The sequence below is a fragment of the Nyctereutes procyonoides genome, unplaced genomic scaffold (assembly GCF_905146905.1).
Source record: "Nyctereutes procyonoides isolate TBG_1078 unplaced genomic scaffold, NYPRO_anot_genome, whole genome shotgun sequence".
In the NCBI taxonomy this organism is placed as follows: domain Eukaryota; kingdom Metazoa; phylum Chordata; class Mammalia; order Carnivora; family Canidae; genus Nyctereutes; species Nyctereutes procyonoides.
This window is the reverse complement of record NW_026575119.1, coordinates 5,151,172-5,295,350: the sequence shown is the minus strand read 5'-3', so window position 1 is coordinate 5,295,350 and position 144,179 is coordinate 5,151,172. Positions and strand designations below refer to the sequence as shown.

The window sequence follows — 144,179 nt, the reverse complement described above, 5'->3', positions numbered from 1 at the left end:
AGGATCATCCCTGGGCCCAACGCAGGTGCTCAAATGCTGAGCCACCCGTGTGTCCCGCCCTTTGTTATTATATCATTGGCTATGTTAGGTCTGATCAACTCTGTGATATTCAAAGAATAAAATGATTATAGCAGTTCTTTTAAGGAGACTGACCTGGAGCAGTATGTCTGGAAGACTGAAGTATGATAATAACTTACATAATTTTTATACCTCTTTTATGTGAATAACAGGAATGCTGACTACATGATGTCTACAGGACCTTCAGTTGACTGTGAGCTCCTGGAGTATAGCAATTGCATCATCTTGGTTTCTGTGCCTAACATAGTTCTGATACATAATTGATATTTAATAAATGTTTCAAATGAATAAATGACTAAAGGCTGGAAGGAGGGATGAGTAGCTATTTAATGATAGTGATTGCTATTCACTAATGTAGATCAGCCACTCAATTAATATTTATTGAGCAAATATTATGTGCCAGTTTGCGCTAGGAACTAGATTCCAAGAAATTGTGGTAGAAAAAATTGGATTGGTGAATCAGGTGGACTTTCCATCTAGTATAAATGTGAAGATTTGGGACCCTTTGAAGCCTTTTTTAAAAGATGTGTTTGGATCATCCACCTAGTGCTAACTAAAAACTACACAGTCCCAGGGCTATTGATCTGGATTAAGCATGGTCAGGCAGACCAGAGCCTGGTTACCGATTAGTGGGGTAGTTTGCCAGAATCAAGAGGTCACAGAGAGGATAAGCATGTGGTGTCAAAGGTTAATGCTGACAGCTCATCTGCAGCCCAATCAGTGTAGCAACCACCTGGGATCAGTTCTGTCTGAAGCTTCTGCTGCCTTTCAATCTGGCAATTTAGGCAAAAATTGCCCTTTCCCATCTCTCCATTTCCTCTGGACTTAATACAGTCGCCTGGATCTCCCTAATTGGTCCCCAATGATCATTAGTTCCCAAAAGGAGTCCTTTTTATAGGATAGGCTGGGTATCTGATTGCCCTGTGGTGACTGGGCTCTCTCAAAGCTGATGTTATCCTCCAGGGATAGGCAATGGCCTTAGTCACAAGGATTCATCTCATTCTTTTTTTTTTTTTTTTAAGATTTTATTTATTAATGAGAGACACACACAGAGAGAGAGGCAGAGACACAGGCAGAGGGAGAAGCAGACTCCATCCCAGGACTCTAGGATCACGCCCTGAGCCAAAGTCAGACATTTAACCGCTGAGCCAACCAGGCATCCCAATTCATCTCATTCTTGATTGCCAGGATAAATGGTTCCCACCACTCAAACCGTTATGAACTGACTTGTCTGAGGATGTCATTCTTACATATGGGCCACTTTATGTGGCTATTATGCCTTGAATACTGCTTCAACGCCAATTATGGTTGGATCCCAAGACCTGGAATCCTAAGTGGCATCCTGTCTTGTCTTTAATTTGCAGCAACTGTCATAACAAATGCAGCAAGAAGTGTATATTTAAGAAGCTAGATATGGTATCTGTGGTCTTGAAAGCATGCAAAAAAACTGGAAATAAATAATCCTGTTAAAAAATTTATTTGATCAGGAGCTTAAAGTTAGCTAAATAATAGCATCAGTCACTCTTTTAAAGAATATCTGGGAATTCATGATTCCATCTTCTGTCTTTTATTAATGCATGTTTCACTAACAGCCTACAACCTAAATAGTAAATCCAACAACTGTTGGCTCTCAAAGTTATATATTTCATCCCTACTATTGCTGTAGTGTGTGTGTATGTATGTGTGTGTTCTCAATCTGTATTGTACTTAGAATCCTTTTCCTCCTTTGCATTTTATTTGGCTTTAGAACCTTGAACTACGCCATCTTAACATTTCGTTTATTTTACTTAACACTCTATAGTTCTGGTAGCCCATATCTAAATTCTCATTCTTTAGATTTCCAGAGCCACATCCATGTACCTTCTTTTACACATATTTACAGTCAAAAATGTATACCTTAAAATATATTATAATTATTTGAGGGAAAATCAAAGGTACTGTCAATCGCCAATCAGTTCTGTTTTATATCCAGAGTATTTTTCCATAGAAGTCCACCATTACTAACACCAACAAAAACATCTATTTATTTATTTTTAATTTTATTTATTTATTCATGAGAGACACACAGAGAGAGAAGCAGAGACATAGGCAGAGGGAGAAGCAGGCTCCCTGCGGGGAGCCTGATGCAGGACTCGATCCCAGGACCCTGGTATCATGCCTTGAGCTGAAGGCAGGTGCTCAACCACTGAGCTCCCCAGGCATCCCAAAAACATCTATTTTAAAGTCTGTTGGTGATAATTATATTATCCCCAACTTGGCAAAAAAAAAAAAAAGAAAGAAAGAAAGAAAAGAAAAAGAATTCAAATAAATATAATTTTCTTCCCTAGCAAGCTCAGCAATCTTATACAAATGTATGGACATATTGTAGCTTAATTTGGGGAAATTGCTTTGTCTCACTAATACACTTTTATTTTAAAAAATGAAATAAGAGGCAGATCACTGTAGAAGCAGCAGGCTTGACCAATGGAAACTTGAGTAAGGCAAAAGGGCCCACAGTGGCCACCGAGCTGGATGCAAATAGGCTCATTAAGTGACCATTTGGAAATAGCCATAGGCTCTAACTAACCAATGGGCTACTTACATCCAGGCACAGTTCCTAAAATTACCCAAAAAAGGGAAAAAAAGTCCATAGGTTCCAATACTTCCTCACTCCACTCTATAACTATAGCCTCTCACCACCACCTCATGGCAGTCTCTCCTTGGCTGTCCTGCCCAGTGTTCCCTTGTGGTATATCCAAAAACTTTTATCTCTTTTGTTATGTCTTGGGTGAATTCTTTCACCACCCATGCTCCCTGGCTCCCGTTCAATTGGAATGCGCCACAAGCTCTCCAAATTGGTAGGCGGCAGGTTTCTTTTTTCTTTTTCTTTTTTTTTAAGATTTTATTTATTTATTCATGAGAGACACAGAGAGAGAGAGAGAGAGAGAGAGAGAGAGAGAGAGTCATAGACATAGGCAGAGGGAGAAGCAGACTCCCTGCAGGGAGCCCAATGTGGGACTCGATTCCAGGACCCTGGGATCACCACCTGAGTCCAAGGCATATGTTCAACCACTGAGCCACCCAGGTGCCCCAGTGGGGCAGGTTTAGTAATCAAGGAAACTTACACATGAGGCTTGGCTTGGGTGACTGCAAGACAAGTAGATCCCTACAACTGCCTGCCAGAATCTTGAAGTTTATACAGAAAACTTAAATGGGCTTAATCACGTGTATATCAATATGGTCTCAACTCCACATCACTATCTTAAGGCTATGTCCTTGTTGCAGCTTCTAGTGTGGGAAAGTAAGCATAATGCACATGCCAGGAACAGAGGAGGAACGAGGAGCCTCTGACTGCCCACGTCCAGCTCAAAAATACAGAGTTTACATCCTTTCAATGACATCCTCCAACACTCTAGGAGATAAGAAAGTAAGTTATTTTCTCTAAAGCAGTGACAAGGAAATCTGCCAACCAGTTTAAAGAAAGCAGCTGAAAATAATTAATTATTGCATCTCCTCATTTCCTCTTTTACTAACCATTTGGAAAACAAGGGACCTAAAGCACTGTCTATCCTCTTGATTAAGGCCATGTTCATAGAGTACAGCCAAAAAACATATCCTTTAGATATTAATTTTCTATGTTTTTTCAAATAGGATTTTAAAATGCAAGTGCTTCTCTGAACTATAGACCTTATTCAGTGCAATTACATAGCTCTGTAAATCCAACTAATTGCTGGGGAGACAATATTACACAGTGCTGACAGTATTCTGGACTGCCAAACTATTTGAGTTTGAATGTCACCTCCCATGCTTGCTGTGTGATGCTGAACAACCTATTTGACTCCTCTGAGTCTTAGCTGCCTTATCAGTAAAATGGGGATAAAAATAATACTTTCCCCAAGGATTGGTAGAAAGATTAAATGAGTCAATATGTATAAAGCATAAAGAATAGTAGCATTGCATGGCAAATACTATATTATTATATAAAATACTGATATGCTAAGTTCTAGCATAAGTCTAGCATAAGTCAAAAATTGCTACATCTGTGCCTATATAGATAAAACAACGATAAATGAAAACATTTATCATAATTGCTTTGTTTCAAGATGGTGGACACTGATACTCTGAAAAAGTACACCAAATTTGGTAAAACCTATCTGTTCCATAACATTATTGTGGAATAAATATGCAAACTGAATGAAAGACATTAAACATCAAATGTGGAATTAAAATAGAAATTTCATTTACATTCTATCAAACAAAAATGGTCACAAAATTATCTGAACTATTATTCATAGCAAAGTTTTAATTGTGAACTTGAAAGTATGCATAGTAAATGGAATTGTATGGGTTTCAGTTGCAAATCTGGTACAAATTCACTAAAAATAGCAATAATAAACCCTCCAGTTAACAGAGCATATTGAAAATATCCACTTTCCTCCTCTTTTTATGAAGCCTCATTAAAACAAAATCAGAGGAAGTTAAAAGAGAGAGAGAAAGAGTAGGGAACATAGATCCATAAGAGAACTGGAAAGAAGACAACAGATAAATGCCCATAGAAATTTAGAAACTGACTGACATGTGTTAAGTTGTGTTCTCCCAAAATGTACATGAAGGTGACCTTATTTAGAAATAGGGTCTGTGCAGATATGATCAAGATTAAATGAGGTCATAATGGATCAGAGTGGACCCTAATGTAATAACAGGTGTCCTAATAAAAAGAAGGAAATCGGGACACAGTGAGAACACCATGTGGCACAGACTGGAATTATGCATGTACAAGCCAAGGAATGCCAAAGTACTGCCAGCAACCACTAGAAGCTAAGAGAGAGCCATGTAGCCCTCTGAGCCCCCAGAAGGAACCAACCTTCTGATACCTTGATTTCAGATTTCTAGCATCCAAAACTGTGACAAAATACATTTCCATTGTTTTAAGCCACCCAGTTTGAGGTAATTTATTATGACAGCCCTAGGAAATTAATACAATGCTAAACAGATGGACTGGTGAAGACTCACACACCCCAGAGGAAACTGAAACCCAAGTGTTTTCAGAGGCAAGGCCTGGAAGCAACCTAATTGACATTGCAAAACCTCACAAAGCCTCAGGAATTGAAAGCACTAAATATCCCAGATGGTGTGAGCTGAAAAGAGAAGGTTAAAAGTCCTGGAGGCAGTTAAATACCTAGATTCCCCACCGCTCCAGACAAGGTCAGGGGAACATTCTTTAATAGCTCATTCTCAACCTGGAACCTGCAGGATCACTTCTTTTTTGGAGATATCAAACCTGAAGGACTATGAATTTAGTGATACCAGCCACAGCTGAAGGCAAAGATACCATAATGGAATAGTGGTTTGGTGAAGGTGTATATACTGAAATTATTAAGATTTCTAGCTTCCTCATGGAGCTCCAAGAAAACTGGGAGATTCCCAAAGCAAGTAATTAAAAGGTTACTTCCTGGAAGAAAACAAATAGCTGGGCCCTAGCTCCATCATCTTAAAATTTGCTCAACAGTTGATAAGCCCTGATCATGTCCTGAAAGCACCTTTTTAGAGAATGGCTTTTACACATGAACTGATAGCAAGGATTGCCATACAGTGGTGGAACACCACTAGTATAAAGGACAGAGGCCAAATCTAAACAAATAACAAAAAAAGACTGAAAAGAATCAACATCAATGCAAAGGTATATAGAAAACATTTTTAAAACCTTATAATTTATGTCTTCAGACATTAGAGACACTAAATCCATTAAAAAAAAAGAACATGATGCTATAAAAAGAACAGAAAATAACAAGAACACTTAGAACTTAAAATACAAGGAGACCTCATTTTATTGCCCTTTATTTTATTGCACTTTGCAGATATTGCAGAGTTTTTGTGGTTTTTTTTTTTTTAACAAATTGAAAGTCTGTGGCAACCTTGCATCAAGCAAGTCCATCAGTGCCATTTTCCAACAGCATTCGCCCACTCCATGTCTCTGTGTCACATTTTGGTGATTCTCACAACAGTTCAAATATTGTCATTATATTTGTTATGGTGATCCGTGATGTTACTACTATAATTGTTTTGAGGTGCCACAAACCAAACCCATATAAGATAGGAAACTTAATCAATAAATGTTGTGTGTGTTGTGATTGTCCCACTGACCAGTTGTTCCTCATCTCTCCCCCTGTCCTCAAGCCTATTTCTTGAGACACAATATTGAAGTTAAGCCAATTAATAACCCTACAATGGCCTCTAAATGTTCAAGTAAAAGGAGTAGTGTATCTGTTAAAGTAGGCAGTCAGTTAGGCTTTACTAGGATGCCTGGATGCCAGTGAAGGGGAAGTAAAGGCCCATTAACAGAAAAGTTAGCAACCTGTCCTGGCAGCATTCCACAAAGCCACAGGAGCCAGATCAAACCAGACAGGAAAGAAAGAAGGCCAGGGACTCTCACCAAGAAAGAGAGAAAAGAGAAAATACCCTGTTCTTCAAAAAGTCCCCTCCCCAAATAATAAATATTCTACCCCTTAGTTAACAACTACCAATGAAGGATAGAGACCAAACTGGGGGAGAGGGAGGGACAGCTCTCCCTTGAGTTTGCCTACTCTCTTGATAGTGTACTCTATTTTATAAGCTCTTCACACACACCACACAACCAGTGTGTCTGGTTCATCCTTGAAGTCTTTTTTTGCAATGAGACTGAGATCCTTCTGCAATGTCTGAGGGACAGGCTAGGTGGAAGCCTCAGGGCCCAGAGGTCTCCTCAGTTCACCCAGCAACACCTTTTTGGTGACCATGAAAGGACAAGGTAACACTATGTTGAACAACACTCTTTATCAGTGAGTTTGCAACTCTTACTTCCCTTGTGCTGGAAAGTTGCTTAAGAACCATACCTCCTAAAAAATAAATACATAAATAAAGTTCCAAAGAAGAAAGGAACACTTGTTCTTTCCTATAGAAGTGTTCTTAGATGACTAAATTCCTAGAGAAAGTGTCTGAGGTCATTCCTTGGGATGTGTAGCAGTCTTATAGGAAGTCCCTCTCACTAAAATTAATTTCTGGCTCACGTGGGGATGCACACATAACAACTGATCATCCAGTGCTCCGAGCCTCCATGGCAGTTTTAGATTGCTGCTGGAAGAAACCAAAATACGTAAAATAATCATCCATGGCCGCATGCTCACAAACAGTACACCAAGATCCGTTACATCAGTCCTAGGTGACTGATATTCCCAAGCTGTGTCTATCTCTGCAAAATCTATTTCTTAGGCACAGGACACTGACATGATGTCCTCCCCCACACCAGCCCCAGCCTAGCTTCAGCCACTTCCTCTCATTCCCATTTCAGGCACTCTGCTTTGTTGGGGATGGGGCACTAGGACCTGTGAGATGTCTTGCTGTCTATTGCAAAGGTCCTGCAAGATTGCCAACTCAGACTATTGTATGTGTGCAGGATACCATAAAACAGACTATAACCTTTTTACTCCCTGGGAAAGGATACCAGCTATTGAGATTTTTCCCTGTGGGTCTGCCTTATTCACCACTTAATTAAATACGACTGAACACAAACAATTCAAGGATACAAAGAAAATTGGAAAAAAGAGGTTAGTTTCACCAGAACTGACAGCAAATGGGAGAGATCAACAGATACCTATGGGTCAGACAAGAAATATTTAAACAATCAAAGAGGCCTCTGGCCCTGGTGGCCTTGGCTTGTCACCAACTGTTGAGAGACCTATCAGAACAAAGACAATGGGATATTCAGAGATCTTGGAGTCACAACTATCGATGCCCATTCCTGAGGGATCTATGCCAGGGCATCAGAGCTAATTATCAGGCATCATCTATAATTGAGGTCTTCATGAAGGCTTCCACTTTTAAGACTGTAGACACCAGGATGAAGTATGGTGCTCTAGGACACCAGGGGCTAGCAGGGTCATCATACGCTGGCCATGCATGACAGGGTGACAAATGGACAGCAAGTTGGGGATGCCCAAGGTCCACTCACCATCAGAACTCTACAGGAGAACTCCCACCTGAGATTCTATCAGGTTCCCTAGAAGGAGAGAGCTAACTCTCTGCAGGAAAATAGGACTCCAGATTTCTAATAATGGAAACCCTTATTTGGTTGCTCCTTTTTTCAGTACAGACGTCAACTCTCTCCTTCAAGACAATAAGTTCTACCTCCATATCCCCAAAGACTCCCTTATGGGATGCATTTTGAGATACTGGGATCAAATCTCATTAAAAAGTTTAAAAAGGAAAAGGTTTACCTTCTTTTATAGCATTGTTTGGCCTCAATAGAAGCTAGAGAATGGGCAAGTCAGGCCAGAAAATAGTAGTCTTAACTTTCACTAGAAAAATGGGCAGAGATCCTTTACATTCAGGCCTTTACAGCCCTTAGAGATAACCCTAACAAATATAAAACATGCACAGTGGAGAAGGGCCATTTAGACTTTGGTCCTTCAGGGAACAACCCAAGACCAAGAGCAACACCCTAAAGCTGTGGGCTGGCTCCAGCCAAAGGAACTCTTTCCCCCTACCCCACCCCAGCCAATCCAGCATCCTTTACCAGAGTCAGACCAAGAGAAAGAGCTCCTCTGCCCCCTACAGGAAGTGGAGGATTGCCTCAGGGGACCACAAGAATACCCATCTCCTTTTCAATGTCATCTCAGGTAGTACCATGAGCACTTAGGCAGTTTTCTGAGGATCCCAGCAAATTTACTGAGGACTTCAGGAGCCTGACTCAGTCTTTTGATCTAATCTGGAAAGACCTTATGGTCCATCTCTTGTTGCTGCAACAAGGAGCTGAAGGAGAGATTCTGCATCTGGGCGGAAATGCAAACCCATGCAGAAGCCCTTGGTTGCTGCCCAGCCTAAAAGTTACCTAGTAGGAATGACAGCACCACCTCGGATAGACCCTAGATGGGATTATGAGCATGGGTAGCAGGGACTAGCCCTAGGACCACATGGTACTATGCCTTTTGGAGAGCATGAAGAGATCTATCATCAAGCCAGTGAATTGTGACAATATTAGGGAAATCACCTAAGAGCTAGGTGAAAATCCTTCTCTTTTCCAGTCTTACTTGGTGGAGGGGCTGTGAAAATTCACTAATGTAGACCCAGACACTCCAGAAGGGCAGTTAATCCTGGGGACCCACTTCGTAAGCCAATCAGCCTCAGGTATCCACAGAAACCTCCAAAAGATGACTTTAGGGCCCCAAACCTCCTTTAACCAGCTTACAGATACGGCCTTCTCTGTCTTCAACAAATGAGATCAGGCCGAGAAGGAAAGGAAGAAACAACAGGACAAAGGCAGGCGGGCTTTTAGCTGCTGCCATTAAGGCACCTGATCCACCTCAGGTATACCCAAACAAAACCCCCAAAAGACCACAAGATAAATAAACTTGGTTCTGCTGTGGAAGCCTGGACCAGTAGAAACAAGAATGCTCCCAAAATTATCCACCATGGAAGGCGCTCTGCTCCCTATGTGGGTACAAAGGGCACTAAAAGAGGCACTGCCCTTGGGTCCGCAGGGAGCTGAGATCTGATCCCTCACCAGTTATGGCCCTGAGTAACTAATGGGGCCCAAAGTTCCTAGAGGCCCCCACAAAGACCATCAACATTTTGGAGGGGAACCATGGTGACTCCTCCTGTGACAGGTAAGCCTGTCAGATTTCTGATGGACTTGGGAGGTACATATTCAGTCCTTACTTCCTATTTCAAAGCATGCACTAGTGTTGAAGTAGAGGGAAAACCAAAATCAAAATATTTCACCGAACCCCTATCTTGCTTATGGGGAAATTATCTCATAATTCATAAATTCCTGGTCATGCCAGAATGCCCAAGCCTTCTATCGGGAAGGAATTTTTCTTTTTTTTATTTAAATTCTAGCTAATTAACATACAGCAGAATATCAGTTTCAGGTGTAGAATTGAGCGATTTAATACTTCAACACCCAGTGCTCATCACGTTTGCCCTCCTTAATCCCCATCACCTATTCAATCCACCGCCCCCCCCCCCCCCGCTCCACCCCCATCCTCACACCTATCTACCCTCTGGTAACCATCAGTTTGTTTTCTATGTTAAGAGTCTATCTCTTGGTTTGCCTCTTTTCTTCCCCCTACCCCATCCATTTGTTTTGTTTCTTAAATTCCACATGAGTGAAACCTTATGATATTTGTCTTTCTCTGACTTATTTCACTTAGCATAATACACTCTAGCTCTATTCACATCATTGCAAATGGCAAGATCTCTTTCCTTTTTATAATATTCCATTGTATATAAATACCACCTCTTCTTTATCCATTCATCACCAGTCAATGGACATTTGGGCTCTTTCCATAATTTGGTTACTGTTTTGTTGATAATGCTGCTATAAACATTGGGGTGCATTTATCCAGGAAGGGATTTCATATCTACCTTCGAGCTACTCTCAACTTCCCAGAAACAAGGGGCCTCTTCCATGCTAACTTGCACCCTCCCTTGCCCCGACTCAAGGAAGACCCTCCTGATATTTCCCCACAAATCTGGGACCAAGTTAATCCTAAAGTGTGGGACAAAGGAATGCCAAGACAACAATATTTATATATTTATAATACAGTACAAAGAAGTTATACCGCATGTAGGCCCACAGAAACAAAAAAGCAGCTTAGAATGTTTCTAGGATTGTCAGGCTTTTGCCAAATCTGGATTCCAGGGTTTGGACTGATAGCTAAGCCCCTATAGGAGGTTTTAAAGGGGCCAGACACTGACCTACTTAAAAGAACAAAAAAACACAAGAGGCTTTTCAAAAAATAAGAGCCTGGGGGTGGGTGGGGGCAGGGGAAGGAGAATCCAGGGAGCCTTTTTACAACAGCCCCAATGCTGAGAATTCCTAACCTTAAAAAGCCCTTCCTATTGTTTGTGGCTGAAAGGCAAGGGGTGACCCTGGGGGTACTTCCTCAAAATTTAGAACCAGCCCCACAGCCAGTGGCCTATTTTTCTAAACAACTGGACACAGTGGTAGCCAGATGGCTAGAAAGCCTGAGGGCAGTTGCTGCCACTGCACTTCTGGTGAAAGAAGCCACTAAGTTAGCCCTAGGTCGTCCCTGGAAGAACAAACTCCACACCAGGTACAGGGAGTCCTAGAGATAAAAGTGATGAGGAAACAGAGGGCTAGCTGAGGACAAAGCACAAGTCCAGGGCAGCACACTAACAAGTCCTTGAAACAGACGGAGGGACATTCCTCTATGGACTCAACTGCCTACATGTTAATATTTTGCTAAGGGTAAAAGCCCAACCCCCAGGAATCTGTAAGTCTACCCCAACATATTAAAAACTCCTTTAGAAATTTCCTTTATCTTTAAACCCCCAACATACATGTTGGTAATCATCCCCCAAGTACATGGCCCACCCATATACATCTGAAGGGTCTCATGACTAAGGTTTTATTAGACGGTAATAAGTGACCTTTTCCCAACAATAGCTAGCCCCCTCAAGGTCCTGGAAACCTTGCTTCCAAAATTCCTTAGAGAGTACGCTATCCCTAAACCCCCCCAACTCCCAGGTATATAATCAGCCACATGTTCCAGGCCTGGGGCAGCAGCACTGCCCGCCCAAGGGCCCCATCCCGTGCTTTAATAAAACCACCATTTCGCACCAAAGACGTCTCAAGAATTCTTTCTTGGCCATTGGCTCTGGACCTCACTTATATTCCAAAATTTCATCAAAACGACACGTTGGCTAACAGGAGGGCCCCTTACTAAATATCAGGCTCTTCTCCAGAGGTGATCCTTGAAATATGTCAAATTCTTAACCTGGCTACTCTGCCATCTGAAGGAGATGAAAACCTTCTCACTCCTGTGTGAAAACCACAGAACAGGTCTATTTCAGTAAGCCAGATTTAAAAGACCAACCTTTGAATAACCCAAACAATATATGGTTTACCAATGGCACCAGTTTTATAAAAGGAAGGATTAAAGGGGCCAGACATGCCATGGTAGACCTTCACCAGGTCATAGAAGAAGGAGGTCTGTTCCTAATACAATGGCACAAAAGGCTGAGCTTACTGCCTTGACAAGAGCCTTAAAACTAGGAAAGGACAAAAGAGCTAACATCTACATTGACTCTAAGTATACCTTTTTGTTCTCCATGCTCATACTACCATTTGTAAAGAAAAGGGGCTTTTAACTGCCAAATAGTTCCCCATACAACATCACCACGAGATACTTGATCTCTTACAAGCAGTACAGGAGCCTACAGAAGTGGCTGCCATAATCCAATGCAAAGGCCATCAAAAGGGAAAGACTGATATTATTGCAGGAAACAATTGAGCAGACAATGTGGTTAAAAATGCAGCCCTGGAAGCTCTCCCAATACAGGCAGCCCTATGCCCTCATGGGCCAATCTTCCAACAACAGCCCCAATATACAGAAAGAAAAATAAACTGGGCTCAGCAGAAAGGCTACCAACTAGATTCTGAGGGATGGTGGACACAAGACCAAAAGGTGACACTTCCCCAAGCATCCCAGTGGAAAATAATCAAGCGAATACACAACTCCTCTCATTTTAGAAGGGACATATTAACCTCCTTAGCTCTTAGAGTCTTTTTCAGGAATTGGCCTGTTACGGGTTATAAAGGAAGTCACCAAGGCCTGTGATCTATGTTACAAAAACACCTCTGAGGGAAGGCTTAAACTATCTCCACTCCTCCAGCCCATCCCAAGGTGAGGCACACACCCTGTAGAGGACTGACAGACTTCACACAAATGCCTCCTGTTCTCTGTGGACCCTTCACTGGATAGAGGCTTATCCTGCTAGAACAGGAAAAAGCCCAAGAGGTAGTAAAAGCCCTACTAAAGGAAATTATCGTGAGATTTGGGCTTCCAAAGCTGAGTAATAATGGTTCATCCTTTATTGTCAAGCTTACTCAACATCTGTTTTCTGCCTTGAGAATTCATTACCACTCCACAGCTGCCTGGAGACTCCAATCCTCAGGAAAGGTTGGGCTAATCAAAACACTTAAAAAAAGTCTTGGCCAAACTTTGCCAGGAAATCTCAGAATCCTGTACAAAACTCATACCTGCAGCCCTCTTGAGAATGAGAATGGCCCCAAAAAGAGATGTCCACCTCAGCCCTTTTGAAATGCTATATGGGAGAGCTTTCTTAATAGTGGATCTGCTGTTTGATTAAAAAACCTGTGCACTTACAAAACATTTAATCTAGGACAGGTACAGCAAGCTCTCATAGACTACGGCAACAAAATTTTGCCTCTGCCTAAGAAAGAGCATGTGCCTGCCCAGATTAGGCCAGGGGACATAGTTTTATTAAAAACCTGGAAGGAGGGCTCACTTTCAAATCAATTAGAACCAAATGAAAGGGACTCTATCAGGTTCTTCTAGCACCCCAATAGCAGTTAAGCTCCAAGGCAAAACTAGCTGGGTTAATTTGTCTAGAATAAAACCAGTGGGTCCAGACATACCACAACCAAAGACTAAAGATATTTCATCTTATTCCTGTAAACCTGTGGATGATCTATGTTATATCTTCAAAAAGATAAGTAGTTGACACCTTACTATGAATATTTGTTTTGTATTGTTAGCTATTGTTTGGATCTTTCTTATACTATTTCTCTCCTTGCAAACCTTTGCCTACTTGGGTCTTTAGATTGATTTTCTTGGGGATCCCTGGGTGGCTCAGCGGTTTAGCTCCTGCCTTTGGCCCAGGGCGTGATCCTGGAGTCCCGGGATCGAGTCCCACATCGGGCTCCCGGCATGGAGCCTGCTTCTCCCTCCTCCTGTGTCTCTGCCTCTCTCTCTCTCTCTCTCTCTCTCTCTCTGTCTATCATAAATAAATAAATAAATCTTAAAAAAATAGATTGATTTTCTTGTTAATTCTCAGACATGGTCCTAAAAATCAAATTTTAACTTGTTCTTCATCACTGCTTTAACTTGTGCAGGTCCAAGGGGGTAGAATGAAAACTATCTCATAAATCTTAACAATGTAAGCAGCCCGGGTGGCTCAGCGGTTTAGCGCCGCCTTTAACCCAGGGTGTGATCCTGGAGACCCGGGATGGAGCCCACATCGGGCTCCCTTCATGGAGCCTGCTCCCCCCCTCTGCCTCTTTCTCTCTGTGTGTCTCTCATGAATAAATAAATAAAATTTTAAATAAATAAATAAATCTTTCCAATGTAATCTCCCAGGGGAATAACCTATCCAGCTGTTGGATCTGTCATTTACATCCTCAAAAAGACTCTTCTTACCCTGTGATTTATTCCACTCATTCACTCAATATAACTCTCCTCCAAAAAAACTATTCTAGACTTAATTCCCCTCCCCTAGATGCTTGGTGGCCCAAATTAGACATGTGTGGACTTGTCTACTCCCATCACCTGAGACATCTCAGAAATTAGTCCCTAATTTTACTTAAGTTCTGAGTCCATGTTGCCAAGTAATACCAAAAACAAACCCAAAAGATGGGTCAGCTGCCAAATAATGGCACCTCCATACAGTGTAACTCAAAATTCTTGGACCATCAAACAATTTTCCAATGTCTCAGTTCCATGCATTAAGTACAAAATGTGGTATGCTTGCCTAGAAAATAAAAATCATGCAGATTGTGATGTGACCCATTGGGCTTCTGCCAGACCCAACTATCCACAAAACCCCCCAATATTATACCTATACTTTGGATCATGGCCCAGGTGGATACCACTCCACATCAATGATCACTCTAATTTTACCCTCCTCAACTATGTTCATAAGTTCTTCAGAATAAAAGGAGCACCTCTATACCCCAATTGCACACACAATAACTCCCTCCAGGTGGGCCCAGCAACTCCAGAAACTGGAAACAGTGAGTAATCCCATAAACTTTATGTGCCTTTCCCAATTATCTCCTCATAACCTACAGGAACCAATCTTTTTTTTATCTTTTTTTAATATTTTATTTTTTTATTTGAGAGACAAAGAGAACATGAGTGCAGGGAGAGACAAAGAGAGAGAAACAGGCTCCGCACCAAGTGTGGAGCCTGACTCCAGGACCCCGAGATCATAACAGAGCCAAAGTCACATGCTTAACCTACTGAGCCACCAAGTGCCCCCTATAGGAATTAACCTTTACCTAACCCATATTGGCTCCAGGATTTCTTTGCATTGATAACCTCTAACATTAGCACAGTTGTACCCTGGTATGTGGTTCCCCTGGGAGTCTGCATATATAATTCTACCCAACCCCACACTAGAGGCTGAAAAGGGCAATAGTCCTTGTATTCAATGCTGGAATAGTAGGTACCCTTAGTGCTAGCCCCTTGGGGGAGATTTGCACATCATGAAACCCCATGAAATCGGACACCAGTGTTAGATAAGCTAGCTTTTACCACCACATCCACTTTCTCAGATCTCTCCAAGCCACACCAACCTTTGGTCAATGTGGTTAGGGACAACACACTGGCTTTGGATTATTTATTAGCTGAACAAGGTAGAGTATGTGCTGTCATTAAGAGAACATGTGGCACTTACATCAACATCCCTGGACAGTAGAAGAAAACATCCAAAAATTATCTGATCAAGCCAAATGGCTCCATCAAATGACCAAAGGGGCTGATACCACTAATGATATTTGGAATGCTGCACATGACATGGTGCTTCCATCTGTAACCTGGTTCTTGACCCTTTTATGTCAACTAGTGGCTATATTGTTACTTATACTTTTTGGACCTTGTTTGTTTAACTTTCTTGTCATATTTGTCTTTTCCAGGCTCCAACAACTTCATTTCCAGACAACAATGTGCCAGGGATTCCAAACCTATCTCCCATGAAGATGAAACCCACCAATATTTCCTGGAACAACAATCTACAGCTTCCTTCTACTCCCACCTGTCCATTCTGGTTTTCTAAAACTTAGATAGCAAGGACTTCTGGAGCCCTAAGGCAGGGTCAATGTCCCACACCAGCATGAAGTAGTTACAGAAGGACTGTCATCCATTTTCCCTTAAAAGATTTTAAGGGTGAAAAAAAAAAAAAAAAAGATTTTAAGGGCCCAGAGTTCTTGAGAAGGGAATGTTAGAGTAGGCAGTCAGTTAGGCTTTACCAGGATGCCTGGATGCCAGAGAAGGGGAAGTCAAGGTCCATTAACAGAAAAGTTAGCAACCTGTCCTGGCAACATTCCACAAAGCCACAGGAGCCAGATCAAACCAGACAGGCCTAAGTTAAGAAAGCCAGAGACCCTGACCAAGGAAGGGAGAAAAGATATGAAACTCTGCTCCCCTCAAAAATCCCCTCCCCAAATAATAAATATTCCACTCCTTAATTAACAACTATCAATGAAGGATAGGCACCAAACCCCAGGGGTGGGGGGAGCAGACTTGAGCTTGCCTGACCTCACATCTTGGAAGTGTACTCTTTCTTTTTTATAAGCTCACTCAACCAGTGTGCCTGGTCTAACCTTGAATTCTTTTCTTACAATGGGACCAGGAGCCTCCAGCAATATCCTGGGTATGGGCTGGGCAGAGGCTTCAGGGCCAAGAGGTCTCCTCAGTTCACCTAGCAGCACACTGATGTGGCAAACTTCATTGCTGTCTTATTTTAAGAAATTGCTACAGCCACCCCAACCTTCAGTAACCACCACCCTGATCAGTCAGCAGCCATCAACATCAAGGCAAGACCCTCTACCAGCAAAAAGATTCCACTCAAAGTTCAGATGATAATTAGCATTTTTTAGTAATAAAGTATCTTTACATTAAGGGATGCACATTTTTTGACATAATATTATTGCATATTTAATAAACTACAATATAGTATAAACATAACCTTATATGTATCGGAAAATCGAAAAACTCATTTGACCGACTTTTTTGTGATACTTGCTTTATTGCCACGGTCTGGAACCAAACCCAAAGTATCTTCGAAGCATGCCTATATAATAAAAAATAATAATAATTGGATATAATATTTGTTTAATTAAATTGAGAAAATCATCCAGAAAAGCAGAACAAGAAGACAAAAGAGATAGAAAATAGAACAGACAAGTAAGATGAAATATCATTCAAGATCAGATATCTGAATAACAAATTTCTAAAAAAGAAGAGATACAGTGAGGGAGGGAAAAGATAGAGAAAATTAGCAACTAAATAATACCAGAAAAAACTCCAGAACTGAAAAACATAAAATGGAAGAAAATTATTAAATAATTCCAGAAAAATTTCCAGAACTGAGAGACATGTATTTCAAGGTCAAAAACAGCTAACCAAATACAACCAGCTCAATAAAGATGAGAAAAGACCTGTAACCAAGATACATGATTGTGCCTGAGAACACCGGGAACAAAGAAAAACCTAAAACTTTTTGAGGGGCGCCTGGGTGGCTCTGTCTGTGGTTGAGAGTCGGCCTCAGGGGTGATGCCCTGGCATCAAGCCCCACACCCGGCTCTCTGGCCGGGAGCCTGCTCCTCCCTCTGCCTGTGCCTCTGGCTCTCTCTGTGTCTCTCATGAATAAATAAAATATTTTTAAAAATAAAATAAAATAAAACTTCTTGAGACAAAACAGAACAGAAACAGGTAACACATAAATTAGTTACCAGAGAATGAGGTAGGTAAATGTCTCCCTACTCCTTGACATTAGCCCGATGGGACTGATTCCACACTGACCTCCAGAATCGTAAGGTGATATATCTGTATGGTTTAAAAAACAAAAGGAAGGGAGGGAGGAAAGGAGGAAGGAAGGAAAGAAGTCACCAGTGAAGAGCAGGAATTATGCAGTAAAATTTCTCAGTGGCAATCCAGGAAGCGAAGACTTAGAGAGGCAAGCCCTCCAATACTCTGACTAAATATTATTTTCAACGGAGAATTCTGTACTTAGAGAGAGTTACAGACATGAAAGGTCTAATGAAGAAGGGAAAAAAATAAAGGCACCTGCCTGCAACATTCCTCAAGAAACTCTTGGAGGAGGGTATGTCCCACAAAAATGATGGTCAAGAAAAGGGGGACACCTGCGTGGCTCCGCGGTTGAGCATCTGCCTTCTGCTGGGGTGGCGACGTCGGGGTCTCCGAACTAGTTCCCTCCCGGGCTCCCCTCAGGGAACCAGCTTCTCCCTCTGCCTGTGGCTCTGCCTCTCTCTGTCTCTCATGAATAAATAAATAAAACCTATTTTTAAAAATCAAGGAAAGGGAAGAAGATACAGATCCAGGAAACAGAGGATTTTGCGAGGGGTGACCCCGAGCATCTTCCAGAGGGGTCAGGAGGGGGCCGACCTTCGACCTCCGACCCCGGACCTCCGGGACCGCGCGGTGCCGCTGCTGGAACCCTGCTGGGCGTAGGCATCCAGGGGGGTCCCGCCAAGATGCGGGTTCCGCTTCTGTGAGCCCGCGGGGGGCCTGAGGTTCCGAATATCTAACACTCTCCCCGGAATGCTGACGGTGATGGTTCTGCGACTACACTTTGCATATGGCACGGGCTAGTAAGCACGATCCAGACTGTAACACGGTTGACAGAGAAACCGTGAGGGAAACCGATTTGCTTCCGAGAGGTAATTAACGACGAATTCGCGTTAGGTAATAACAGTATCGTGGAGGAGGGACAGATGAAGAGAGGAAGACAGCGATTTAATCTCTTAAATAAATAAAAATGAAGGTAGAACGACGGTTTGGGTGTCCCGCGGGGCGGGACATCCGGCCCAGACGCTGGTCAGCACCTGAGGAGGAAGGCAGGGCCACCTTCGCGGACCGGACGTCGGGCCTCGGGTCTCCGGGGCGTCCCTGGCGGGAGCGGGGAGGGGCCTGCGCGGGGAGGAGCCTGCGCGGAGAAGCGCCCGCAGCTGCAGCGCCCTCCGACCGCGCTCGGGTGGGCGGAGCCTCGGCCGCCTCCTCGGGCCTTGTGGGGCGGGGCTTAGGCGGAGCCTTTCCCTTTCATTGGTGCGGCTCCGGCGGTGCGAGGATCCGGATTGGTGTCTCTTGACCCGGCAGTAGTCGGCGGCGCCCGGAAGCAGTCGGCGGGACGCGGGATTCCGCGGGCGCCGCAGCTGCAGAATGGCTGGCGGCGGCGGGAAACGCAAGCCTGGCGGGGAGGGGCAGCAGGTACTGCCATGGAGGGTGTGTGGGATCCGCAGGGCGCTTTGGGTGAGAGGGCACCAAGGGGCAGCACCTTGCATTTATCCGGCAATCGCTGAGCGGCAGCTGTATTCCCGGGAACGGCGGTCTGCTCCGCGGCCGCGCTTTCCCGCTCTGCTGGGGTTTGGAGCAGGGAGCGCCCTTGCATTTTCCGCCCTCCTCCCGGTGCGGTTCCCTGGGAAGCTGATTAAGACAACCAGTGGTTCATTCGTTCAACCAGCAGCAGAGTGACTGGAAACCGATGATACGCCGGCACTGCCGGGCGCCGCGGTGTCCAGAGGCGTCGTGCAGTCACGGCCGCGGCGGCCCACCTGCGGAAGCTGCGCACCGCGAATCTCTGCCTTACTGTGAATACTTTGTTGGCATCGTAATGCTGTTGTGTCAGGTGCTGCGGAAACCCTGAAGGAGGGTCTGAGGCCCAGGGGGTGGCTCAGGAAACCTTTTAGGGCAGTTCAACGTGGACGCTGCTCTTGGAGGCAGAAAAGTGAAACAGGGGATGAAAAATAAGTGTAGAGGATGTTTGGGTCCCGCGGAGCTCGGCCTGGCTGGACTCGGAGATGGGAAATGGGACGTGCTCATAAAGGCGCCAGCGAGGGGCTGCGCATCGAGTATTTGCGTGTTCTCAGACTTTTGCACCGTTTCAGAAGTTCTGTAGCAGTTAGGCGAGTCAGGCAGGAAAGAAGTATCGCTGTGATAAGGACAGTTTTCAGAAAAATCACTTCATCTGTATTATAAGCGGGATAGAGCAGGGCAGCGTTAGGTTAACTGTTGGGAGGGCCCTGTTCTGGGCATCACTTATATTGGCTCATGCTTTCTAGGTGAAGAGTCAAGGATGAGTGTAGCCTATGAAGGGGACAGCTGCCCTAAATTCTAGTTTTTGGGGATTTGAGGATGCTGGAATAATGTGTGAGGTAAGACAAAGCTAAAAAAAAAAATATTTCTTTCCTGTAGAAGGTGCTATAAACCGCTTTGAGTGATAGAAATAAAATATCAAAAGGAGTCTGTGGAGACCGCAGCTAACAGTAAGAGCTGGCATTTATATTATTATGTGGTACGACTCTTCAGTGTATTTTTAGAAACAGTTTACTTCTAACAACCCTGTGATACACCTATCATATGCCCTATTTGTAGAGAGAAAATAAGGCACAGGTTAAGGAACTTCCCCAAGGTGACAGCTGGAAAGCAGAAGCACCGAGAGTCAACCCAGGCAACCTAACCATTAGGCAAAACTGCCTTTCGGCAAAGTAGATTAAGGTTTTACTTTCTAACATTTAAGTTTGAACCAGTCTTTGAAAGTCTAACCAAAGACGATTATAAAAACAAAAGGGAGGATAGGTCAGCACTTGATATGTTCCCACTGTTCTGCATGTAAATGGAGAAGCAGCATAATGTGGATGAATCTGTGCTCTGGAGCCAGCCCACCTGGGTATAACTGTGCCTCCACTTTCTAATTAAGGACCCAAGGGAAGTTAACTTCAGTTTTCTCATCTGTAAAACGTGAAGAATAGTATCTAGCTTGGAAGGTAGTTGTGAGAATCGAATGAGTTAATTCATAGAAAGTGCTTAGAACAGTGATCTGGCACATGGTAAGTGCATAATAAGTATTTAATATTTATGTATTGTTTTTACTATTAGTATCCATTTTTGGGTCCATATTTCAACAGCCTTTTTGTTCAATTATTTTTTATGATCTCAGACACATTATAATCCTTGGTATAATAAACTGTTATTGGTCAATGCATGGTCCTCTTTTACCTTATTTAATAGTATAAAAAACACCTGTTATCCATTGCCCTACCAAAGAACTGAAACACTTAACGATAGCTCTGCGTGTATTCATTCCTCGCCTATCTTTTCAGCCTTTCTGACACTCCATTTATGTAGCAACTATCCTCAATTTTGTTTTCTCCTTCCACCTTTTTATAACTTTATCACGAACAATATTTATTTGTTCGTTTTTATTTTTTTTAAAGATTTTATTTATTTATTCATGAGAGACACATAGAGGCAGAGACACAGGCAGAGGGAGAAGCAGGATCCATGCAGGGAGCCTGACGTGGGACTCGATCCCGGGTCTCCAGGATCACACCCTGGGCTGAAGGCGGCGCTAAACCGCCGAGCCAACCTGGCTGCCCTATTTGTTGTTTTTAAACCTAAGGCTGTAGTGCTGCATGTAAACTTTGAGGACTTTTTTTTCCTTCATTCAACATTTTATTAAGATTGGTCTATATTGTTGTGTGTGGCTATATTTTCCTTTTCCCTGGGCAGAATATTCCATTGTTTGAAATCCTGTAATTTTGTATCCTCTTACCAGTAGGCCTTTTCATTTGTTCTGTTTTCTGTTCTTAGAAACAGCTATCAACATTCTTAAATATAATCTAATTCATAAATACATTTTGTATACCTTAAAAGTAGTATCAAACCTGAGCCTGCTGGGAAAATGGAAGAATATGACTATGAGAAACATCTGGGTTTCTCAACCTCACACTAAGGACATTTTGTATCTGATAAGTGTTCTAAGGGAGCTATCCCTGTGCATTGTATAGTGCTTAGCATCCCTGGCATCTCCTCCACAAAATGTCAGCATCCTCTTCTAAATTTATGACAGCTAAAAAGTTCTGACATTATTAAGTGTGTCCCCTGGGAGGCAAAATCACTTCTGGTTGAGAAGCACTAATACAGGTGGAGAGGAAAATAAAAAGGAAGGAACTTAATCTAAAAAGAAAGGAGTTAGGCTCCTAGAACGAGAAAAACTGATTGCTACTTACAAAAGATACCTAACCTCCAACTGAGCATTTTCTTTATAGAAATTTATCAAATACACATAAAACCTAGCACACTTATACAATGAACATACTGCAGAGATATTAGAGACTGAGTTTTAAGCCTAATGCTGGCATTAAAATGCCTTTTCTGAAACAACTGTTTTAACTGACAAATCCCCTTTTATCTAGTTATTTCTGACAATTGGTTTCTGGTGTGATCACTGAGTCTAAACAAAAGGCATGATGACCTGTTTACTCAAAGCAAAACCTGCCTATTGCTTGTTCTTCCTGATCTTTACCTTTTCTACTTGTTTTTTTATTTTGTTTCCATAATCTTAGAGAAATATATTTAAGGACTTGCTGTGTGCATCCCTCTTGTATGCAGTGTATTATATACACTGTTTTCCTTTTCTCTTTGCCCAAAAGAATCCCTGGATTTTATTCAGAAATACCATTTGTAGTTTTAAAGAAAACATGTATCAGATCTGAGTGAACAAAAATGAGCAATATTGTTACTTTTGGGGAAACAAAGTTTTGTATGTTGATTTTCAGTGTGAAAAAACAGTTGATGTGAAGAAGAGTAAACCCTGTGAAGCTGATGTCTCCAGTGACCTTCGAAAAGAAGTAGAAAATCATTATAAGCTTTCTCTGCCTGAAGATTTCTATCACTTCTGGAAGTTCTGTGAAGAGCTTGATCCTGAAAAGCCAGCTGGTGAGTTGCTCCAGAATCATTCTCCTGCTTCTACCAGTGGAAAAGACAGTAGGAAACCGGACCGAGGATCTAAGCAGTTCACAGAAAAGGAACTTTTTCAAAGATGTTTCTAAGAGAAATATAAAATAATGCTATAATAATATGTGACTATCACCTGTTATACTTGCAAAGGTAAATAATTTCGCAACATGCTTTGATGAGGGTTTGAGAGAAAACAAGTACTTTGATAGGTTGCAGGAGTTTTAGTATAAATGAGCAGTTCTAGGAACTCAGGGATTAGGTAAACCAAAAATTATGTTCAGTGATATTTATTGAAACAAAAATAGGAGATGGCTTAAAGCCCATCAGTAACACATCTATCAATGGATACTCATGGTTTTAAAAGAACAAGGTAGATTTTAGATAATATTTCAAGTGAAAAATGTGTATAGAGTATGCTACCATTTGTAGTTTTGAAAAAAGTCAAGGACACGCATATTCCTCTATCCTTTCTGTGTGTTTGTACTATCTCTGGAAGGATGCACAAAGAACTGGTAATAGTTGTGACAGAGTTGCTTTTCACATGTTTTCACAAGTGGGAGAGAAATACTCCCATACACTATTGATGGACATGTGGATTAGTAGATAAGTGAATTTTGGCGTATAGCAAAACACTTAAACTATGCAGCAATTTGTCTAAAAATATTTATGACTGCACAAACATATTAGCAAAGGGGCCCCTGGGTGTCTCAGTTGGTTAAGCATCCAACTCTTGATTTTAGTTAAGGTCTTGATCTCAGGGTTGTGAACTCAAGCTCCACATTGGCCCCCCACACTGGGTGTGGAGACTACTTAAAAACAAACAGAAAAACCATGTATTAGTAAAGACATTCACTGAAGCATTGTTTAGAAGAGTAAAAGAATTAAAGCAATAAATGTCTATCAATAGAATATCATATCATACAGCTATTAAAAATTATGAAAAAATACTTAATAGCATGGAAAAATACTCAGTAAATTTGAAGACAGAACGGAAAACAAACAAAAAAAAATTAACAGCATGATTTCCTTTAAAATATCATAGACGGGAAGAAAACATTGTTATTGTGTACCAGACTATTAACCTTGGTATCTCTGGCTAATGAGATGGGTGACTCTAGTTTTTTTGGTTGCTTTAAAAATTAGTGTATGCTATCCTAAGCACTTACCCCTTCTAAATAAACGGTTTCTAGGCCTTTATTCATGTTGTTACCTCTTGGAAGAATTTTCTTCCTCTCTCCATTCCCACCTTCATACATATCCAGGTCCCGCCTGGAGTGCTTATTCTCTCTTAAAAGAAGCAACAAGAACCCATCTTATGTTATAAAAGCGTATTTTGAACACGTACGTTTGAAGTTTACATTCCATGACTGGTTTTATTTAACCAATCTCCCTTTGTGATCTGTGGAAGGAGAAAGAAGATGGAATCATCTAGGATTAGGGTTGTCCAGAGGCAAGGGGATTGAGAGTGATAGTTAGCTGAGGTAGGGGGAGGGGAAAAGAAATGTTTTCTTTAGGCACAGTTTTTATTAAGTAAACTGTTTACCCTCCTTAATATTCACTTACTGTCTTGTCTCTCCCTTAATATGGGTGTGCTACAAATACTTGAAACTAACAACAACATAGTAATGAGACAAGGTAAGTGTTCAAAGCTCTAATACTGCCCATGAGAATACAAAATAAGAAACAGCAGTATGTTTGAAATGTAATCAGTGGTAAATTTAGGAGAAAATCTTAAATATAAGTGCCACATTTTCATTGCTCTGATTTTTCATTGAGTATGACTGATGTCTTCAAATATAACTGAAGCTCTTTTACTTTGGAAGCTCTCTCTCTTTTTTTTTTTTTTAGGAAAGTTGCTTAGAAATAGTTTACAAATAAAAGACCTTATTTCCTATCCGCCTTCAGAAAGTTATTGTCTAAATAAACTTACTTAACTTATAGATTCACTTTCCACAAGCCTTGGACTTCAGTTAGTGGGTCCTTATGATATCCTTGCCGGAAAACATAAAATGAAAAAATCAGCAAGCCTGAATTTTAACCTTCACTGGAGATTTTACTATGATCCTCCGGAGTTCCAGACCATTATTATTGGAGATAATAAAACTCAATTCCACATGGGATATTTCAGGTAAAGGATCTTTTCTTCTCTAAAATGCAGCTACCAAGCCTTCTAATAAGTATAAATAGGCATTAACTGGACTCACCCAAGATGAAGGACATACTTTCCTTTGATTGATGGATACATAGTATCTGATGTTCTTGATATTGCCATTCTGACCTACCCTAAAATGAGTGGATTATTTAGGTTGAACCTCACTGGTTTTTTTTCCTTTCCTTTTAAGTTATGCTTTTTCCCTTTAAATTAAGCTAAATTTTTAATATCTTTTGCTTCAACAGGGATTCTCCTGATGAACTTCCTGTATATGTTGGTACAAATGAAGCAAAGAAAAACTGCATAATTGTTCAAAATGGAGATAATGTGTTTGCTGCAATCAAGTAAGAAAATATTTTAATCTCTCATCTATAATATTTGGTTACAATTTTTGTACTATTATATCAGTCCACCTTTGAGGTAACTCCAAAACTTTAGATTTCTAAAAATCATTTCCAGGACTTTTGCAGATACTCTTATCCACATTACTGTTCTACTTTTTACCAAAACAAAAACAAAAACAAAAACAACAAAAAAAATACTCTTATGTAACTAATTACTTTAAGGAAAATATTAATCTTGACTTGATTTCATTAGTCCCATAGCAAAATCAAAAGATTTTTTTATACATTTTAAAAACCATCATTAAGAGTTTATTATAAGAACCCATTGGGTACAGTTCTAACAAAGATTTAACGCGGTAAAAGCAGGTGCTCATAAATTGTTAAATCACTATATTGCACATCTGAAACTAATATAACACTATAAGTTAATTATACTAGAATTAAAAAAAAAAAAAGTCAGGTGCTCATAAAATTCTTGGAAGGGCCAATGGAGCAGACCAAGCCTCCAGGAATGCCAGTTGTGTGGCAGAACTGGCTCACTCAGCCACTATGGGGAATCAAGATCTTCTGACATGAGTGGCTTTGGGATCTCATTGTCTTTGATTTAACCTGTGGTAGTAAAAGGGATGCCCTGCCTCTGCCTCCACTGTGATGGAATTTAAGGACCAGGCACTGAAATCTGCGCTGCAGTGCTGTAGAACCATCAGGTGCCCCAACTGTACTCACTAGTAGAAACAGATACACAGTGTCCACCTAGTATCTCTTCTGCCTTTTGGTTTTCAAGGGATTGTATCTGAAGCTAGGCCCCACATAGAGCCTGAGCTGAGGAGTAGTGTGGGAAATGTAGCAAGCTCTTATGTAAAAGGTGCTTGGAATGGAGTTGAGTGAGCCCGTCCACACTATACCAGCCACAGACTGTGACCTGAAGCCATCTGGCAGCAGCTATGCAGTTCACATTCTAATAAAATGAAGAAAGCACTCTTTGTCACCTTATATATAAGTAGATCATGTTTTCTGTGACCTCTTTTAATAACCTTATTTTTTAAAGATGTATTTTGGGACGCCTGGGCGGCTCAGTGGTTGAGCATCTGCCTTTGGCTCAGGTTGTGATTCTGGGGTCCTGGGATCAAGTCCTGCATCAGGCTCCCCACGGGGAGCCACCTTCTTCCTCTGCCTATGTCTCTGCCTTTCTCTCTGTGTCTCATGAATAAATAAATAAAATCTAAAAAATAAACAACAAAAAAAAAAAAACAGATATTCTGTGCAGCTTAATAGTGTAAATTTACAGTAAATAATTTAGACCACATCAACCAGTGCCCCTTCTAGACTGCTGCATACGTACTGATGTATCTAAAAGAGCAACTATGTGGTAGATGTCCAAAACTCTTTGTCTTCTGATACCTCTGAGTTTTTTATAAAATGTTTATTTATAATCTATATATTCTTTTAAGCTGTTGAGATTAATTCCATTTAATTGGTATCTTTATTAGAAACTGTAGTTGTTTACTTGTTTATTGTCTCTCTCTTGCATTAACATAAGTTCATGAGAGCAGAGTTGCTTTTCCTTGTGCACAATACTTGCTCTGTAATAGATACTCCATAAATCATTTATTTTTTCCACAAATACTTTGGGCATGCAAAAATGCCTAATTTTTCATTAGTCTTATTAGCCTTACTAAAAATCTCTTTAAAAAAGAAAGATACAATGGTTGTCTGAGATAGTCCAAGACTGTTCTGATAATTTAAAAAAAAATTTTAAACTTCTGGGAGAACACACACACAAAAACATTGGTAACAAATTTATAATTTAGGTGAAAACCAGAAAGTATTTGAGTACCTAATTTTATATCCTTCTTTTACTTAATCAGCACACTCAGTTTTTTTTTTTTTTAAGATTGTATTTATTTATTCATGAGAGAGAGAGAGTGAGCAAGAGAGAGGCAGAGACACAGGCAGAGGGAGAAGCAGGCTCCATGCATGGAGCCCGACACAGGACTCGATCACGGGTCTTCAGGATCAGGCCCTGGGCTGAAGGTAGAGCTAAACTGCTGAGCCACCCGGGCTGCCCAGTTTATTTCTATATCAACCTGAGGAAGGTCTTTATAAGGAGGACCATTTGTAATAAATTATTTTTATGCCCAGAGAAACTAGTTTCTCTGTGTAAGATTTAACGATAGCTAAAGAAAGGGACGCCAGGGTGGCTCAGTTAAGCATCAGTTCTGCTCAGGTCAGGATCTCAGGGTCCTGGGATTGAGCCTTGCATCAGGCTCCCTGCTCAGCGGGGAGTCTGCTTTTCTCTGTCTCCCCCAAACCCCCCCCCCCCGCAATGTTCTCTCTCAAATAAGTAAATAAAATCTTTAAAAATAATAGCCAAAGAAGTGCAAATTCAGCCAGCAAAAATTAGTAGATTAAATAATGTTAATACTCAGTGATGGTTAGGATGTAAGAAATCTTACTGATAGAACTGTTAATTGGTAATACCTTTATAGAGAGCAGTTGGAATAGGTTATTTAAATATTTTTCACAGGGATCTGTGGGTGGCTCAGTGGTTTAGCCCCTGCCTTCGGCCCGGAGTGTGATCCTGGAGTCCCAGGATCGAGTCCCACATCAGGCTCCCTGCATGGAGCCTGCTTTTCTCTCTGCCTCTCTGTCTGTCTCTGTCTCTTTGTGTCTCTCTCTCTCTCTCTCTCTCTCTTTCGGTGTTTCTCATGAATGAATAAATAAAAATATTAAAAAAAATAAAAAAATAAATATTTTTTCACAGATTTCTTGACAAATAATTAACATGGCCAGGTATTGAACTACATGAACCGTTATACTCTTAAATCAGCAATTTCATTTCTAGCTGTTTATTTATTTATTTTTTTAAGATTCTACTTACTTATTTGAGAAAGCGCAAAGGGGAGGAACAGAGGGAGAGGGACATGCAGACTCCATGCTGAGAATGTAGCCTAACATGAGGCTTGATCCTAGGACCCCGAGTTAATGACCTAAGCTAAAATCAGGAGTTAGTGGCTTAACCCCTGAGACACCCAGGCCCTCCTAGCTGTTTTTCTAAAGAAATTTTGGACAGGTACATAAATATGTGTATATATTAGAAATTATTTTAAAACAAAAAACTGGAGAAAACATCCAGCAATAAAGAAAATTAGGTAAATTAATATAGAATGTCAGTACACTTTAATGCCAGGTTATTGATTTATCTATTTGGAAAGATGTTTAATACATTATGTGAAGAGATCAAATAAGAGTAGTGTGGGATGATTCCATTTTCCTATTGTCTACAAAATATAAAATATTTATCTTTGGACCATAAAACTAAGAATTTTTTTACTCTTCACTCTTTATTCCTTCCTTAAAATAATTGTAGCAATAGCTTTGACCCCACAGGTTCCCCAGACTACTCTTAGATAACTACTGTTTAGTTAATGGTTTCAAACCTGTGTATCAGAACCTCATGAGTTACTGGTTAAAAGTACTGTACCTTGAGCTCTGTATGTAGGTCTTACCTCTAGAGATGCCTCTTCAGTACATCAATAAGACTCAGGGAATGTCTTTAAAATACATCTTACAACTATATCTAAATGTAGTCCAAAATTATACTTCTATAATTTTAATTAAATTTAAATGAACGTTTGAAATGAACATTCATTTAATAAATGTTTACTTTGTATGCAAATACTATGTAAAACAGTTGTTACTTAGTAAAAGAATGTGGCCAATAGATCAGATCATGAGAAAACTTGCCAAATAATCTTTTTCCCTCCTTCCCTGCTGTGTCCATATTCTTTGCAACCCTACCTCACCATACTGGGTAATGTGGATTATTACTGGAGAAGTGATTTTTCAAACATAAGCTCAGAGTACTTTTTTAACCAGTAACCCAGGAGGTTCTTCTATGTATTCAGAAGCCTAACTAGCAGTTATCAAACTCTGGTGTGTGGATTCTCAGGCGTGCCTAACACTTTTAGCAGCCTGTGAGTTCAAAACGACTTGTGATCTATCATTTTGCACCAGTGGCACAAAGGTAATGATGGGTAAATTTGATGACACTTGACAGAAATCAAGGCAGTGGCACCAGACTTGCAGTTATTATTGTATTATTCACAGAAGTAATATAATGCAAGTGTCATTTAAGAATGTCAGTCATGAAGCAGTAGAGATTATTAAATCTCTGCCATTAAGTACATACATCTCTTTAACATTCCCTGTGGTGAAATGGGAAGGATGTGAAGAGGACGTCTGCATACTCAGATGTTAAGGTTTGTCTCAAGGAAAATGGTTTTGTGTGATTAAGTTGGTAGCTTAACTTCTCTAGTTTACTTACATACAAACTCTGGATATTTTGTTTTTTGTTTTTTTGTTTTTTTTGGGAACAAGTTTTTTTTTTTTGAACAAGTTTTTTTTAATTTTATAAATTAATTTTTATTGGTGTTCAATTTACCAACATACAGAATAACACCCAGTGCTCATCCCGTCAAGTGTACCCCTCAGTGCCCGTCACCCATTCACCCCCACCCCCCGCCCTCCTCCCCCTCCACCACCCCTAGTTCATTTCCCAGAGTTAGGAGTCTTTATGTTGTCTCCCTTTCTGATATTTCTCACACATTTCTTTTCCCTTCCCTTATATTCCCTTTCACTATTATTCATATTCCCCAAATGAATGAGAACATACACTGTTTGTCCTTCTCCGGTTACTGTGGCCAAGTTCAAAAAGGGTGTTGCCTGAGTTCTCCTCTGGGATTTTGATGGAATCTTGTCTCACATTTAGATCTTTCATCCATTTTGAGTTTATCTTTGTGTATGGTGCAAGAGAGTGGTCCAGTTTCATTCTTCTGCATGTGGATGTCCAATTTTCCCAGCACCATTTATTGAAGAGACTGTCTTTCTTCCAGTGGATCGTCTTTCCTCCTTTATCGTATATTAGTTGACCATAAAGTTCAGGGTCCACTTCTGGGTTCTCTGTTCTGTTCCATTGATCTATATGTCTGTTTTTGTGCCAGTACCACACTGTCTTGATGACCACAGCTTTGTAGTACAACCTGAAATCTGGCATTGTGATGCCCCCAGATATGGTTTTCTTTTTTAAAATTCCCCTGGCTGTTTGGGGTCTTTTCTGATTCCACACAAATCTTAAAATAATTTGTTCTAAGTCTCTGAAGAAAGTCCATGGTATTTTGATAGGGATTGCATTAAACGTGTAAATTGCCCTGGGTAACATTGACATTTTCACAATATTAATTCTGCCAATCCATGAGCATGGAATATTTTTCCATCTCTTTGTGTCTTCCTCAATTTCTTTCAGAAGTGTTCTATAGTTTTTAGGGTATATTTTGAGAACCATTTGAATGGTAAATGGTTCTCCAACCTTTTATTTTCAGGTTGTAGGTGTCCTTCTGTCTAAAATGAGTCTCTTGTAGACAGCAAATAGATGGGTCCTGCTTTTTTATCCAGTCTGAAACCCTGCGCCTTTTGATGGGGTCATTAAGCCTGTTCACGTTCAGAGTTACTATTGACAGATATGAGTTTAGTGTCATCATGATATCTATTTAGTCCTTTTTTGTGGATTGTTCCACTGAACTTCTTCTTAAAGGGGAGTTTTAAGAGTCCCCCTTAAAATTTCTTGCAGAGCTGGTTTGGAGGTCACATATTCTTTCAGTTCCTGCCTGTCTTGGAAGCTCTTTATCTCTCCTTCCATTTTGAATGAGAGCCTTGCTGGATAAAGTATTCTTGGTTGCATGTTCTTCTCATTTAGGACCCTGAATATATCCTGCCAGCCCTTTCTGGCCTGCCTGGTCTCTGTGGAGAGGTCTGCTGTTACCCTAATATTCCTCCCCATGAAAGTCAGGGACTTCTTGTCTCTTGCTGCTTTAAGGATCTTCTCTTTATCTTTGGAATTTGCAAGCTTCACTATTAGATGTCGAGGTGTTGAACGGTTTTTATTGATTTTAGGGGGGGATCTCTCTATTTCCTGGATCTGAATGCCTGTTTCCCTTCCCAGATTGGGAAAGTTTTCAGCTAGGATTTGTTCAAATACATATTCTGGCCCTCTGTCCCTTTCGGCGCCCTCGGGAACCCCAATTAAACGTAGGTTTTTCTTCCTTAGGTTGTCATTTATTTGCCTTAATCTGTCTTCATGGTCCCTTAATTGATTGTCTCTTTTTTCCTCAGTTTCCCTCTTTGCCATTAACTTGTCTTCTATGTCACTCACTCGTTCTTCCACCTCGTTAACCCTCGTCGTTAGGACTTCTAGTTTGGATTGCATCTCATTCAATTGATTTTTAATTTCTGCCTGATTGGATCTAAATTCTGCAGTCATGAAGTCTCGTGAGTCCTTAATGCTATTTTCTAGAGCCACCAGTAGCTGTAGAATGGTGCTTCTGAATTGGCTTTCTGACATTGAAGTGTAATCCAGATTTTGTAACTCTGTGGGAGAGAGGGCTGTTTCTGATTCTTTCTTTGAGGTGAGGTTTTCCTTCTAGTCATTTTGCTCAGTGCAGAGTGGCCAAAAACAAGTTGTATTGGAACACGGGGGAGTATCACTGGTCCGTCCAGCTGGTCTTCTGGGGGAGGGGCCTGCTGTGCTGATTTTCAGGTGTTAGCACTTGGGGGAGCTGCTCTGCCCCTGCCTGCTGCCGGGGCTCAGCGGGGGTTGTTTACCCCGTGGGGCCCCAGGAGGAACAGCCGCAGTTGCTATGGCAACTCTGGAAGCCTGGATTTAGCCTCCGCAGGAACTACGGGGCTCAGGGCTCTCGGTTCTCCGTCTGCAGGGCCTGGAGGCTCCGGGGCGGGGCCGCTGATCTGCTCAGCTCGGGGCAGGAGCGTCCTTGCTGTCCTGGGCCCTCCCGGCCTCTGCCTGTCCCAGGGGGAGGCCGGATCCTGGGCTGTGTCCCGGCGCCCTGTGCTCCGGGGCCTGCGCTGTTGGATTCGCGCTCCCGCCCTGCAGTTCCCTCCCTGGAGCTGCTCCCCAGCCCCTCCGAGCTGCTCCGGTCCCGCCGTGCGCGCTGCAGCCCTTAGGGAGCTCGTCGCACTCTCCCGGGGCGCAGGTGTCTGTTAGTGTCCCCGGGAGCCCGAGGGCATCCCCGCCCTCCTGGGTCCTGCTCCAACTCCCTGCGAGCCCCTTTCCGCCCGGGAAGGTTGGTGCAGCTCCTGCTCCTCCGGGACGGGGCTCTCCTGTCCTGGGGACACTCGCCCCGGCCTCAGCCCGGCTCCTCGCGGGGCCCCTCCCCCTCGGAGGCCTTTTGTTTCTTTATTTCTTTTTCCCCGTCTTCCTACCTTGATAGAAGCGCGAACTCTTCTCACTGTAGCATTCCAGCTGGTCTCTCTTTACATCTCAGGCCGAATTCGTAGATTTTCAGGATGGTTTGAAGGTTATCTAGGTAATTTGGTGGGGACAGGTGATTTGGGGACCCTGCTCTTCCGCCATCTTGCTCCTCCCCAACTCTGGATATTTTGAAATGAGTATCGGGCAAACATGTTCTCAGATGACCCAAAGAAAACAATTGTGACTTTATTTGTTGTCAGTAATAAAATTTAAGATTTCAAAAGCAAACATTAGAGTCAAGGAAACTTGTAACCACCATTGTGAGCTTGATCACTTTACACTACCTACAGACTTTTTAAGTGAGATTGATGGTAACACTGATGAATATGATTTTTTTCACATTGTGATATAATGGAGAGAATTTTTATTTTTATTTTATTTTTATTTTATTTTATTTTATTTTAATTCCTTTATAGTTAACATATAGTGTTATATTAGTTTCAAGTGTACAGGTCATTCAGCAGTTCCATATATTACTCAGTGCTCATCAAGATAAGTGTGCTCTGGGGGCAGACCAGGTGGCTCAATGGTTTAGCGCCGCCTTCAACCCAGGCCTGATTCTGGTGACCCAGGATTGAGTCCCACATTGGGCTCCCTGCATGGAACCTGCTTCTCCTTCTGCCTGTGTCTCTGCCCCTCCCTCCTTCCTTCTCTCTCTCTCTCTATCTCTCATGACTGAATAAAATCTTAAAAAAAAATAAGTGTGCTCTTAATCCCCACCACCTCCCTTCTAGTGACCATCCATTTATTCTCTATAATTAAGGATCTGGATTTTTTTGGTTTGTCCTTTTTTCCCCCTTTTCATTTGCTGCTTAAATTCTGAATATGAATGAAATCATGGTATTTGTCTTTCTCTGAGTGGCTTACTTCACTAAGCAGTATACTCTCTAGATCCATCCATGTTGTTGCAAGGATTTCATTTGTTTTTGAGAGCCAAATAACATTCCATGGTATCCTGTACCACATCTTCTTTATCCATTCTTCTGTCGATGAACACCTGAACTGCTTCCATAATTTGACTATTGTAATTAATGCTGCAATCAACATAGGGGTGCATATATCCCTTTGAATTAGTGTTCTTTGGGTAAATACCCAATAGTGTGATTATTGGATCGGATAGTGGGTCTATTTTTAATTTTTTAAAGATCCTCCATACTTTTTTCCACCATGGTTGTACCAGTTTTCATTCCCACCAACAGTGCATGAGGTTTTCTGTTTATCCACATCCTCATTAATACTTGCTGCTTCTTGTGTTACTGATTTTAGCCATTTTGAGTGTTGTGAGATAGTCTCTCATTGTAGTATTTATGTATGTATATATGTATATATGTAAGTAAATCTCTACACCCAGCGTGGGACTCAAATTCAAAACCCCACAATCGAGTCACATTCCCTCTGACTGAGCCAGCCAGCTGCCCCTCATTGTAGTTTGGATTTGCATTTCCTTGAGTGATGTTGAGCATCTTTTCATGTGTCTGTCAGCCATCTCTGTCTTTTGAGAAAAGAGATACTGTGTTTTATTTGGATTATTTGTGTTTGGGGTGTTGTATCAGTTCTTTATATATTTTGGGTATCTCTCATGAATAAATCTTAAAAAAAAATGTATGGGCAGACAGCTACTAAGTACCTTTAGTGGTGGAAGCCTTCATAGACAGGATATTTTACCTAGACGAATGTATAAGAACTTACTACAAAGACTGGGAAGAAGGGTGTTCAGGGCAAGGGTATAGAATATGAATGGAAGTATGAAAACAAATGGCACAGAGTACTTGAAGCTCTGTATCCCTATATGCCAGAACGGGTGAGGAAGACTATAAAGATTGATTTATGTAGGCTTGATATGATCAATCTGCTTTTTATGGTTAATGTAAATACATTCTCTTGAAATCCAGCTGGTTAAGATTGAAGGTAATATTAAGTGTAATATATGTACTGTGATCTAAAGACAACGATTTTGGTGGTCTTTGGCTTCTGTGCACTTTACTAATTCTATGGTTTTGGGTAATTTGATTATCCTATGTGTCTTCAGTTTCCTTATTTGTAAAATAGGGATAAGAATAGCACCCACTCTATTCTAAGCTCTTTTAGAGTGCCAAGCCTGTAGCAAACTGTCAAATATTAATAGTGAAGAGAAGCAAGTTTCCTCAGAGTCTGGAGGTGGCTAGAGAGGAATGGGATTGAGTTGTGTGTCCCAACTGAATGCTGTTGCAAGCTCTCTGTCTTACACTTGACCTTCTCTGCTGGCAAAGTCTTAACTTGGTTATGATAAAACATGAAGTTATTTCTATAAGTGGCATTAACGTATTATATTGTTCACATGTTTAATTTTGGGGGTGCCTGGGTGGCGTCAGGTGGTTAAGCATCCAACTCTTGTTTTCAACTTGGGTCATGATCTCAGGGTTGTGAGATGAGCCCCACATCAGGCTCTGTGCTGGGCATGGAGCCTGCTTGGGATTCTGTCTTCCTCTGCTCCCTGTGTGTTCTCTCTCTCTCTCAAAAAAAAAAAAAAAATTGTGCTTTTGTATAAGCTTATAAATTAGCTTTGATTTCTTTTTAGTTTCTAAATTTGTCTTACAACAAACCTATTAGATAACATTTGAAAAAAATCTGATCTTAAGTATTGTAAGTATCCTCTGGTTCTTTTTTAAAAATCCTTTTTGGGGATCCCTGGGTGGTGCAGTGGTTTGGCGCCTGCCTTTGGCCCAGGGCGTGATCCTGGAGACCCGGGATCGAATCCCACGTCAGGCTCCCAGTGCATGGAGCCTGCTTCTCCCTCTGCCTGTGTCTCTGCCTCTCTCTCTCTCTCTGTGTGACTATCATAAAAAAAAAAAAAATCCTTTTTGGTATGTACATACTGTTTTCCTCTGTTATGCTACACTTCCCCAAAGCAGTATGCGATATGTGAATGTTAAGTGATATGGCTTAAAATTTATTTGAAAAAAAATTTATTTGAATGTCAGCTTTTTAAACATCTTTTATATTTTATTATATTGCTTTTCTCTTGTTTGAAGAAACCTATTCGGGATTTTGAGAGAACTGTTGATAATTATTCTGCAGTCTTTTTCTTGCATGGAATTTGATGTCTATAACACATTCCCTTAACTTCCCAAGATCTGTGTACTTAGTATAGTGGCCTGCATAATAATGAGGGCTTTTACTTCTTTTTCAGATTATTTCTGATGAAAAAACTTAAGGAAGTAACAGATAAAAAGAAAATTAGTCTCTTGAAAAACATAGATGAAAAACTCACAGAAGCAGCCAGAGAACTGGGGTACTCACTGGAACAGAGAACCATGAAGATGAAACAGAGAGATAAGAAAGTATGGTTTAAATCTGTTAGTCTCAGACTGTTTTGCTATTTAATAGAGTTTTTTCCTCTCTTGAGTCCTTCCCTCCTACACTTTATCCCTCTCTTCTGCTCCATCCTAAGAAAAGCTAGATGTGACCCCTCAAGGGCTCCCTCCAGGACTACCCAGTACTGGGATTGCTAGAAGGATGCACCGAAGCAGGGCTTGGGTGGCTCTCAGAGGTGGTTAGCAGGCTGAGTCACTTGAAGAGAGAGTGCTGCTCTGGTGGCTAGCTTATGCCAGGACTTCCTACTCTTTTAATCTTGTTTTACAGTTACTCATCTCATAAAATTGAGTGAAAGCAGCTTTGTGCATAGTATTTACTTAAATTTCTTTTTTTTATGGCTAAGAATGGTTGTTTTAGCACAAGGTGTTTTGGGGGAGTAGTTTTATGAAGGTGTGCCTCACTCTTTTGGTGGACGGTGTGCATTAAGATTTGCTCATTTTCTGCAGCAAATGTGTGTATAAGCAGTCCTATCTCCTTTTCCCCTGTTGATCCTATTAGCATTTCCTTTTGCATCTCTTCTAAAACCTAGTATGAATGGAGTGTTTTGTAAACAGCAAAGACTTCTTGGATCTTGGTTCCTTTTGGTTTTTCACCTAAAAATTTCAGAATAAGTTAACAGACAATATAGAAGAATTCTGCTTTGGGGTGAATAAGAATTCTATAGGATTTTACCTCTGGTAAAGAAGGATATCTGTCACTGTGGAATGAGGGCAGCCCAGTTTCCCACCATTATGTACTGTGGCTGGTTCATCTGAAAGTTCTAGGCCAAATTAAGTACTAGTTATTCCTGGATAAACTAGCACTGGTAACTAAGTAGTTAGTGTATTTGGTTATTGAAAGTCACTGCGGGGGCAGGGGGGGGGGCATTTTAAAATTACTTCAAGGTGTTATGTTGCCATTTACCTTCCTAGTTTCCAAAAGGAGCCTCTCCCACCTAATGAGTAGAAAGAATGGTAGCATTTCTTGTCTCATATTTACGTATTCCTAATTTATCTTAACTAAGTACTACACTTCTGTGGACAAAATAACTGATAGCAAATTCTTTCATCAGAGCCTTATTTTTCTACCATCAATTATAATTTATTTCAGATGAGATTTCCTCAGTTCTTCCTCGTAACTATAAGATGACATTGGAGTTTAAATTTCATACGTATGTTTGGCCTGGCTCCCTTCCCCAGGAGGTTTCTTTTTAGTATATATTTTTTCTGTCCACAAAACTAACTGGTAAAAACATAAAGGGAAAAAAAAGAACTTAAGAAGACAACCATGAGTTTATTCTCCCAGAGACAACAGGTTGATAATTTTGCTTTTTGTTCTTTTTCTATTAAAAAGTTTGTTCTTTTTTGTTGGATATTTATTTAATTCATATCTTTCTAGTTCTGAAAAATTCAGTTCCACTTGTATATGTGAGTTAGTGACTTTGTTCTTATGTAGTATTCTGATGATACCTTATCATGCTTTGGAATGCAAAGCCCTCATGAGTTACCTCATGTGACCTCTCCAACAAATCACAGAGGAAGAATTATCATCCTGTGTCATAGATCAGTAAATCAAGGTTTATAGAGGCTTTGTTTCTTGTTTAAACTTGTAAGTGACCTCCCTGAGACCAACATTCACATCTTTGATATTTAGCTTTCTTTCCACACCATCTTACTGATTGCCTATATGCACTTTACCTTTTTTTATACCTAGATTTCATTTTTAAAAATGAACACTGATTTAATGTTGCTATAAAATGAGGATACATCATTCCATCATTCGGTCCTCTGATTTTGATGCCTTAATTCTAAGGCATCATCAAAATCCCCCAGCTTTGCACAGGTTTTTCTAAATTTGTAATCCTATCTTTCATAATAAAATTAGGATTCTGGCACTTTGCTAATATTCTCTTTATGGAAAATTAGGACAGTTAAAATCTGAAAAATACGAAACTATGTACAGCCCGTGGTTTTGTTGTGTCATCCTGAGTGGAAGAGAAGTTAGGCCAGTAACTATATCACTGGTTTTTTCTTCTGTCATGATCAATACTGTTCTGTGACCTGCCTTTTTTAGGCTTCCAATTATTATCATTTCATTTTAGAATGGCTACAGGGCACTGTGCTTATGTTCATAGCTTAGGTTGCTTAAAACTTGTCACAAATAGGGCAGCCCGGGTGGCTCAGCAGTTTAGCGCTGCCTTCAGCCCAGGGCGTGATCCTGGAGACCCAGGATCCAGTCCCACGTCAGGTTCCCTGCATGGAGCCTGCTGCTGCTCCCTCTGCCTGTGTCTCTGCCTGCCTGCCCCCCTCCCCCGTGTTTCATGAATGAATGAATGAATAAATAAATAAATAAATAAATCTTAATCTAAAAAAATTTTTTTTTTCACAAATACAAATCCTGCCATATATAACCTTCTGTACCTTCCTTTGCACACTTATTTCCTTGGAAGAAATTATTAGTTGTAGTATTGCCAGGTCCAGAGTGATTTAGAGTGGCTTTGTGTGTTGTTTTTCTTTGCTGGTATTTTGTTTTGTGGAGTTTTTTGTTTTCTTTGTTTGCAGAACTACCATGTACGAGTTAAGCTAGTTTACATTCCTACCAGCATGTATGAGTGCCTGTTCTCCCCATACCCTTGCCACTACTAGGTATTAGCAGTCCCTTTAAGTCTTTTCCATTTGCATAAATATAAAATGATGTGTCATTATTTTAATTAGCATTTCTTTGATTATAAAGGACATTAAGTATTTTTCATTTAGTTTATTTCTTTGGTGAACTGCCTGAAGTTTGAACATTTTTCTGTCAGGGTTAGAACTCACCTTTGTTACTTGGGTTTTAAGTTGGATATTAGCCTTTTCCTTGTAAGACTCTTTTAGTTTAAAGACATTTATCCTGGTTTATTGTGATATATATTGCAGGTATTTTTTATCAGTATCTTTTCTTGATTTTTACTTTTTAAAATTTTTTGTAGTCAAGTCTATAAGTCTTTTCTTTGTCCAATCTAAAATTATTAAAAATTTTTGTCTTCTAGTAGTTTCATTGGTTTTATTTTTACATTTAATCCTGGTATCCAGCTGCAAATTATTTTTGCATAAAGAGTAAGATATGACTTTTTTTCCTCCAAATGGTGGGAGAACTTCTTTTGAATAATTTGTCCTTTATATTAAAGAGTGAAAGAAGCAAGAGAGTGGGGTCATGTGAGTGAAATAGATTTTAAGATCTAGAGATTTAGGTGAGAAGACTTTAAAACAAAGAGCTGATTTTGGACTTTTAGCTAACTTTGAAGAAATAGTATTAAACTTTGTGGGTTCCAGATTAAATGAAAAGTCATTAAATGTTAACATTTTGATAGAAGTATTGCAAGTTTGTGTGTGTGCATATATTTTGGAGAGTTTGTCGTTTTTATCTATCTACCATGTCTATTTTGTTTACCAATAGTTTTATATATATATATATATATATATATTTTTTTTTTTTTTTTTTTTTAAATTTAGGTCGTGACAAAGACCTTTCATGGTGCAGGCTTGGTTGTTCCAGTAGATAAAAATGATGTTGGGTACAGAGAACTCCCTGAAACAGATGGTAATGTATTTCTTATGTGAACATGTGAGGAAGGTCTTCTTTGTATGTATTGAGAAGATAAGTATGCCTTTTGTGGGATAGTCACTAGACTTTAGGGATAAAGAGCAAGCTCAAGTTTTAGGGTCAGTCAGGCTGTACTTTTACTATTGGATTATTCTCATGGAAGTAGCTTGTCAAAAAAGAAGTCTAGAGATACTGTTCAATATCTTTATATGCATCCTGAGATCTGATGTACACTGGCATCCAGAAAGTAGTGAGGGAAAAAAATACCAAAAGCCAAAACAAAAATATTAAGCCACTGGCTTTTTAAATCTAGATAAATGCTGAAAGTTTTCTATTTGTTCTTACCTCAAATTGTACTTTTACTGTGACCACATTTTGGTAAAGATTTAACTTGGCAATGATCTCTTATTTCTTATATTGTCTTTTTCTCTATGTGTTTTTAGTACAACAGGTAGGACAGGGCAATAAAGAGAAAACTTTATGGTCTGTTTTGGAGGGTTTGTTTGTTTTAATCCAACTCCTAATATGGACTAGCCCAGAGATGGACTACAAATGATCTCTGTTGCCGTATTTTTTGTTATTTTCCAACCAGTTAAAATGGAAAAACATTCTGTGAGTTCAGTTAAAAACAGAGGGTGGGTCAGATTTGGCCACAGTTTGTTGATCTATGGACTAGCCTACTAAAAACCTTTAAAGAGCTTATGTATAATCGTGATTGCAACTATATCTATGGTAAAATAGTCACCGTTTGCTAACACACAAATCTTTTTTGTTAAGCCATTTTTCTTAAATCATAAATTGCCATTCTAAATTCTAGTACCACCCACGGTGGCATTTGTTGCAATAGTTACAAAAATTGATGAGGAAAAACCCAACTTAGAATCTTTTTATCTTTGATGATGGGTGTAGATCATTTTTTTATATCCTTGGTTTCTTACAGCCAACCTCAAGAGAATTTGCAAGACCATCGTTGAGGCACCTAGTGATGAGGACCGACTAAAAGCTTTTGCTCCCATCCAGGAAATGATGACTTTTGTGCAGTTCGCTAATGATGAATGTGACTATGGTATGGGGCTTGAGCTAGGAATGGATCTCTTTTGTTACGGCTCACACGTGAGTAAGAAAAAAACAAAAAACAAACAACTTCCCAGCCATCACCAGACCTTCTCTTCCCTACTTCACCCCACATACAGGCATACCAGAATATGAATATTTATGCCCTCAGTAGCAGGGGTAGGATACAAATTCAGCTTGTGTGTTCAATGAATTTTTTTTTTCCCAAAATGAACTTTTTGATAAGCAGATGTCTGAAAATATTTGAAATTAACTTTGTATTCTGCCATAGGTAAATAACCAAGATTATTTGCCTGCCTTCAGGTTTACATTAAAGTGAATTTCTTATTAGACGTATTATAGGAATATATATGCCTCTTTAGTTGGATGTGTGTATGGGTATGCACATACAACTTTCATAGGGCTCCATTTGGCTTTCTGCTGTGGTGGGGGGGTATTTGTTCTTATGTTTGAATTCCTAGATGAAAAATAAATACTACCTTAGTAGTCCCCACCTCCTTCAGCCCCCTATCCCGCCTTATCCATGGTTTCACTTCCTGTGGTTTCAGTTAACTGTGGTCAACTGTGGACTAGAAACAGATGATCCTCCTTCTGAGATACTGTCAGAAGAGCAGTATAGTGACCTAACGTTGTATCACAATGGCTATGTCATTCACCTCCATCATACTATGTAGGCATTTTATCATGTCACACTGTTATATGAAGGGTTAGTACAATACTTTGAAAGCCACTACATTCATGTAGAACACTTACAACAGTATACTGTAATAGAAGCTATCTTATGTTCTCACTAATCTCTTATTTTGCTTAATTTATAAATTAAACTTTATCATACATCTGTATAGGAAAACAGCATAAATAGGGTACTGTCCATGGTTTTAGGCATCCACTCGGGGTTTTGAAGCCTATCCCTTGTGAATAGGTGGGAGCTACTATATCTTAAAATAGCCTTTAAGTGAAATTATTTAAAATACAGTTTTTCAGGACGTCTGGGTGGCTCAGCAGTTGAGCGTCTGCCTTCGACTCAGGGCATGATCCTGGAGTCCTGGGATCAAGTCCCACATTGGGCTCCTTGCATGGAGCCTGCTTCTCCCTCTGCCTGTGCCTCTGCCTCTCTCTGTGTCTCTCTCATGAATAAATAAAATCTTTTTTAAAAAATAAAATAAAATAAAATATAGTTTTTGTTTTTAATCATCATGACCTTTGCTTATTAAATAGGAAAAACCTACCTAACAGTTAAATCAGTGCTTATTCACTGTGGTTGCCTCAAGGTGTAGAGTCTGTAACAACTTCCTGGGGCTACATTGTTTGGTTTTAAATCACATCTTCCCCACTTAGTAGCTGTGTAAGATTGGGCAGTTTTTCCAACACCATTGTACCTGTGTCCTTTAGCTGAGATGTCCGCGTGTGTGCGTGGACATGCGTACGCACTCACACACACACAGTTTCTCATTTAACCTATGGTGTCACCTACGAGGCACAAGAGGTAAACCTTGCTCAGGTTCACAGGCAGACAGTTCCAGAGTTAGTGTCTAAATCAGTAATTCCCAAACTGTAAACTATATAAAGATCTGAAGATAATGTTAAAATGCAGACTGCTTCAGTGCATCTGGGGTGAGGCTTGAGACTGCATTTGTTGTACTCCTGGGTACTGGTAATGCTACTGCCTGTAGACTAGTGTGAGCAGCAAGACTAAAGCAGCTGCTAACTTCAGCATGTATCACAATCATGTGGATGGCTATTCAAACAGATTGGTGTACTTAACCCCCACTGCCCCCCCCCCCCAAGGTTTGAGTTCTTGGGGGACTCTTAGGAATTTGGATTTCTGACCTGTTCCCAGGTCAGGCTAATTAGAGCAGGCTATTTTGAGAACTCTGCTGTAGACCATATTACAATATTTTTCTGCCTGCCTTATATATGGCTATTAGGAAAAATAGTCAAAATGTTTAACAGCTAGAATAAGTCATTGACCAATCAGAATAATGCTGGGCCTGCCAAAAACTGAATCAGTTTAATTGAAAATAATTGGCCTGAGTACTAAACAACATATGAAAAGACTTAGCACAGTACTGAGCATCTAGTAAGTGCTAAATGTCATTAACAGAAGCATTCTCAGGTTCTCTTCAAGTATATATATATATATAAATAGCAGTAGTTTAAGTCACTTGATAAAACCAAGGCAGTGACAAGGGATGGAGCTGGGTTACATGGTGGGTCGGGGAGCAGAAAATTTGAAGATAAAAGGGAATAAATGTGACTTGATAACTCAAATTCCGCATACCTCTTCGTATAGTATCAACTAAGGAAAATGATGATTAAAATCTTAACTGGGGATAACACTAGAGAAGAAAAAAAGCATTTGAGCATATAGTTTGGGGCAAGTAAAAATGATCCTTATCCAAGGGAATTAAGGAAGCTTAAAATTTTAACTTAGTTTTCTTCAGAATTTTCTTCAAGTTGTACCATTAAGTCTTTTAAAACTACAAGTTTGCCTCTTGAACAGAATGTGTCAATTCACTTCCTAACCAATTGAGAAAGTAGCTAAAATGATTTGGACAGTGCTTTGTTAACAGCTTTTTCTGTGTATTTTTTGCTACTTACTAGGGCATCTGCTATGTTCTCTGCTTAATGTTACATTCTTTTATTTTTCAGTATTTTCATAAAGTTGCTGGCCAGCTTTTACCTCTTGCATATAATCTGTTGAAGAGGAATCTCTTTGCAGAAATTATTGAAGAACATTTGGCAAACAGAAGTAAAGAGAACATAGACCAACTCGCAGCCTGAGAGTCGGCTTCCTTTCAGTGTACAGTACTTTAAAGCATTAGTATTAAACTTGTGATTTTTTTTGTTTTGTTTTTAAGGAATACAGAAAATAAATTGATGGAAACATATACCAAAAACTTTTATAAAGCTCTTCTAGCCCATTTCTTTCATGTGCAGATAAATGGCAGTCAGTCCTCTGAATGGTGATGTTCTTTCTAATCCCATCTGAAAGACATCCAGAGTCTCCTGTGACATGTCACAGGAAGTCATGGTCTCCTGCCTGTGGATACTAGACTGTTCTCTCATCAGGGAATCCTGTTTCAGTACTTAACATATGGGCAACTAAATATTTATTTCTCAGACTTGAGTTAATAATAGGTATAGCTTGGGACACCTGGGTGGCTCAGGTTGAACATCTGCCTCCATTTGGCATTGAGTCCCACATCAGGCTCCCCACCACAAGGAGCCTGCTTCTCCCTCTGCCTGTGTGTGTCATGAATAAATAAAAATCTTAAAAAAAAATAGCTATAGCTTTAGAGACTGGATTTATAGGCAGTGGGGAAGGCATACGGGAAGTAAATGGGAGGTGCCTGACCCCAGAGGTACCAAAGCTGCATTTTAACAGCATCTCCAGGTGATACATATGTAGTCCAGGTATCCATTAGGTATATTCTTTAAAACAGTTCCTTGACTCACTACATTTACTAATCAATATAGATGAGACTATTGATAGTATAGTGTACTACTATACCATTAGTTTAGATATTAAAGTTTTCTGCAAATTCTATCATTGGATTTCTAGCACAAGTCCATGATTACAGCTGTGTTTTACCAGATTCACATCCTCCTCAAGCCTGACAAAACGTCCTTCATCTTAAAAATAGCAAAAACAAAACAAAACAAAAAAAAACCCCAAATGTAAAATAGCCAACTCTATGGATTGTGCTGAAGAGCATATAAAGTTTTTTTCCTTTGTATGAAGTTCAAGACAAAAAAAAAAAAAAAAGCCCTAGGTCGTCTCGTAAACCCCACATTTTGCAGAAGATTGACCTGAGTTACCCAAAGAACTTCTGTTGAATTGTCAGTCTCCAGAGTCACTTATCCTGTCAGCTGTCTCCTTAAAATAGTATTTTTTTTTTTTTTTTTTTTTAGTTTTATTTATTCATGAGAGACCCAGAGAGAGAAAGGCAGAGACACAGGTAGAGGGAGGAGCAGGCTCCATGCAGGCAGCCCCATGTGGGACTCCATCCCGGGACTCCAGGATCACTCCCTGGGCTGAAGGCGGGCGCTAAATCGCTGAGCCACCCAGGGGTCCTGAGACACTCTTTTGATATAAAGTATGAGTAGACTATCGGCAAACACTTCCAGCCAGGATCTTTAATTTGAGCAGCTTGTCTCATCTCCCTAGTTAAGCTGCAAGCTTTTTAAGATGATGAATTTTTTCAGTATACACATCCCCCTCAGTAACACCTTTTACTATTTATTTGTCGAACAAAATGACCCTATTACATGCTGCTCACTAACTGCCAGAGAAAATCACACCAGCGATTTGGGAAACTTGAAATGCCCTTAAGGTAAGAATTCTCAAACAATAGAATGTCTTCTGGGGTCTAATATCCCCCAGGCTATACCTAGAATGTGTTCCTCCCACGGCCCATGCTGCCCTCGTAGGCCAGAAGGCCCTGGGCCCTTCTCTTGAAGAAAGCCTAAAGATGGCTTTCTTCAGTCCACACACAGTCTGCTGAGTATCTTCTATCTACCCAGGATGTGGCCATCCGATGGCTAGAGTAGCTTCCAAACACCACTTCTATACTTCTGAGAACACATTCTAAGGGCCTAGACTCACAAGTGAACTGTACCTTAACCTGGTAAGAATTGAACAATACCACTACTCCTCAAATTTAGCTAAGCTCATTCCTGGAGCTTAATAACGGAGTTTCTGTAGGACTTCTCAGACAGGTATGTAGAAAGATACACCCTAAAGATGGCTTTCTTCAAGAGAGACACTATGTAACAGCTTAGCCAAACTAAACCAAACCATCCTTTTGCCTTCCCTTTCATTACTGAACTGGAACTTGCATAGTGATAGGTCTCAGGAGATTTTCAGGAATTGCCCCATTTCAGGGTGTAAGCATCTGCAGCAGGTTCTGGCCGCATCTGAACTAAGCTGTAAGCTTACAGTGACAGTGATTTTTTTTAAATTTATTTATTTATGATAGTCACAGAGAGAGAGAGAGAGAGAGGCAGAGACACAGGCAGAGGGAAAAGCAGGCTCCATGCACTGGGAGCCCGATATGGGAGTCGATCCCGGGTCTCCAGGATCGCGCCCTGGGCAAAAGGCAGGCGCCAAACCGCTGCGCCACTCAGGGATCCCTACAGTGACAGTGATATTGGCTGCATCACACAATTCTTTGATTAGAAATGGTGACCAAATCACATTTGATCTTAAATTTTTGAAGCTGAGCTTTTTCCCTCAGATTTCCTTAGTTTCTAAGGTACTTAATATTGGGGGTCAGTATTTAGAAATAGTTAACATCTTTTAAATACTGACGATTCGAATAAATCCACCTATCTTCTATTAAACCAATCTGCTTAGCTAGAAATACTAGCCGTTTAATACTGCCATTTCTTGATCCAACAGTTTCAAATATAGTTTGTAACTTTTTAAAAATCTACCTCCTTGTGATCAATAAAATGGATTCTAACAGGATTTCTTATCAAGCAACAAATTAAAATGAAGGAGGAACAAAAAAAGATCAGCTTTTCACCCATTCCTTACACAAACCTAACACGAATGTGTATTTTCAGAAAGCTAGGCATATAGTAGCCAAGACCGAACTGGAGACCAGTGCCAAATGTATGGCCATTATAATCTGGATACTGTGGATTTACAGTCTCAGACTCCAAGTTGCATCAGAGGGCTGGAAGCAAGTGTCAGAATGTACTGAACTTCCAACTACTGAACGCTTTTCATTAGAGCATGGTCCATACATACAATACCAAACCTTTCTTTTTCCTTTCACCCACACACAGGCTGCTGAAACCTAGTTTGCTGAATATCTTCTATCTACCTAGGATGTGGCCATCCGATGGCTAGAGTAGCTTCCAAACACCACTTCTATACTTCTGAGAACACATTGTAAGGGCCTAGACTCACAAGTGAAGTGTACCTTAACCCGGTAAGAATTGAACAATACCACTACCCTCCTCAAATTTAGCTAAGCTCATTCCTGGAGCTTAATAACGGAGTTTCTGTAGGACTTCTCAGACATGCATGTAGAAAGATATACCCAAGGGAAAAAATGAAAGTTCTAAAACTTAATCTAAGATAGTGCTACAAACCACGTCGCCACAATAACAGATACCCACTGTCTATGCAGATGATCCTTCTGATACCCTAAACCTCACAGTTTATTCAGTGATCCCGACCAGGGGTCAACAAACTAGGGCTATTTTTGTGAACAAACTACTATCCAGGGGATCCCTGGGTGGCTCAGTGGTTTAGCGCCTGCCTTCGGCCCAGGGCGTGATCCTGGAGTCCCGGGGATCAAGTCCCACATCAGGCTCCCTGCATTGAGCCCGTTCCTCCCTCTGCCTGTCTCTCTGCCTCTCTCTCTCTCTGTCTCTCATGAATAAATAAATAAAATCCTTAAAAAAAAAAAAAAACTATCCAAAATACCACCACCCATCTTTTGTTCACCTCTTCCTCTAGCCCCCCCTCCAACTGGTTCTCAACCCCACCAAACCCTGCACCAATTCAGTGACCTAAACAGCCTTTTTCACTCTTCTTCCCTCACTTCATATTCTTGCTTCTTTATCCAGCCCTTATATTCCACTCTTCCATCATTATAATCACTCCCACATCTACTCCACTAGCCCTCTTTCCATTAGTTGTACTTATGTTAGAACCTGAAGCCTGATAAAAAGCTGCCTACTCCTACTTCTCAGTATCAGGTGGCTGGGGAAAAAAATAAAACCATGACAATTGGTCTCCTCTTAACCTCAAGGTGGTCATACTACTGCCCATTAATCCTGTTACTTTCACATCTTTCCTCAAACATGCAACAATACCTCCCAGCCCTCTGTTCATTTCACTAAGAAAAACAAAGTAACTTCCACAAAATCTCACCTCACACTACCAACTACTCAATATGCTCCGCCTTTCCCACATTGCTAGGAATGTTGCTTAATGTCCCAGTGTGCGCCTGAGATGCCATTCCCTCCTGCCTGCTGCTCAAAGACCTCTCTCTCCTCTCTTCAATTTTCCCTCTAAAGTATTTCTATCCACAACAAAAGCTATAATATCCTGCATCCAAAGACAAAACACCCTTTTTCACACATCCCATTTCTGAAAAACACAGCAAGAGTTGAAATAACTGCCTTCAGGGGCACCTGGGTGACTTGGATCATGATCCCAGGGTTCTGGGGTCGAGCTACCCGCTCGGCGGGAAGTCTGCTTCTCTCTCTGCCCCTTCCCATGTTCTGTCTCTCAAATAAAATCTTAAAAAAAACAAACAAAGAAAAAAACTGCCTTCAATTCCTTTCATCAATCTCTGTCAAACCCACTCCAATCAGATTTTTGCCTGATCTCACTGAACCTGCTTTAGTCAAAGCTACCCATTATCTCTACACTGGACAATTTTCAATCCACATTTGCTTCACTGATCAGCAATACCTGAAAAGTTGATCCTCTTTGAAACCTACTCACTTGCCTCAGGGGACCCACCTTTCTCTTAACGGCACCAATCTTCACCCTACCTAACGGTCTGCTCCCTCTTCTGGCCCCTCATCTCCTTGAATCTAAACATAGACGTATGTCAATGCTCAGGCCTCTGTCCACTCAATCCCATAGGGATCTCATCCTGACTCAGGATGGGACCTCCCGTATTTCTTAGGTCTCTTAGGCTGTGAAGAAACCTCCCCCCTTGTAAGTAGGGCCAGCCCTAATCCAGAGGCAGCCCATCCAGTCTTCTTCCTGAAATTTTAGCAACTAAAAGCATTCTGTTTACAATAAGAAAACCGTTCCCCCCCCCCACACCCTGACTGGAATGTCCCTGAATAGGTTCATGTTGACCCTCCCCAAAATCAACCTGGATGCCATGCGACTCCCGCGGTTCTTTTGTCTTTAGGAAGTTTCTTTCCTTTTGCCTTTTAAAAGATCCCTGTAATTGCTAATCGGGGCTCTTTTCCTCTTCGGAGGCGGAGAGCCCGTTTGCGCAAACGTTCAATAAACCCTCTTGCTAATTGCATCTGCCTGTCTGGGGTCTGGGTCTCTGGGGCGTCCACCGGGCCACGTTGGCACCCGTGAGCCAGGGTCCAACAGCTGGACCTTTCTCCTGAACTTAAGTCTTGTAAATACAACTGCCCAATTGACGTCCCCACTCGGGAGTCAGAAAGTAATTTAAAATTTCATGTTTAAAACAAGATTTCTCTGTGCACAACCTCAAATTTAGTCTTCCTGGAGTCATTCCCAATTTATTCAGTGGCCATTGGAAACATCCTTTACTCCTATCACTCTATATCTGATCCATTAGCAAGTCATGCCTATGCCACCTCCAAAATGTCTAGAATCCAGACAACCTCCACCTGCTCTAGTCAGGTTCAAGCCCCTGTCTTATCTTACACCTTGATTATTCCAAGTGCCTTCTACTTGGTCTTCCAGCTCCCACCCCTTCACTATTATAGTCTATCCCCAAAAAAGCAGCCAGAAATCACATTAAGTCAGATCATGTCACTTTTGTCTGATTTCCCATTTTATCCAGAAGTCAAATAACTCTATCCCCAACGTCTTTCCTCCTCTTACACCCTACTCTAGCCAGTGACCTATTTGATATTCCTTGTACCTGTCAGGTGTATCCTACCTCAGGATATTTGCATATACTGTTTCCTCTTCTTGTAACATTCTTCTCACAGGTAACTGTATCATTCCCTGACATTTTTCAGGATTCTGCTCAAATGTCACTTTATCCCTGAGGCCCTTTATCATCACTCTCTATAAAAATAGCAGCCTCCCCATTACTGGTTTTTCTCCATCAGAATGGGAATTTTTGCCTAATTTATGCATGCCTTGAACAGCGCATGGCACACAGGAATTAAAAAAAAAAAAAGAGCTAGTTTGTGATACCACCATCTGACATATATGTCTCTGTCCCTACTGGAGTGTAAGTTTCAGGAACACAACACAGTGTCTCTCACACAGATATTCAATAAAAACTCAGTGAATGGTCAAATGAAATGGATGACAAAAAAAAAATCTATTCTGGACTTTTAAGTCAAGTGCTTTACTTTTATACTAAGAGTTTAATATTAGACTATTGAAATTGTTTAACAATTCAAATGTTACTACCTCCTTTTAGGCAGTCCTATTAGCCATTACAAAAATGTGCACTGTGGATATCAAATGTACAAAGTAGTATTAAAAAAAAAAAAAACATGTAGGGGCACCTAGGCAGTCCAGTCAAGTGTCTGACTCTTGGTTTCGGCTCAAGTTGTGATCGTAGGGTCCTGAGATTGAGCCCCACTTAGACTCCACACTCAGCGCAGGGTCTGCTTGCGATTCTCTCTCCCTCTCCCTCCCTCCCTTTCCAAAATAGATAGATAAATCTTTTTAAAATTTTTTGAAAGTAAACTAAAGTGAAATCTTTCGGTAAACCTGCAGCTTTCACCAACAAACGGAGACTTTACATTATTGCTGGTAGTATTTACATCCTGCTGTTCAACCCGGTATCTATTCTTTTGTTGCCCCTTGCCTGCAAAGTATAGAAATAGCTTTGTAACCTTAGAGAAACATTGTATTTATCACCCCTTTGAGGCTGCATGTGCCAGGCATGTTGGCCTACACTGCATAGAGCAGCAGAAGTGGGAGGACTATTACAGATATAATTAAAGGCCAAACCACACATTGTCATATAGATTTTAATAGATTTTCTGATTAACTCATCACAGTAATCATTTTTACTGTAATGATATGCAGCTTTACTACACTAGTATAAATAAAAACAGATAAATACAGCTCTAGGCAACATCACAGATTAACAAACTAAGCATTCTTCATGAAGCAAAACTGAAAACAATTATTAATAAGAGATGCTGACACCCTTGCCCATTCTCATCATACCTTCTCAAAAAGGGTACTCCAATAAGGCGCTCCACTTATTGTATTGGTCAATTAATTTGCCAATTAGCCAGGCACATATATTTCATGGTCTCCACTATTTCATCATTTGGTTGAAAAGCTGACACACCTCAACATATCAAAAAGAAAAGTGGAACAGGTAGTATTACTGAAGAAAACCACTGAATGCAATTAGAAATACACTTTTCCTGTATTTTAGCAGTAAAACCTAACAAGGGATAGAAATATACCAAGAAAAAAATTAACATCCGCTGTGAATATCCACCCTGAATTATCAGTCTGTGAAGCAGGATGGGCAATGAGAGGACGTGAAATCAAAAAGGAAGCATGGAAAATAAAATCCAGGTGATGTTTAATGTTATGAAGCTATCTGCAAAGAAGCTGGTTTCTTCTCTGAAGGCTTGTAACTCAAGACAAACAAGCTATTCAAGAACCCATGGTGGAGTTCACACTGCAAATGCACTCAGGACTAGATGAAGACAGGATATATAGAAGCATCATTAGAAAAGATTTCACTCTGGATGGCCAGATAACTTTAAAGGGGTCATTAAGAAAGCCCAAAGTCTGCCAGAGGGAGGAAGTAAAATAGGACAAGATACTCATTTTAGAAAGGGCAGATAGCAAAATGAAGAAACGTTTCATGAAATTCCTAAAATGTTGCTCAACTTTGAACTGTCATTCTAATATGGCTCATGATCTAATAAAGCTTCAAGATCTTATAGGTATATTATTTTTAAGAACTAGAAAGTGAAGAATCACTTCCAAAATGTAAAAATGGCTCATTGCTGGATATGTTTCAGGAAATGTCTGTCTGCTAAATTCATTTCCTACCAAAAATGCATAAGCACAGAATATTCAGGCTAGTCCTTCAAGTAAACTGTCTTTGCTGATAGTGAATTAAGACCATGACTAAGACATTTCCAAAAACAAAAATCCCAAACTCACCCCAGTACATTTTCAACTCATTCTGCAAAAATGTGCACTCTGGATATTCAAAACATTAACTGAACACTTATGGATGTGACATACCCAAAGATTCAAAGGTTATGTTCAGATTAAAATTTTAACTGCTACCTTTGCAATTGTTTTCATTTGATTTTTTTTAAAAGGTTAACGCTATTTAACTTTTGGTTTTAATCTGCAAAGTGATTTGTTGTGTTTTAACTTTCTAATTAATGAGTCAAAATGTACAGATCAGAAGACATAATCCAGAGGATGGCAGTGAAAGATCAGAAAAAGATTTATGTACACATTGGATCATAGACAAATAACCACAACCTCTTTTTAAACCCTTGTTCCCAGTGTAAACTTTGTTCATATCTCCATAATTTTAAGTCTGAATTAGTCTATAAAAATCACATTAAAAAGGTAAAATTATTTAAGCGCGATATTAACTGATCTGTATTTTATAAATTTTAATCCATAAAAATATAAATAAGAATGGTAAATTTTTAAGAAAAGAAATATACATTTAGTGCAAGTTATGAATTACATTTCTTCTTCAGTGTCAGCAATAAAATATCTTGAGGAAAGAAACAAAAAATGATCTAATTTCAAGAAAAAAAAATTCCAGTGTTTAAACATGCAATTAATACCAGATACAGCTAAACAGAATACTTCCTTCTCTTTACTGTCAAAGCAGCAGCATTTTGTTTCCTTACGCTGAACAGTACGGGTAGATTATAGTTTTAGAATAGAAAATTTGCATAAGACCAGGTCACATTATCCATAAAGTCTGAGAGGAAAAAAACAAAAAAAACTCTGTTTATCCTTACAAGTTGAGTTTCATTGTTGCTGATTCTGAACCACAATGCGCACAAGCGGAGAGATTTTGTTCACGCTTCACTCGAGATTTTACCTGTTGCGGTGCATGTGACTGCTCCAAGCATTTAGTGGCGGTGCCAACTACAAGGTTAATGGCACAAGAAACACTCCCTTCTTGTGATGAAACATCAGTAAAATCACAGTACATCTCAATATGAGAAAGGACTGTTTCAAAAGGGCACACCAATTTACAGAGGCTTTGTTACAGCTCAAGAGAGAAAGAAAAAGAGAGAGGGAGGGAGAGAAAGAAAAGCTCTTCTGGAATGTAGAAAGACAATGCTTAACTATAATAATTCATGAATTAAACAGAACAGTTTTGATACAAAAGGGCAAGACCTTGCAGTCTTATAGATGGCTCAATTCAAAGTAATCCCTCCAGAAATAGGGACTGCTAATGTGTCTTTGCGATGTCGGAGTAACAGGCCAGGTGCTCTGGGTGCTCCGGGGCTGGGGCTGTGGCACCCCTTCTGCTGACGCTCCAGCCTGCGCAACTGTGGCACATCCTCAGCTGAATGCATCCAGTGCAGAACAGGAGATGATTTGCTGCTCTCAGTTAGATGGGGAAATACCTCACTCATTTCCTTCTCGCTCCTTTCCCTCCCCAAACAACTCCTTCATTCCACCAGCAGTATTTGCAAACTATGTTGCAAAAAGCCCGGCTTTTAGATTTTTTAAGGAGAAAAAAAAGTAGATGACTCCCTCAAGTTAAAGAGTTGTGCTATTCAACAAATGAACTTCCTCTTCTGTTTCCTCTCTCTCATCTATAGGATTCAGTTGAACATTATTGAAGCGGGGTCTTGGTTTGCCGTCTGGGCCATATGACGGAGGATATCTTTTTTTGTTATAATGCCAAGGAGGCGCCTGAAAGGAATAAACATAAGATTGCTATTAAAATAAAAGGAAAAGAAAAGGAAAGCTCAATCTATAACTGAATCCTTTTTGTTGACAGGAATAGAGCAAAGCAAGCACCGTGATTGTGTATTTTCAAAAAGTATTTTATTGGTAAAGATAATTAAATTATCCAGCAACCATCCTTTGATATGAAAGTATCATGGTCACTAATAGTACGATGTCGTTTCTACCAAGACTCTGAGGACCACATGCCACATTGAAGTAGAGGTATTTTGATTCGTGTATGCCAACAAAAAAGTAACAAAAAATGGGAGGATGTGTGAACAAGAAATGATACTGATCCAATGTAGAAGGAAAATTCATTCCCATGATATCGAGAAAGCAGTAAAATGTCTGATGACCAAATCTCCTCAATATTCCATTTTTTTTAAACCAAACTTAACCAACTTTAAAAAAGTAACTTAAGGATTGCCCAGTTGTATGCAGAATCTTCATGAAAGCACATACAATTGAGATAAAATAGTCAACAAAGAACTCCAATCCCAAGCTTCAGAGCCCTAAGAATAAATTGATAAAACAATCCAAGTTTCTAGTGCACTCATCAATATTTTCCTCTTTTGATTTTGGCCAAAAAAGTTAAGATACAGTGCTTTTATGAAAGTCTTAGTTGTTAATGCTTACATTAAAAGAGAAGTGAAAAATCAAGAAGCAGTCCTAACAGATTATTATAGATGAAGCAGAAAGCAGAATGAATGAGTAGCTACTTATTATTCTGGTTAGTAGTTTTTTAAAAAAGGATGCATGAAACACTTGTGAAATATTAGCTTACAACAGGAATACATAATCAGTTGTGTGCTTAAGCAAACTGGGACAGGTTTTTTATAGAAGTATGACAATTGCAGGGCAAAATAATTTCAGGAATTGCTAAAGCCAGACAATTTTTAGGTTGTAAGGTACGGTAAGATAATTCAAAATCTATCTTTAGTCATGAAACCACTAGGACATAAAGCCAGTTAAAACAAATGCATTTGACCCCAAAAAGCTGCTCACAGCATTCTGGACATACAAAAGGGGCACACACATAGTCTAGGTACAGTTCACTTAGTCTAGGTACAGTTCACTAATGAAATGGCAGGACACACATTCTTGACTATGAAGGTATGCGAGGTGTAGCAGAAAAAGAACTAATGCTATGATCACAAATATATCCAACATTACACTCTAGTTTTAAGTGTGCCCATAAAAAATATTCAACATTTGGCAATTCTAACATTGCTAAGCTCAGTTAAAATCATTTATGAGCTTAGATTTACTACAAGAGTACCGCAAGATTAGAAAACATAAAAAGAAAAAGGGTTTGGGGTAGGGGTTGGGGGCAGACATCTCTAACCAGTCAGGCATCTTCTGAGACCGGTGTTATCCACTAAGGTAGACAGACTTGTGTTTACTTTAAGAATGTCCGACAGTGTTTACTCATTTAACTACCAAACTGTTTACAGTTCTTAAATGGCAACAGGTGATTCTGATGAGAGACGTTAACTTTTGCTAACTTCCTGTGAATGCGATTTTACAAATATCTAAATGTATCTTCCAGAGTTTATAAGATAAAATGGAATTGGCAGCATGTAAGGTTTTTTATTCAGCAGGCATCTGGGCCTGACAGAACTGAACAGTTCACAAGTTTCATGCTTCCTGACTTGTACGGGGTCTACTGAGGAGATCTGATATATCTAATCACCAAGGGTTCGACGTGCTGCTTTACTTGCTCGAGATGCTCTAATATGTTCTTCTTTGTGATGATCCCCAAGACAATCCTGAAACAGATCATGTTATGCTAATAACTGTGAGAAATTAAATTAAAAGAGGTTCCAATCATAATGATAAAGAATGAGAGACAAAAATAAAAACATGAACCATAAGAATGCTTTTAATGAACTTTAGAAAAACAGAAACAAAAATGGTTCGAAATCCCAGGTTCCATTTGCATCAATTCTAGTGACTTTCATAAGAGACATGATACTATCTTTAAATATCTGTGAAGTTTTTTAATTAAACATCAAAATTATAAAAGATCGCAATGAAGGTGACTATAAAGAAAGGTACAAAAGGAACAATATTAATACACAGCTATAAACCTCTAAGATTTAGTTTCATATCAGCGTTCCTTTGTTAGGGGAAAGTATTTTTCTCATCTCTAAAAAGCTATTATTTGGATCTACTTCGGAAGAGCAAAGGTCAAATAGCCTTAATGGCATTAATGAGGAGACTTAAGACATTTACTTTACTATTACTTGGGATTAAAACGAAAGGCAACATGCACTTCAATAAATAATGCCAACTCAATACACATGCCCCCCCCCCCGGATTTTCCAGACCTTCTGAACACTACTTCTTAAAATAAACTAGTAAGATATTTATGACTGGGGATCAAAATGACTTTTACGTTATGCATGCTTTTTCCTAAATGATTATTTCTCAGTTAACCTATCACTATTATAGGCGAAATGAGGGGCATAAATTCTCACAAGGATACTTGAAAATAATTAGATTTATTAGAACAAAATCCTGGGTATTGGTTTATAAGGGAAGTCAATGAATTCAACTACAATATACGGCAATATGTATAATGAATGATTAAAACCTTAAAAAGCCTTAATCTTCAAACTCTAGAAGCCCGTCCTGAATGCCCTTCAGGGTAACTGGACATCTCCCTGGTGACCTAGTTAAGTCAACTTTACTACTCAACTGCCTTTGAACATCCTGACTTCTTAATGAACATCACTAGGGCGCTTCACTTAAAGTAGTCCAGGTCTACAGATACATCGGTTATAAAAAAATTAAGGCTGACAACTGGGTGTGGGGTGGGAGAGCACAGAGGGCAAGCAGCAGGAAAGGCAGAAACAGGTTCTCTGCTAATGTTTTCTCATTATTTAAAATAACACAGCGATCCTTAAGAATGAAGATAAATTGAAAAGTTGTCAGAGGATGTGAATAAGTTCTCCCTCCAAAAAGGCTCAGAAAATGCCCTCATGAAATAAAAAAAAAATGTGTACAGAATCACTCAATGGATGTTCTTCTCTAAGTGTGTGAGGGAAAACAAACAAAAAGACCATCAATTCACTCTATAGTTGGGAGTCAGGAAATGTGAAAAATCTTGACAAATAATACCACTTTAATTCTTATTTTCTTTCTAGTTATATACAATGATTAATTTCAGTTAGTATATTAGTAATCTCTGCCAAATCACAAGGTACAAAATGAGGAAAGTTACAAATTGATTAAGGACCAAATGGCAAATTTGGAGATTTATAAAGTAATCTCTATATTACAAAATAATGGCCCTAAAAGGAGGAAATACATATATTTCCTCTCTAATGGAGAAGAGTTATTTGAGAATAAAGCCAGATTCAGTGCTACTTTATTAATTTCAGGAAGTACAAAGAAAATCAATGCAAAATATAACTTAGGTAAAGAGTAATTTGCTGTTTCTTTGTGGGGCTAATAAGCAATGATATAAGAAGTTAACAGACTATGGCCCAACGTTTTCCCAAAATATGTTCCAAAAAATACCAATCCCAGGAGTTCTCCTGCCCTCTTTCCTCCATCCAAAAAAAAAAAAGGCTTCATGTTCGAACAAAACTTGGAATGTTTCCTATTGTCCTCGAGACTCAAATAATATCAACATTTTATAAGTTTTGAGACATTTCACAATAGAGAAACCTCAACTGTATACAATCCAATACTTCCCAAACGTATGTGGTCATAAAACTCTTTGTGAGCAAATGCCTATTAACATCCTGTTAGTTCCATCAAGACTATAAAGATTTTGAGAAATTCTGCTCATTAAAATATAAAACATAGGAAATCTATAACTGACATACTTAAAATTTAGACACACTTCTCCTCACGTCCCTATTCTCATTTGCTCCTTGCAGCTAACAGTCTGGCCTTGTATCTCTCCCCCCAAATAGTTCTTTTCCACCTCTAAGGACCCACTATGAGTAGAATATGCTCACAGTTATCCAGAACTTCACACTCTCCACTAAAAGCTAGTAAATATGGCTTCTTTTCTAAGTTTAAATCATTTAACTTAAAAGTGAGAATAAAACACTCTACTTCCTTATATACTTCCAAGAAAATAAAGACCCAAGAGCTACTGTCCCAAATGATCTCTTTTCTTTCTATATATATATAGAAAGATATATATATATCATATATATATTATATATATGATATATATATATGTTTATTTTCCTTGAAGGACAAAAATAAGGAAATATAACCAAGAAAATTAAACATATTCCTTTAGAAAAAGCTACCCCCCACTACAAGCTATCTTATAAACGGGCAGTATGAGGTAAGATTTTAGTTATCTATCCTCCTCCTCCCCTACATTTTGTTATTTCTACACTCCTTCACTTTTTTTTTTTAATTTTTAAATTTATTTATGATAGTCACAGAGAGAGAGAGAGAGAGAGAGAGAGAGGCAGAGACACAGGCAGAGGGAGAAGCAGGCTCTAGGCAGAGGGAGAAGCAGGCTCCATGCACCAGGAGCACGACGTGGGACTCGATCCCGGGTCTCCAGGATCGCGCCCTGGGCCAAAGGCAGGCGCCAAACCGCTGTGCCACCCAGGGATCCCCTCTACACTCTTTTAAATATTTTTCTTTTTAATATCTGTGCTGCCAAAAAACTGGGAATTAATCAGCAAAGTGAAATACAGTAATTGACCCATACGGCTTTGTGATCACAGGTAATCATAACTAGAGAATGACATATTTGTTAGCACACAAAAGGCCAAACTATGACAGGCACAGAGAATAACTCAAAACAAAAATTGTAACAACTCAGCTTCTAATTGAGCCACTTATAATTTAAAGGGCCCTAAAACCTGTGTCACTTCATAAAAAGTTACTCTATTTAACATGTACTTACTAACATTTTAAACAATAAAGTTTGGTAACTATTATTTTTTAATTAAACAATATTAAAAGAAAGTATCTATTTTATTAGACACATCCCTTCTCCAATCAGTATTTATGATGTTTAATAATTCCAAACTTCCTGCCTTTCATCAAGAATTTTTGTCTTTGATAATTTATTTCACATTATTTAGAGTTGTTTTAACTGGTTAGGTTAGCACAGTGAAAACATTAAACATGTATCTAATTCTCTGTATTTCTATTCCTAACCCAACATGGCATACTATTGTTCAAGAAAATAAGAAATCACAAAGAAAGAAGATATGTTCTATTAGTCAATCACAGTGTAAAAACAGTAGCAAGAGATTGGGTTCTAAAATTAGAAAGGTATTTAAGGGATCCCTGGGTGGCGCAGCGGTTTGGCGCCTGCCTTTGGCCCAGGGCGCGATCCTGGAGACCCGGGATCGAATCCCATATCGGGCTCCTGGTGCATGGAGCCTGCTTCTCCCTCTGCCTGTGTCTCTGCCTCTCTCTGTCTGTGACTATCATAAAATTAAAAAAAAAAAAAAAAAAAAAAATTTAAAAAAAAAAAAAAAAAGAAAGGTATTTAATCCCCTGATCTGAGTTACTGGGCATAGTAGTAAACTCTTCCAAGTTTCACTTGTTATATCTGTGAAGTAAAGATGCTACCACCTATTTCGCAGAGGTACTACAAAGTTAAGTAAGAAACCTGAAGGTGCTCAAGAAAACAAACCTCCTTCCCTTTTCTTCTTTTTTCCTCCTTTCCTTAGACAGGGGTCATGTGTTTAGTCACTCAAAAGTCACTCTAAGCGTTTAGCATTTCAACCAGCTTCGCACTGGGCAGGGTTAAACCATCTCATTTATGCACAATCCAGAATACCCTTTGCTTCTTATTTCTAGCCTTTCTGTCCTCAGCCTTCAGAGAAAACAATGTCCTTAAGTATTTCAATGAGGAACAGTCATAAAATGGAAATAGAGGGGACTGACTAGAGAGAGAACGGGCAGGGAAACAGATCCCAAGTGAAGGGACACAGGGGAGCAATGGTAATGAAGCAGGGGATGTTTGCAGAGGCATACTGTGCATGACAACCCTACTCTGTCCCTTGGACATCTGCCAAACAAAACTTTTCTATATTCCTATCCTGGAGAAACACTGGTAATTCATGTGCAAAGGGCAGAAAAATAATCAATTTACACATTTTAAATACATGAGTGTTTGTCATTAGTTTATATGAAAGATTTATGGATGGAAAAGGTTGAAAAGAGGAAAGAAAAAGCATTTGCTAAAGGAGGATTTTAGCTAATTTACAAATTTCATTTAATTATATTATTTCCCTTGATACATAAGTTAAAAATCACTGAAATAGTAATCAGCAAAAACTCCAGAGAGTTATTACTGAACTAGAAAGTTATATTCAAAATATAAAATACTCACAAAAAGAAAACAGGTTTTTCTCTCTACTCCATATAGGTTAGGTCCATTACACCTCTTTCCCAACTCTGAAGTGTTCCTGACCAGTGTTACTTTATGTTTTGGCAAAGATGTGGTAGTTGATATATATTTTTTTATTCTTAAGTGTCAATCTGATCAATACTGATCCTGATTTTATACTAAAAGACACTTTCCCACTTGAAAGCTTACACTTTCCCCTAATAACTGAATATAAATTCCACTAAAAAAGTATCTGCTAAGTAAACTGATTTCTTTCACCAAACTTACCCATTGTGAGTTACAAGGCACTGCCTCAGACCCAGCTTTCGGAAAATATCCACCACGATCTCCATCGGTGTGTGATCTGTCACTGTAAAAGGGCTCATGTCAAGAATGCTCCGAAGCTTCAGGGGCCGTGGACTTTCTGCTGGAAGAGACGGGGTGTGCTGTGCAAAACACACACGAGAACTGCCCACAATACCTTCTTGTTTTTTTCTGGCACTTTCTGAAAAGAGAGAAGACCAAAAGTTGATTTAAGGGCAATCCGTTTATTCAGAGACTTTAAACAAATGTATCCCATGAATTTGGTCCCTTCACTTTTTCCTACCTTCTTAACCAAGAAAGGAATCAACTAAAAGCTGATTTAGTCATTTCTTATATTTCACAGAATCAGATTACACCAACAACAAACCATCATCATGTAAATAAAATATTTTTAGTTTATAAATTTTCTTTAGTGAAGCTGAAGCTGTTTTCTAACTTTGGGGGACAAGGAAGTATGTTTAAATATGGCTTTTTAAAACCTGCACAAATTGGAGCATGGTTTATTATAGGAATCCATCATTGAATGGCACCTGCCCATGCTAAATGTCACTTATCCTGCAGAGGTAGAGTTAAAGAGAGCTTCATTCTTGTTTTGACTATGTTGTATACACTCCCCCTGTGAATTAGCTAGTTCTCTTTTTAATGCTAGGTGAGTCATGAGCATTAACAGGTGGGCATAACTATGATTATGCCAAAACAGACACAGACTTATTTTTCAGGTTTTATTTATAAAGGCTCTGTTAATTTCCCCTCTCTGGTGTATTCTGCTTCAAGTGCTTCTGTTTGCTGCCAACTACCTCACCTACCTTTCAAAGTGCTAGACAAGTGGTTTAAAGATGCAAAAAAACTGCAGAACACAGACCACAGGAGAAAGGAAACCCATGAAATGGAGAAAATAAAAAAATAAGTAGCTTTATGTTTGTATTTTGAGTTAATATGTATTCAAAACTGTGGGCCACAAATATGATTTTTCTATACTGAACATATTTTAAATATAAAATTTGCTATAAAAATATTTAAGCTAAAATAATAAGCATTAGTCCTAAGGTGAGCAGCAGATAAATATATACAGCTTATAAACAAACACTACAATTCTTTTTGCTCCTTCTGATCTCTAAAGCCTTATTTAACTGTTCTGGACCATTCAGGTTAAGGAAGAACTAACTGAAGTTCTAATGACTAGCATTAATTAGGCCACTTTAAAAGCATGATAAAAGCAAAGAAAAGAAGAAAGCCCATTAGCAAGTGATATATATGGTTTTGAAAGATGCTCTTTAAGGTGTTCTGAACCCACAGAAGCATCTGGCTAATGATCTATGAATGGTGGAGTGTAAATACTGTTAGCATGACAGATATTCTGAGTTAAAACTAACCCCACACATCAAACTTAAATACCTTAGGATAACAAATATTTTATTGATGAAAATATGCTGAGACTGTTTAAGTCAACATTTAATGCCTTAAGTTTCAGAAAATTTTAGAAAAAGTTACTATTTATTATAATGTTCCTTTGATATACAAGGCACAAGGCTAGTGAACACCCAGCCGGACTTAAATTTGTCATTTATATGAATACAGTAACTATTCTAATAAGCATTATTTATTGAGTACTTACAAAGTGCTGAGACATCTTCTAGGTTTGTTTTTATTTGAAAAACAATTTCTTTGAATGCCATTCATTCAGAGGCTTTTAAAGCAGAATATATCATCATAGTTTTCATTTTCTGATAGGATTCAGGCTTTTTTTTTTTTTAAAGTACACATGTAGCAATAGAGTTACACTTCCAGGAGAATGGAAATGGTTCTTTTCTCACATAAAATCCGAATGTAAATAATGACCTTTCTTCCCCTAAAGTTTATGCTTTACTTTTCCTGCTCATGTTAATATACTCTTAAGAGCTTGACTTCTCAAAACTTATCAAAAAAGAAAGGTTGCACAGGCTGTCCCCTCCATTTTTGACTATGTGAAACCTGGTAGTGACAGATGGCAAAAATATTCTCCAGGGCTCCAGAACTCTCATCACTTGTATTAATCTTAGAAAGCTAAAAAGTCTCTAAATCCATAAAATGGTATTTCATCTAACAAACCAGCTATAAAGTTTACTACAAAGATAAACAAAAGGCTAGTGCACTAACTTGGAATGCATATTGAGTACACTCTATTTTAGGGTTTTGAAATATTGATATGGAAAGAAAAAACTATAACAAATCAGCTCTCCTAGGTATGCAAAATCAAGCTTTATTCTGAACAAAAGATCTTGAGGGAATAGGAGATTAAGTACAGTTAGAGTAGCCTGTCACTGTGTCACGTACCTTACTATTATGTTCAATATGTCAATGATATTTAGGTTTTCATACACTAAGAGTCTCCCTGTAAAACTTATAGCTCCTATTATATAAATAGAAGTGAACAAGTATACTTTTATACCTTAAATTGGAAAATAGGAAAGACAATTCAACTCACACTATAAATGTTAAAAATGCTTCATTTTAAACATATCTATCAAACATTCAGCCTCACTTTTAATCTTGACATAAAAATGCAGGAAGAAAAACAAATGCAGGAAGAAATGTCTCTCCATTTGGACTAAACTTTAATATAGTAAACTGTCATTAACTGTTGGTGGGAGTACATGGTGTAATCACTACCTGGTGTGATGTGAAAAATATCTTACAACATTATAAATGCAGCTACCCTGTGATCCAATAACTCCCCTTCCAGTAATTTTTGTACATTTGCATGTAGGCAGAATGTTAAATATGTGAGACTATCAAATATATGAGGGAGCAATTTCTGTAACAGTGGAAAAATAGAAACATCTTAAATGTCCATCAATGAGGAACTGATTTTAGAAACCATGACATATCCCATGGTATATCTACTTAATAGAATACTATGTAGCTTTAAAAGAATAGAATAAGAAATTCGTTGGGAAAATGTCTAACAAAACACTGTTTAGTGAAAAAAAAAAAACATAAAACAACATGTATTGGATAGCCTGATACAATGTTTAAAAAGAGAAAAAAAACATATGTACTTACTTATACAGAATAAAATCTACAGAATACATAAGAAACCAGAGATGTCTACCTATAGACAATTAAACTGATAACTATGAGGTCATGGGTGAGAGACATTTTTCACTGTATACTTTTAATCTTCTTGAATTTGAACTATGTGAATGTACCATCCATAAAAACTAAAATTTTTAAATCATGAAATGACATAAAAATGTAGACCTTATAAATTAAGAAAACTGTGTGCTTTTAAAATCTTGAGTTTTCCCATTCCTGGATATGGTATACAGTTTACCAGTTACTCAAGCATTCTTTTTTTGTCTTTCATAAAGTATTTTATATAAATACATATAAATTACATATTTTATATTATCATACATATAAACAAAATCTCAGTACAGATCTATTTTTCTCATTCAAAAATGTAAACTTCATAAAAATATATGTAGGTAAATATTTAAGGTGTATTCTAAAAATCATGTGAAATATTCATGATGACATGACATTTCATATATCTAAAGTATACCCATTCCTTTCTTTTTAAGATTTTATTTATTCATGAGACAGAGAGAGAGAGAGAGAGAGAGAGAGAGAGACAGGCAGAGAGAGAGAGAGAGAGACAGGCAGAGAGAGAAGCAGGCTCCGATGCAGGGAGCCCGATGTGGGACTTGATCCCGAGACTCCAGGATCACGCCCTGGGCCAAAAGGCAGGTGCTCAACCGCTGAGCCACCCAGGCATTCCTATACCCATTCCTTAAACTGACATTATCTGCTATCACAATATTCTCTTTCAAGACAGTAATAAAACCTTGAAAAACATATCCACAGAATTAGTTGGATTATGAATAATTATTAACTTTTACCACTTTCTTCATCTTTTAAACACCCTGCTTTTTTCCCCTTAAATTTTTATGTAAATTCTAAAATCCCAACCTTTCCTTTTCTTTGGCTGGCTACCATTAAAACCTAACGAACAGGAATCTAAACAATGCAAATTCTCTGACTGTAGGTTTGGCCATGGTTAATAGTTTAGAAAACTGAAACACTTAAACACAAGAGCCAAGTCTGACCACATACTTTGCCCATTCTTGGCAACTGTTCTATTACCTACAGCAACACTTACAATGATAGAATGGCTAGTCTTTAAAAGACTCTTCCAAAGCTGTAGCCTTTTACTTAACTAAACAGGATATTCTCTGTAGGCGCTTTTGTTTTGTTTTGATAGCTCTTATAAACTGAGCATTTCCACTCTGATTTGAGAAATACTACTCTAAGTCTTCCCTCTTCAAATGGGACAAGAATTAATTTATTTTACAATCCTTTTGCAATGGCCAGAGAGACCAGTTGTAGAGGATGGGCTCATGGGACCAAATGCTTAACATTTTCAGCTCATGGTCCTCCACTAAATACTCAAGGAGTATGAAAGCAACAGTCTGATTAAAATATCCTTTATCACCTTTGGGAGTTGCAGGGAAGCAGGAAAGGAATCAGACTGTATAGAAAAGGTCTTACCAGCCTCCTCAACAATACTGCAGGACTATAAGATATGGAGAAAAATAAATTTTGGAAGAACACAATTGTTTCCTCCTCATAAAGTTTATCTCCAAGAAATAATATAATATGCTAATGGCTTCATAAATTCTATTTGTAGTAATATCAGTTCAACTTTTATATATATATATACTATATACTATACATACTATATACTTTTCAACTTAGTATTTGACCAAAATAAAGCAGCAATGATTTTTTTTCGCTTTAAAGTAGAGAGTATTATGTTAACATTGTAAACCTAAATCCAAAAACTGAAAAAAGGAAAACCTTGTGAATGTGACATGAAACAGAAAAACAAATGAGATTTTTAATAACTTGCATTCAAATAAGCCTATGCTAAATATAATAATGTATTTAGTAGGATAACCCGGCACATGCTAATAAGGCCTCATCTCACATGCTGTTAGGAACAGTATCAACTTAACAAGGCCTGAGTGGGAAAAGAAAGAACCTGACTTCAATCTCTGATAACAATGCCAAATCAAAAAGATAAAACTGTATTTAATGCGGAAACAATTTACAGATGCATAATTCCTTTTCTAAAGAATGTAAGGGGATGCCTTGGTGGCTCAGCGGTTAAGTATCTGCCTTTAGCTCAGGGCATGATCCCAGAGTCCCAGGATTGAGTCCCACAACAAACAGGCTCCCTGCATGGAGCCTGCTTCTCCTCCCTCTTCCTAGGTCTCTGCTTCTCTCTGTGTCTCTCGTGAATAACTAAATACTTTTCTTTTTTTCCCAAGATTTTATTTATTCATTCGTGAGAGACACAGAAAGAGGCAGAGACTCAGGCAGAGGGAGGAGAAGCAGGCTCCATGCAAGGAGCCCGATGTGCAACTCGATCCCAGGAATCTGGGATCATGCCCTAAGCCAAAGGCAAACGCTCAACTGCTGAGCCACCCAGGCATCCCTAAATAAAATCTTAAAAAAAAAAAAAAAAAAAAAAAAAAGACTTTGAGGGACATAAATAAAATACACCTTTCACCCCCAGAAACCCAACTAATTAAATATTTTTGCTTTCCTTTCCTCGAGAAATCTATTATGTCTATAGTTATCTAGATATAGATTCTGACAGATAAATAGATTTATGTGTGTGTCTGTATTTTTAAAAAGGGTACCTATTGCAATCGTCAGGTCTCTTCTGAGGGCAAATCCCACTAATCTTTGAGATTCCTTTGACATTATGACAGGAAAGCCATTGTAGCTGGTTTCATTAATCATGTTTTCTATATCATCCACTGTCATATTGTCCTGTGTTAGGACGGCTAAGGGAGGATCGTTCCTTCGAGGTCTCATGACATCAGCAGCCAGAGTGGTATGAGTGAATTCTTCTTTCGCATCCAAGAAAGGGTATCCATTTAGCCGGATGTGTGCTTCATAAATACCTTCCCTACCAAAGGCATCACCAACCCATTTACTGGTCATAACTGCAGCCATAAGGGGAACAATGTATTCCAAGCCCCCAGTAAGCTCAAACACAATAACCACCAGGGAGACAGTCATCCTTGTCACACCACCTGAAAAAAAAAAAAAAAAATAAGCCCCATTGGTCAAGGAGGACAGGACATGTTAGTAGAATTCTTGTACTAGGCAGTTGAACATGAGTTGTAAAAAGAACTGAAAAGGATTATCATAAAAAACTTCTCTCAGGACAATTATCACTATTTTAATAAGATCTAGAGAAATACTGATTTTCTTCATTGCTATAGCAAAGATATAATTTCTGTATTATAAAAGCTGATTAAGTAAAGAATTTGGTGAAGCACATCATTGCTACCTCTTACATCACAGCTACCAATTTACAAATTAAGCTCATATGTAGGTAGAATATTAACTTAATCCACTTCTCTGTATTATTTTCAAAATAAGTAAAATATTTTGATACTTTGTGATTTATGTTAAGAAGCTAATCATATCCCCTCCCTCAGAAAACTATTCAATTTACCCAAATCATCATTCTGAACTAGCACCTGTATGATGCCTTGTAATCCACACCTCTCCACCTACTGTTGCATTTGCCCCATGTCTATGCATACCTTTCTCTTACTGCTGTGTTTGTCTCACTTCCCAACTGTAAAAAGACTGGATGATCCACTGTCACAAAAAAACACCACACACTTAAAACCAAAGTCCTCTTCATCCCCCAAAGAGCTACCAGTTCCAACTTCTCAGACTCTGGCACTGGCACTAGACTCTCCCTGGCCACCTAGGCAGTCATTCCAGGTTCATCCCTTTACTTTACCCTCAACATCTTGACCCTCACTCAATCCCATTTGATTTGCTTTGCAAAACAGTTATCTATGGGTCCTTTTCTCAATATTGTCATGATTACCAAACTAGTCCAGACTCTTAAGACTTTGGTCCTTAATTTTAATACTATTTTATCTTACCTCCTTGACTCCAGGCCCCATTACCTTCAATCCATTTTATAAAGTCATGTTCCCAGGTTAATCTTTCCTAAGTACTACTTTCACCATGTTGCTCCTTTGCTCAAAAACCTACCAGGGCTCGCCAGTTCATACTGTATTAAACTTAAACTCTTCCTTTTTGTTTTTTAACCTAAAAATAGAGGGAAGAAAGAACCTACTATGTATTACATATCTACACTATGCCAGACATGTCCCTAGTCAGTTCACAAAGGTTTTTTTTTTTTTTTTTAACTAAGTCACTAATTTTACCTGGCACTGTGCTTACAGCTTTACATGCATTTGATCTCATATAATCCTGAAAACAATAGATTAGTAATTATTTCCATTTTAAAGATAATAAAATAAAAAATCAAAGTAAAGGAACATTCCCAAAGTCATCAAGCTACAAATGCCAAAGCCACAACTCTGCCGCAGATCTGACCAATTACAAATACAAACTGTCCTGACACAAATCACTGCCTTTTCATAAACTGACTCCTCCTTACTAATCCAACTTTCCTCTTTCAAAAGTATCCAAAATAAAAAAAAAAAAAGTATCCAAAATGCACTCACTACTTCAATATTGTATCTTCAAAGCCCCACAAATACTCAATTTATTCTCATCTGGATTCCTATGCCTTCACATGATTATATTCCTCAAAAAGTGCTCTTTAAATTCTAACTTTCCAAAGTAAAGCTCATGTTCTATTCTACATGAACTACTTCAGCTTTTTTTCCCTCTAGATTCCTACAATCTTCAGAGATTCCATACTATATATAATCATTATATATTTCTCACTACTGTTTTCTCAGTTTTGGTCTTGTCTCCCCAACTTGATCGTACTTGAGGTTGGGCTCATGTTGCATATACCTCTTTCTGTATCACTCACTGCACACCTCCTAGCACAGTGCTAAAGACAAAGGGGGATCACTATCAAATAATTGCTACTTTGGTGAAAATGATTCTGTCCTTACTTTCACCTGATATTATACTTTCAAAGTTCAATAATTATATAATTTTGATTTTTTGAACAAAAATAAGTCAAAATACCAATTATTAAATATCATAACCAAAATTCAGCTGACATTTGAAATATAAAAAGAAATAATTATTTTTCATATCCAAGAGGACAATACATAGACACTTAATTATTTAATGCAGATTTTCTTTCATTAAAACAGTAGTTATCTTTTATCATTTTGCTATAAATGAGCCTTAAGTGGAGGAGGGCTGGTAAAGAAATCTTTCACTACAGCCAAGTATAAATCACTGCAGAGTAAAGCTACTCTGATATTTTGCTAGAATGCTAATCTCGGGAACTATGCTATAGTCATCATAGCTAAGCCAAGATCCTTGACGATGAAAAGAACAAAAATCTTCCTGGACAAGATTCAAATTAAGCCTATGTTGTACTGAGATGTTTTCTGTCACAAAGCATTACACTGTATTTAAAAGATGCTAACTACCATTAAATTTTTAGCATTAACAAAAGTTTAGATAGGCAGAATGAAAACTAGTGCTACATAAATACCATGCAATAGCAGTACTGTTTCATTTCTGTGAAAAGAGTCTCTTCCCTCTGTCCTGTCCCACCCTTACCACCTCACCAACTAAACATGCTCTCACACTTGCTCTTTCTTCTCTCAGATTCACAAATGTCCATTCACAGACCATTACATTACCTAAGCATGCAGCAGCACCAACCATGGCATAAAGGCCAGGTGTAATGCAATCAGCTCCAACTTCACACCACTCCTTAAAGATAAACCAGTCATGGTGATAATAGGCGAGCTGTTCCACTGCAATCCCCACAATCCTTCCAGCAATCGCTCCAATGGCCATGCTGGGAATGAACAAGCCTGACGGAACCTGTAACATAAACAAAAGCAAAAACTGGGCAGAGATCCTCTACTTATACGTTTGGGACCTACATCCTATGAACTTCTCTTTAACGCTTTTGAGTCTTTTCAACATTTTTATTTATAGAGCAAAATCCTAGTACAAATAAAACTACAGCAAAGTACTGTTCTAGTGCCTTAATAATTTCATAAATTCATAAAAATAAATAAAAGAAAAAATAATTTCATAAATTCAGTCACAAAGTAACAAATGACATTCTCTAGGCCAAAGAGAAAATAACTCAAGGATTATTTATCCTTTAGTTCAAGGGTTCCTTAATGCCAGTCCCTAACAAAATTTTCACTAGTCTGTGCTGCAATGGGGAAAGAAGAAAAGGACAATATGAAGCATTTTTCATAAAACAAAATCAATTTGGTGTGAAGTACTGTCCTCTACTTCACAATTATATCCTTCCTATATATTTGTTTTATCAAATGATAAAAATATTAGATGCTATTCCTCTTATTTTTTTAAATGATTTTATTTATGTATTCATGAGAGACCCACAGAAAGAGAGAAAGAGACACAGGCAGAGGGGGAAGGAGACTCCATGCAGGAAACCCCGATGTGGGACTTGATCCCGGAACTGCGGGATCACGCCCTGAGCCAAAGGCAGACGCTCAACCACTGAGCCACCCAGGCGTCCCGAGGAGCTATTCCTCTCTCTCTCTATCTTTTTTTTTTTTTTTTTTGATGCTATTCCTCTTAAGTGGTACAGTGTGAAGCAGACAAAAATATTGAAGGTCCATATCGGGACTTTCAATATTTTTTAGCAATACATCAAAGGAAAAAAATATTCATCAATTAAATTTAATGAAGAAAACAAGAATAGTAAATACCTTAAGCAAGATCATTTAAGGATATACTAAGAGCTCTAAAATGTTCTGGATATGAAATAAGCTGAGCATAAAATGATGGGAGTTGAACACTGCATCAGGATGTTTGAAAGGTTATCCAAATAGATGAGTTCAAAATATGTTTTACTCTACTGCCAGTTGGGATTCTTCAGCCAGAGCACAGGGCCACGTGGAACTTAACAAACCCCTGCCGGCTTTCTCTAGCATCCTACAGCTCAACTAAAGATGAAAAAGTTGGGATTTACAGAAAAATCAATTTACTGTAGAAACGGGTTTTCACAGCTGCTCTAACTTGATTCACTATGAAAAAAAAATGTGAACTACAAGGTATTTCTATCATTTAACTCTTATATACCCAGTGGACTAAAGAGAGAACAGAAAAGACCATATTTCAAAAAACTATCATTAAGATTTTGTTGAAATTAAGGAATCATTCCACATAATTCACACCTGTAAAAGCATACTATCACTAGTGAATATTAAAGAACAAGCTGACATTTGATCCTTATATACAGCACTGACAGTCATATAAGAGAATTACATTTACTGGCAAATCACTAATGAATGTCATTTTCACTGTTGTAAATTCAAGTGTCCCAAGGCATTAGGCCTAACTCCCTTAAATCCTTATTGAAAAAGGCATGGTATTCACAGGCTAGGCATTTAACAATGAGTCTGCAGTGTCCTTTCAAGCTAATACCCTGTGGTTATATAATAGGTGGAGTATTGGCTCCTCAAAGGTATCTATATCCTAATTCCTTATGTTACACAATAAGGTAAGGCGGAATAAAATGTTGCAAGTAAAATTAAGGTTGTTAATCAGCTGACTTTAAAACAGGAGATTATCCAGGATTACCTGGATGGGCTCAAAATAATCACAAAGATTTCATTTAAATGTGTGCAAAGAATTTAGAAGAGTTAGTGTCAGAATAATGGCCAAGGAATGTGGGCGGCCTCTAGAAGGCTGGAAAAGGCAAAAAATGGACTCTCCCCTAGAACCTCCATAAATCCCTATGAACACCTTGATTTCAGCCCAGTGAGATCCATTTTGGACTTCTGATCTCCAAAACGATAATAAATTTGTGTGATTTGAAGTTTGCGATAGTTTATTATAGCAGAAAAAAAAAAAAAACCCTAATGTAAGTGCTTTTAAAACATGATCATGAATTCCCTGACACTGCTCCCATTAAGAGGCAGGCTTTGTGCCCAGACAAATAGAACACAACAGAAAGCATGTGCATAACTTCGTTGGCCAAGTTAAAAATGATCCTCTTGGGACACTTGCTTTTGGAACCCCGAGATACCATGAAGGACTCTAAATGCTCTGAAGGCACTGTGTCAGAAAACCGGGGGGGGGGGGGAGACAAAGATATGTTCCAGGAGCCCAGACATTCTGACACAGTTGTCTGAATCTTCCCAGCCCAGGTGGTAGATGACTAGCCTTAGTCATGTCTGATGGCACATATGACAGACCACAAACAAAACGTGCTCAGCTGAGTCCTTCCTAAATTATGGACTCAATATCAAGAGAAAAATAAAGTTTTCTTAAATTGCTAGGTTTTGGAATAATCTGTTACATAGTAACAGATAACCATGCTTAACAATATATCCAAAGGAATTCTTTTTTCAATACTTAAAATGGAACCCAAAAGGTAAGAACTTTTTCAACCTACATTTATAACCACCTTTAGATAAACATTTCACTGTTCATTTCACATACAAGTTTTGAACATGCTGAAATTACTAAAACCACCTCACATTAGCACTTACCTTGATACCAAAAGTGAATACTGTCATGATAATTTTAAATATGAGTGCTAAGCATAACTGCCATATAGCTGAATATACTCCAAGGCCTGCTGGACGATCAGGAATATCGTCAACAATTTTGCTAGCATTCATGTCATTTCTGTAGTCACAGAGAGAAGAGGATTCCAGAGGACCACAGTCTGTAAAAAGCTCTTTGATCAGCTCACTGGTGTTGAGCCTGGTATATGGATTAGGGAAGGCGATCACCGCAGTAATGGCAGCAACAACAATGACTTCAAGAACAGGATACTTTCCGAATCTGGTGGATTTGCGTCGACGACACCAGGCAATATTCGCTCTAATGAAAAAGGCTCCCCAAAGCCCTCCAAATACCCCGAGGAGAATAAAAGGAAATAGTTCAAAAAGGTACCATGGTGTGTGATACTCCACATAAAAAAGAACCAGACGGCTGTTACCAAATGGATTGATGGATCTCAAAACAAATGCAGCCACTAAAGCAGCAAAAAATGATCTCCATAAAGTTTTAAGAGGAAAATAATAGCTAACCTAAAAAAAGGAAAAGAAAAATTAATGCTGTAATTTTATGTTTCTGGTATGTTATAACTTGAATGGTGAACATCATAGTCTAATTTTTGCTGCAGCTAGAGTTTACATATAAAAGATTTCACTGTAGTAAGAAAAAAATTGATGTTTTATTAACCTTGGCTATCACATCATTACAAATTTCCAATATCAATTGATCAAAAATGTCTAATCACTTGAGATACCCAGCATTGCTTTATTTTCAAAATGAGTTTCGTTTTTTTGTTTTTTCAAAATGAGTTTCACCTCTAATTCAATCATGTAGTAAAGAATAAATGCACCATCACTAACTCTTATGAGGTCATTAAAAAGTATTTAATTTGCCTCTTCTATATTAAACAAAAAAGAAAAGAAGAATACAAACTGGAAAAGTAAATTTTAAAACATTCCTAGTCACATTTTTATGTAAACATGTAAAAAGTCTTAAGCACTAATGAGAAAACAAAAACAAAATATGGCACTGATGCAATTAAAATCATTTTCTTTAAACATCAATAACTGTCCCAGAAATACGCATACAAGACAAACTCATAATTTAGGAATTGATTAAAAAATTTTAAATAAAAAAATGGGTGATAATTTAACAGACAGTGGTTAAATATTTTCTATTAAGCCAAATCCATTTCTGCTTACTTTTACAATCACTAATATTTATATAAGAATAATATTTTTAAGGCTTTTCTCAAGGTAAAGAACATATGTAATGTATTACTCTGTAAGAATGAGCAAAAAAGAATTTTAGAAAATTAAATCCAGAAAACTTAAAAACAAAGTCTATTACACTAGCTATAAAACTGAAAAGCATGCTAAAATAGATTTGTAATAATAATTATACATAATGTTGTAAGTGCTTTTTTCTTTTTTAAACCTACCTCTTCCAGGCTAAAAAGAACTCCTCCAATTGGTGCACCAAAAGCTACAGAAACCCCTGCAGCTGAGGCAGCTGATAGCACCTAAAAAGAGGATTTGTTTTATTTCATATATTCTTAAAAATTTAAATAGACCAAATAAAAATTCTTCATGTTCCTTGAATTTCTGAAATGTCTCTTCTGAATTTAACTCCCGTCCACCCCTCCTCCCCAAGCAGAGGCAAATATTTACTTCCTCTACAAAGATATTTTTCTCTTCTGCTTTAATTGAAAGGTCATTCACATATTCAATATTCAGTCAAAAAATATTTGTGCAAGATACACTAATGTAAATAGGATGCAAAGAAGAAAAGGCAACGAATACAGACAATTCTCAAGATGTTTGAGAATACCAGTAGAGAGAGTAGTTACTGGAGTTTGGCGGGGGCGGGGGGGAGTAGTTTATTCTTAAACAGGATATAATTTCTTCAGATTTTAGAGCTAATTGTTTCATCATTAACAATTAATGTTTTCTAGGTAAGCTCTATGCCCAATGTGGGATTTGAACTCATGACCCTGAGAATCAAAAGTTCTATACTGACTGAGCCAGCCAGGCACCCCTAATAATGACTATTTTCTAAATCCTAGTAAAATATCTACAGGACTAAAAACCTTTTGAATTTTCTTATTTTCACTACTCTAAGTCCTCTAAAATATAGCTACTGCCAATATGGAAAGCCTTAATCTAAAGCACAAACGATGGCTACCTCTTTCCAAACTGGAACCCTACAATAAAGTTAAAGAAGACAAAAATATCCACAAACAGCTCTTATATATCCTCTCTCCAACTCCCAAATCTGTCACTGGGACATTGCCCACTTCTCACCAGCATAAAGCCAACTATACATATAAATTTATTGGACCTTAATTCTGTAATAACTTTTCTAAAAGTCTTTATTCCTTTCACTATTTCATTCCAGTACATATCTGAGGGTACCAAATACATTTTCTCAAATGGCCAAGTTTTACACTTAAGGAAAAGAAACTGGAAATAATCAAAATTAAATTATATATAGTTAAGAACATGATCTCCACTGTCAGGCTGCTGCTTGATAAATTAAAGATAAGCAAATATTTATTTTAATTAAATTGTACTTGGCTAGGGGCACCTGGGTGGCACAGTTGGTTAAATATATGACTCTTGGTTTCACCTCAAGTCTGATATCAGAGTTGTGAGATGGAGCCCTGAGTTGGGCTCTCCACTCTCAGCTTGGAGTCGGCCTGGGTTTCTCTCTCTCTACCTCTCCCCCTGCTCTCTCTCTCTCTCAAATAAATAAATAAAATATTTTTTAAAGAATGAATAAATTGTACCTGGTTTTAAGAATGCATACTGCTTATTTGGGAGATGACAGCAAATTTAACAATTTTGTTTTTTACCACTAACAGGACTGTAGACAACACAATTAACTGAGTTCTCTGATTCTACATTTAAAAGAATTTTACAATCAAGCTAACACCCTAGTACCCAAAACTCATACATATTTTAATGTTTTATAAATATAAAAGAATCATTTAATTTAAAAATGTCAATGAAGTGAACATAGGAAGAAACCTGAAACACAAGGCCTTACTGTTTTTAACTAACAATTAAACTCTAGCCATTTATATACTAAGGTGAACAAAGTTAATGTCAAAGATATCACTAATCATCATAGTATATACTCAAAATTTAAGTGGATTCTATGACAGTTTCTAATAAATTTAATCTTGCAGTTAAAATGAATAAAAAAATAAATAAAAATCTAACCCCTAAAATGCCAAAGTAGCAAGTAAAAGAACTGCACTGAAGAGACAAATGCTATAGTTTCATTTTACCCACTAATCTGCAATGCTACAACAGTACAGTTTTAGGTTAGGTTTTGTTTTGTTTTTAACATACACATATCCACAGTCCCAGTAGAAATAGTAGTAGCAGTAAGGAGTACAGACTTTGGAGTCAGAGAAAAATAAATTTCAATCCATATTCTGACACTCTGCTATGTAATCTTGGACAGGTTAACAGCTTTACACTCTATTTCCTATCTATAAATGGGGATAATAGTGCCATGTTAATAGGATTATTGTGCATCTAAATTTTAAGATGCAAGTAAAAACCTTGCCCCCCCCACACACACACACACAAAACCTTGTCACAGAACCAGATAAGACAGTAAGTAATCAATAATATTAGCTATTTTTGTTGGACCATAGTGCTAGAATCACAATTATCATTTGGAGATGGAACTATGATGTTCTGAGGTGTTCCACTTTTAGACTACTGCCGATGCATGAATGATGCTTTAGTAGTAACACTAAAATGAACGAGGAATCATTTCATTTGAAGAATTAAATAGTTTGATAAAAGTATTCTACTTTTTTGTTATATTATTAAAAACAACAGAATGAAAGTTCGTTCCCGTGGTAGGGCCAGAGACCTCTGAGTTCTCCATATTTAATGATATAAAAATATAATACCTTAAAAACGCAAAGTGGTTTTGACCTAAGACTAGATTGGAATAACAGGAAGGGACTGGGCCGCAAAGTAAATACAAAAGGTCTCAGGAGCCTATTTTTCTTCTACAAAATATCTACAGCAATCTAGAAACATTAGGGAATTCTCTTAAATTTAAAGGCTGCCTATAAGATCTCAGCTGGCTTAAAAAAAAAAAAAAAAAAGTAAAGGAAATAAATGCTCCCAAACAGCTGAATGAGAGGAATTCCTATATTCCCTTTAATGTTTATCTCTGATTTAAACCTCAGGAGGTCCTAAGGCTCTCAGAACATCTTCATGGTGCCAAGTAGCTCTCTGTAGATGGCACACCTCTTTCAGGGGCATTAGACACTTCCTCCAGAGGAAAAACATAGCTGTTAAGACTTCCCAACCCTGGAAAAATACTGATGCTGAGAAATCAGAGGAAAAATAATGTTGCATTTGGGAAAAACTTCAGATGAATAAAGGTGTAAGGCAAAGCAAAAACAAATGAAAAGAGCTTTGTGAAATTCAACTGAAACCAATGGACACCAAGTAGTCTATTAAAACTTCTCTAGAATATAGGGGTGACTGAGCAGTACTGGGGATGTAGTCTAGAAAGACATTAAAGATACTCGAAAAGGATTCCTTCTTACATTTGAATCTGAATACAAAATTTATCCAAAAAGTGAAGAGTTAAAACATGATCTTTACACTAGAAAGTTCTCACAGACATAAGTCTATGTAATAGATATTTATCAGTCAAATAAACTACAAAAGACACTTACCTCCCTTTTTTTAGCTTCATTTGTGCTATACTTTGGAAAGAGGTAGGAAAAAATATTTCCACAGCAACAGGCAACATGTACCAGAGGACCTTCTTTTCCTAAACTCAAACCTGATGCTACAGCCAGTACTAATGTGATGGTTTTAATCATTAAAGTCCATTTTCCCAAGTAACCTCTGATGATGAATCCACTTAAAATAGTTTTAATCTACAAAGGAAAGATTAAGACAGCTTAATTTCCTTCAGGAAACAGGAACACTTAACTAATTTAAGTTACTCTCTTGTTTTACTCACAAAACCACCTTGCAAATTTTTTTGGTGGACCACGGAACAACTTACAATTTTTGAAAAGCTTTAACTATTATTCTAATTCTCTTCTCAAGCAAGGATTGAAGGCAACCCTATCTTATAAATAAAACTAGACTATAAGGCCTTGCTAAAAGGAATACAGGCCTTAATACAAGGGTTGTAATTACATAACCAGGAAAAGGTATATTTGAATATTTCTGTTGTAGAAATACAGTTAGATATATTCCAGACATTCTGTGTCAGAAATTAGGATACTTTGTCTTCTCAGACAGCTATTATTATGTGTAATATTTTCCTATACATTAAGTATAAGTGACAACAGCTAAAATGCTGCATATTACCCCTTATTAAAGACATTCTTAATTAACAGAACTTTTAAAATCACTAAAATTAACTTTCAAAAAGGAAATGCATTACAAAAAGCTGATAACCTACCTAAAACAGAAAAATTAAAAGGGGAAGGAAATGAATTCCCATCACACCATTCAATCCTAAGTATATTCTTTAAATTACTGTTGATAAAAAATAAAACCCAATAAAACTATTGACTCACTATGGTCATATGTCTATTTCAAGGATAAAGTGGTTATAATTATTATCTGCCAAATTCAAGAATTATTAACTTATAATTAAAAGATAGTCATAAAAAAGAGTAAATATATTCAAATCACGTTCATAGCAGCAAAACATCAACTAATCCATTGAAGAATTTTAGGCCACATAACACTTTTCCAGCTTTATAACCGAGTCTTCTGATATTTGTTTAGCCGTGTGCTAAATTAGTGGTGGAAAAAAAAATCAACCTCCACCGTTAATGATGAAATGATCATGGGGAAGAATTTGTTGTGATGTCTACAATCAGCTTACGTTTTTTAAATTTTCTTTTTCAGATTACAATTTCCCCAGAGAAACAACTACTTTTCCCCCTAAAGGCAAAAAGATAAACATCATAAAAATTACTAAATGTTCAATGATACTAAATATTGCACAGCTTACCTCTGGAATTCCAGAGCCACAGGCATATGGAGCAAATATTTTTACCAGGGAAACAGCAAGAAAGGCAAAACCCAAGGCCCAGAAGATGTACATTATGTAATTCATGATGTATGAGCCAGGACCCTAAAAGGCAAATTGTTTAAGAGTGTAGGAATTTAATGTACAGTGCAACCCGAATGTAAGTGCTTGCCACGTAAGAAGCTTGGGTGAAACTCATAAGAGTTTCTTGGCTTACTTCCACAATAGTAAAAGCTTTATATGAACAAAATACTTGAGTAGAATCAAGAAACATATTCATATATACACGGAGGCTTAATCTGTTTCCTGATACCTAAAGCCTTGTTGCCAAAAATCTGCTATACTTTAACCTCTGCCTACCCACAAACCACAGTTTGAAAACAGCTGAAGGCAAGATTGCATTTGCACTTAGATCTCATTCTGCTGCAATTCTCCTGAAGATCAAGGGAGAAACAGCATACTGCCCATGCAAATATTCTTTTTAGCTCAAAATTTCAGCTATAACAAAAATTTAAAAACATATCCTTATATGACCATGTAACTATATATATTATGTAACATTCTAATTTCTACAATGTTCATTACTGAACATCAAGAGCAATAACATAATCACTTAGTACTATAATGCCACAAAGAAAATCTGTGGATTTCTTCAAGATAGCTCCAGGTACGAGGCTTATATTAAATTTACTGATTTACTGATTTACTAAATTTACTGATAATTTATACTTCCTGACAATTGTGATATGTTAAGCAGCTTTAATAATTTGACTTCATATTAATTTTCCATGATTATACAGATCCTATTGCACTTCTTTTCTACAATAAGAAATATATTTAATGTCATAATTGAATAGACCTGAACGTGACTATATTGTTAACTAACATAAGAGATTCTTGTAACTTTACATTTTACTTGCTGCAATGTATTCTTCTTTTCCACTCTAACCGATTACATTTTTTTTACATTTTTTTTTCTTTTAATGCAGTTGCAATCATCTAGTAGTACATGATTCTGTAATTAAATGGAGACTCATCTCACTATATTGATTATTAATTCATCTTCAGACCCAGCAAGACTTACTTCTGCTTGACCTATGATTAATTCTGCCCATGTTTTCCACTGTGGACATTTATCCCTCTCTTCAAATGTTGTTTCATTAGATCCCCAACAACACTGTTCATGGTTGTACCACAATGCACTGAGGCAAATGCCCTCCTTTAGGTCAGTCATCCAATCAGCAGCAATGTCTATTAATCCAGCCAATGCCCCTATAAAAACATGTTGAAGGTAGTGTTAAAAAAAAAAATTAAGTCCACTTTTGGAGTGTTGAGACTATCAAGTTAAAAGGGTCAAAGAAAGCGGGGGGACTCCTTATACATAAAGGGGCACATAGGGAATATCACATAAATTTAAGATTTTTAAGTCTTAGGTATAAATAAGTTTATATTACTTTTTTAAAAGTATAAATAACAACTCTTTAAAATGGCTATTCTTTGTTTGAAATTACAACTAGTTACATCATTTAAATTAATTGTGATTTGTAATAAAGGTGGTTAAAAGATACTAAAATATCTTTAAAAGCAGGTATCTGGCAGGAGGTTCAGGAATCAGGTTATTAAAGTTAAAGCTTTAATACATTTGCAAACGATGTCAGTCAAATTACTTAACACCTCTCTGTGCTTCAGGCACTTCATCTGTAAAATGGTGATAACAGCAGCACTTATACCATAGGACTGCCATGCAGTTTATACTCATCAAGTTTTTAAGGCAGTGCATGATATATAGGAAACAATAAATATTAGCTACTTATTATGATAATATTAAAAGATACTTTATTGTTTATCTGGCCCAAATCATGTATTTCACAGATAAGATAATGAACTGAGAAAGATCAACCAAATCAGATTGACACTTAAAGTAACAGAACCAAGACTAGACATTGAAGCTACCTGCCTCCTAGTCTTATATTTAAGATTTCTTGAAAGAAATAAAACAAATGCTTTTAAAAACCCAACAGGACCTGAAAATAAATTGTAGGGTGAAGGAGAGAACTATTTATTTTTCTGTTAACCAAAAAAGGATTACATTAAGATTTTTCTTTACCTGATGCCAATCCTGTTAGTGTTACTACTAGCCATCCTGACCATGCATCATATAAACTTTTTGTCATTTCCCATGCTGATTCTTTCTTTTTGCTGTTGATCTGAAATTAGAAATGTTTATACCTCATTTTTCAAACTATGAACAGAAGCCACAATTTAGAATCTAACAATTTTTTTTTCAGTTACTATACACAAGACAGTAATGTATAAGCTAAATAATGGGAAAGGTGAGTTTGGGGCAGAATCACTATGTTAGACAATTGTTATACATGTAAAACAGATGATAAACATTTACCCAGAGATCTGCATTTTTAACAAAAACCTCAGGATCTGAGAGCAAGGGGTTCACAAACCACCTAGAGTCTGGCCTATGTTGTTTTAAATTGAATCAAATGTAGCTGATACACATCTTTTATATTAACAGAAATAAGATATTATTGCTTGAAATGTACGTCATTCCCTGGCCATTTTCTGGTCCTAGCAATTAAGTGGATTATGATATTCTTAATTTTTTAACATTTTTTAAAGATTTATTTATTCATGAGACACACACAGGGAGACAGAGGCAGAGGGAGAAACAGGCTCCATACAGGAAGCCTGATGTGGGTCTCGATACCGGGACTCCAGGATCACGCCCTGAGCTGAAAGGCAGGCGCTTAACCACTGAGCCACTCAGGCATCCCGAATGATATTCTTTAAAAGATAAGGCCAGTTAATAATAGTACTATGCCCATAAATACAATATAGAAAAGTCATGTGAATAAAAGGCCTGCCAAAACTTGTAGGCCTATAAATATGCAGGTATGGAGAGTTCTAATTCCACTTGGAACATCTAGAGGCTCTCTTCTATCACTGTGTAGGGCAGAAGTGTCCTCTACTGAATACAGTGGAGGGAGTGAAATTAGCAGGATAGGAATACGTTTGATTTCCAGATCTCACTCGACTAAGACACAAGAAAGCAACTCTTCCCTCTGTTAGTAAGAATGCAGTTTTAAACTTATCCCTAACTAGCCCAAACCTCTTCCATTCTATTAGGATTGTTGCTTTAAAAAGCCATATTCTCAGTCTAAGACTTCAATGCTCAAACCGTCCCACAGTATGGTTACAGCTGGAATTCAAACATCTGGTCTATTTTAAGCCACAAGATCTCACTAAAAAGACTCCGTTAAGTTCTGAGTTGAATAACGCAATTTTATATCTTCTATACTATAAACAACCAATCTCAGATACTAAGTATTCTTTAAAGACTGAAGGTAGGTTCATTTCTTTAAAAAATAATCATTAAACCCCATGCTGCTTCTTAATGAGAATAACTGTAATGTTTCATATAATATGAGGTAAAAATTTGGAAATCATCTAAATATTCATCAATACAGTACTGGTTAAGTAAACTGAAGTGTATCATTTGTAATGAAAAATTCTGCACTCACTAAAAGAATGAGATACGTGTTATACAGGGAAAAGAAGCAAAGTGGACAGAAGTGTGTACAGTATGCTACAATTTATCTAAGAAAAAATAAGTATATAAATATACATACTTGTATTTTTTAAACATAAAGAAATTAAACCATACAGTTTTAAAAGTAAATCATTATTTTAAGAGGAGGGAGGCAAAACAGGTTAGAAGAGATGGGGACTTTAAAACAAAGTAATTTGTATGTGTGACCTTAGTGGGATAAACACTAAGAACAAAAACGATTATAGAAAAAAGAAAACACTACAACTTTTCAACAAGCACATCACTAATGATAGTATTGGTAATATTTTGAAACTGCTGTGTGTTGTAAAGTAAGTCATATATGTGATGTTGAGATTTTTGGTATGGCTGAAGGATGGTACAGATTTAAGACCCAAAAGATAAATAAAAGTCTTTCATTACTGAATTTAAATTAGAAGGTTCCTATAGACTTAAGAGGCTAGAAAACAATGGCCAACCCAGACACAAGTACCTCTAGCGGCCACATCACCTATAAACCTTCTCCCTTCAAAGGAACCATGGTTCCTCAGTGGCTGACTCCAGGTATGGTGCAGGAAACGTGTAAGATGAGCTAGGATCATCTTGTTTTCCTAGAATACACCAATCTACTACAGATGTGTCAAAGGACACAAGCACCAACCCAAATAAGTCCCTGCTAGTCAAAAATGGAATAACATAGGCATCAACAAGGATAATAATAGGGATGATTAAAACACATCAAATATATTGAAATCTATGAGTGCATGAAGATAAAGAAACAGAAGCCAAACAAGCAAACCAAACTCTCACTGGCCAACTCTGAGGATACTAGGGAACAATTTAATTTTAAATTATCCCTTTTCTGTACAATCTAAACTTCAGGGAATCCAGATACTTGGTACGAAGAAGGTTCTCTTTGTAGAAATTTTCATGCTAATAAATAAAAAAAGGAATGACAATTAGATTACTGACATTTTGCAAAATACTGAAATAGTAATTTTTCAAATGATATAATGTAGATTTACTTTAAATTCAGAGGTAGAAGGGCTAACAAGTATAAGAAAAAGTTTAGGGGGAAAAGAGTAGGTATATGCACTGATATATAAAAGTTTTTCTTTTAAAAACAATAGTAAGACACTTGCACCCCAATGTTCATAGCAACAATATCCACGTTAGCCAAACTGTGGAAGGAGCTACAATGTCCTTCACATTAGCAGTAGATGAATGGATAAAGAATATGTGGTGTACACACACACACACACACACACACACACAATGGACTATTACTCAGCCATCAGAAAGGATGAATACCTACCACATTTATATTGACATGGATGAATTGGTGGGTATTATGCTGAGTGAGATAAGTCAATCGGAGAAAGACAATTGTCACATGGTTTTACTCATACGTGGAATATAAGAAATAGTGAAAGGGGCCATAAGGGAAGGAGGGAAACTGAGTGGGGAAACTTATGAGAGGAAGACAAACCATGAGAGACCCCTAAATCTGGGAAACAACAAAGGGCTGCAGAAGGGGAGGTGGGTAGGAGGATGGGGTAACTGGGTGACAGGCATTAAGGAGTGCATTCATGATGAAATGAGCACGGAGTGTTATATGTTGGTAAATTGAGTTTAAATGTAAAAATTAAACAAATAAAAAGCACAAAAAATAAATAAAAATAACATCCACGTACAGTTTCCCAGGTTTAAAAAATTTTTATGTTTATGTAAGCATAGATCAAAGTATGGAAAAATGGTATTTGGCCTATCTAGAAAGAGATGATTGACAAGAATAGCTAGGACAGTGACCACTTCATATTATTTTAAATGTTATATTATTTTAAATATTTTCAAGGACTAGGGACTATCTTTAAAACCAAAAGGCAAAAAATAAAAAAAATAATAAAACCAAAAGGCAAAAAATATACTGTGGTTTCTCTTAGTTCTGATTCTCTTTAAAATTTTATGAACATGATGTCGTATGGATACTTCATACTACCTTCACTTTGAAACACATTTAAACTCCAATCTGAGTAATTAACGACTTTGTAAATGTATATACTTCTAACTACAACTGATTTACTTAATAATCATACAAGATGCAAGAGTGTGCCTACACTAGGCATAATGGGATTAAAACACTGGTTCTTATAGTGTGGCCACATACACCTTGAGGATCTTGGAGACCTTCTTAAGGGGACCCTTCAAGGTCAAAACTATTTTTATCAGAATATTAAAATGTGATGTGCCTTTTACACTGTGTTGACATTTTCACTGATAACACAAAAGGAAATGCAAAACGGCTGCTCCTCAGCACATATGGCAGTAGCATCCAAATGTACTGGCAGTCATTACATTCTTCACTGTCACATATCCCAGTAAAAAAAAAAAAGTTAAGTAAATACCAGTTTCAATTAAGAATGTCTTTAATGAAGTAGTAAAAATTACTATGCCTCAGTCTTCTTTATATTATGTGTGATGATTTAGGTATACATAAAGCTTTCTGATACATACTGAAGTATGAGGTATGCCTTGAGGAGAAGCATGTGATTTACTTGAGTTGCAAAATAAACTTTACACCTACACCCGGAAGACCTATTTACTTGAAAGAAAGACATTAAACTATGGTTTTTCGGACTTAGGAATCTGACAGGCATCTTCCCAAAGACAAACCAAGTCTGTCATTTCAAGTGAAATAAATGTATATTTGTTTTTAATGACAGAATTTGAGTTTTCAAGTAAAAACAAGAATTTTGGAAAACTTGTATCTATCACTGTTAAAGATGACAGATTCCCAATACTTAAAGACTTTTCTAGAGATCAGGGCTAATATTAACAATTGTGATTTTTTTTTTTAATGAAAAGTGTCAACACTTGAAAGAACTGCATAATAAATCAGTGAGTATTTTCCAAATGATCATTACATGATGTTATAAAAATATTCATTAGAGTTCAAGGTGAACTAACAGATTTTAATATAACAAAAGGCAAAAAGTTCATTGATATAGTTTCAGATTACACATTGGCAACTAATCTTTAAGAAACTACCACCTGGGGGATCCCTGGGTGGCGCAGCGGTTTGGCGCCTGCCTTTGGCTCAGGGCGCGATCCTGGAGACCCGGGATCGAATCCCATATCGGGTTCCAGGTGCATGGAGCCTGCTTCTCCCTCTGCCTATGTCTCTGCCTCTCTCTCTGTGTGTCACTATCATAAATAAATAAAAATTAAAAAAAAAAAAAGAAACTACCACCTGTCATTTTGGTATCAAAGAATATCCACAATGATATAAAAAGGTTATTAAAATATTCCTAGCTTATCCAATTACCTAACTGTATGAGGCTAGATTTTCTTCATATGTTTCAACCCAAATAACATATCACAACAGACTGAATGCAGGAGCAGATATTAGAATCCAGCAGTCTTGGGCAGCCCCGGTGGCGCAGCGGTTTAGCACCGCCTGCAGCCTGGGGTGTGATCCTGGAGACCCTGGATCGAGTCCCATGTCAGGCTCCCTGCATGGAGCCTGCTTCTCCCTCTGCCTGTGCCTCTGCCCCTTTCTCTCTCTCTCTGTCTCTATGAATAAATAAATAAAATCTTAAAAAAAAAAAAAGAATCCAGCAATCTTTTATAAAACCAACAATGAGATTTATAAAAATGTAACATGTCACTCTCTCACTAAATATTTTTTATTTTGGAAAATATGTTTATTTTTCATAAAAAGGTTTTGTTTTCATAAAACTGTATCTTGATGTTAATGTGTAATGGGATTTTATTACTTTTAAATAAGTCAACGCATTAAAAATTTCTCCGTTTTTGTATCTAATATGGTAAACTAATAAGTTCCCTAGGCATTCTCAATAACTATTCAGAGTTTAGAGTTCAAAAGTGTTCTCAGATGATAAAACAAAATAAAATAAATATGTATTTTTTCAAAAACTTTGAAAATCCCCACTGGATTGTATAGTCCCAAAAAGGTAAATACCAACTGATGAATCTCAGGGGTTATACTTGTCATAAAATAATCTAATTCTATTTTCAATTATACATTTATATGTTAATATGAAAGGTTATAACTAATCTGTATGCAGTTATTTTCATTTATAAGTAAATTTCAGACCTCAAAGTTATAACAAGCCTTTGAGAATTTGGAAATTTATTTTTCAAAGAGATTCCTTTTCTATTTTTTAAAATTTATTTTTGGACTACATTGTATCAGTAAGTCACAACCCACAAGTTGTACTGTTTAGAAGCCATTCTTATTTTAAATGTTTTTTATTTAATGGATAAAATATTGATTTAATTTTAAAATTTTTATTTATTTTAATTTAGCAGGAATTTATTTTTTGTTACAAATGGAACAAGTTTTTTTTTTTTTCTTTTTGAAGATTTTATTTATTTATTCATGAGAGACTCACAGAGAGAGACAGAGAGATAGGCAGAGGGAGAAGCAGGCTCCATGCAGGGAGCCCAATGTGGGACTCAATCCCGGGACTCTGGGATCACGCCCTGAGCCAAAGGCAGATGTTCAACTGCTAAGTCACCCAGGCATCCCAGAACAATTTATTTCGAAAGAAATTTTAGCCCAACTCCTTAGCCCAAGACATAGCTGAAATATACATTTGCTATAAAAGCCACTAGAAATATTATTGCAATATAAGTAATACTTTTTTGATTAGTAATTCATTACAACACTTAACATGCCCTTTACAGAACTCAATTTGAGAAATATCAGCATTTAAAACTGAGAAAGGAGCTAAAAGAAAACAGTAAGACCCCACGAAACTATCCCTCCGTGTTTCTTCTTTCGCCATAAGAATCATATAACAAGTTTCTTCTTTTGCTGGAGCTCCTATGCTGTTCAAAGCCAAAAATCATGCTGACTTCTACACCTTGATTTTATGCTGTGTTTTCCCAGTCTTTCCTTCTTGTCTTATTATATTCTTCCTTGATTTTAAGCTACCTCAAGTCCTTTCCAGGGGTATAAGTAAACTTTTAAAAAAAATTACACATAAAGGGGATCCTGAGTGGCTCAGCGGTTTAACGCCTGCCTTTGGCCCAGGGTATGATTCTGGAGTCCCAGGATTGAGTCCTGCATCGGAGTCCCGGGATTGATTGAGTCCTGCGTCAGGCTCCCTGCATGGAGCCTGCTTCTCCCTCTACCTGTGTCTCTGCCACACACCCCCCACCACCACCCCTTGTCTCTCATGAATAAATAAATAAAATCTTTTAAAAAAATACATATATAGAGAAAAAACATGTATTACTTGTAAAATGTAGAAATTTACCTCAATGTACTTTAATGTATAGTAAGTATTTTGGCTGCCGGAGGTCAATGGCAAAGATATGTTATTAAGTGATCTAGTTGATCTAGTTATACACTACACTAAAAAATTATTGAAAATACTTACCCGTCTATGCCTCTCTCGGTCTTTACATTTCTCTCGCACCCAATCAATAGTATGGAAATCATCATATGTACCAACACCCGGAATTGGTTCATCCAAAAGATCCAGTAAGTGGGTAGAACTGTTAATGCTGCCTCCATTTGTCATTGTATAGTGAGTTCCTATAAAGCAAAAAAGAACAGTAAGTACATTTTATGAGACACAATGGTGAATTAGGTAACCTTAGAAGTTCACTGGTAATTCATAAAGAAATGGTATCACTTGAAATGTAATAAAATAGGGGAAGAAAAATTATCAAGAAAAATTATCTAAAACTTGGAAATAAGGCAAAAGACCGTGGTATGTCCTTTCAAACTCAGACTAGAGTATCAAAAATAAGCCTGCCTCGTAGTCATCTTTTGCTCTGAGGAAGAAGGCTTTGATTTATTATTTTCTATTGATTAGGACATAAACTCTATAAAGTTAGGTAATGACTTACAGAAGATTGATAAGTTGAAAATTAATGCTTTCATCTGGCAAAAAACATAATTCAATTTCATCTATAGAAAGGATATACTTAGAATTGTAGTATTGGGGTTTTTTGTTTTTGCCCTGTAGGAAAATTTCTTTCACTGATATTTCATATCACACATCCTCTTGAAATGTGCCCACTATATACTTTTAAGAGAATTTAAGGTATCAGAAAGGATGCTGAAAGACAATTCACAAAAAAGAATTAAATTTTAAAAGTTCAACCTAACATAAATGGCTCTTAAAAAGTTCAATACAATACAAAAAAGAGAAATGCCTATCAAACATACGTATCATTTCCCTCTATCAGATGGATAAAGATTAAACAATTAATGCACTGAATTGGCAAAGTCATGGGGAAGGAAAGCTTACCACAAAATTAGTTTTAAGTATAAACTGGTATAACTCCTTTGGGAAGTCAAAGCTACCAAAATTTATATACACAAACATTCCCTAACCTAGCAAAGTCCACTTCCATTTTTCTCGCACTTACAACTGCATAAATCCGTAAGTTATACACAGTGTGGTGAAACATCTTACTGTGTGCTCTAGAAGGAAAACAAAAACAAATTAATGTCAAAGTGATCATAATCCAAAAGAAGAGTCAGCAAAAGAGCCAGAGAGCAAATACATTAGGCTCTGGAGGCCACACAGTCACAATAACACAACTCTGCCATAGTAACACAAAGAGAATCACAGATAATATATAATGAATAGGGATGGCTATGTTTTAATAATACTTTATTTACAAAACAGGTGAACAGCAGCATTTGGCTCAACCCCTGATCTTTTCCTTTTTAAAGATTTTATTCATTTATTCATGAGAGACATAGAGAGAGAGAGAGAGAGAGAGGCAAAGACTTAGGCAGAGGAAGAAGCAGGCTCCATGCAGGAAGCCCGATGTGGGACTTGATTCTGGGACTCCAGGATCACGCCCTGAGCTGAAGGCAGACACTCAACCACTGAGCCACCAGGCGTCCCTCAAACCCTGATCTAAAGTCTCTAGAGCACGAACCAAACTCAACTGAATATATTTACTAGGAATTTTCTACTTAATGGCACTCTGCTAGATATATAAGAGATACACAGGTAGAGCACCTGGGTGGCTCAGTGGTTGAGCGTCTGCCTTTGGCTCAGGTCATGATTACAGGGTCCTGGGATCAAGTCTCGTATTGGGCTCCCTGCAGGGAGCCTGCTTCTCCCTCTGCCTATCTGTGTCTCTCATGAATAAATAGTCTTTAAAAAAAAAAGAGAGAGATGTGCAAAGGTAACAAAAACATCCCTGACTCAATGTAATATTGAATATTGTATTAATAAACAATGTCTATTTACTTCCACCAGATCAAACAGGGTTCTCTCTTCCTTTCCTATTTAATACAGTTGAATATTTGCCTTGGAAAGTATAAAACTTCTAAAAGAAGAGTATATTGATCTCAGCGTTTTGGCAGATGTACTCCAGGAATGAATAATTTATCATTCTTGGCCGAGGGTTTAAAAGGCCAATCCCTGCAATAGCCCATGTTGATTTACATAAAACAACTTTATACTTTTTACACTAGCTCTTTCTTCCTCTCTCTGCCCTGATTTTACTCAGCAATTTCCACTTGGTAAAAGCTGGCTGAAAGACCAGAAATTTTCTTAAGAAAAAAACTACAGAGAATAAACAGTGAGTACTTATAATGTCTTGATAAATTTGAGAATCTCTGACTCTGCTTTCCACGTGATAATATTAAAATTGGCAATTTAAAAAATCTTTTTGCAGGACATATCAAAAGCCTCTATAGCCTTCTGATATGATAACATCACTTCTGGCCAAAAATGCATAAACTGAATCTTAAAAGGAAAAACAAGATAAACACAAATTGAGGGAAATTCTACAAAATAAATGGCTTACATTCTTCAAAAAATGTCAAAGTCATGAAAGACAAATAACTGAGGAACTGTTCTAAAGCTATAGGAGACTCAAAAGATATGACAAATAAATATAATCATGCTTCTGGATTATTAGAATGTGGAACAGGAAAAAAAATGGGTTGTGGTTTTTTGGGGGTTTACATTAAAAGACAGAGTAAAATAACTGAAAAATTTGTAAGCAGTCTGTAGATCAGATAATAATACATATCAACAGTTTTCTGATTTGGGAATGTCAATCAATATCAGTTTTCTGATTTCATATAAGGGAATGTCCATTCACAAGGGAATACACACTAAAGTATTTATATATACATGCACATTTATTTTATGTATTATATATATATATATATATACACAAAATAATTTATGTCAGAGAAGAGCATATATAACAGTGAAAGAAAGAATAAGAAAAAACAAACGTGGTAAAATGTTAACATTTCAGAAACCTGAGTGAAGTGTATATAGGACTCTTTTCACTATTTTCAACATCTCTAAGCCTGAAATTAAAAGAAAAATTTTTTAAAAGTCTACTATGATATATTTTGAGAACCTCCAACTCCCCCCACCTCTTGTTGGTTTTATTTGGGTAGAGTTAGAGAAACATGGGCTGTTGATCTTAATTATTACTCTTTTATTCAAAAAATAAAAAGCAGGGTGCCTGAGTGTTTCAGTGGTTGAGCGTCTGCCTTTGGCTCGGGTCATGGTCCCAGGGCCTCCCTGGGATCAAGTCCCACATCAGCTCCCTGCAGTGAGCCTGCTTCTCCCCCTGCCTATACCTCTGCTTTTCTCTCTCTGCTTTCTCATGAAAATAAAATCTTTTCAAACATAAATAAAAAGCAAAATTTCTATACTACTTAACATATATCCACACAATATGTCACCAGCCTCATGATAAGAATTGTCAAGTTGTTTGCACCACAAAGATGATAAGCAAATGGAGCATGTATTACTCTAACAGACATAAGCCAGGAAATAGAAAAGTAGACACTTGTTTTTATGAGGTAGCAAAAAGTACAGCAACAAAATAAACAATATTTACATTAACTATGGGTCTTGTCTTTAATGATTTTCAAATACTCTGCAGAAACTACTTTCACATCTAATTTACAAAACTATGCAGCAATTCAAAATACCTGAAAACCAGAAATAAAGGATTCAAATTTTTTAAACCAGAGGACCCTGTGAACCAATGTTTTGTGCTTTGGGGCTTTCAGGTTGTGTCCCTTAAACTTCTGTGGCTGCTACAGAACATGTTAGCATGAGAATTAACCAGAGCAGTTTGTGTCTTCAACAGACTGTTTGTAGGTCAGTGTGTCCCTTTATCTCTATTTGCTTCTACATACAGAGCAACAGTGTTTGAAAAGTATTCTCCCCAGTATTATAGGGAGAAATACTAACTGGTGTTTTTGGTTTTAGGGGAGCCCACAGAAACAGAGTCACAGTTTCCCCTCCAAATTATTTCTAAAGGAAATCTGGGGCATTCTTGCAACTCCTGTTACCCAACTGGCTTGGACAGTAACCAGGGAAGATTTTGGTATGAAAGTAAAAACTTTTTGCTGAGACAAATGATTAGAGTATTTCTTTGGCTCTGATATACATAATTAAATGGAATCCCCAGGAAGAGAAAGGGAGACATTTCAATTTGGCTTTAATTTCTCTCCTTTTACCACGTTCGTTACTCATTGTACAGGGCTATTACCAGAAACTGAAAGATATCATACTGAATGTGAAATCAATTAACATTTTTTTTTAATTTAAAATTTGTACTTGCAGAGTGTCACATTTAGTGGTCTGTCCTCTGCTCTGCTTTCTCTCATTTTTTAATAATACAGAAGTGGGAACCCGTCCATTTACAAGAGACATTTGACTCACGGATCTATTTTCTATTTCTCATAGCCTCTGAAGTCACCACACTCTTGGCAGGGATTTTGCACTCAATAGTTCAGAGGCCCCCAGACAGATTACAAATTGTGACAAAAGGTGTGAGTTGTACAGACTGGATTCATTACAAATTTTCCCAGAATTCCAGATAAAGTGTTTCAGCCCTCATCTGGATCATGAAAAATATGGTGGGGGATCCACAGTACCCTCCCCATAGGTTGCAGGTTGTTACCAGAATAAAAAAGTACAAAGAGATGTCCAAATTGCTGGGGCACCTGGGTAGCTCCCTTGAGCTCAGATCATAGATCAGGGTCCTAGGATCAGGCCTGGTATCAGGCTCCCTGCTCAGCAGGGAATCTCCAAGTCTCTCTCCCCTTGCTTGTACATGCTCCTATTCTCTCAACAGAATGAATAAAATCTTAAAAAAAAAAAAAAAAAAAGAGGGGGCGCCTGGGTGGCTCAGTGGTTGAGTCTGCCTTTGGCTCAGGTCGTGATTCCGAGGTCCTAGGGAGCCCCACATTGGGCTCCCTGCAGGGGAGCTTGCTTCTCCCTCTGTATGTGTCTCTGCCTCTTTCTGTGTGTCTCTCATGAATAAATAAAATCTTAAAAAATTAAAATTAAAAAAAGATGTCCATATTGGGAAAAAGATATAATAAAGATGCTTGAGTTAAAAAAGAACATACTCCTCAAATTCACAAAAATATCCTTTCAGTGAATGAAAAAACTTTCTGAAAGTGGTTAAACATTTGATAAGAATCAAGCCCCTGAAGTTGTCACAAGGACTTCCAACAGAGGAGGACATGCCTAACACGTGCATCAAGAGTACTGGGGAGTCAATAGTGCAGAGACACCTAAACCCTATAGTTCAGGAGGCAGTTAAGTCCTAATGCCAGAGCAATTTCATATTTAGAAATGTAAATCATTTTTATTTAAAGATAATGAGAAAGTGTCCTTCTCAATCTATCCTGAAAAATAGAAAAGAAAGGAAAGCTTTCAGTGCTTCCATTCTAGGAGGCCTAAATTATCCTGATATCAAAGCCAGACAAAAACACTACAAAACAAGAAAATTACAGACCAATATCTCTGGTAACCATAGATGCAAAAAAACCCCAACAAAATATTAGGACACCAAATTCAAAAATACATTATAAGCATGATTCACCATGATCAAGTAGACTTTATTACAGGGATGCAAAGATGGATCAATATCCACAAATCAATGTGATGCACCACATTAACAAAATGGAGAAAAATCATATGATCATCTCAATAGATGCAGAAAAAGCATTTGACAAAATTCAATATTTGTTTATAATAAAAACTCAACAAAGTGGGGACAGGGGGGAATATACTCAATATGGGACAAAACCACATCATACGTCATGGTGAAAAGCTAAAAGCTTTCCCACTAAGATCAGGAACAAGACTGTGCTTATCATTTTTATTCAACACATTACTGGAAGATCTAACAACAACAATCAGACAAGGAAGATATAAAACTGTCATTATTTACAGGTGACATAATACTATATACAGAAAACCCTAAAGACTCTACCAAGAAACTATCAGAAGTAATAAATGAATTCAGCAAATCTGCAGGATAAAAAAATCAATACACAGAAATCTGCTTTTTCTTAATTTTTTCTGATTTTTTATTAGTCTATAGAATGCAACAGATTTCTGATTCAGCTGGCTTGTTTCCTATCCAGCAGTTTGTTTCCTATGATTAAGAGTCTCATGGTTTGTCTCCCTCTCTGATTTCATCTTGTTTTATTTTTTCTTCTCTTCCACTATGATCCTGTTTTGTTTCTTAAATTTCACATGAGTAAGAGCATATGATCATTGTCTTTCTCTGATTTACTTATTTCGCTTTGCATAATATCCTCTAGTTCCATCCACGTCATTGCAATTGGCAAGATTTCATTTTTGATGGCAGAATAATATTCCATTATATATATACCACATCTTCATCCATTCATCTGTCAATGGACATCCGGGCTCTCTCCACAGTCTGGCTATTGTGGACACTGCTGCTATAAACATTGTGGTGCAGGTGCTCCTTTGGATCACTACACTTGCATCTTTGGGGTAAATACCCAGTAGTGCAATTGCTGGAGCATAGGGTAGCTCTATTTTCAACCTTCTGAGGAATCTCCATACTGTTTTCCAGAGTGGGTGCACCATCTTACATTACCACCAACAGTGCAAGAGGGTTCCACATCCTCAGGAACACCTTATGTATCATCTCTGTGTATAGTTCACTGCAACCTAGCTTTTATAAAGTTTAACTTACATATATTAAAATGAGATAAATACAAATAATTGTGTTAACAAAATTTTTATGAATAGTACAAGTTATCTAGCTTCACCTCTCAACTTCATCTTATGTATGAAGCATATATCTTTTAATACCACAAGCACAAATTAAAGTATATACATTCATGAATATGTATATAAAGTAGATCTCTCTCTTGCCTAAAATAATACTTCAATGGTTGGTTAATTTGAAAATTATAATTTACCTTTTCTAAAACTGATATCTGGAAGGGAATCTATAAGACAAAGAATGAAAATGACAATGAAATAAAGGTAGGCAATCCTTCCCTGATTGCGCCTTTGTCCTTAGGAAATGCTCTTCTTATAGTCGCACTTTGTTAACACAAAATGACATGATTTACCTACCCTGGCCTTCCCATTTCTCAAGGCACATACAGCTTGCATTTACTTATCTGTGAAGACAGTAGTAGAGGTGCACCAGAATACCTTCTGAAAATACTAATCAAGGTTCCTTACCCAATACTATTTCCTTGTCCTCTCCACATTTTTCTCCTATTAATTCGGTGAGGCATCAATTGCCACAGGAAAAGAGAACGCAACAGAACACAGAAAACAAGAGCCATTAATATGGCTTCCGAGTTTCATAGTTAGGTTTTTAAAATCCATTAGAAAAGGGAAAATTTTAAAAGCCAGTACCTTGGAGTTATAAGGGATAGGTTTCTAGGTTTCAAAAGGCTTTAAATACAATGGCTTTGACTTTCTGCAATAAGACATGGACTGAAAAAAGACTAGATGAAGAACCAATCCTACATAACTACACGAAGTTTGCTGGGAAGCAAGGAGGGGAACTGAGTAAACAAGAGTTATGATAATTAAACTGGCAAGTGGCTTCAGCCTTTAACATTCTCCTATAACGAAAACAATACAGATGAGATCATTCTAGCCACACTTATTTACAAGCCCTTTATTACTAAGCATACTTTCTAAAAACTATCTTATATCATTGAGTACATATGCACATCATTTTCGATATACTTCAGATTACTTTAACTGCTGTGACCTACTGTAATTTAAACTTCCAGGTTAGTTTACATTACAAACAGTACATGCAATAAACATATGTGAGCCTAATTAGTCATCCTCTTTAGTTTTTAAATTTTTAACTTTTTTCTTGTTAACATTTTCCTTAAACAGGTACCCAGATAGTAAATATCAATAACCAGGTGTATCTCCAAATTTAAAATGACCACATTAACCAGCAGCTGTCCTCAGATTAGGATTTTTCTTTGTATAATACTCCCTTATTGTTTCTACCCACCTAGAAACCCCTTCCCTTTCTTTCTGTGATAGAACCCAATTATTTTTAGGAAGCTTCTTTCCTTCATTGCATAGTCTTGTGGAAAACACTGATCAAGGTATCCTCCCCTCCCCAGCTAAGAAAAAGGCACATGATCCAAGCTAGACTGATCAAATCCTCTTCTAGAAATGTAAATCTTGAACACTGTGATACAAAGACACTGGAGTCTGTTAATGTCAATGACTTAACTTCAAAAGGATATAGGATAGTTCCTACTACTTGGACTGTAAGAAAGTATAATCTGAAAGTAGTTCCCAAATTTAAGAAAAAAATGAAAAACTTTTCTGGAGTCCTATCAGATGCCAGTGATTACCCTTCTACTACACAATGGCTGGGAGAATAAAAAAAGGCTGCCTTCTTTTCAGAGTAACCTAGTAGAGAAATTCCATGACCTTAATGAGCTTGGAGATCAGGCCTAAAGTCATTCTCCAGCTCTGCCATTTAGTAGCTATTTAACTCTATTTAACTGTATCCCTCACAACTTACTTACAAACCTCTTAGAGGTACCTGGGTTTTTTTCACCCACTTTTAGAGTACGATGTGTAAACTGAAGATATATCATGTGAAATATCTAATGATAATCTGACAAACAAGAATTCAATAAGCATGACGTAGTGTTTCTGCTCAAATATTCTGGTATTTAAAACTGCACCAGGCTGCATTATTCGTATGGCATTACCCTTTTTTTTTAATTTTAATTTTTATTTATTTATGAGAGTGAGAGAGAGGCAGAGACACAGAGACACAGGCAGAGGGAGAAGCAGGCTCCACGCACCAGGAGCCCGACGTGGGACTCGATCCGGGGTCTCCAGGATCGCGCCCTGGGCCAAAGGCAGGTGCCAAACCGCTGCGCCACCCAGGGATCCCTCATATGGCATTACTCTTAACCCAAAGATTCACAAAAAGACACAGAAAGGGGAAAAATACCTTACAAATTTGAATGATGAGCTCTTCTACAATTGTATATTAAAAATCCTGTAGTTTTTTAAAAATATCATTTAATTCATTATGCCCAACTGGCATGGACACAAACAGATTTCTAAAATCTATGGTCAATAACCAATCTTTCCATGAAACGGACATTTTGTAATTAGAAAACACTAACATTATTTCATAGTTCAAGTATTATCAACACTAAAACACCTCAGTAAGCAGGAAAAATTAATCAATGAGCTGTTAACTGGGTTGTAGTTTTTCTTGCAAAAACAATTTTATTGATAAAGAACTTTATTTTTTTCTCCAGATGTAGAATTTTATATACCTTCAACTTCCCAGTCCTCAGCAACTACTAATCTACTTTCTGCCTACATGGATTTGCCTATTTGCCATTTTATATAAATGGAATCGGAAATACATAGTTTTTTGTATTTGGGTTCTTTTATTTAGTATGTATTCAAAGTTCATCCATGTTACAACATGTATCAGTAGATATCGCATTAATGGATATTCCATAATATTCCATTAAACCACTGATGGACATTTAGATTGTTTTCTCCTTTTAGCTATTATGAAAAATGCTTCTATAGGCAGTTAAGTACAAAAGTAGGTATGAATTCATACATACCTATGTAAACAGAAACTCATTTACCAATATCTATAATCTAAACAAAAAAAGAGTTTGTCTTTTCAACAAATGATGCTGGGACAACTGGCTATCCACATGCAAAATAAAGCTGGACCTGTACCTCACACTATACATAAAAAATAACTCAAAATGGATCACAGATCTAAATGCAAGGGCTAACTAAAACTAGAAAACTCTTAAAAGGAAACAGAAGAGTAAATGTTTATGACCTTGGGTTAGGCAATGGTTTTGCAAATAAAACACCAAAGCACAAGTGACAAAAGAAATAACGAATAAACTAGACTAGATCAGAATTTTAAAAATTCTTTCCTACCTCTATAGAAGCCAGATACTGCTATCTATCTGGTATCTAACAACAATAAAACATTATCTAAATTGTTTTTGGCACTTTATATATATTAGCTCATTTAATCCTCACAACAACCCCATGAAATAGGTATTACTCCATTTCATAAATTAGAAAAACAAAACCCAAAGAGTTAAGGTCACACATCTACTAAGGAGTTAATTCAAATTCAAGCAGTATGATTCTAAAGGCATATCTTACCACTATGGAATACTGATTAAAAAATAATTTCATGGTTAGTCTGCCTGCATACGTATACTGTAAGATATGTGGACACTCCTCTCTCCTAGTGGGTCTAAGAACTCTTAGGTAGTGCCTTCTCCCAAAACACCTGTGCACAGGCACTTTTCAGACGATTAATACAATCCTACCCTTCACCGTTATCATCCCTCTTTGCCTTTGGTTCCAATCTTGTCCTATATTATTTAAAATGCTGTAATGAAAAATTATGGCAATAGTAGTCATGGGCACCGCTTTGCTACCAGCACTCATGTTCTATGCTGTAGCAGGCCTGTGACAATAAAGCTATTCCATTTTCAGCATCAGGTTGTTACAGATTCATTTTGGGCCATAAGAATCTTACTTTACCCCAGGGAGAGCTAACTGCCCCTCCATGTGTATACTTAGAAACTGGTTTTCAAACTTTTGTGACTGTGGCCCATAGCAAGAAACATTTCTCACTAAATAGTGAGAAAGGTATACAGACATGTACCTAAATAAAACCAAAGTTTAGTATACTTACTTTCTGGCAAATACAGTCATACTTTACTATTTTCTTTCTCTTTTTTTTTTGATACTAGTCACAACCCAGTTGATTTCATGACCAACACATTAAAATCTGCAATTTGACAAACACTGAACTAAAATATAGACATTAATAAAATTATCTGCTTTTCCACAAAAAAACCTTTATATTCCCACCCACTTGGCCCACAATATATACTTGCCAAACTGAACTAAAAAACAAAAACAAAAACAAAAAAACACTGGGGGGAAAAAACTACTGTTACACCTTGAACTGAACTTATTAGTAAATTTCACAGTCACACATGTTCAGCAGCCTAAGTCTTTTCTCCAAGGGGAAGAGCCAAATACTAGGCTGGGATGAAAAAGTAGGTATGCATTTATTTACTAAGACTAGTTCTTAACTACTTCTAGAGTCCATTTCAAAAGATACAAGAGCTGTGATCCTTGGCACTTAAAATCATAATGCAGACTACTATCCTATCACAGACACACCACACACACTTTTTTTTTAATTATGAAAAAAAAAAGGCAGCCAGTAACCCAAAATTCTACATATTCTGACTACTCAGTTTCTTCTCTATATTACAGGAAGTCTAGTCCCCATTGTGCTTTTTTTTTTTTCTTCCCTCTGTGACCTGATAAGAAATGATCATCCTGGTGAGGGAGGGGAAAGTAAATGTAAGTTGATAGTGGAAGTTCCAGAATGTTAACAGGCTCCCAAATGAAAGATTAAAAAGGTTAATGGCAAGCACAGTGCAAAGTTCTTAGTAGGTGGACAATTAAATGTCCACTGGATAAATGAAGAAACTATATGCTCTTGAAATTTGTTCTGCCATCCACAGTCATATTTAACTAAGATTTAAACTATAAAGACTTGGAAATTAAAACCAAATTCCAAAGAAGTTGACCAGAGATATACAGGCAGTCAATAGCAATGCTGAGTCCATTACCCAATTCACTGTTTTCTTCTCTGTTCCGTTGCCATCCCAAAATAAAAAGCCACATCCTTAGGTAGAGATAATAAAGTGGATATAAAGACACCTGTATAACTGGAAACAAATTCCATGTTCATTTGTTATCTCTGAAATGTAAGATAATGTGTGTATTATATGAATAAAAGACTTAAGAAATTTGCTTTCTTGAGTGGCAAGAGGAATAAACTGAAAGAAATATTTTTGATTTAATTAAGGTTTTAATGGACTCCTAACAGTATAAATTAAACATATGCTTATTTAAAAACAAAAACAAAACTTTCAAATATAATTTAAGCCACCAGTCTCCTGTGGCTTTGTGTAGTCACAAAGCAGAGATCTCAATGGCAGGCAAATGGCCAAAATTAGCTCACATTTTGAAATCTTGATACACAAAGCATTTCTGAATTAATGACAAGCCATAAGATAAAAAAATAATCATAGATAAATAAAAATTAAAAAAAAAAAAAAAAAGGGATCCCTGGGTGGCGCAGCGGTTTGGCACCTGCCTTTGGCCCAGGGCGCGATCCTGGAGACCCGGGATCGAATCCCACGTCAGGCTCCCGGTGCATGGAGCCTGCTTCTCCCTCTGCCTGTGTCTCTGCCTCTCTCTCTCTCCCTGTGTGACTATCATAAATAAATAAAAATTAAAAAAAAATAATCATAGTAAAATGCCTGTTATTTTTAGAAAATAGAGCTAGAGATAGTAATATGAACCAGATTTTTGTGAAGGTTTTAAGTTCCGATACTGTGAGCAAAATAAATTTAAACACAGGCTTTGTTTTTATACTATTGTTTTAGAATACAAAGAGTTCCTGACATAAAATAAATAATATATTTTTTAATTTATACTTATATGAATAAATTTGTAAGAAGAGATTTAAAATTTTTCTAATTGGCAAAAAGAGGTAATGGAAGTACAGTAAGGACCTGCATCCTAACATCATTTTACAAAGAGCCTACAGAACGTCCCTTTGGCAGTAAAAATATCATCTAACACCTGGATTTCCAAATAATGTGCAAAAAATGCTAATGATACTTTTTTTGAGGAGATAAAAATGAACAAGTTCATCTATTATACTAGTAACAAAAGCGGCAGCCTGGGTGGCTCAGCAGTTTAGCGCCACCTTCAGCCCAGGGCCTGATCCTGGAGACCTGGGATCAAGTCCGGTGTCGGGCTCCCTGCGTGGAACCTGCTTCTCCCTCTGCCCCGCCCCCTCTGTCTTTCATGAAAAAATAAATAAAATTAAAAAATATATACTTTACCCAAATACATTTCTGAGCTAATGAATATCAAGAACGACTTCAGGGAAACTTAAGACCCCAAAAGTTTATCTCATTAGGAAGCCCCCACTTTTTGTTCTTTAAGACCATAATTGGTCTGGTATTCAAACTCCTCTAGGATCTGGCACTCTTCTGCCTAGCTATACTGCCCCTGAATAGCCCCATGGATAAGCAAAACTAATCAGGAAACCACATATTAGGCATTTACTCCCATCAGAGCATTTACTCATTCTATCCTCTCTCTACTAGGAATGTCCTATCAAATTCCCTTGTGTACTTGAAACCTTGGCCTACTTCGACAGCACTCATCAAAAGGAGACTGATCTCTTCCTCCCCTAAAATCCCACAGACCAGGCACTCTATACCACTCAATAGAAACTTATTAACTTCCTTGGGCTTTGTTTCTTTGTTTTTAAACTTGGGAAGCTTTCTAATGCCCCTGCCAGGCTCCAAATGCCACGAATTAGCATGGATATACAGAGTGAGAGGGACTATTTCACCATAACTGGAGCATGAGCCAAATCATTTGGATTGAATCCTAACTTCCCTTCATGATTTCTTTACCTCAGTTCTGTCAATAGGAAAATGGGGATTCTAACAGGACCTAAGTCACAAGTCTGTGAGGAGGATTAAATGATTTGTTACACATGAATGAATATACCAAAGCACTTACAAAAGTATCTGGCAAACAGTAAATTCTATACTAAATATTAGCTATTATTAATATTACTATTACTACCACCATCATTCTCCACAGCACCTAATAGGACCTTTTCCATACAAGAACTCAGTAAATACTTGAATGAAATATTTAATCTTCAATAATTTTTAAAGGGCCCTCATGGAGTAAAAGAAAGGCCTGATAGAAGAAAAGAATTCAACTCCCCAAACTGCTTGACCTTCATGAACAAATTAAGAAAAAGTCAAAGTATTAAAGCTAACATCCAAATTAACCACGTTTTTTATTCTTTTCCTTATAAAAATGGAACACACATTTTATGAAAAAGCTTGATAGTTTCTGTATCGGAAATTTACGTCAGACATAGCTATTTCTAAAAGGCATTTTAAGGCATTTCTTAATTTCTAATCTAACGACATATTAACTAATTCTATGTTTAATCTACTTACATTTCCAGTCTTCTCTATATTATCAACTTAAGTAGAAAGCTTCATCATTTACCATCTCACTTTGAAAAATAGAACTGAATTTTATTTACTCCACAAAGGTAATCCCTAACTCTAGCATTCAGAGATTCAGTAACAGATTCATGTCTACTTTGTTGATACCCTTTACAATTTTACATTTTGAATACCTGCCTCTTCATTCTTCATCAGCCTAAAGAAATCTTTCTAGTCATGGTAATTTCATCCTCATAAGAAAGCTGATTCAGTTTTCTTGATTTATGCTAGCTACTTGTTTCTACATCTCCAGTTCCTTTGTGTTGACCCATGGCTACAATAGGTCATACATTACGGAAAACAAATAACCTCTTATCCATAGATGTCAGGATACCTACCACAGTACGTCAAGTGGGCCTAATAACTGACTGATCTGTACTACAAAGACACAATGTTACTTTCAAATAACGTTGGCTTATATTACAGTAAGTCTCATCAAGGGATAAGGAACCTATCTGGGCTGCTAAGAATGTGCCTGATTTAGACCTTAAGCAAGATTCCTAAAATACTATTCATGAAAATATAAGGGAAACAAAAAGCTTACGTTTTAGTAATAACCATGCCTTACTCTCACATAAGCTTTGGCTTCTTATTATTTGCATATCTCATAGAGATCGAGTCCATATTAAGTTCAAAGACTGTCAAGCCCAACACTGAGAATTTAAATTTCCCAAGCCCAGGTTTTCTGGTTTATCACCATCAAGAAACAGATGTTGTAATAGCTCAGAGAAAACACAGTTTGTCTTGTTTTACAGTTTAATTACTGATTAGCAAATACTGTGACATTTGAACAGTCACCATTCATTCACATTGCTTCCTATTTAAAGAAATCCTTACCAGAAAAGGAGTGATGAAAACATAGGAAAAAGGAGAGTTTATGAACACATTAAAAATTGGAAAATTAAAAGACAAACCAAAAAAACCCAAATGGTAAGATAATGAGAAATTTTTATTTTCTTCTTTATGCTTTTAAATATTTCCCCAAATGTTTAAAACAATATGTATACATACTTATATAGAAAATTTTTATTGAGAAAAACTCTGTAAGAAAAAGTACACTATATGTTAACATGATCTTCGTATAGTTTTTCTCAAAATCTGAAAAGCTTTTACAAACAACAGAATACTACAGGATAACCAATGTTACAACTGCTCAGAGCCTAAATTGTGTCCAACAGACATAATGCAACCAGTAAATATCTGCTGAATACCTTAACATTTTCTAATCCTAACAGAACTTACTACTAAAAAAAAAAGTTATCAGAATACAAACTATATTTTAAATAAATCAGCTAAATATGCTCATGACTTCCTTATTTGTTTCATAAACCAAAGTTTGGGTTGAACCATAAAATGAGTTTACAATATCATGCTGTAATTCAAATTAATGTGGCTCATAAATGAAATCATCTAGTTGAGATTTTTCTTAATGTTCAATTGTTTCTCTAGAACTACCAACTAGTCTATTTTTAGATTATTTTAAGAAAAATTTTAAAAGGACAGTTCTATTAACAAGTAATCAGTTTTATGAAGACCCAGGCAGTGCCTTCCAAAAGATTTACATGAATGCCGGTGCTTTTCCAGTTTTTACAAACTACGGAGTATTATTTTTTCTGGCGTGTAAAAATTACCCTAAATGTTTTACTCGTATCAGTTTTCATAAAATACCTGTAGGAGACAATGTAGTTAATGTTAATCAGCTGAAATAGATATTAAATGAAAAAAATAATTTAAGAATTTGTTCATCTTTATTGCCATCTTCAAGTGTTCTAAAATGTAGACAGAGAGCTTTTACTATAAATTTACTTCGTGGTGGCAAAAGCTACATAGGAACTGGCAGCAGTTGAAACACACAGGTGCACAGACACATACTTGATTTCTCTGTGTAAATGAAAGGAAACACGTTAAGTTTTTAAAAAACATTACTTTTTAGGTGCTAACACGACACTAGTTAGCTGTAAAAGCAGATTAATTCATTTTCGCAGTTAAACAGCAAGAGGATTTTCACATAGAAGATGGAGTCAGAGTACGAGTCCAAGTCCGATGTGATCTGAAGCAGTACTAATCTGCACAGAGAAAACAATCAGGGACGACTACGGAGCCATCCAGAAGGCGGCATTTGCCCCTTAAAACATTATAGGGCAACTAAACAACATACTGCAATATTTAAAGGACAATCCAGAACCTGTTTTAAACTACAGAACCGCCCAGCCACATGCAAAACATACCAACAGAGGATTCACAGCAAGGGGATGGTATTACCTCTTTTATGTAATTCCCTCAAGGGAATACAGTCTCCTCCCCCGTCATAAGGCAAATAGGGATCAGAAGCAGCATCCATGATTAGAATTTTTAAAAAGAAGATGAAAAAGAAAAGCTCACTAGCTTAAAAAAAAACTGGCATTTCTTCCACCCCTGCTGCAGCAAGCGAGGGAGATGCCATATTTGATGAGGGTTAGAACTGTATGTAGTTCGACTCACTGAAGCAACTGGGTTCTTCCACAGTGAATGATGTCATCAAAGGGAAATTATTGCAGCCCGGTTGCTAGTGGCTACAATCTAGCAAGGCTTAGAGGCGGAACAGCCTTCTTAATCAGGTCCTGCTACGTATGATGATGACTAAGCTCCAAGTACAACAGACAAAACTGGTTTGAGAATTTTAAAGCACTCACAATACAGCTTCTATAACATCAGTGGCAAGTACACTAAAACAAAAGAAACATTCTTTTCCATTTTAAGATAAATATAAGGGAAACAAAGTATGTAATACGGCAATGTGAAAAGGAAATACTGGATGTGGACAATGCCCCTTTTTATTTCTGATGTAGAAAAATGGGAGGAACATACTAGTAAGAGTGTATGGTTTTATTATAAAAATTCTCATTAAAATTTTAATTTAAAATTGGGTTTAAAAGTCTGTTCTTAATTATCAGAAATGTACTACAGACTTCTGTAGATTAAAAAATTTAGTAACTGAACAGTTGATTAGTGTTTTATCTCCCTAATCCCCTCCAACAGCCTCTTGTTTCCTTCCTTCAAGGAGCTAGCTAGTAAGACATTCTAGCTTTTGAGAAGAAAACTTAACATACCAAATAACTTAGCTATTACTTGTGAAATTATGCCAAAAGGTTTACTACATAGGAGATTTCTCTCCCCCCCCCCCTCCTATCCTACTTTTCCTACCTCACGAAGATTTTGTGCTCTCAGGAAAAAAAAAAAGGCTTTTAGTAAAATGTGTCTCAAAGTGTTCTCCAACAGTCTCTTCACTAAAAATTTTTACGAAATTCAGAAATAAAGTAACTTTTTTTGTTTCAATCTATTATTCCTAAATTAAAAAAAAAGAAAGCTGACGCTCATTTGAGTTCACATTTTTATAGCTTCTCTGAGGTGATTCCTCTGGACTAGGAGATTCTTCTGAAATAAGTTATGTTGCTGCAGTGCCACTAACTAAAAATGTTCTATTGGCTAGTAGCAATACCATAGGACTAAGGGGTTCTGTAAAATCTGTTTTCCTAAGTATTGAATGAGCCAATCTTTAAGGTCCACTCTAAGTCAAGGCATTTGTATAAGAACTAGAGTAAGAGAAGGAAAGGACTCAAGTGGCAGTAAAAAGAAGAGAGTAATTCTACTTGGTACATTACAGTTATTTGGGATCCTTTTTAAAATTAGTTTAAATAAAGTTTTATATTTCAAAAAGTTTGAACCTCAGAGAAAACTAGCCCTTCTTATAAAATCTGACCTGATTTGGGAAAAAAGGATTTTAAGAAAGAAATACAGGCTAGATAAAAGACTACAATAGGAATATTTTATTTAATTCTGATTTTGGCTATTAACATTTACTATAAGACTGTGCATGAAAAAAAAAAGACTGTGTGTGGTTTTTTTTCCTCGTTTTCTGTATTTTTCATATTTTCTTAGGTTTTTTTTTTTAAACAAGTTTTGACAGTGAGCTAATTTTACCAAATTAATTAAATGTAAATTTCTTCCTTTGAGGTCTTTTGGTATATAAATTCTACTGTTTTAAGACTTCTAAAAAACACATGCTATATAGCATTCATGAATAACTTAGTTTTTTTGATACTATTGTTCCATACCTTTATACAAAAAAATTTATCTGTAAATTTTCCTGGTATTTGTAGGCACTCTCTTAACTTGTTTTTCCTGATTTACAACTATGTCTTAAAGGAAAAATGAAAATTATAGCTACCTAGCACTAACTAGAAGAAGAATACCTTCTCTATAAAATATACTGACCATGTTGCATAAGTAAGTTGTGTGATGTAAGTCCAAAATTTTGAATTGTCTTTAAAGAACAAAACTTTGGGGACGCCTACGTGGCTCAGTGGTTGAGCATCCGCCTTTGGCCCAGGGTGTGATCCCGGGGTCCTGGGATCGAGTCCCACATCAGGCTCCCTGCATGGAGCCTGCTTCTCCCTCTGCCTGTGTCTCTACCTCTCTCTGTGTCTCTCATGAATAAGTAAATAACATCTTTAAAAAAATAAAGAACAAAACTTCATGTAAGAGAATATATAATATATAAACTGTATTTGTATAGTTAAGTCTAGAATGAGACACACCAAACTCCTAATGATTGTTATCACTGAGGAAGGAAAGAGATAGAAGAGAGGATCATTGTACATTTGGTACTTATGTTTTAAATTTTCAACAAATGTATTACTTCCTATTGGAATTTTTAATAATTATTCTACTTTTGTAATAAAAAATCTAAAAGTCAAAAAAAATTTCAAAAGTAAACATATCTCTCATGCTTAAGGGGGCCATGGCTATGCTTCTGCTTACGGTAAAGGAATTATTACTCAGGCTAAAGTGCTCTCCAATTAAACTTTAGGGAAGGGCACATAGATTGGAAGGTGTGGCAAAAGAGGACTTTGACACAGTTTAGGTATTATCAGATTAATAAACTGAATTACAGTCAGCATAGGGCTCAAGTGGAAAGAACAAAAGACAAATTTAAGAATTCACAGTCACAGCTGGGAGGTTCCACAGGGGATGATACTCTGAATGGAAGGTCTGAAAAACAAAAACTCTAAAGTGGCAACACAACAAAGGACTTGAACATTCAGAAGACGGGAGGGCACCAGGGTAGTAGCTCAGTCGTTGGGGTCTGCCTAAGGCTCAGGTCATGGTCCCTGGGTCCTGGGATTAAGCCCAGAATCAGGCTTCCTACTCAGTGGGGAAACTGTGTCTCCCTCTCTTCTCTGCTCATGCTCTATGTCTCTCTCAAATGAATAAATAAATCTTTAAAGAAGATTCAGAAGGGGAAGATATTTCTACTTCCAAATGCATCCTCAATTGATGTGGAATTTCAGATAAACCACAACCTCTCCTAAACCATCCCTAAATCAGGGATGTAGAATAGATGACTACGGTATTCTAACTATGCATATATAACCACAGTATTACAATGTTCAATCTTCAAGTCCCTTCTAACACACATGATCCAAGAAATCTACAACATTAGAAGTACTTAAAAAATGGGGGTGTCTGGGTGGCTCAGTCTGTTAAGTGTCTGCCTCTGGCTTAGGTCAGGGTCTCAGAGTCCTGGGATCAAGTCCCACATTGTGATCCCTGCTCAGTGGGGAGTCTGCTTCTCCCTTTCCCTCTGCCTCTCCCTGTGTGCTCGGTCTCCTTCTCTTGTGCTCTCTCAAAAATAAATAAAATATTTAAAGAAAGAAAAGATTTTTTTTTTTTGCCTTTAGATCTAACTACCAAATTTACAGAAAGTAACAGGAAACAGTAACATGTTAAATGACAGCTCAGAACATAATCAGGAACACCCAAACTGGGAAACAAATGACCTGATTTCTTCAACAAATATATAGTAAGGGTAAAAAAGGAAGGGGGGGGGGGAGAACCTATAGAATTAAAACAAAAGACTTAAAAGATATGCCAATTTCAAAGTATATTTTTTATGAAATAATTGAAGAAATGTAAAATCACAGGATATGTGATTTTATACAGTTATATTTTAGATGTGATATTTTAGATGTGATAATAGCCTACAAAATAATTCTTATCTTTTAGAGGTATGTAATGAAATATACAACTGTACAATAGTTAAAAAGGAAAAAAACATTTTATTCAGGACTACTGCAAAAGGGGAAAAAGAGATCTCCATATAGAAAGTGGCTTAATTCACAATACAAGAAAACAATGGGAATTAACAGCCAAGGAGAAGGGATGGGGGGGTGTTCAGTAGATGAAAAATTACTAAGAGGAAACATCTGGGGTAAGAAGGATTCTGGCTAAACAGATCTAACAAGATTCTTGCTGAAGGCAGCCCAGGGTGATAGGATATCACCTGGAAGATGGTGGGAGCTAAGGAACCCAGGGGTGTTGAAGGTACAGAATTTTAGCTAAACCAAGCTTATCACCAAAACTGAGCAATACAAAAACAGACACATAAGACCAAAGTTGAGACCCCATTCGGAAGAGAATTCAGATGAGCATGACTAAAGTTTGATCAAGGTGAGTATCAGTGTATTTGGTTTTTAAAAAAATATTTTATTTATTTATTCATGAGAGACACAGAGAGAGGCAGAGACACAGGCTCCATGCCCTGGTCTCCAGGATCACGCCCTGGGCTGAAGGCAGCGCTAAACCACTGGGCCACTGGGGCTGCTCCTCAGTATATCTATCTAAAATGATATGATGTTTCAGATGTATCTCAAATTAATAGAAAGTAGTAGAGAAGAAGCAAAATTATCCATGAATTGATAATTATTAAGTGTTGAGAACAAAAACATCTCTTTCCTATACCTTTGTCTATGTTCTAAATTTTCTATAATAAAATACTTTTTTTATAAGTAAATTCACTTGTATGATATAAACATTAACAAATAATTACATCCTTTCCTCTCAAACTTAATATATTGCTACTAGAAGTGTCAAATGAACTTTAGTTTACATTCCATTAAGTATAGTTGCTTTACATTTACATTTGACACACCAAATGGCATTAAACTTTAACTTGTGTTGTCAATTCTCCTCCCAGAGCAAAAGCATCAGAGGAAAAAAAAAGAGGTAGTAAAGCTTTCACGAAAGATAATAAAGTCAAGCTACACAGCTGCAAAGCTACTGCAGCACAAAAAAAAGAGAATGTGGAAATTCTTCAGACACGACAAGCCAAAAAATAAACTGAAAAAACACAGAATGTTTTTGCAATATTCATACCTCACAAACATAAAGCATTTCGTTCTCAACATGGCTATCTGGTTACCCAAATAATGTATCTTAAGATGAAAAACATGAAGAAAAGTACCTGTCATAAACATCATACAATGAATCACTTTCTCAAAGTCAGATCCAAAAAAATTAAAAAAAAAAAAAAAGAAGAACCAAAATGGCCAATATTTAAAATGTCTAAGCAAATCCTTTTCTAGAAATTTGTCAAGGGCTATCTGAGTAGCACAGTTGATTAAGTGCCTAACTCATGATATAGGCTCAGGTCATGACCTCAGGGTTGTGAGATCTAGTCCTATGTTGGGCTCCAAGGTCAGCACGGTCTGCTTGAGAGTCTCTCTCTGTCTCCCTCTGCCCCTCCCCCCAACTCTTTCTCTAAAATAAATAAATAAATCTTAAAATTTTGTCAGATATCCTTATGCATGTATACAAACTGGTATAAAGACTGAATAAAAGAGTATATTAAGATTTCTAAGTTTTAGAAATACTGAAATGCAAACATAACAATATGTACATTAAGTGTAAATACACTAAAATATTGTAACTAAAAGATAAAAACTACCACATTGGATTTTTAAAAGCCAACTATGTAATTATAAGAGTATCAGCTAAAACATACCAATGTAGAAAGGCTGAGAGTAAAAGGATTAAAAAAAATAGAGTATGCAATCCCTAATCCAAAGAAAACTGGGTAGCTATGATATCAAAGGGCATTTTATAGAAAATAGTATAATTGGAAAGAAAATGACTTCAAAGGAAAAGTAGGGTGGTTCAATTCACCAGAAGATATGCCTAATAACTTGAACTCTAAGTAAAAGCAAAAATTTACAGAATGACAAGAAGCTGTAGTAGATAAGTCTATAAATACAGAGAAAAATTTTAATGCATTGCTATTGAATACCTGATGGAAACAAACAAAGAGAGGGGCACCTGGGTGGCTCAGTGGTTGAGCATCTACCTTTGGCTTGGGTTGTGATCCCAGGGTCCTGGGATCGAGTCCCACATCAGGCTCCCTGCAAGGAGTCTGCTTCTCCCTCTGCCTATGTCTCTGCCTCTCTCTCTGTGTCTCTCATGAATAATTTTTTTTAAATCTTAAAAAAAAAAAAAAGAAACAAAGAAAAATCAGTAGGGAAACTAGAGATTTCAACAGTAAAGTAACAAACTTTACATGATGGATACATAATGAAAAACATTAACCAAAAGCTTCACTTTACATACTCTCCATAGCATAGGTGAAACACTGATATAAAAAGACTTTCTCCCAGGCCACAATGCAAGTCTCAAAAAATTTCAAAATATCAATATTACACTATATATATTCTTTGACAATAATGTAATAATGTTCAAGATCAACTTGAAATAACAACTTCATTGAATAGTTGTTAACTATTGAATAACAGTTGAATAACAGTTGAATAACAACTTCATCATGTTTGGAAATTATTTTTAAATAAATTCTAAGTCAAAATAGATATCATTATGGAAGTTACAAATTGTTTTTAATTTGTAATAATGAGGGATCCCTGGGTGGCGCAGTGGTTTGGCGCCTGCCTTTGGCCCAGGGCGTGATCCTGGAGACCCGGGATCGAATCCCATGTCGGGCTCCCAGTGCATGGAGCCTGCTTCTCCCTCTGCCTGTGTCTCTGCCTCTCTCTCTCTCTCTCTCTCTCTGTAGCTATCATAAATAAATTTAAAAAAAAATTCAAAAAAAATTGTAATAATGATAATAAAGGCATATGACATGGAAATAAAAACAATATTGAGAGGGACACTGATAGTTTTAAATGTATTCACCTAAAAAGAAGCTTAAAATTAAGAAGCTAACGTTTCATTTCAGTTAGAAAAAAAAAACAGCAAAATAAACCCAAAGAAAGAACAAAATATGATCAGAAATTAATGAGGCAGAAAACAAATACAAAAAAAAAAAAATCTCCCAAAACAAAGGCAATGCTAGTCTATTGGAAAGACTGAGTGATAAATCTAGAGTGACACTGATAATAAGATAAGGAAGAGGAAAGGGAGGGGAGGAGAAGACAGAATACAAATAACCATTATCAGGAAGAAAAAGACTATGGAACCTGTAGGCATTCAAATGACTTTATATCAATAAAATTGAAAAATGGCAAATTTTGAAAAACTACAATTTATCAAACTGACCTAGAAGGAAGTAGAAAATCAGAATAGTGCTATAACTATTAAAGAATTTGAAACATACTTTAAAACCTTCCTACGAAGAAAATTCTAAGCCTAGAGTTTCATTGGCATATTCTATCAAAATTTAGGAAGAAATAATAATGCCAGTCTTTCATAAACCATGCCAGAGACTAAAAATGAAGGCATCATCTACAACTCACTTTATGAGGGGAATATAACCTTGATACCAAAATGAGAACAGTATGACAAAGGAAAGCTACCTGTGATCTGTTATGAACAGATGCAATAATCCTAAACAAAACTGAACCAAATCCAGCAATTTATATATAAAAGAAAAACCCAAAACATTAAGGCATCAATGATCAAATTAAGTTTATACAAGGAATACAATTTGGTTTAAGCATCTGAAAATCAACTATTTATTAATATAAAAAAAGGAGACACAAATCAAATGATCATCTCAAAAAATGGAAGGAAAATGATAAATTCAACAACAATTCATAATTTTAAATTGTATATTAAGTCAACTAGGAATGGATATAAACCTGTTTACTCTGATAAAAGATAACAAAAACATCCAGATTAACATCATACTTAAATTTGGAGGTAAAATTTCAGGATCAGAACAAGACAAAAGACATGGGCAATTGCCATTTCCATTCAACTGTTTACCAGAGTCCTAGGCAGTACAGTCAAGCAAGAGGAGAAGGGGTAAGGAAAACTATAAAGAACAGGAAGAAACAAAATGGTCACTATTTGCCAATGATATGACTATTCTTAAAAGACATCACAACAGGTCAGTATAATTAGAGTTATGCAAGGTTGATGAATTTTTAAAAATCAATATTCAAAAGCTGTATTTCAAAATATGCCAGCAGACACAATATTAAATTTAAGAATAAAACTAGCACTAAATACTAGTAGCATTATAAAAATCACCCTGGAATGAGTGTAACAAATAATGAAGACAAAGGTCACTAGGAATGACTAAAACTTTATTGGAAGACATTTAAAAAGATTCAAGTATATACAGAAGTATACCATGTTCATGAATTAGACTGATCTACAGACTCAATTAAATGCCAATCAAAAACCTGAAAGTAAAAAAACAAAACAAAAAAAACCCTGAAAGTAGACTTTACCTCTGTTTTGACATTAGTCTGTACTTTCTAAGTGATTAATTTCTTCTTTCCAGCTTACCATTCAACTCAGGCAAAAGACCCAATGGGGAAAGCATCTTATAATGGGAACTGAAAGTACCCCTCAGGCAATAACAACTGCCCTGACACCAGCAAGACCCCACATTTTTTACACCAAGAAAATGATGGACCTGACCGACCTTTAAGGCCCACATGCATGTATGTACCCATCAACCTCTGTCCCATATTTTTCTTATATAAATCTGTAAGAATTTTCTGCACTTTGGAGATACTCTTTGAAACAGTAGTCCACTATCTTCCTGGTGTTGGCTTAATTGAAATAAAATCCCTTCTTGTTTTACCATCATTTGTCTCACTGTCTTTGAATTTTGTCACTGATGAGTGGGTGGCCAAATCTGGTCTGGAACCCCTGAAGCCAGGTGCTCCTGTATAGCTTGGGACCTAGTTACAAACCCAACAGGCATTTCTATGACAAATTACACTAACATTTACAAAGAAATAAAAGGGCCCACAAATAATCAAGATAATCTTAAAGATAAAGTGAAAGAACTTATTTTACCAGATACTAGGACTGTTTTAATCACAGTAACATTATAAACAGAATGAATGCTTTTGGCATACAGCTAAATAAACAAACAAACCAATCACACAGAATAGTCAAGAAATAGACCCTCCTATATATGAGCCTTGATATATAGCAGATGTTGCACTGGAGAAGAATGAGTAAAAAATGATTTTGTTAGTAACTGGCATTAGAACAACCGGCTGTGTAAATGAAAAAAAAAAATTAAATACACCCTAATCTATTCACATACACATACACCACTTAGGTAATTATAGACCTAAATGTGAAATGCAAATAAAACTCATACAAAATAATACAGGAAAATACACCCATGATCTCAGGGTAGGGAAACTTTTCTTAAGACGCAAAAAGCATTAGCCATAAAGCAAGATTAACACAGAGGACCACATTACAAGTAAGAATATTTGTTCATAATTTGTCCATTAGGAGAATGCTACAGACTGAAAGTTTGCTTGTATCCCACCAAATTTTTATGTTGAAAGTTAATCCCCGGGATCCCTGGGTGGCGCAGCAGTTTGGCGCCTGCCTTTGGCCCAGGGCGCGATCCTGGAGACCCGGGATCGAATCCCACGTCGGGCTCCCGGTGCATGGAGCCTGCTTCTCCCTCTGCCTGTCTCTGCCTCTCTCTCTCTCTCTCTCTCTCTCTCTCGTGTGTGTGTGACTATCATAAATAAAAAAAAATAAAAATTAAAAAAAAAAAAAAAGAAAGTTAATCCCCGATGTGATGGTATTTTGATGTGGGATCTTTGGGAGATGATTAGGTCATGGTCAGGAATGGAATTGGTGCCCTTATAAAGTTCCCTCAAGGACACACCAAAAAGATGGCAGACTGCAAACTGGAAGCAACTCCTCCTCACCAGACACTGAGTCTGAAAGTGTCTTGCTATTAGACTTCCCAGCCTCCAAAACTGTAAGAAATAATCTATGAGCAATATATAAAACTGAAAACTGTGTTTGTTGTTTAAGCCACCATCCAGTCTATAGTATTTGTTATAGCAGCTCAAATAGACTAAAGCAGAAAATGAAACAGCACTGACAGAACAGAAAATATTTATAACATGACCAACAAAAAGCTTGTATATAGAAAATAAAGAATCTTTACAAATTTCTCAGATAGGGATCCCTGGGTGGCGCAGCGGTTTGGCACCTGCCTTTGGCCCAGGGCGTGATCCTGGAGACCCGGGATCGAATCCCACGTCGGGCTCCTGGTGCATGGAGCCTGCTTCTCCCTCTGCCTATGTCTCTGCCTCTCTCTCTCTCTCTCTCTCTCTCTCTCTCTCTGTGTGTGAATATCATAAATAAATTAAAAAAATTAAAAAAAACAAAAAACAAATTTCTCAGATGCATCAATAGAAAAACAAGAAAATGACTTAAATAGCTACTTCAAAAAACTTTTTAAATGGCCAATTAGCATGAAAAAATGTTCAACCTCCTTGGTGACCAAGGAAATGCAAATTAAAACCACAATCTGAATCCATTACATAGACAACAGATGGACAAAATTAAAAGTGTGACAATAGGGACGCCCGGGTGGCTCAGCGATTTAGCGCCTGCCTTCCCCGGATCGAATCCCACATCAGGCTCCCTGCATGGAGCCTGCTTTTCCCTCTGCATATGTCTCTGCTCCCCCTCATCCCTGTGTCTCTCATGAATAAACAAATAAAATCTTAAAAAAAAAATAAAAGTGTAACAATATCAAGAGGTTGGTGAATGTGGGGCAAAGGAAGCTCTTGTACATAGCTCACCCAAGTGTGAACTGGAACACCACTACAGAAAACATAACTTATGCTCCAACAAGTTCACTCCAGATGAAATTTATGCATGTATCCACCAGAGCGAATGCAAAATATTAAATTCTGCCCATAATTGCCAAAAACTGCTGATAATTCAAAGATCCATCAGTATTAAAATAAACAGGTAAACTGTGGTATATTCATAAAAAAGAATAATACAGTCTAGAGCAACATGGCAACAAATATAAAAGATTCTTGAAAACTACATTGCATAAATGCAAGCAAGAAATACATACCATATAATTCCATTTATATAATAATCTGTAATTTTCCAAAACTGCCAAAACATTCCAAAAGCGCTAAATTATAATTTTAAGGATATATACTAAGCTCATTGAGTCATAAAGTAAAGCAAAAACAACAACAACAAAAAAACTAGACAAAGAGAAAATTGTATTTACCTCTAGGGAAAGGAAAAGAATTGTGATTGTTAAGGTACATGGAGGAGGCTTCTGAAGTATGGTAATGATTTCTTTCTTTCTTTCTTTCTTTTTTTTTTTTAACAGACTTACTTATTTTAAAGAGAGAGAGAGCATGTGCATGTACATGAAGGCGATGAGGGGCAGAGGGAAAGAATCTTTCAAGCAGCCTCCCCCTCCCTGAGGTCCAGGCAGCCTCAATCTCATGACCCAAGAGATCATAACCTGAGCTGAAACCAAGAGTCAGATGCTCAACTGACTGAGCCACCCAGGCATCCCAATGCTTTATTTTCTTAACCTGGTTGTGCTGCAAAAGTGCCTGCTCTGTGATAACTCATTAAGCGGTATAATTATGCTTTATGCATTTTTCTGATATGTGTTACATTTCGCAATTCAAAAGTCTTTGAGTTAGAAATTTATTCTATCTTTAATTCTATTAACATCTAATGTGGATTTATTATTTTTTGCTTCCCTACCCTAAACCACTCTAGTTTAATCTTATTTACAGTATCAATCAGTTAACAGAAAACGAGTTTGTAAATTTCTACGTTAACTCTTCTTTGTCCTAAGCACAGTTTCTTCCAAGGAATTTCCTCTAAATGACAGTATTTTGGAAATGTTTAAACAGATCCATAGACTCCCCATGATTTTATGTATTTACATCAGTGTAGGATTTTATAGGCTTAGCACATAACTCCTGAAAGTTTTTTCAAGTAGAATTCTTAAAACCACAACACAAAAGATGATTTAACCATATTTTCTCAATTCTGTGGACTTTTTTTAAAAATAATTTTTTTATAAAGCAATGACAATAACTATAGGTGATATTTGAGGTATAAACCATCAGGTTCTATATATTACAATCAAGGTTCTATATATTACAATCAAAACTAAGCTCATTTCTTTCTAGTGACTTTTTAAAAAAGATTATTTATTATTTTAGAGAGAAAGAGAGCACACACGTGTGTATGTGCTGGGGGGCAGAGAAAGAGATAGAATCTCCAGCAGACTCCCCACTGAGCGCACAGCCCAAAAACCCTGGGATAATGACCTGAGCCGAAACCAAGAGTTGGACACTTAACTGACTGAGCCACCCATGATCCTGAGAACATGACCTGAGCCAAAATCAAGAGAAAGACAACCTACTGAGCCACCCATGTGCCCTGTCAAATTCAAATTTATTTTTTTAAAGATAGATTTATTTATTTGTTTGTTTGTTTGTTTGTTTGTTTATGACAGACACACAGAGAAAGAGGCAGAGACATAGGCAGAGGGAGAAGCAGGCTCCATGCAGGGAGCCCAACATGGGACTCCATCCCGGGTCTCCAGGATCACACCCTGGGCCGAAGACGGCGCTAAACCGCTGGGCCACCGGGGCTGCCCCAAATTCAAATTTAGAGCCAAGTGCCTCATTACTAGAACAACGCCATCAATGTTATCTCTACATGCCAGATAAAACAGTAAGACAACACACACAAATATAACCTTTAAAACACTGTAGCAAAGTCAGATCATCCTAATTCAGAATACTTTCTTGGATTTCTAAATCCTACCACAACTTTACACTAAGTAATTTCTTTTTGCCTATAAATCTACATACAAGGATACTATATTTACTTAAAACCTACTCCTGGATTACTTTATTAATGTTCTCTACCTGCAGTTGTTAAAAAACTCTGTTATTCTTATTCACAGAAAGCAACCAACTCCAACTATCTCAGCAGCATTCAGACTTTTTACCTTAGCAACAATTCAATCACCAACCACTGAACATGGTGTCTGGCCCAAAAGGAGCCTAATAGTTATTTGCTGAATGGAATATGCATAAAATTGAGTCTTGAAAAAAAATACCAAAATTACCAGTTATCTATGGGTAGTAGGATTATGAAAGATTTTCATTTACTACCTTATATTTTTATCATTCACATTTCCTACAATAAACAGACTTTGCTTTTATTATTTAAAAGTTAACTCTTCCCATCTCATTTTTTTAAAAAAACTTTATTTTGGACTAATTTTAGATTTAGAAAAAGTTGCAGACAGTAGAAAGAGGTCCTATATATCTCCCACTCCATTTCCTCAACTATTAACATCTTGTATTTCCATGGTATAAGGCAGGCGCTAAACTGCTGCGCCACCCAGGGATCCCCTATTCCAGGTTTCAATCCAGGATACCACAATGTACTTACTTAACATGTCTCCCTAAACTTCTCTGGCCTACGACAATTTCTTAGTCTTTCCTTATTTTTCATGATCTTGACTGGTTAACTATCCTGCAAAACAAGCCCCCCGCCTGCCCCTGGTCCCAGTCCAGGTTTGTCTATTGTTTCTTTTGTGGTTAGAGTGGAATTATGGGTCTTCAAAAAGAACACAAAGGTAAAGGGCCCTTCCTGTCACATTTTAGGTGTATGTAATATCCATATGACATCACTGATGACATTAACCTTCATTACTTGGTTCTAATTGCCAGGTTTCACCATGCAAAGTAACTATTTTCCCCTTCTTTTCTTACTCTATTCTTTGGAGGTAAGTCACTATGTTTAGCCCACCCTTAAGGAAGAAGGAAGTAGGAAATAAGCTCCTCCTCCATGAGGGGAGAATATTTACATAAATCATTTAGAATTCTTCTAAAAGGGAAACTTGTCTCTTTTCCTCCATTTATATCAACTTATATCATTTACATCACATATACATGCTCATTTATATTTATTTTACACTTTGGTCACAATCAAATAATTGTGCACTATTTATTTTGTTGCTCAAATCATTCCAGTTTGAGCCATTTGGAGCACTTTCAGGTTAGTTCCTGTGTTCCTTGCACAATCCCTCATCCTTCTGTTTTTTGACACCTCCTTACTTCTGGTACTACACATAATCTGGGCTCTTCTTATATATTCCCTGTCCAATTCTAGAATCAGCATCTCTCCAACTCAATCCATTATTAAGTCCTGGAGTTAACCATATAAGATTTTTATGAATCCAGGGTAATCTATCTGAATGTCATGATGTAATCTGAAAGGTGTACAAAGTGTAATTAAGTTTAAACTTTAAGGGGATCCCTGGGTGGCGCAGCGGTTTAGCACCTGCCTTTGGCTCAGGGCGCGATCCTGGACACCTGGGATCGAATCCCACGTCGGGCTCCCGGTGCATGGAGCCTGCTTCTCCCTCTGCCTGTGTCTCTGCCTCTCTGTGTGTCTCTCATAAATGGATAAATAAAATCTTTAAAAAAAAAAAGTTTTAACTTTAAGTACCCAAGCCAAACTTGCCACAAAGGACTCTGATACATAACAGCAACACTTCCACCATTCCTTTTACTATACTTTTTAATTTCCAGAACTGAACTGAGTAGGGTGCATAGAATAGATATTTTGCATCCATTTTTCAGATGAGAAAACAGAAACAGAAGTGATGGTAGGGGCACTTGGGTGGCTCAGTTGGTTCAGTGTCTGCCTTCAGCTCAGGTCATGATCCCAACGTCCTGGAACTGAGTCCCACATCAGGCTCACTGCTCAGCATGGAGGTGGCTTCTCCTTCTCTTTCTCCCTCCGCTTCTGCCCCCTGCTTGCTCTCCCTCTCTCTCAAATAAACAAATAAATTTGTGCGATTTGTGCGATCCTGGAGTCCTGGGATCGAGTCCCACGTCGGGATCCCTGCATGGAGCCTGCTTCTCCCTCTGCCTGTGTCTCTGCCTCTCTCTCTCTCTATGTCTATCATGCATTAATAAAATCTTAAAAATAAATAAATAAATAAATAAATAAATAAATAAATAAAATAAACAGCATATATGGCTGTCCATGATATACTAATATTCTGTCCTCCCAAAGGGCAGAAATAAGGGAAATAAGATTACTCATCAAAGGTTAAGATATATAATCATAATCATAATGGATCAGCTCTAAACAAAACTAAGAAGACATCAAAAATAAATGACATACAAGCCAAAAAGATTTACTGGTATAATTATACGGAAAGAAAGTGCAATTTAATCTAGGAGGGCAAGCTATAAAGAAAAAGACAAATAAAGAAAGTCAGAAAACAAACACAGTAAAAGCAATACAATTTACTACATAGGAGGGGACCCTACCCCAAAAAGCCTGGTAAGGCCTTCTAGAGGGAGTGAGGTCTAACTTGAGAAGTAAAGTGCAGGTAATAATTGGCAAATGGGCAAAGGAAACATGTACAAAGACATGGAGATATGGCAGCTGGGCACAAGCCCAACCCTAACATTTACATTCTTGCCCAGAGTAAGAATACAAAGGAAGACCCATTTGCCATGTGATTAAATATTTAAAAGTTATAAAGCAAGCCAGCAAGCTATTAAAGAAATATATCCTTCTACATTGACAAATATACGTTATAATGACTTGTAACTTTCAGCTCAGTTTTATAGATCTGCAGCCAAACTGGTGACAATTTGGAAAACACTGCAAAGCGTGAAGAAAATTAAAAGCACTCAAATTCCATCACCAAGAGAAAAATCATTATTTCTCTAAAGTTGTGTGAACACATATATATTTTAAGAAAATGATATCACATTACATATAAAGATTTTGCCCTTTTAATATAAGCCCTTCTACTCTTGTAGCTTATAATACAAGTCTCCTTATTCAGTTACCAAATATGCATTTTGTAATTGGCTTATTAGTCAAGTGTGTTCTATAGACCCCTGGAAATCCCCAAGGTCTTTTTCAGGGGATTTATAAGGTTGAAACTTTTCATAAGACACTATTATTATTTGAATGGTGTATTTGTATCAGTTTCCTAACAGTAATGTAACAAATTACCACAAAATTTGTGGTAACAATACAAATTTATTCTGTTACAGTTCTAGAAGTCAGAAGTCTAAAAATCAAGGTATGTGCTGGGCCACATTGCTTCTGGGGGCATCATTAGTATATACTAGAGCCAATTATTTATGATATTCTGGCAAGATACTCCATTAGAGTATCTTGGATAGACAGATTATATAAAAGGATTCAGAAGTCATTAGTATGTGTATTTATTTTTAAGTTATTTTTATCTTTTATCTTTGCTGAGGTCTGTTATATATTACACTCTCATCAGCAGTGGTTTTAGAATTATCTTTTGGAATTATAATAGAACTATTTATTTATATTCAGCCAGTTTTCTTTAGGAAATTGAAGAACCTAACAAAGCCTAAGACTGAATAGAAGCCACCAGAAGGCCTCTTAATGAAAAGTGGAGGTTAGGTGTCTTGGGAAAATATTTTGTATCACAGCCAGAAGATAAGAGTACAATATATCCAAAAGGAAAGGAACAGAGAAGAAAAAGAAACAGCTACGATACACTAAGTCCTTACCAGGAGTTAATCACTATGCTAAAGATTCCACATACATTATTTATGGATTAAGGTCTCTACACATCCTTAATTCTCAGAGCAATCATTTAGAGAGTACTACTTCCCTTTAATGAGGAAAAAACAAAGGCATAGAGGGGCTAAGTGACTTGCAGAGGGAGTAAGTGGCAGGGCCAAGATGTAAATTCAAGTCTACACCTTAAAAGCCACTAAACCTAACAGATTTTCATCCAACACATGTGCCAAAACACTCTCAGTACTTCCCAGTGATTAACTCATTTTTTTGTATACTAAAAAGATACTGATTCATGAAAGAATATCTAATACCCAACTGCTTATCCTACTGTCTACTTCCATGCTCCCCAGATATTGAGCAGACACAGAAACAAGCTCTTCCCCTCTGACATCTGTCCTATCCATGAGAGTAGATCTAATCTAAGGCACCCATTTCTTCTAGATGTTCTGCTTCCAATCACTGTTAATAGGACTACATGAGCTATGCCAAAAAAAAAGGGTACCAATACCTTACAAAAAAACATTCACTGTCTCACAACATAATTATGTTTTCCTATGGCTGGGACTTCATATATTATCTTCCCTTCCAGACCACTCTTTGCAATTCTGAAGAGATATCAAAATAATATCCTTTTTCATCGAAGTGTAACATCTAAAATCTGTACCACCCAATTTCACGCTTATAAAGTTACTGTCAACTGTGGTTCCACATCTTACACCTTCAACTAGACTAACTTTGAGGACAGAATCTATATGGAAAACACCAATAGTTGCTTACCTTACAGTATTCCAATTTCTTCCTTGCTAACAGAATTTTAATTTTGTTTGGTTGGTAATGTGCCTAATTCCAAGGAACAAATTATGATTGTTCTAACCAGTAAGTAATCCCATTCCTCTACATCAGTGATCAGTCTAGGTATGGGCATGTGACCCAATTCTAGCCAATGATATAAGAAGTCTACTGATAGAGTACTAGGAAAAGTATCTTCTTTAATAAGAAAAAGATCAACAAAAATATCCTTTTTTGTACCCTTGCCCCTTCCTTCCTAATTGGTACTCTTTCCTATCGAAAACCACAAATAAAGACATCATCAAACCTTGATGTCAGTGTGCAAAGATGCAAATAAGGTGTTTTTACTTCCTTGAGTTAATCCTATATCCCACATAAAGGGCCAAGAAGCTACTTAAAACACAGAAAAATGGGTATACTATAAAATTTCACCTGATTTTTTTTATTTTTATTTTTTTTAGATTTTATTTATTCATGAGAGACAGAGAGAGAGAGAGCCAGAGACACAGGCGGAGGGAGAAGCAGGCTCCATGCACGGAGCCAGATGTGGTACTCGATCCCGGGTCTTCAGGATTACACCCTGGACCGAAGGTAGGTGCCAAACCACAGAGCCAGGGAGGGAGGGGCAAGATGGCGAAAGAGTAGGGTCCCCAAAACACCTGTCCCCACCAAATTACCTAGATAACCTTCAAACCATCCTGAAAATCTACGAATTCAGCCTGAGATGTAAAGAGAGACCAGCTGGAACGCTACAGTGAGAAGAGTTCGCGCTTCTATCAAGGTAGGAAGACGGGGAAAAAGAAATAAAGGAACAAAAGGCCTCCGAGGGGGAGGGGCCCCGCGAGGAGCCGGGCTGAGGCCGGGGCGATGGTCCCCAGGACAGGAGAGCCCCGTCCCGGAGGAGCAGAAGCTGCACCAACCTTCCCGGGCGGGCGGAAAGGGGCCCGCAGGGAGTTGGAGCAGGACCCAGGAGGGCGGGGATGCCCTCGGGCTCCCGGGGACACTAACAGACACCTGCGCCCCGGGAGAGTGCGCCGAGCTCCCTAAGGGCTGCAGCGCGCACGGCGGGACCGACCGGAGCAGCTCGGAGGGGCTCGGGCGGCGGCTCCGCGGAGGGGGCTGCGGGGCGGGAGCGCGAATCCAACAGCGCAGGCCCCGGAGCACAGGGCGCCGGGACACAGCCCAGGATCCGGCCTCCCCCGGGACAGGCAGAGGCCGGGAGGGCCCAGGACAGCAAGGACGCTCCTGCCCCGAGCTGAGCAGATCAGCGGCCCCGCCCCGGAGCCTCCAGGCCCTGCGGACGGAGAACCGAGAGCCCCGAGCCCCGTAGTTCCTGCGGGGGCTGACTCCAGGCTTCGAGAGTTGCCATAGCCACTGGGGCTGTTCCTCCTGGGGCCCCACGGGGTAAACAACCCCCACTGAGCCCTGCAGCAGGCAGGGGCAGAGCAGCTCCCCCAAGTGCTAACACCAGAAAATCAGCACAGCAGGCCCCTCCCCCAGAAGACCAGCTAGACGGACCAGTGATACTCCCCCGTGTTCCAATACAACTTGTTTTTGGCCACTCTGCACTGAGCAAAATGACTAGAAGGAAAACCTCACCTCAAAAGAAAGAATCAGAAACAGTCCTCTCTCCCACAGAGTTACAAAATCTGGATTACAATTCAATGTCAGAAAGCCAATTCAGAAGCACTATTCTACAGCTACTGGTGGCTCTAGAAAAAAGCATTAAGGACTCACGAGACTTCATGACTGCAGAATTTAGATCCAATCAGGCAGAAATTAAAAATCAATTGAATGAGATGCAATCCAAACTAGAAGTCCTAATGACGAGGGTTAACGAGGTGGAAGAACGAGTGAGTGACATAGAAGACAAGTTAATGGCAAAGAGGGAAACTGAGGAAAAAAGAGACAGACAATTAAAAGACCATGAAGACAGATTAAGGGAAATAAGTGACAGCCTAAGGAAGAAAAACCTACGTTTAATTGGGGTTCCCGAGGGCACCGAAAGGGACAGAGGGCCAGAATATGTATTTGAACAAATCCTAGCTGAAAACTTTCCCAATCTGGGAAGGGAAACAGGCATTCAGATCCAGGAAATAGAGAGTCCCCCCCGAAAATCAATAAAAACCGTTCAACACCTCGACATCTAATAGTTAAGCTTGCAAATTCCAAAGATAAAGAGAAGATCCTTAAAGCAGCAAGAGACAAGAAGTCCCTGACTTTTACGGGGAGGAATATTAGGGTAACAGCAGACCTCTCCACAGAGACGTGGCAGGATATATTCAGGGTCCTAAATGAGAAGAACATGCAACCAAGAATACTTTATCCAGCAAGGCTCTCATTCAAAATGGAAGGAGAGATAAAGAGCTTCCAAGACAGGCAGGAACTGAAAGAATATGTGACCTCCAAACCAGCTCTGCAAGAAATTTTAAGGGGGACTCTTAAAATTCCCCTTTAAGAAGAAGTTCAGTGGAACAATCCACAAAAACAAGGACTAAATAGATATCATGATGACACTAAACTCATATCTGTCAATAGTAACTCTGAACGTGAACGGGCTTAATGACCCCATCAAAAGGCGCAGGGTTTCAGACTGGATAAAAAAGCAGGACCCATCTATTTGCTGTCTACAAGAGACTCATTTTAGACAGAAGGACACCTACAACCTGAAAATAAAAGGTTGGAGAACCATTTACAATTCAAATGGTTCTCAAAAGAAAGCAGGGGTAGCCATCCTTATATCAGATAAACTAAAATTTACCCCGAAGACTGTAGTGAGAGATGAAGAGGGACACTATCTCATACTTAAAGGATCTATCCAACAAGAGGACTTAACAATCCTCAATATATATGCCCCGAATGTGGGAGCTGCCAAATACTTAAACGAATTATTAACCAAAGTGAAGAAATACTTAGATAATAATACACTTATACTTGGTGACTTCAATGTAGCTCTTTCTACCCTCGATAGGTCTTCTAAGCACAACATCTCCAAAGAAACGAGAGCTTTAAATGATACACTGGACCAGATAGATTTCACAGATATCTACAGAACTTTACATCCAAACTCAACTGAATACACATTCTTCTCAAGTGCACATGGAACTTTCTCCAGAATAGACCACATACTGGGTCACAAATCGGGTCTGAACCGATACCAAAAGATTGGGATCGTCCCCTGCATATTCTCAGACCGTAATGCCTTGAAATTAGAACTAAATCACAACAAGAAGTTTGGAAGGACATCAAACACGTAGAGGTTAAGGACCATCCTGCTAAAAGATAAAAGGGTCAACCAGGAAACTAAGGAAGAATTAAAAAGATTCATGGAAACTAATGAGAATGAAGATACAACTGTTCAAAATCTTTGGGATGCAGCAAAAGCAGTCCTGAGGGGGAAATACATCGCAATACAAGCATCCATTCAAAAACTGGAAAGAACTCAAATACAAAAGCTAACCTTACACATAAAGGAGCTAGAGAAAAAACAGCAAATCAACCCGACACCCAGCAGAAGAAGAGAGTTAATTAAAATTGGAGCAGAACTCAACGAAATTGAGACCAGAAGAACTGTGGAACAGATCAATAGAACCAGGAGTTGGTTCTTTGAAAGAATTAATAAGACAGATAAACCATTAGCCAACCTTATTAAAAAGAAGAGAGAGAAGACTCAAATTAATAAAATCATGAATGAGAAAGGAGAGATCCCTACCAACACCAAGGAAATACAAACGATTTTAAAAACATATTATGAACAGCTCTACGCCAATAAATTAGGCAATCTAGAAGAAATGGGTGCATTCCTGGAAAGCCACAAACTACCAAAACTGGAACAGGAAGAAATAGAAAACCTGAACAGGCCAATACCAAGGAGGAAATTGAAGCAGTCATCAAAAACCTCCCAAGACACAAGAGTCCAGGGCCAGATGGCTTCCCAGGGGAATTCTATCAAATGTTTAAAGAAGAAATCATACCTATTCTACTAAAGCTGTTTGGAAAGATAGAAAGAGATGGAGTACTTCCAAATTCATTCTATGAGGCCAGCATCACCTTAATTCCAAAACCAGACAAAGACCCCACCAAAAAGGAGAATTACAGACCAATATCCCTGATGAACATGGATGCAAAAATTCACAACAAGATACTAGCCAATAGGATCCAACAACACATTAAGAAAATTATTCACCATGACCAAGTAGGATTTATCCCCGGGACACAAGGCTGGTTCAACACTCGTAAAACAATCAATGTGATTCATCATATCAGCAAGAGAAAAACCAAGAACCATATGATCCTCTCATTAGATGCAGAGAAAGCATTTGACAAAATACAGCATCCATTCCTGATCAAAACTCTTCAGAGTGTAGGGATAGAGGGAACTTTCCTCGACATCTTAAAAGCCATCTATGAAAAGCCCACAGCAAATATCATTCTCAATGGGGAAGCACTGGGAGCCTTTCCCCTAAGATCAGGAACAAAACAGAGATGTCCACTCTCACCACTGCTATTCAACATGGTATTGGAAGTCCTAGCCTCAGAAATCAGACAACAAAAAGACATTAAAGGCATTCAAATTGGCAAAGAAGAAGTCAAACTCTCCCTCTTCGCCGATGACATGATACTCTACATAGAAAACCCAAAAGCCTCCACCCCAAGATTGCTAGAAATCATACAGCAATTTGGTAGCGTGGCAGGATACAAAATCAATGCCCAGAAACCAATGGCATTCCTATACACTAACAATGAGACTGAAGAAAGAGAAATTAAGGAGTCAATCCCATTTACAATTGCACCCAAAAGCGTAAGATACCTAGGAATAAACCTAACCAAAGAGGTAAAGGATCTATACCCTAAAAACTATAGAACACTTCTGAAAGAAATTGAGAAAGACACAAAGAGATGGAAAAATATTCCATGCTCATGGATTGGCAGAATTAATATTGTGAAAATGTCAATGTTACCCAGGGCAATTTACACGTTTAATGCAATCCCTATCAAAATACCATGGACTTTCTTCAGAGAGTTAGAACAAATTATTTTGAGATTTGTGTGGAATCAGAAAAGACCCCGAATAGCCAGGGGAATTTTAAAAAAGAAAACCGTATCTGGGGGCATCACAATGCCAGATTTCAGGTTGTACTACAAAGCTGTGGTCATCAAGACAGTGTGGTACTGGCACAAAAACAGACACATAGATCAATGGAACAGAATAGAGAACCCAGAAGTGGACCCTCAACTTTATGGTCAACTAATATTCGATAAAGGAGGAAAGACTATCCACTGGAAGAAAGACAGTCTCTTCAATAAATGGTGCTGGGAAAATTGGACATCCACATGCAGAAGAATGAAACTAGACCACTCTCTTGCACCATACACAAAGATAAACTCAAAATGGATGAAAGATCTAAATGTGAGACAAGATTCCATCAAAATCCTAGAGGAGAACACAGGCAACACCCTTTTTGAACTTGGCCACAGTAACTTCTTGCAAGATACATCCACGAAAGCAAAAGAAACAAAAGCAAAAATGAACTATTGGGACATCATCAAGATAAGAAGCTTTTGCACAGCAAAGGATACAGTCAACAAAACTAAAAGACAACCTACAGAATGGGAGAAGATATTTGCAAATGACATATCAGATAAAGGGCTAGTTTCCAAGATCTATAAAGAACTTATTAAACTCAACACCAAAGAAACAAACAATCCAATCATGAAATGGGCAAAAGACATGAAGAGAAATCTCACAGAGGAAGACATAGACATGTCCAACACGCACATGAGAAAATGCTCTGCATCACTTGCCATCAGGGAAATACAAAACAAAACCACAATGAGATACCACCTCACACCAGTGAGAATGGGGAAAATTAACAAGGCAGGAAACAACAAATGTTGGAGAGGATGCGGAGAAAAGGGAACCCTCTTGCACTGTTGGTGGGAATGTGAACTGGTGCACCCACTCTGGAAAACTGTGTGGAGGTTCCTCAAAGAGTTAAAAATAGACCTGTCCTCCGACCCAGCAATTGCACTGTTAGGTATTTACCCCAAAGATTCAGATGCAATGAAACGCCGGGACACCTGCACCCCGATGTGTCGAGCAGCAATGTTCACAATAGCCAAACTGTGGAAGGAGCCTCGGTGTCCATCCAAAGATGAATGGATAAAGAAGATGTGGTTTATGTATACAATGGAATATTACTCAGCCATTAGAAACGACAAATACCCACCATTTGCTTCAACGTGGATGGAACTGGAGGGTATTATGCTGAGTGAAGTAAGTCAATCGGAGAAGGACAGTGTATGTTCTCATTCATTTGGGGAATATGAATAATAGTGAAAGGGAATATAAGGGAAGGGAGAAGAAATGTGTGGGAAATATCAGAAAGGGAGACAGAACATAAAGACTCCTAACTCTGGGAAACGAACTAGGCGTGGTGGAAGGGGAGGAGGGCGGGGGGTGGGGGTGAATGGGTGACGGGCACTGAGGGGGACACTTGACGGGATGAGCACTGAGTGTTATTCTGTATGTTGGTAAATTGAATACCAATAAAAATTAATTTATTAAAAAAATAAATAAAATAAAATAAAATAAAATAGAAAACAAAACAAAACAAAACAAAAAACACCACAGAGCCATCCAGGTGTCCCAAAGAGGAGTCTTAGTAAACACGCAGCTTTCTACTAAAATCCTCAAGGGCTATGCCCTAAGAATAAAGTAAGTCAAAATATAGACTAATGCTTAGAAAGTCTGAAACTATGCTGCAAATTCTCTTGATCGTTGTTAATAGGATATTTAATGCAATTTGCTCATCCACTACCCATCCACCAAGAAAAAAATTAAATACACCATGGTGAATGAAGATATCATCATCCATAGCATCTATAATTTTTTGTATGCCCAGTATTAATCAAAAATTACAAAGCATACCTGATGTCAGAGCCGAAAGGCTGGAAAACAAGATAAAAAATGTGCAACAGATACAGACCCAATATTTGTGTAGAATATTCAGGTATGGACTTTAAACAAGTGATTAATATGTTAAAAAAAAACAGAATTTCTCCCAGAGTACACAAATTTATAGGAAATTAATCAAATGGAAATTCAATGGTTGAGAAATATCTGAAATTCAAAACTTGATGAAAACAATGTGATACCATTACACACCTGTTGCAACAGCTAAAATCCAAACTATTGACAACACCAAGTGTGACATGTACGTGGAGCAACAGGATCTCTCTCATTCACTGTTGGTGGGAATGGAAATGGTACAACCACTTTAAGAAATAATTTGGCAGTTTTTTTACAAAACTAAACATACTCTTACCATATATGATCCAGCTATTACATTCCTTGATATTTACCCCAATGAACTGAAATATCCAAATGAGAAGACAAAAGATAATACAGAGAAAAGCATAAGAAACACAAGAATCTCAGGGAAAAGATTTTATGCATGTAATTGGAGTCCTAAAAGGAGAAGGGAGAGGGAATGGCAGAAACAATATGTGAGGATACACTGGTCAAAATTATCCAAAGATTTTTTAAAAAAAAAAAGAAAAAGAAAAATCAAGTCACAATCCAGAGGCTCTAATAACCCTAACCAGGATAAATACAAAGAAAACTACACTTAGCAACCCTGATTTTCTGAAAATCAAAAACAAAAAAAAAATTCTTAAAAGCAGCCAAAAGGGAAAAGATACAACTGATAGCTGACTTCTCAAAAGAAATAACAAGAAAAGAAAGCAAATGACACCAGAATTATATCTTTAAAGTGTTCAAAGGAAATGACCATAGATCTAGACACATATATCTGCAAATATATCCCTATAAAAATAAGGAGGAAACAAAAGTTTTTACAAACACTGAATAAACTTATTGCTAGCAGTCAGTAACGAAATGAAAATTAATGAGAGTTGTTCAGGCAGAAAGATAACTAACCCAGGCAAAAACATGAAAATGCAGTAAAGGATGAAGAGTAATACAAAATGTAAAGATGCAGCTAAATCAAAATAGATACTGACAGGGGCGCCTGGCTGGCTCAGTCAGTAGGGTGTCTGCCTTTGGCTCAGGTCTTGATCCCAGCATCCTAGGATGGGGACATGTTGGCCTCCCTGCTCAGTGGGGAATCTGCTTCTCCCTCTCTCTCAGTCCCTCCTGCTGCTTTTGTGCATATACTCTCTCTCTAAAATAAAATCTAAATAGACACTGACATAAAACAATAATATCTTGTGAAATTTAAAATATACACAGAATTAAAACAGACAACAGCAGCACCAAAAGTCGGAGGGGAATCAAATGAGGGAAAATATCCTGAGGTCCTTACATTTTCCATGAACTGGTTAAAGTACTAATTTATAGAACTAAAAGTCAATAGTGTATGCTACAATCTCTAGAGTAATGCAGCAAACAAAATATAAGACAGTGTCTAACAAAGTACTGCAAAGAATAGAAATAGAGAAAAAGGGCAGCCTTGGTGGTGCAGTGGTTTAGCACTGCCTGCAGCCCAGGGTGTGATCCTGGAGCCCCGGGATCAAGTTCCACGTCAGGCTCCCTGCATGGAGCCTGCTTCTCCCTCTGCCTGTGTCTCTGCCTCTCTTTATCTCTCCCTCTCTTTCTCTCTCTCTGTCACTCATGAATAAATCTTAAAAAAAAAAAAGAAAAAGAAACAGAGAAAAAGAACAGCTATGATAAACGGAAAGCAAATACAAAAACAGATCCGAACTCAAATATATCAGTGATTACATTAAATATAAATGGACTACATGGTTTACAAGTCAATAAAAGACCAATGTGAAAAACAAAACTCATATAAATGCTAGGTTTTGGCATATGGAGAAAGAAATATTTCAGTACAACAGAGCAGAAAGTCCAAAAACAGGCCTAAAGAAATATATCTATTTGATAGATGATAAAGGTACCACTGCAGTACACAGGAGAATGAAAGGTTTTTTAATAAATGGTGCTGAATCAACTAGTTATCCATATGGGGAAAGAAACGGAGTCTAAATCTTTAACTTACATCACATATAAAAATTAGTTGCAAGGTAGATTATAAATCTAAATGTGAAAGACTCACACACAAAAAAACTAGAAAAAAAATCAGCAAATTTCTTCATGGTCCTGAGGTATGGCAGGAGATCTTAAACAGAACACAAAAAAGACAAAAATAAAGGAAAAAATTAACTGGATTTCATTAGAATTGATGGCATCTTCATCAAAAGATTCCATTAAGAATGTGAAAAGGCATACCAGAGTGAGAGAAGACATCTGTAATACAGGTATCTGACAAAGGACTCTTAATCAGAATGCATAAATAACTCATAAAACAGGCAAAAAGACTGAAAAGGCAATTCTAAAGAATCAATCTAAAAAGTTAATAAACAGGCAAGAAGGTTTAAATTCATAAGCCTTCAGACAAATGTAAAATAAAATCAAAATGTAAGAAGACAAAAAAAAAATGTAAGAAGACTGCACCCATACTAGAATAGCCAAAATTTTTAAAACTGAAAATACCAATATTGGTGAGGATGTGACGGAACTAGAAATTTCACATGCTGCTAGTAGAATGAACATGCTATAACTACTTTGGAACTATCTTTAATAAGAGCTAGTACTACTGAGATCCACATACCTTATCACCTAAGAATTCCATTCCAAGGTATAAACCTCACAGAATTGTATATATAATATGCACTAAAATACATGTGCATGAAAATTCATAACAGCATTATTACTGGTAGCCAAAATTTGAAAGAATAGAAACCTAAATATCAACCAACAATATATGATGAATAGAACAGAGAAACTGCAACATATTGACACAATGAGATACTATTTAGCAATGAAAATAAATTAAATAGAAAGCAACACAGATGAATCTTAAAATGTAAATGGCACCAGACACAAAAGAGTATACATAGTATAATTCCATTATATAAATACCTGTAAACTAATCAATAGAAGTCGAAATAATAATAGTTACCTTTGAAACTGGAAGAGGGAACAAAAAAGAATTCTGAAGGATCATGTAATGTTTCATTTTTCAATTAAAGATAATTATACAGATGTCTTTACTTTGTAGAATTTCCACACATATAATCTGATGATTGTTAGGATGGTTAATTTTATATGTTATTTTCACTGACCTAAGGAATGCCCAGATAGCTGGTCAAATATTATTTATGTGTGTGTCTGTGAGATTCCAGAAGATTCCAGATTCCAGAAGAGATTAGCATTTGATTCAGTAGACTTAAAAACGGTACCCTAAACAATAGCAAGTGGGTATCATCCAGTTAGTTCAGGATCTGAACAGTCCAAAAGGCAGAGAGGAAGAGTGAAATCGCTTTTTGTTGGACATGGGACATCTATCCTCTTCTGCCTTCAGACATCAGCACTTCTGGATCCAGGGCCTTGAGACTCACACCACTGGCTATCCTGTTTCTCAGCCTCTGTGTTTGGACTAGAACTACAACACCAGCTTTCCTGAGCTTCTAATTTGCAGATGACAGAATGGGGGACTCAGCTTCCACAAACATGTGAGGCAATGTTTCATAATAAATCTCTTTCTGGATATTTATGTATGGATATTAGGTTCTATTTCTCTGAGGATCCCAATTACCATCATACATCTCCATATTATGTTATATTTAAAATATTAAGATTTCCCATATACAAGATTTTCTTTTGGGGTAATGAAAATGTTTTGGAACTAGAGAAAAGTGGTAGCTGCATTGTGAATGTGCTAAATGCCACTGAACTGAGTATCTTAAAATGGCTATTTATGTTATATGAATCAACTCAATTAAAAAATAAGTAGTTACCCAAAAATCTCAATAATATATAGTTAGTAGTCATTATTACTACAAATATTAAAAGCTGTAATGCCAAACTTACCAACTGCTGTGTCACCATCTAACAAATTGTCATCTTCAGAAGTTTGAAAGTCCATAATAACACCTGCTCCATCTAAAAGCTCCTCATCACTACTTGCACTTGTTATACTATTGTAGCTGTTTCTATAGTACCCTCTATGGAACAGCTGCTCAGACTCCATTTAGCTGTCTGATTATCTGAAAAAAAAAAAAAAAAAAAAGGAAAAATGGTTTTAACATTTTCCCAACATCTAATAAAAATCACCTAGTTTAACATGACAAAAAGAAACTTCTAATTTCAATATAAAAAAATACTAAAAAAAATACTAAGGTCATACACTGTAACAAAAGCTAACTCTATGTCTTTGAGGACGATTTAATCATTCTATTCTTACTATGCAGCTACAAATAAGAATGAAGAATTTCTTCAGGTAGTAGTATAAAACAATCTGCAAGATCAATGGTTAAGTTAAAGTACAAAGAAGTAGGGCGCCTGGGTGGCTCAGTCAGTTAATGATTTTGGCTCAGGTCATGATCTCATGAATTGTGAGATCAAGTGGGCATTGGGCTCCATGCACAGCAGGAATCGGCTTGGGATTCTCCCTCCCTCTCCTCCTCCCTATGCCCTTCCCCCAACTTGCACACATTTGTACTCTCTCAAATCAATCAATCAATCAATCTTAAAAAGAAGTACAAAGATGTGTTTAAGATATACTACAATATATGTGGGGGGGGGGGGTTTACCAGGAAAAAAGCAGGGGAGTTGTGGGGAGAGGAAAAAATACAATGTATAATTAATTGCTTGTGTACATATAGACTGTATCTGGAGGGATTCTCAAGTTGCCTACAGGAGAAAGGAACAAAATGGCTGAAGTACCAAGTCCAAAAGGGAGACTTTTTGTCTCTTTCGTGTATTTTATCAGATGCAAGTACTAATTTTAAAAATGCTATAATTTAAATTTTTTAATATTAATTTCATTCTTTTTATTTTAAAATTAAAATTTTCAGAGTTCATAGTCAAATATCAGACACTGAAAATATAAGTAACAATTTTCATTTTTTCAAAGCAGATAATACCAAAAATGCTTGTTTTCATTGTTCTTACTCTCTATGCTTTAAAAACAATAATACTCCTAGTTTTTTTTTTAACTTTTATTTATTTATGATAGTCACAGAGAGAGAGAGAGAGAGAGAGAGAGAGAGAGAGAGGCAGAGACATAGGCAGAGGGAGAAGCAGGCTCCATGCACCGGGAGCCCGACGTGGGATTCAATCCTGGGTCTCCAGGATTGCGCCCTGGGCCAAAGGCAGGCGCTAAACCGCTGCGCCACCCAGGGATCCCCCTAGTTTTTTTTTTTTAAATACATCTACCTACTTGCTCAATATCTAAACTAAATGAGAGGGGATCCCTGGGTGGCTCAATGGTTTAGTGCCTGCCTTGGTTTGGCCCAGGGTCTGATCCTGAGGTCCCAGGATCAAGTCCCATGTCGGGCTCCCTGCATGGAGTCTGCTTCTCCCTCTGCCTGTGTCTCTGCCTCTCTCTCTCTCTCTGTGCCTCTCATGAATAAATAAATAAAATCTTAAAAAAATAATAAATTAAATAAATGAGAGTTCAAGATATTAGCAATAGACTTGAAAGGTTCACTTGTGGGACTTGAAAGATACAGTCATAAAAGCAGTCAAACGAGTAAGCCTTGTAAGATGAGAATAATATGTAATAAGTACATATGAAAATAAAAGATAATGGCAATAAGCATACTCCAATTCTAGTGGTGAATTCTAACACTGAAGACTTTAAGTGTTTTAAGACAATCTCCTGTCCTCAGTAAACTGTCCTTTTGCACAGGGAAAAATAACCTCAAAGAGCTATAACAATCAAAATTATTTGTAAAGATTTTACGCTTTTAGAAAAAATATTGCCAAAAACTCTTTTTAACAGATTATAGAAATTTCCTAACCTTCTTTACAGAAGGTGAAGGTTTGTGTACTCGTTGAAAACATGTCTATTCTCAGCATCTGGTATAGTGACTAGTACATAACATAATAGTAAATGTCAAAACATCAAATTGTTATTCAGTCATGGATTACAAAGAAAAACATATTCACTGCTTTACAACTTCATTAGTTTTATGGTTACCTCTACCAAAGACAGCCTAGTATAACTTACTAGAGATTTGCTAGAATATACTAATAAAGCAAGTGTTTTATATTTAAGGTAAATGTTAGAATAGTACGAAAATAACCATTCATGCTAAGAACTTTGCAATGTCTATAGAGGCAATCAAATACTGTGGCCGTTGAGTAAATAGCCAAAATCCTTTTAAAAAAATAAGCATGAAAAATTCCAAGAATCATTTTAATTTTGCTGTATCAAAGCATGTATGCTAAGATCTTGGAGAGAACACAAACATTCTATTCTTCACTTCTTTACCTCATGATCAGACTAGAAGGGCTTAAGACACGTGATAATATACATCAATGAACATTAGTTGGAAGCTATGTATCACTAAGAAATTAAAATAATTACAAATGTCCGTGTACTGGGACCTCAATCAGCAAGTTCCAGATATCTCCTCCATTTATCCCTCAAAGTCCCTCAAAAACAATGATAACTGACAACTTAACTCTTTCAAAATGTTTTGAAAACTTATTTTGGGGGTACTCGGATAGCTCAGCCGATTAAGCATCCAACTCCTGATTTTTGGCTCAGGTCATGATCTCAGGGATAGAGATGGGTGTGGAGCCTGCTTAAGAGTCTCTCTGCTCCTCCCCCACATCTGCCCGCCTCCCTCCCTCTCCTCTCTTAAAAAAAATTAATTTCACCAATACTTCTGAGACATCTAGATTTGACATCTTTATAACAAGAGCAACCAATTCTGTTTCAAAAGTTTATTAAACTCAGGCCTGCATGGGTTGTTATTTCTATAAATTTGATAATTTAAAAACTATATTTTTCTTATTAACCTAGGAACCTATAGGACTGTACACTGATCACTTTCACTAGCCTTGGAACATGGCCAGTCCAAATTTAGATGTGCTCAAAGGTAAAATACTTACCAGATTTCCTAAGGCTCAATACAAAAAAAAAAAAAAAAAAAAAAGTCAAATATTCTAATAATTTTATGTTGATTCTGTTGAAATAATATTTTAGATATATTAAGTAAATTAATGTTTTCTTTTTATCTTTTTAATATGGGTACAAAATTTTAAATTACATGTGGCTCACAGATGCGGCAAAAACATTGTACTGAACAGCACTGCTACACAATATTCAAAATTCTATGGGAGCATAAAGGAAATGCACAGAAGAACTCTAGATGCCAGTGATAAATCTTTTTAAATTCTAAATTCTATTCCCAGGCTTGTTCACAAAAGGCTATTTAAACCATAATATGGCAGCTGATATTTTGCATATTAAAAAAATGAAAATACTAGTCATCTTTTCAATTGCCAAAAATATATTTGAAATCATTTCAAAACATTAAACACACAGTAGCCTGCAAAGGTTATTTATTAGAAATAACCTATGAAAATCTCCAGGGATAAAGCCTAGGCTACTGCAATAAATTCCTAAATGATCTATATACAATCAACTTGACACACTCTATCTAATCTGATCTTCATACTGCAGCCAGCACTGTCTTTTAAAAGAAAGCCTCATCAGCATCTCTCCCCACTCCGTGGATTAAGGTCCTAATCACGTCTCACTGACCTTAGCAGGCAAGACCCTCTGCAGCCTAGCCCTCTGCTTAGCTTTGAAGTGTGTACTTGCAGTACTCTAGACTCACTGGTCTTCCTCTCAGTCCTATAAGGCTGTTTCCTGTCTCATAGTTCCTCAGCGTGGAACATACCCTCTCCTCTCCATCCAACTAACTTCCTTCATATTCTTCAGCTCTCACATGAATTGACTATTTATTTAACAAATGCTTTAACAGAGTTTACTATATGTTTGATATCATCAACTTTGACACAAATTAACTCGTTTATAGATGGATTAAATACAATCACAATCCTAAAGCTTATGTACTATTACCATATGCATTTAACAGATGAGGAAACTGAGGCGCAGAGTTTAAATAACTTGCCCAAAGTCATGGAACTAGTAAAGAAAGCCTCTCTGACCTACTCATTACCTGGGCAAATCTCTCCTGACTAGGTCAAATTTTCATTGTTAGTTCTTAGATCTTTCCTTATATCACTCACTACAGTTGTAACACTACACTTATTTATGCAATTACTTAATTAACGTCTTCTCAACTATGATGTGCATCACAAGATCTGGCACAGTGTCAATTTTTGTTCAATATTGCATATTCGATGGTCATTAGCACATTACCTGGCACATATTAGGTGTTCAATATTTTTATTCAACTTTTAGAATTAGGATTTCACATGCAGTTATAGTACATCATACAGATATCCTGTGTACCCTTTACTCAGTTTCCACCAATGGTGATATTCTGCAAAACTACAGAACAATATCATAATCCAAATACTGACACAGATAGTACAGTCAAGATACAGAACATGTCTATCACCACAATGATCCCTCATGTTACCCTTTTATAGCCACACCTATTTCTTCCAGCCCCACCACCACACTCTCTTTAACCCCTGGCAACTCATAATCTATTTTCTATTCTTAGAATTTTGCCATTTAGAGTATGTTATATAAATGGAATCATACAGTATGTTACTTTTTGGGATGAGCTCTTTGCACTCTGCATAATTCTCTGGATGTTTGCTCATGTTATTGTATGTATCAATAGTTCTTCCCTTTATATTGTCGAGTGATAGTTCACGGTCTGGATGTACCATGGTTTAACCATTCACCCAATGAAGAATATATGGCTCTTTTCTAGGTTTTGGGTATTATGAATCACGCTGCATGCCCACAGGCTTTTGTGTGAACTTAAGTCTTCATTTCGAAGAGTGCTGGGCAGCCCAGGTGGCTTAGCGGTTTGGCACCGCCTTTGGTCCAGGGCGGGATCCTGGAGACCCACGTCGGGCTCCCTGCATGGAGCCTGCTTCTCCCTCTGCCTGTGTCTCTGCCTCTCTCTCTCTCTCTAATAAATAAAATCTTTAAAAAAAAAAAAAAGTCGAAGAGTGCAGTAACTGGGTCATATGGTATGTCTAGTTTTTTAAGGAACTGCCAGTTTTACATTCTACTAAAAATAAATAGATTAGTGATCCAGTCTCTTCACATACTTACCAGTACTTCCTGTTAATATTTAAATATTTAAAAAATATTTGAGAAAGAGAGAGAGAGAATGTGCAAGAGGCAGCATGAGGTGGGGTGGAGAGATCAAAGGGAGAAAGAGAAAGACTCCCCACTGAACAGGGAGTTCAACTCAGGGCTTGATCCCAGTATCCTGGGATCATGACCTGATCCCAAGAAAGATGCTTATCTAACTGACCCATCCAGTCACCTCATCAGCATTTTTTATTCTAGTCATTCTGATAGGTGTGTAGTGATAGCTCATTGTAGTTTTCGTTTGCATTTCCCTAATGGCTAACCATGTTGAACATCTTTTTATGTGCTTATTGCTATCTGCCTATCCTCTTCAGTGAAATGACTATTCATATATTTTGCCCATTTTCTAACTGGATAGCTTTTTTACTGCTAAGTTTTATACTTTAGAATACATATTCTAGATGCTAGTCCTTTGTCAGATATGTTGTTTGCAAATATTTTTTCCTACTCTGTAGTTTTCTTTTCTTTTCTTTTTTTTTTTTTTTAAGGAATCACTATACCCAACATGGGGCTCAAACTCACAACCTCGTGATCAAGAGTTGCATGCTCCCGCAACTGAACCAGCCAGATACCCCTGACTTTCCTCTTTTTGATAGGGTCCATCATGGAACAAAAATATTTAATTTTGATGAAGTTCAATTTATCAACTTTTCCTTTATGGATTATGCTTTTGTGATCTAAAAAATCTACTTCCCAAGGACGCCTGGTTGGCTCAGCGGCTGAGTGTCTGCCTTTGGCTCAGGGCGTGATCCTGGAGTCCCGGAACCAAATCCCAAATCAAGCTTCTTGTATGGAGCCTATTTCTCCCTCTGCCTATGTCTCTGCCTCTCTCTGTGTCTCTCTTGAATAAATAAATAAATAAAATCTTAAAAAAAAAAAAGACACAGGTTTAAGTCTTTTTTTTTTTAATGTGTGGATGTCCAATTGTTCCAGCAGCATTTGCAGAAAAAAGGTATCTTTCTCTCACTGATTTGCTTGTTTTTGTACTTTTTTTTTTTTTTTTTTGCCTTTGTCAAAATTTAGTTGGGCATATTTGTGTGTGTCTAGTTGAGAGTTCTATGTTCTGTTCCACTGATCTATTTGTCTATACCTACAGTAATACCACACAGTCTTGATTACTCTAGCTCTGAAATAAGCCTTGAAATTGGATAAATTTGTCACACTTTAGGGATGCCTGGGTGGCTCAGTGGTTGAGCACCTGCCTTTGGCTCAGGGCGTGATCCCGGACTCCCGGGATCAAGTCCCACATCGGGCTCCCTGCATGAAACCTGCTTCTCCCTCTACCTATATCTCTGCCTCTCTCTGTGTCTCTCATGAACAAATAAATAAAATCTTTAAAAAAAAAATTGTCACACTTTATTCTCATTTTTCAAAATTGCTTTACCTATTCTAGTGTCTTTGCCTTGCCATATAAATTTTATAATCTTATCTACATCTACAAAATCTTGCAGGGTCAATTTTTATTTCTACTATGAATAAATAACAAATGCATTACAAACGAATGGCCCATCACTACTCGCATGCTATATGCAAGCTCGAATTCAACAAGACAGAAGCTGAATCAATATTTGCCCCAAATTTGCTTGTCCTCCTAGACTCTCTATCTCAGCTTACAGTATCATAATCTCATAGCCAAAATGAGTTTTTGGAATCCCTTATTAATTTATTTGACAACCATTTCCTCAGTACCCATCATGTACCAGGCATAAAGCCAGGTACTGTGATAATAAGTAAAATACGGTCCCTATTATCAAAGCAGTGAAGGTAAAAGACATACAAATAACAACAGTATGATATAAATTTATCACAGGAGAGGTATACACAGGTATTTGATAACAATGAAAAGGAATAAGCATGCTACCTAGAAAAGTCTGTGAACATTTAATAAAGGGAATGTTTAAGCTGAGTATTGAAGGATTAGGATGAGTGAACTGGGCTAACTCTGAGGTGAAAAGTCAATACAGACCAAAAAAAGTACATGCAAAAACACAGCAACATAATAACAAAACCTGCTTGGGCAGCTTAATTAAGAGATAAGGAACTGGAGAGTATCTGGAGAGGTGGGCACAGGCCAGATCAGTAAGTTAAGAGCTGATCCATTATGCTAAGGAACTTATTCACTCATTTATACATAGAAGAAATCATTAAGAGTTTTTAAGACCAACCACATGGCCAAATATGAATTTTAACAGGCCAACAGTAGCAGCAGTATGGAACATAGAAGAGCAAGAGACTGAAAGGGGAGTTAGGTGATCCTAATTCCAGCAGAACCTTGAACAATCCTAAATATGAGTACTGAAGGCATAACTAACCTAAGAGATCAAAATATGGAGTAAAATGAATTTTGAGAAGTATTTAAGAAGACATGGTAACTAATAAACTGTGAGGAACAATGAAGAAGAAATCTAAGATATCTGCTAGGTTTCTGACTTGACTAAATTGATTCAAAAGAGTTGGAAGAAACAAATTTCAGTCTCCTACATCTTATGGGACTTAAGATCAGTGTTCTTTCCAACTACAGAATTACACATCCAGGATTTTTTCCTATTGGGCCATACTACGATGAAAGGAATGGTTACCTTCATTCAGTACACCAATCCAGCACCCAAACACCAGAACTGGGAGGTAGGAAGCAGAAAGAGGAACACCTTGTGAATCTGTGGCTAAGCGACTCACATAGCCTGTAGGTACACCAATTTTCCATAGCTCCCAACAAAGTTTTGCCTCTTTCATAAAGAAGAGTAGGTAGGAGGACACCTGGGTGGCTCAGCAGTTGAGCATCTGCCTTCGACTCAGGGCGTGATCCTGGAGTCCCGGGATCGAGTCCTGCATCGGGCTCTCTTCATGGAGCCTGCTCCTCCCTCTTTCTATGTCTCTGCCTCTGTGTCTCTCATGAATAAATAATTTTTTTAAAAAAAGAGGTAAGGCTAAGGACCATGGCTAAGTTTCAAAGGTGTATCAGTCAGCTATCTGGCTGGCTAGTAAGCTAAATAGAAAAAAAGGCATAATCTCAGTGAAAACAGAAAAATCCCAAATATTAGCAACTAGAAAGATGGACAAAAGTTTCATGAGCAATAATGGCAGAAAAGTAAAATGATGACCAAGCTAGCCTTTTGTAAGGAGCATTTTTCATATTAATACTTTTAGCATCTCCCATAAATATTCTAACAGTATTGCTAAATACTGATTAACAATCAAAACATGACACTGAATTTCAATATAACCACTCATTCATTATGTTTACAGAATAGCTACTAATGTATTAGAAACTGTAAAAAATATAAACACAATTTTTATTTTTTAAAGCTTTATTTTTTCAAGTAATCTTTACACACAATGCAGGGCTCAAACTCACAACCCTGAGTGCAGGAGTCATTGCATGCTCTACTGACTGAGCCAGCCAGATGCCCCTACACACAAATTTTACCAATTAATGGCATCATATTTGCATAGGCCTTATAGCTTTCAGTAAAGTTCAGCATAAACTTCATTACATACTGTCCTCAAAAGAGATGTAATGCTTTCCTATAGGGTAATGTACAGCCACACGATAAAAAGCAATACGTCAGAGATGTCACAGAACACACCAGTAGTGTTCTAAGAGCTCAGAAAAAAAGAGTTCTCATCCCAGGGTGACTGATGGTGAGAAGCCTTCTCTGGAAGAGAGACACACCTGAGTTTGACCTTAAAAGGTAAGTGGGATTTTATGGGGCAGAGATCAGAGAAGTTAACTGAAGCAAGACTACTGACATGAAACAAGTTTTGGAGCCAAGAAGGCAACAAAAATATTTGAAGATGAGTATGTGCACAAAATACAAGTCCAGTAAAAAGTTTCATGGTCAAATATGCTTGGGTAATAGAGCATACCCCATTCTAGAATTGTAAAGGCTAACAGCATTGGAAAAGCTCTCGAGAAAACCTGTAGTAAACACTAATTTCATGAATTAAAGTTATGAAAAGCTTTTCAAATGTATTTTACCAAAGAATGAGCCCTCCGCCCCCTACAACATCATGAGACTGAGGTCAGAATATCACAGTAGCAAGGAAGAATTTATTCTGTACAAATTGTCACCACATACAAGATATGACCATAATGAAACTCCCAAAAGCAGTATTACTTGATATTTTATCTCTATTATTAAGTTAGCTGTATGTACAAATTGCTGTGCTGACATTTTTCTTCAAAAAAAAAAAAAGTATTAAATGGGCAGCCCTCATGGCCCAGTGGTTTAGCGCCGCCTTCGGCCAGGAGTGTGATCCTGGGGACCCGGGATCGAGTCCCGCGTCGGGCTCCCTGCAGGGGGGCTTCTTCTCCCTCTGCCTGTGTCTCTGCCTCTCTCTCTCTGTGTCTGTCATGAATAAATAAAATCTTTTTTTTTTAAAAAAAAAGTATTAAATGAATAACCCTCTAAAAGAAGGAAATATCTTCTCTGAAGAAAGTTTCTTAGATTCATAAAATTTTTTAGAGCCACCCATAAGTTAAATAGTAGATAATTTTAAAAGTAAAAACACAAATATAAGGCTTAGACTATAAGACACAAAAGAAAGGTAAACAATAATCCCACAAAAAAAGATGACGTGGAAGACTTACATTTTGAAAACAAAATAATCTTCTTGACTTTACAAGACAAAAACTGTTTACTTCTCAAAAGATCCCTGGGTGGCTCAGCGGTTTAACTACTTCTCAAAAGAGCAAAAAATATATTTAGTTAACTGCTTCCAAAATTGCAGATAAAATCTCTCTGTATTTCCAGCCGTGCAAAATGGGCAGTTTCCCTGCACAGGTTTGATCCTACATTTTATACTTAACTGAAAAACAGTCATCTTTAAAAATCAAAATGAGTCATAGCCACATTATATATACATGTGAATGTGCGCATCAGAAAAACACAGAGTATTATTTTAGAACGAAGGTTTCAAAAATTATTTTCCAGGGTTTCTGTAACTTTACATAACTTTTATAACTGAAAAATAAACGAACTGATGGTGCCGTATCTCTCATCCTGTTTTCTTCTAGCATTTTGCCTAGCCTTATGTGAAATACAATGCAGCCATTGAGAGCAAGAGCTCTAAAATCACACTACCAGTTGTGACACTGAGACCTTGGGCAAGTTAACTAAATCCTCTATGCCTCAGTTTCCACATTTCCACTGTATGGCAGGAAAACAAAATATTTCCTGGGTTTGGTGTGGTAGTTGAGACAATCCACAAAAAACACTTAGGAATGATCCTAAAACATAGAATTCGCTCAATTAAAAAAATGCTCAATAAATATTAACACTTATCATATGGTTTAGATCACTGCTGACAAGCTTGACTAGAAACTCAGATGAAAGTTCTACAAAGCAGTGAGAGTGGCCAAATGCCACAGGATACTGCTTTGGTATGTGACCCACCACAGAGATCAAATCTGGCTTCCTGAGTGGTCTGAAAATTATTACCAACATGTCACAGGACAGGAAATGGAAAGCCTATCATCGACACAACCTGGAAAATAGCCAATTTATTAATATAAAACTACAACCTCAGCAAATCTGTTCCCCTGAACTGTATATACTCCTTCCCAAGTTGGAGTTTTACATTCTTAATGAGCTATGTATGATTGAAAACACATGCTTAAAACACAATTTCCAAGCTATAAGTACTATACATTTATATTGACTTAAAATAATGTGACCCATTTTCCAAGCAAAGAATCAGTCTTTGAAAAGTGTGGGAGTCAGGGTGTGGGAGGGAGATGCCTTGGATTGTGCCAATATTGGCTGTTCCTATCAACCAGAGGTCATAAAAACACTCAATTTGAGAAAACATCTGTAGGTCACACATCTGATTTTTAAGCCACACTATGTAATGACAATCAGCAGGATTGGTGAAAGATGAAAATTAACTTTTATGATGAAAATCAACTATACATTCACATTCTTATATGTACTCTTGAGCTACACAGATCGTATTTTCTAGTGACTCACAATGGCACATGAAATTCACTAATTTTAACATCAGTTAAATTATTTCCATACCAACCTCATCAAGAAAAGAATCTTATTTTAAAAAAAAATCTTATAAATTAAACTGTTCAGAAATTAAAGGTAAAGCATTTCTGGAAAGATTCAATAATCAATGACAAAGCCACAATGATGCTGCAGTAACTAAATTGTATGGTTCAAAAAAGTTTACGGTTTGCAGAACTGAACTTTCAAATTACAAGAAAAAAAAAAAGATTCAATTCTTAAAAACAAGGTTTTTTTTTTTCCCCTCCAAAAGAAAGAAGAAATCTCAGAAATCTTATACACATATAAGGTATAATCTTCCTGTGCTCCAGTTTTAAATAATATACAAATAAAGCCTGTTATATGCAAAACTAAAACTTGAGATTCTAAGGTAGTTTCGGATCCAGGTTTATGATCAAAACAAATGTTTTATATCTACACGAACCAGGTCTTGATATACACGTAAATTCAGGCTAAAGACAGAAAAACTGAATAATAACTTTAAATTTGGGGCAATTTTACCGCAAGTTAAAACCCACTACCTTGAGTTCAATATTTATATTTCCTGGAACCTACTTCCACGGTATCCAAAGGCCCTTCGGCAGTTCCTAAAGGAAACAGGAGAAATCTTCAGGAATGTCGAGGATACGTATACGCCTGATCATTTAGGCTGCCTGTTCTAAGATGAACCAAGACGCGAGCCCTGGCATCACAGCTGACCCAAACCCGTGAACGTGCCAGGTCACTCACCTTGCAGCTCAGAGGCATAGCAAAATCCGTGGCTGTTTTTTGCGCTGCCTTTGGATTCTGCATCTGTTCCAAACCTAAAAACCTAGCTACCCTGGGAGCTCCACCTGGAGACAGCTGGACTCCACGGACACTACTGCAGTTTAAACGGTACCTTGGATTTTCTACTGATGAAGTTACGGAAATTTTGCCAGGCGGGACCTTTTTTGTCCTCCTCCCAACACGGGAGCAGCATTAAGTTCAATCCGCTTCCTTCGGAGGGCCCTAAAGTCAACTGCTTCCACCCCACATTAAAAAATAAAAATCTCCAACCTCACTTCCCTCTTAAGAGACTCAAACTGAACCCACGCTCCGACTCGGAAATGAAAGAGAATATGCCTTTCAGCCCAGCACACCCTCCGGCCTCATTACGCAACCCAATTCCCGGCCGCGGACCGACTGGGACTGAGAAAACGGGCTGTGGGTTCCGGACCGGCCCGGCCCCGAGCCGCGTAAGGGGAGCCCGACAGGTGCGTCTGCGCGTAACGTCAGCGCGCCGACGTGAACGGCCGCTCGGCGTCCGGCCGCCGAAGCCGTCCTCCGCCGGCCGCGCCGATTGGCTGGAGTGGAGGCGGTGGGCGGGGCTGCGGCGGCGGGAGGAGGGGCCGGGCGGGGTGTGCGCCCTGCGGGGCGGCCCGGGGCGTGAGACCTTCTCCCGCAGCCAGCTCTCGTCGCTCACGCTTCGCGGTTTGCCCCGCCGGTGACCTCTCGGAGGGGCGGGAGGCGGCCGCCTCGGGGAACGTTCTCGGAAGGCAGTTCCCGGCATCTCCCGGAACTCCCCGCTCCACGCCGGCGGGAGAGACCCGAGCCACGCGGAAAATCACCGCCCGCTGTGGTCCCGAAACAGACGGAGAGAAGTGGCCTCCGGCGCCGGGTTTCGCCTGCGAGCGGGCGGCCGGCGGGGGTGCAGCGGGCTCAACGCGCTCTCCGTGTGGTTGAGGGTCCTGAGCCCGACACACCTGTAGAGGAAGCTGATGACCCAGTTTAACCCAGTTCAAAAATGATGCTTGGAAATCAGCTATTGGGGAAAATGTGCCATTCGAGGATTTTACACGGTGGACTTGAATGTATTTACCTTCATTAAATTAACGTGTGCCGGCCAGCATTCGTGAACCCGACCCCCGAGCTCATAGGGGTTTACATTGCCGTGCAATCCTGAGCCCTCCCCTGGGACAGCAGTGTGAGAAGAAGCCTTCCCGGAGGAGGTGACGTCTGGTCTGCAATTTGGGAAAAGTTGGGGCAGAGGGAGGAGCAAACAACCTGGTAGGAATGGCAAGCAAGGGAGGAGGAAATGGAAAGTTAGTTCTATGTTATCCAGGCGTTGCTTGGATATAATATGCACGATGTAGCCTGGGGATAGTGAGTCGAGATGCTGATGCAGACGTCAGCGGTTATGCCGAAGAGTTTGTGTTTTACCGTAGGTAACTGGATGGTTGGAGAGCTTTGTAAGTCGTTTTTCCCCCAAGGTTGTTTTGAAAATATCCGTGGGGCACCTGGGTGGCTCAGTGGATTAAGCCTCTGCTTTGTTTTTTTTTTTTTTTAAATAGCAAATTTTAACAGACCAATTGT

At 37.7% G+C, this 144,179-nt stretch overlaps 2 protein-coding genes across 7 annotated transcripts; one reads left to right on the top strand and one right to left on the bottom strand.

The window, feature by feature from the left end:
- The first annotated feature begins 18,997 nt into the window (after positions 1 to 18,997).
- LOC129515599 (histone PARylation factor 1) lies at positions 18,998 to 43,350 on the top strand. Of its 2 annotated transcripts, XM_055334547.1 has the most exons (9): positions 19,010 to 19,088; positions 19,940 to 20,032; positions 22,439 to 22,598; positions 24,561 to 24,747; positions 25,017 to 25,115; positions 35,609 to 35,759; positions 39,264 to 39,351; positions 40,295 to 40,467; positions 43,081 to 43,350. In XM_055334547.1, exons 2-9 carry the CDS (start codon positions 19,967 to 19,969, stop codon positions 43,210 to 43,212), a joined length of 1,056 nt encoding a protein of 351 aa, XP_055190522.1. In that variant the 5' UTR covers positions 19,010 to 19,088; positions 19,940 to 19,966; the 3' UTR covers positions 43,213 to 43,350. The 2 variants fall into 2 exon arrangements, with proteins under 2 accessions (XP_055190523.1, XP_055190522.1); XM_055334548.1 differs by lacking the exon at positions 19,940 to 20,032 and having other exon boundaries at positions 18,998 to 19,088.
- Positions 43,351 to 51,724: 8,374 nt separating this feature from the next.
- Positions 51,725 to 143,090, bottom strand: CLCN3 (chloride voltage-gated channel 3). 5 transcript variants are annotated; one of them, XM_055334503.1, is made up of 14 exons: positions 142,575 to 143,090; positions 130,605 to 130,780; positions 86,223 to 86,380; positions 79,360 to 79,459; positions 78,337 to 78,524; positions 77,235 to 77,357; positions 75,931 to 76,137; positions 72,658 to 72,738; positions 71,204 to 71,749; positions 68,360 to 68,546; positions 65,387 to 65,785; positions 59,664 to 59,880; positions 54,741 to 54,816; positions 51,725 to 53,011 (listed from the first exon to the last, which is right to left on the bottom strand). In XM_055334503.1, exons 2-14 carry the CDS (start codon positions 130,762 to 130,764, stop codon positions 52,856 to 52,858), a joined length of 2,598 nt encoding a protein of 865 aa, XP_055190478.1. In that variant the 5' UTR covers positions 130,765 to 130,780; positions 142,575 to 143,090; the 3' UTR covers positions 51,725 to 52,855. The 5 variants fall into 5 exon arrangements, with proteins under 5 accessions (XP_055190478.1, XP_055190481.1, XP_055190480.1 ...); XM_055334506.1 differs by lacking the exon at positions 130,605 to 130,780; XM_055334505.1 differs by lacking the exon at positions 54,741 to 54,816 and having other exon boundaries at positions 142,575 to 143,089.
- Between the last annotated feature and the right edge of the window lie 1,089 nt (positions 143,091 to 144,179).

Bases quoted from the DNA above. Each gene is read 5' to 3' on its own strand.
- LOC129515599 (XM_055334547.1), top strand. From the start codon at position 19,967: ATGAAGGGGACAGCTGCCCTAAATTCTAGTTTTTGGGGATTTGAGGAT. The intron at 22,599-24,560 runs GTGAGTTGCTCC...CTTAACTTATAG, and splicing joins TGATCCTGAAAAGCCAGCTG to ATTCACTTTCCACAAGCCTT. The intron at 40,468-43,080 runs GTGAGTAAGAAA...TTTATTTTTCAG, and splicing joins TCTTTTGTTACGGCTCACAC to TATTTTCATAAAGTTGCTGG.
- CLCN3 (XM_055334503.1), bottom strand. From the start codon at position 130,764: ATGGAGTCTGAGCAGCTGTTCCATAGAGGGTACTATAGAAACAGCTAC. The intron at 72,739-75,930 runs GTAAGTGTCTTT...TCCTCTTTTTAG, and splicing joins ATGAAGCTAAAAAAAGGGAG to GTGCTATCAGCTGCCTCAGC. The intron at 54,817-59,663 runs GTAAGTTTGGTG...GATCTGTTTCAG, and splicing joins TGCCTTGTAACTCACAATGG to GATTGTCTTGGGGATCATCA.